We start from the raw sequence: 144,179 nt of genomic DNA on the forward strand, positions 1-144,179 counted from the left end.
AAAGACCATGGAGATTTACAAAAATAACAAGACAGGAATTAGAAAAATCTGTACTGTAACACGAAGGGGAGTGCCCTGCTATTAGAGGATCGAGCTGGTTGCCTAAGGTCAAAACATCCCGGAGCAAATATTTGCAACATGATCAGGCATATGTCTGCTGCAGCAAAAGTCTGGAGACAACTCGGCACATTCTAACGGAATGCAAAGGTACTCACCCAGTGAAACCCGTAGGTAATGTACACGATCCAGAAAAACTTGCATGTAAAGTGAATGGAAGCATCAACCAGTCAGGAGCAGAAATAAGCAAGAGACGGAGTATTGGTGGTAAAAGAGCAGCTATAGGGAAGAGATGGCATATCAAGGCGTTACAGGCATATGCAGCAACACAAGGTCGATATAGAAGTTTTGAGGAAGAGAAAAAAATATTAAGATGTATACAAGAGTGCTAGAATGAAAGCATGCATAGCATGCCTGATTAACTCAAGCAGGCTGGGTGACTATTTGTCACCACCCCTTCTCAAAGAGAGTGCCAATAAATCACCATAACGATGGCATCAAACACATTTCCACTGGCAATGACAGCATAGTAAACGTAGATCTACTGCACCTTGGTTATAACAGTGGCCTTGTGGTATGTTTGCGATTTCTTTACGGGCACACAAATGTATACCGGACAACAATGTAAATTTACAACAATGTCAATTCGAAGCATCCATGTGCTTGCTCGATGCCGCGACAGGATCTAGCTTCCACGTAGCTTTAACAGTGTGTGGACGTGGCTGATGTTTTGGCACGAACTGCCAAGTGATCGCTCTCAAAAGTGACCCCCATAGAGTTTCATATAGCTATAACTAGAGGGAAATCTGGCACTGCATCGCTCAACCATCATGGGAATGATGGGAAGTACAGGGTACGGATTGGTACTCTGTTGACTGGTGAACTAGTCTACAGGTCTTTTTTGGCAGTTTTGGTTTCGCTCCAAGCACAATTGCTGTAACCCACAGTGGGAAAGTGCGACACAAAGCTCTCTGCCTTTGTTCTGTAGCTCAAAGTGGCGATAGCGCACTGTGCCAGCGGCTGAGACGATGTTTGTGTCGCGGTGTAGTGTCGAAGCTCTGAAGAGAAAGCGACAGCATCTTTAACATTGAAAGAACTTGTTTTGACCTTTTTTTACCTTGGTTTGTTAAATGTGTTAGGTTGGCGCTGTAGCGTTATGTGCTTTATGAAACGTCAGAAGGGCAAGAAACTGATACATGACATACACAGTTGTACTTATAGTGGCTCGACAATCAAATTTCATCGAGGGCTTCATTGCACATTGCTCGCTTATGTGCTCATTGAAGTATGTGTTTCAGGACATTTGAGAACACAAACTTCGTGGTTGCTGCTTCCTGGCTGCAGTCTGCTGTCACAAAATGAGCAAGCGTAAAGCCACGGCATAACAGCTGCTCGCGCACGCTTCAGAAACGGTACGTCAATATAAAATATAATGAAGCATGCTTGCAGGAGGTCACAAGCGTCTTAGCTAGCATTGCAGCAAATGTGCTTAAATGTACTTGAAGACGGTCAGCAATCTTGACAGCCGACGCAAACTTTCAGAAGAGCGAGAGAGTTCGCAAGTGCCTGTCGCCTGCAAGAAAAGTCTCGCATTCGCAGCGAACAGGCGTCATAGCAGACGACACTGGTAGCATTCCTTTCAAAGGCACAACACTTTCTCCCATTACAAAAATTTTATTTCCACAAATAATTCCCGTGTATTTTTATATAAGTACATGCACAGTTGTTATTGCTGTAGTAAAAAATAATAAAGTATTCTTTGGTGCTAAATCGGGAACAGAATTGCCGAAGAATGCATACCCTGGTGTGCCCTGGTGGTAAACCGTGCTTCAATCTCAGTCATACAAAGTTTATGTAATCTGTTGTAGATTATATAACATGCTGAAGAAATAAAATTTGATTTTACACGATAATCTCTGAATATAGCTTCATTTACTGCACCGCAAGCAAACACCACTAGACTAAAGATTGAAGTCAATCCGAAGCCTGTACTTCCCATCATTGCCATGTAGGTTGAGGCAACGCTCAGGAGAACCCCCATAGACACTAGCGACACATTTCCCTCTAGGGTATTTATTTAGAAACTCTATGGTGACCACTCTCGATCGGATCGACAAACGAACTGCCGAGCTATGCCACTCTGAATGCCGTGGGAGAGGCTAAATTTAGCTCCGATCTGCACACTCAACCCATGCATGACATATACCCTATTTCATAAGTAACTAGCAGCCACATTATAGGAATATTATGAGGTGTGCAAACGGCGGCACCTCACCGTGCTGAGGGCACGTCGACAACTTGCGCGTGTTTAGTAAGTAAGTTTCTTCCTAGTCCCTTTTAATAAAGGGCAGGCGTTTTAAGCACCACAGGAAAAATAGTCTTTTGCCGTCTCTCACAGTTCAATCTGGCTTTTTTTGCTCGTGCACTGTAGAGTTTCACCACAATTTCGCAGAACTATCCATGAGCACTCCCCCCTTTCATTCACCAGTTTTGCAGACAGCGCCGCACCAAGACGAGCCAAGCAAAGTTTGGTGTCGCCAACTGAGTGGCATGGCGGCGTGTGTGTGGCGTCTCGTAGCCTGCAACCAACGCTTTGGCTACCGTCGCGTTGGTGGATCTGGCTGGGCTCCACTCTGCACTCTTCGCAGCCGTCGTCTGTGCATCGGTGTCCAAGAAGTGGCATGCCTGTGCACGCTGTTGCCAAAGGGGGTGTGTTGGGCGTTAATCCAGCCGGTCTGCTTTTGGTTTGTCTACAGAGACATTCCCACCGCAGCAATAGGCTCTTCGTTGACTGGATCCGATCGATTTGTGCCTCAACTATTTGAGCGGATAGGCCCAATAGTTCAGTCAAACTTGGCAGTGTTCGGGGTTTATCATGCAGGCACGGGCAGACCTGCAACACATGGGCAACTGTTTCTTCGGGGGCACCGCACAAACGGCACGAAGGGTCCGAGTCGAACAGTTCATGTCGTCATCGTTGAGTGGCCAAAGATCCTGTGCGAGCTTGGAAGAATAGTGCGCTCGGTCTGTCCCCCCTGTAGTATGGTTTACTGCCAGGTTCCAGTTTATGTTTCGCATAGCTAGATAGACTGTTTTTCTTTGTGGTCGCTGTGCACCAGATGTCTGTGCTTGTCTTGTCTTGTCTGTTATCAATTCGTTCACTTTACTCCATTCACTTTCACTTTTGGTTTCCTAGAGCTTTGGCTTTAGGCTGAATTTTGTTTTGGTAGAGAAGAGTCGTTGCATCCAGAGGGTCTTTATGCCCTTATACTGCATGTGTAAGTATATTGAGCGGCTGTAATTGGCTGCAGGCATAAATTTCAACCTACCCATGTATTGTAATGTTGACCTTGCTTCTCGAATTTCAAAAGGTGACCAGCCCGTTTCACCTGTTACTGCAGCATTGGCTGTGAAGATGTTCCCTCCAGCAGCCATCGTCCAAGTTCGTCCTCGTGCCGGTTTAGGCATTTTATTGTCTGTGTCGAGTATGTTAGTGCGTCAGTTGCGTATGTTGTCGCGGGGACTGCGAGTGTTTTCCACAGTGTGCCGCCAATTGAATAAGGGTTGTACGAGTGTCGGAATAGATGCCATAGTCGACCTTTTAGACGGTTCGGTTTTTTTATTATCGAATCAACTTGTTTTCCGAGGTTCCAAGATACTTATAAGTTGCTGTCTTTCTTATAGAATTTCCTTCTTGAGTGTCAATCCTTCAGATGTTGTGTTTCGGCTCATCCATTGCGATTTTTCTGCGTTGAACTTGAGGCAGTCCTCAGCCGCAACTCGGGAGAAGATATCTAGGAGGTCCTGCAGGTCTGCTGCCGACTCAGCCAGAAGCACAATATCGTCAGTGAATGCCAAGCATGAGATTTTTGTGCACACCTCTTGGTGATGCTGTTATTGTGGAAAGCCTCACTCCAGATCCCTCATCATTTAGTGCTTTCAGGAGGTTGTTTATATCAGCCATCCTAAAAGGAGCGGCGCAATATGTTCAGTGCCACCAGCTCCTTCTAAAGTGTGAAGCCACATTGACATCACACCATCGTTCGTGTTTGTCACACACAGTTGCGAGTACTTCTGTACTTTGTGCTGTTACACATGTTGCTTTTGCACAGTTTCTTGTGGTATGAATCGTTTTGTGAACCTGTTCACTTGTTCCTTTCTCACCTCGACAATCGAAACAAGCGTGAACGAGACCAAATGAAACAAGCGCGAGCGAGAGCTGACGTGAACAGACGACAGTATGAAACGAGCAGTTGGGCAGGCACGCATGACACCAGTTTCCCGCTTGCGTCACTGAAGGGGCCACACTCGTTGGTCTCTACCATTCGGGGCTCGCGTCTTCCATCTCCCGCTCCGCATTCACTCTTTCATCTTACACTATACTCATTCGCCAATGGCCCCTAAAGAGCCTACATACGGGCGGGCCATGTATGTAGGCTCCCTAATGGATGGATGCTATGAGAGCCCTCTTTGGAACAGCATGGTAAGTTGCGCCACCAAGCTCTTATATTACCTAATGTCCTACCTATGTTAAAGAAACGAAAAAAAAGAAAAAAGAAACACTATGAATTCTCATAACCAAACTTTTTGAAGCCCTATTGTGAACTTTGTTTTTGTACCCCTATTGTTTATCGTTTCACCAACTTTCACCAATATTCCAATGGCCTCTTACTAATCTCTACTGCGGACATGTTTACTTCCCCATGCTCTCGCTGAACCCGAGGGCTTCAAGGAGGCCAGAAGGGTCTAAATTGACCACTGGGTAAATATGAAGCAGTAAAACGATGGACACCAACCAAAAGAAGTACTAAAAAGGATTAAATCTAAAAGACATTTCGGCGTCCCTACAGAAGCCTTGTTCTCAATGGGCCATTGTGAACAAGGCTTCCATAGGGAAGCCGAAACGTCCTTTAGATTTAATCCTTTTTAGTACTTCGTTTAGTTGGTGTCCATCGTTTTACTGCTTCATGCTTCATCCCGACCAGATGGGCTTCCGTCGAACCCTCGATTTCACTGGGTAGATATATTCACATTATAATAAATCATGCTCCATCATTTCCCTAGCTTAGCCGCAGCAAACACATGCTTCATTTTCCTTGTATCTCGCTTTATAAGTGCGTGTTCTAAGGCATGCTGACCTCGCTTCAAAAAGTAAAGAGCTTCCCTTTGAGTTATCATAAATTGTTTCTTTCCTGATTTCTGGATGGATTAATAGATGGATGCTATGAGAGCCTTGTTTGGAACGGGATGGTGGGTTGTGCCACCAAGCTCTTATTATATTGCCTAATGTCCTACCTATGTTAAAAAAGAAAAGGAAAAAATCCACTATGAATTCCCGTAACCAAACTTTCTGAACCCCTCTTGTGAACTTTGTTTTTGTACTCCTCCATTTATCGTTTCACCAACTTCCACCAATATTCCAATCGTTGCTTACTAATCTCTACTGCGAAATTGTTTACTTTCTCCCTGCTCTCGCTCAACCCAAGGGCTTCAAGGAAGCCAGAGATGCCTAAATTGAGCTCTGGGCAGATATCTTATCTGATACCTGCCCCAACACGGGTGCGCCATCTTACGGAAACTGTTTGAAGCGCACGCAAAAGTAGTATTGGGGGCAAGCTCCATCACTGGAAAAGCTGGCACCACCGTCGGCGTGACGTGGCATGAGGGATCACGTGGACACAGCGGCTGTGTCGGCTGCTCCGGAAGCGCCGAAGCGAGCTGAAAACGAAAGTTTAAAGTCCCAGCTGCACTGCGATTCTGATTAAGTGGCGAGGCTTTACTACCTTGGGTGTCTGCTTGACAACATTTGAAAGTACTATATTATGTAGTGGCTGCCTTTGGAGGCGTGCAGCATGGTGCCGCAGTGCCGCATGGTGCCGCAGTGCCGGATGTACGCAAGGAGCCCGGTGTGAGCCTTATTCACACGTAGCCGCAGGACAAGGAGCTGCGTGAAGCTTGGCTGGCAAAACTTAGAACCATCAGACAGCCATCGGCTGCAACTCGGGTATGCAGCAAGCATAGATGTGAGGGAGATTTCTGCTACGGCACCAGGACTGCGATGCTCGGTGAGTAGCAGAAAACGCGCAGAGACGTTCACCCGCGCCCGCTGCCCAGCTAATGTCATGACTGGTCTATGAACTTGTTGATGCTAGATACTGGCAAGTTTACTGGAACGGAACGGGAGTGGTAAGACGCACATGAAAAAAAGGCACGTCATGTTTGTGTTATGAATTAATGCACTGGATTACAAAAAAGAAGCAGAAGGAAATCGCACACTGAGAACACCAGTAAACATACAGTGTGACACAATTTGAGAAATAATATTGAAATGTTTAAGAATTTAGAAGACAATAAAGATTGAATCGGCGCGACGGCACATTACAGTTGCCATAGCTAGGCATCGAAGTCTCTATAAAGAAATTATTTTTGAACAGTTCTGATAGCGTCCCCGCAACAATGGTTGCTTGTGTACTGACAAATGCTCATATGCTGCGGCCTAATTAAAGCTCATGACACGGTGCAAAAACGTGCTCACAGCGAAAACAAAACATTGTGCGCGGACATGCATGCAGACGCACAGTCGGTCGCTGTGAACCCTTGCGATCGCTGCATTCAAGCTTCATTCTGTTATGCTCCATTTGGTTATACAGACAACCCACTATGAGAACATATTTCACATATGATCTTGGACTGTAGCGTAAAGTGACACAGACACAGAGTAGAAGCAGACAGGATAAGTCCGGAGTCTGTCACTTCGTGCTACAGTCCAAGATCATGTTACCGTACCAACTCGCCCAACTTTCTATCCTTTTCCATTATATTTCACATAGTTTACTTTCAGCATTTGCCTACCTTTCACGCAAGAAGCCGGTTCGGGAGACTCCATCGCGGCGATCGCGCGCCGTGGCGTTCACTGTACGTATTCGTATAGAGATGGCGTCTGTAAACGATTCTGTGCTTTCAGTTTGCCCAAGATTATTAAATCGACAATCAAAAACTACCCTCGTTTTGAGAGTACCTACATAAATGTTCAGGAGGGCTGCCGCGTGGTGTTTCCATTGAGCGCCGTAAGCGAAACCTATGAGGAGCGCGCCGCGTGATCTCTCATACTACGCAAGGGAGGCGCTTCCGACAGATGGCGACTCCGTAACTCCTCGCCCCCAATGCTGGGACGGGCGCCGTTGACGCACCTCTCATAATCTACACCGTGCTAGCAGCACAACGTACGGAGGTGTACACAGGCAATATCCTTACGCAGTGGAATATAGTTCCGGGCGTAACTGTCTTGATTAGGTGACGTTAGTTTCATTTTTGCTTGGTGCATGATACTGTGTTGGCAGTAAAAAAGGATTGGTATTCCTAAACTCGCAGGTCCAGTTTGTTTTCTGCAGCTCTTCATTAAACTGAATTTGCTTCTTACCTTCCGCTTGAGCAAGTTCTCCAAAGGGAAATCTCCCCACTGAACGTCCTCATCAAGAAAAGCGTCGCCGTCGAGTGGGCAGGAGTGTTCGTCGCCGACCACGCACTGCTCGTAGCAGGTACTGCACAGTACATGACGACACGGCAGAAAAGCGGTCAGTCTGGGCAGCAAACCACATCCGTCGCATATCCTGTGCGCCGGAATGGGCTCGGCAAAGAACAAAGGTCTCCAGTCCAGTTCTTGTGAAAACCCGAAAACAGCTAACCGCTGGGTTTGAACAGCCATGAGGCACGGCGCATCCGTCGACGTCGTTCCAATTGTTTTGCGGAAACTTCAAACTTCAAATAGCGGGCAGTGATGATCAACCACCTGTAGACGCATAAACCTTGCGCAATTCGTTTCTTTTCTCCCTGATAAGTACAGACGCATCCCGCGTTGCTGTGGCTAATGCTGATGATGATAATGTTTATTGTCGTTCCCACGGTCGTTCCATTAGAAGCAGACCAGAGACGAATAGTAATATGGCCTGCTTGTCCTAATAAAGTATTATATACATATGTTGCACTCTATCACTCTGCCTATCTATTTGTAATCTTTTGTTCCTTCACCCGCCAGGTCCAGCAAGCAAATACGTGGCCTCTGAGATTTAAGTTTGTCATCCACAAGCATTTGGAGCATCGTGATGTAAATTGAGATTTTGCAGCGATGCTTTTTCCGATACTATAGTGCCTTTCGGAGCTTTTCGCGTTCGTGAGCGGTCCCAGGTGGAGCGTTGAATAGCAGTTCGAAACCAAGGCACACGAACCCCGCGGGCGAGGTTGTTACTCCGCCAGCCAATCACAGAAGTGAAGCTGTCGTCATGGGAACTTTTCAAAATGGCTTCATATTTGATACCTCCTGAGCGTCTGCTGTCTTGGCTTCTAGCGCGAAGTGAACACGGACACAGAAAGGAGCAGACAGGACGAGCGCTAACTCTCAACTAGATTTTTATTAAAACGACGGACATAAATATAGGCGATTGCACAAACCGTAGCATAAGAACATGACAAGGTAAAAAAATCAGTTAAACATATCAGGGGGTATGGAAGTCAAAGAACAAAAAATGATTACTTCAGATATTAATACACGTATTGCGAAGGTACTGAAATTCGCAATCTAACAGAGACAACGAAGCATGGCTGACGCAAGTGTCTCCTAATATTTTTATGTGGAATGCCTCGATAATTTCCCGCGTGGTTTGGCATCTGTGTCTGGAAAGAATTTTTGTGTCTTCAAAGAAAGGTTTGCAACCACAATCGAAACAATGTGCCGCTAAATGTGATGCATTAGGGTTGTTTAGTGAATGTGTGTGTTCTTTTAGTCTAATGTTAATGCACCTGCCGCTCTGTCCAATGTAAGCTTTCCCGCACTCGAGTGGAATCTGATAATTAAATTAAACTATACCCGTGTTGCAAGGAACTAAAGGGGACACATGTTTAACTCCGCAATTATCTTTTCTTTTTGCCTTCCTGTTCAAGTCTCCTATTTATCATAGAGCACATGTTAGACAACTTGCGTGGGGCCGAGAAAACGGTACTGACGTCATACCTATTGGCCACATTCCTTAAACCATGGGATAATCTATGTATGTAGGGTACTACAGCAAACTTTGTTTCTTTTTTCTGTTTTTCTTGTTTCTTACCGGGGCTTTTTACCCATTTTAAAAGTTTTTCGCAGGTTAGTGATAATAAATGCACGGGATAGCTAGCCTTTCCAAGCCTTTCTATCTGTTGTGAAAAACTTTCTTGCATATTGTGCGGACATGACTTAGTAATGGCAGACCTAAGAGTTGAATAAGCTATACCCTGTTTAACAAGTTTAGAATGGCAAGAAGAAAATTCTAGCAGCGGCTTCTTGGCCCTAGGCGAATAATGCCAACAGACATGCTCATCCTGGAACGTTAAGCACAGATCTAAAAACTGTAATTTGTTGGCCTGGATAAGCTCTAGCGTGAAACCTAGGCCCCCACCACATTCCCTCAAAACTTTTAAAATATCCGTAGCTTTCTTGGTGTAGTTATCGCGAGAACAAAACAACAGGTGGTCGTCTACGTATCTAAACGCATGCACCGCCAATTTCTTAAGATTGTTTTGTAGTTTTCTATTGACACGACTTAGACAAATATCACTCAAAACTGGCGCAACTTTTGAACCAATACAAACTCCCGATTTTTGTACATACATAGAATTACCCCATTTTACAACCGTATTCCCTATGTAAAACAACAAAAGTTCTAAAAAAGATTCCACGGGCATCCCACAGTCCTGAGTAAACCGGAACTCATCATTGTTGAGCGTCACTGCTTCTTTAACACTACACAGTAGTTCCGATTACTGTGGATTTCCATCTCATGGTCAGGGTTCCCTGTAATTAGTTGACATAGGTAAACGTATTCCTTCACAGACTCTAGAGGCTGACTGGCGATCCTGAATTCTTGTTCCCTTGCTCGGTTATTCATAATTATCTTTGCCTTCTGCATATTAATCTTCAGCCCCACTATTACACTCTCTCTGTTAAGGTCCTCAATCATTTATTATAACTCATTTGCAGTGTTGCTGAATAGAACAATGTCATCGGCAAACCGATGGTTGCTGACGTATTCGCCGTCGATCCTTACTCCCAAACCTTCCCAGTTTAAGCGCTTGAATATTTCTTCCAAGCAGGCAGAAATAAAGATGTTTAAAAAATAATAGAAAGCAACAAAATTCCAATAAAGAAGGGCATCAGGCAGGGAGATACGATCTCAACATTGCTATTCACAGCATGTTTACTGGAGGCTTTCAGAGACCTGGATTGGGAGGAATTGGGGATAAGAGTTAATGGAGAATACCTTAGTAACTTGCGACTCGCTGATGATATTGCCTTGCTTAGTAACTCAGGGGATCAATTGCAATGCATGCTCACTGACCTGGAGAGGCAAAACAGAAGGGTGGGTCTAAAAATTAATCTGCAGAAAACTAAAGTAATGTTTAACAGTCCCGGAAGAGAACAGCAGTTTACGATAGGTAGCGAGGCACCGGAAGTGGTAAGGGAATACATCTACTTAGGGCAGATAGTGACCGCGGATCCGGATCATGAGACTGAAATGATCACAGGAATAAGAATGGGCTGGGGTGCGTTTGGCAGGCATTCTCACATCATGAACAGCAAGTTGCCATTATCTATAAAGAGAAAAGTGTATAACAGCTGTGTCTTACCAGTACGCACCTACGGGGCAGAAACCTGGAGGCTGGCAGGAACCTGGACGCCGGAAGAAGTAAAGAAAGCCTTGGGAGCTATGCAAAGGGGGAAGGCAGCTGGGGAGGATCAGGTAACAACAGATTTGTTGAAGGATGGTGGGCAGATTGTTCGAGAAAAACTGGCCACCCTGTATACGATATGCCTCATGACCACGAGCGAACCGGAATCTTGGAAGAACGCTAATATAATCGTAATCGATAAGAAAGGGGACGCCGAAGACTTGAAAAATTATAGACCGATCAGCTTACTGTCGGTTTACTACAAAGTATTTACTAAAGTAATCGCAAATAGAATCCGGAACACCTTAGACTTCTGTCAACCAAAGGACCAGACAGGATTCCGTAAAGGCTATATACTCAACAATAGGCCACATTCACACTATGAATGAGGTAGTAGAAAAATTTGCGGAATAATACCAAACCTTACATATAGCGTTCATTGATTACGAGAAAGTGTTTGATTCAGTCGAAACCTCGGCAGTCATGACGGTACTACGGAATCAGGCTGCAGACGAGCCGCATGTAAATATACTGAAAGATATCTATAGCGGCTCCACAGCCACCGTAGTCCTCCATAAAAAAAGCAACAAAATCCATATAAAGAGAGGCGTCAGGCAGGGAGATATGATCTCTCCAATGATATTCACAGCGAGTTTACAGGAGGTATTCAGAAGCCTGTATCGGAAAGAACTGGGGATAACAATTAATGGAGAATACCTTAGTAATTTGCGATTCGCTGATGACGTTACCTTGCTTAGTAACTCAGGAGACTAATCGCAACGCATGCTCACTGACCAGGAGAGATAAAGCGGAAGGGTGGGTCTAAAACTTATTCTGCAGAAAACTACAGTAATGCTTAACAGTCTCGGAAGAGAACAGCAGTTGACGATAGGTAGCGAGGCACCTGAAGTGGTAAGGGAATACATCTACTTAGGGCAGGTAGTGACCGCGAATCCAGATCATGAGGCTCAATCAACCAGAAGAATAAGAATGGGCTGGGGGTGCGTTTGGCAGGCATTCTCAACTCATTAACAGCAGGTTGCCATTATCCCTCAAGATAAAACTGTATAACAGCTGTGTCTTACCACTACTCCCGTACGGGACAGAAACCTGGAGGCTTACGAAAAGGGTTCTGCTTAAATTGAGGACGACGCAACGAGCTATGGAAAGAACAATGATGTGACGTGTAACGTTAAGGGATAAGAAGAGAGCAGATTCGGTGAGGGAACAAACGCGAGTAAATGACATCTTAGTTGAAATCAAGAAAAACAAACGGACATGGGCAGGGCATATAATGAGGAGGGAAGATAACCGATGGTCATATTTAGGGACTGGATTCCAAGAGTAGGGAAGCGTAGCAGGGCCCGTGGCAGAAAGTTAGGAGGCGGGCGGATGAGATTAAGAAGTTTGCAGGGACAACATAGCCACAATTAGCACATGACCGGGGTAGTTGGAGAAGTATGGCAGACAGAATGGCAGAGGCCTTTGCCCTGTAGTGGGCGTAGCCAGGCTGATGATGATCATGATGATGCAAGAACCTCGCACTACAGCAGTAGCGGTTTTGAACGAGTGTGAAGTTATTTTGCAGTTTTACACTGTGAACTAGCGAGTACCCGAGTTGGCTACTAGCTAGCGTGATACAACTTGAGCAGGCTAGACGCAGCTAGAACTTTGTCAAGCTATAGTTCAGGCATGTTCAAAATGGTTAGCACGTGACGTGATAGCCATCTTGAAGATCTTGAAAGACATGCGCTTCTACCAATCGTGAAGACATTTACTTAGAAAAAGTGTCGAAATTTCAAGGTATGTCCAAGGAGAGGAGGATCTAGGGAAGCCTCAACAAATTGGAGAAGGGGGGGAGGGACGTGTTTGCCATTATAGTGAACGAGAGGTGGGGTGGTACACGGTCAATTTTGTAAGCGCGGAAGTTGCCGGCGTGCTTCGGAAATTAAAGGTGAGGGGACAGTTGCGTTGACAAGGAATACTTGTGCTGATTGGGCATATGAAGCCTCTGTAATCAGCACCACAAACGGAGCGTATACAGAAACTGATTTTTCGTAGGTTTCCTACGCGCACACGTGCCGGTTCAAATCTGGCACCACATTGATAGCAATCTGTTGCCACTTGCGGCCCGCAAAGGAGGCGCGCAGTTTACAAGGAACATAAGAGCGAGTAAAAACAACAACAACATATAATGCATTCTGTTCAAAAAACATAGCTGTGCATTGAAGTTGTTTTAAATGGAAAATATGTAAGCATGAGAAAAGAATAGATATCTTTATTCAATAGCAGCGCTGGTAGCAAAGGTGGCGCCACATGCAACAGTGCTGCTTCGCGCTTTTTAGCCGACTTTCGGCTAAAAACTTTCGGCAGCGGCGGCGGCGGTTTGTTCACGCGGTTCGCTTGCTTAAAGTGGTACGAGTTTTCGAGTGAAGAACTTCGGAGCGTGTTTGCAAGAACGGCAGCAACACCGCCTTATTCAGTTTGGTAAGTGATTTTACTGTACGAGTGAAGGGTTCCTACTTTGCTGGAAATCATGTTGCACGATTTGAACGGCAAGAAGGTCAGTTAACGCTCCAGATTGTCGGATTGTCGCGTTCATGCAGTTATTTACAGAGGCTGCTTCAGGTTGCAAGTATTTTGTAGGTTTGTTAGCATTTTTTGTTTCTTCTGCCTCTTTGCAACTTGAATATATTGCACTGGCTTTGGTGCTACTACAGCAGCTGTGTTACCGACTCCATATGCGGTTGCGTTACTATATTCATCAGTATATGCATGCGCTGTATTAATACATGATCGCGTAAGTAACACCCGCAGACTGCGACTACAGAAAAATTAAGCGAAACCACAAAAAATATCGCATGAAAATCGCCTCAGCACCGTTTGTTGACCTCCCAAATTGGGGAAAGAAACTGCTAATGACCCCACATTTAGCTCATGGAAGTGTGTCCACTCCAACTATTAGGAATGAGGGCAAGGCAGAAAATTGGGGGACGCTTAAGCTTCGCCTTCAAGAGTGGAACGCGATAGCGTTATCGCACCCCGTTCGCACCACCCACTCATTCGCTCGGCATGCTCTTGAATCATACAAAGACATAGTTTTCATATACAACACTTCTAAGTCCACAGCACAACCTTTCTCTAATTATTTGTTCCAGGAGCACCACGCAGACACATGACTCCTCGCCAGCAGCACGGCACACATCGCAGGGGACGCTTTCCCAGCAGACGCGCTACGGCGCAGCGATCACGTCAGAGGCGTCCCGCTACGGGCGCTGCACCTAGGAATCGCGCTGTGAGCGGAAAGAGGAGTCGCGTCGCCTAAACACGAGGGTTCGAGTGACGCACGGTGGAAGTGGAGAGAGCGAGAAAACTTATTAAACGCAAGGGTATTGGGGCAGCCTCGCACCGGTTCCCGCACGGCCCCAATGCGCTCAAACGAGACGAAGGGGAGAAGCGGGCGAGTGGCGCGCCACCTGTCGGGGCAGCACCATACATTGCGAGGAGGGGGTCTTCCGTGTTTGCCGCAAGATGGCTCTGCGTGTGCGCCCAAGCGCAGAAGGAATGTAGTGGAAACGTACTTCACTACTCGTTTAACTGCGACTTCTGTTATTTACATGCTCATAATTACCGATATACACCGCAGTATAACTTTCTACGGCACGTTTCTAAGGCAACACCGCATTCACTAGAGGCACTTTTGTCACGCTTTGAACGTTCGAACTCATGGCTGAGTAGTAGCGTCTGTGTCTCACACTCCGGAGACCCTGGTTGATTCCCACCCAGCCCATCTTGCAAGTTGTTTTTATTTATAAATTGCCTTCCGGGATCTTTCGCTCACGGCCAACACCGCCGACAACACCGGCTTTTCTGCAACACGAGCTCCTTAACGCTGTCGTGTTAATAATACCAACGGCAGGCAGCAAGCAAGTGCAGTCGCCGAAGGTAAGGGCCATCTGCAGCTTAGGCCTTTTTTGTAAAATGATGGCACTAAAGAGCCGAAGTTTATTATGCTGTTTTAAGGAAGCTACAACGGAGTAAAACAAAATCAACAGCTTATAAGCATGTACATATGCAACATTTCATGAAAATTCAACTCTTAAAGTGGTTCATAAATTTGATGGGCACTGCATGCTATTTCGAGGGCAAAAAAAGAAAACAAACTTTACACATTAGTTAAATCAAACACGCACTTTCAAGGTTAAGAAATTTAGTACTGTGCGACTCGCTTCAATGTGTAAAATGTAAAAAGCCCACCCGCAAATCATGGTGAACATTAAATTACTTTTGTGTGTATTGTTTTCGTTGGATGCGTATAATTTATTCTAAAAAAAGTTTGTTTAGGATACCTTAACTGTCAGTTGGTATCCTTTGTTGTGGTTGGTATCTTTTATGCTGTTTTTACTGAATGGTTTCTGCGCTGCACTATAACATGTGACTGTCAAGACAGTGTCACTCGCAGTGTAGTTACAGAGTATGTGTAGTCAATATAGTCGGCATCGATCTTGTTCCGAGCATGTGAATCTTTTTTTTGTCTTTTCGAGGCACCAGTTTTCATTTTGAGGTAGCCTTCGAAATTCTGTGTAGAGAGAGAGAGAGAAATTTATTTACAGAAAGGCAGAGAGGTCGGCCCAAGCTATCACTGTTCATATGAAATTCTACCTTCCTCACTGCAAGAGGAACACCTCGGATGAAGCGATTCATAGTTGTCATGGAATGTGATCTTGAAGAAATGTAGGGTTAATTTGGCTGCAGAAAGAAAGCAATGACAATAAATTTGAGACAAGAAACAAGGCTAAAAGAAGAACCTTTTATAACCTTAATTACATAGAATTGTTATTGTATTTCCTGGCATATATGATAGTGAGCTATGCTTGCATTTATTGGTGGGGAACCTCTAGCCTTTTAATTTAGTTATATACATCTGAATTCTAGATTGCCAAATTGCTATGTTCCTGTCAGCTTCAGGAAAGGGAGTTTTATGTTGTGCTATTTGTCAGTAAGGAAATTGGGCTTTCCCTTAAGAAATTTACAATATCCAATGTGAATTTGACATGAAAATAATGATAAGGCTTTTTGTCGACGTTTGTGCTGACAAGGGAGTACTTAGTTCTTTTAGGAGTATACCACAAAATTTTTGTCTGGTTTTTATTCCAAGAATGGGTAGCATGTCAACTCAGTAATTATGCTATGTAGCCTCAGTTGTTTAATAATACGGAAATATAATTAATACATTGCCTTTTAGTGTGAAAGCTCAAAACATGCACGAAGTGTAGTGCAGCCGTGGAAGTGAAACGAAGTCTTCATGTCACCAATACTCGATGTGGCAGTCTCACAGTACCAGACACAACTGACACGCACACACACACCTACTATGACCAAGCTGCAAAAGCAGGGATCATTCAACACTCCACAGGATAACAGGGGAGAGGGTCCTCCCGCACTTCAAAAAGAAGTGTGCGATTAATCAGAAGGGTTAATTTCACGGATTTTTGTGATAAGGTCATTATATCACCGTCAACTACTGCATTGAGTCAACTCTCTCGTACTTGAGTTGTTTCTGACACCACATGAATTTCAACTATGGTTTTGGTGATGTGATTAGTCTCCTGCTCCACATACAAAATAGCGCTGCATTTGGACTACATCTTAAGAGCTGCATAAAATGTGGTGTAAGGATTATTCATGCTGCTCAAGGAATTGAGGCTCTGTCATAATTGTGGGGCCGGCAACTACCTAAAAAGCACAAAAGTGGGGCACAAAATTTCCGTGTCAGTACTCCCTTAATGAATTTCGCCTAAGTACATTAATTGATTCAACAAGAGAGTAATAATTTTGATGCACAAGTTGTTTTACGCTGTTGATGTCTTGTTTTGACACATGCAGAATACTAAAAAACCACTGAACCCCCCCCCAACCCCTGAGTAATCGGCTGCATTTTTCCGTGAGGTGGCACGAAGAAGAAAGTTCTGTAGCTGTGATTGCGTCAACCAACTCTCTGCATGGGAGTCCCAGTTGTCCTTAGAATATTTCAACAGATTGTTCCAGGGTGAAAACCATGCCTTTCCGGTTAGCAGAAATTGTGGGCCTTGACGAAACCTGGCTCCAGGACCCACAACGAGCTCTTTGTGGTAGGCCAGCCACAGTTCAGTTGCAATTTCGATTGGCAACTTTTGAAAGCACCACAAATCAGTTTTGTGTGCGTGTGTCCATATGTATGCGTGATGACAATGGTATAGAATTTGCAGCCATGATTAAGTCAAACTAAGTCTTTTAGAGCATTGATTACTGGAAAGATACATTCAAGAGAGCACTGTGAATGGCCTAGCCTGTTCTTTCTCTGCATTTTTTGCTTTATACTTGAAAATATGAAAGTATACTACCATTTAGTGATGCTCTAAAAAAAAAAGAATTGTTCCCTGTTCCCATTTTTAAACATTTGAATTGTCATTTCAACTCATGCTACTTTATTTTTTTGTTGCATTTATAATTAAGATTTCTAAGTTCTCTGTAAAGAAGTTGCATTTACTAAGGAACCACTGTATTAGTCACGTGCATAGCAACCACACTGAATCACATTTGTATTTATAAAATAAAGTGAATTTTTTTACTGCTCCCTTAAGCATCTATGAGCCATTATGCGAGGTTGTCTGTGTAGAGACAGCAGGCAGCCTTTCTGCATGCTTCTTTATGCACTCTCCACACACTTGCACTCAGTTTCGCTGCCATTAGTACTGCATGCAACTGTTTAGGGTGCAGTTTAACGGAGGTGATAGTGGTATTTATTGTCTGCATTCGGTCATGGTAATCGTATATGTGGCTTTTGCATATGGACCATGCATTTTCACACGAGCACAAGTCTATACTGGCGCATAAAGTACACGTGCTGTGGAACCTACTCATTGCCTGTGTAACAAGAGAGATAGAATCGTACATATTTTTCAGACAGACATGCTTATTAAGTGCGCTGCTATAGCCGGCATGCGTCATATGGTGTGCTAATATTCATTCACATCATCATAAAACAACAATCCTTCCAGACTCTGAAAATGTAGAACTGTTCACAGACATGGTGCTCGAACGACAGGAATGGCTGAACAAAATGAGTGGACTGCAATGCATTATGTGCACTCAGCGAGTGCTTAGGCTGAACTGCTACACTTGTTTAAGCTCTATTTTAAATTCTCAAAAATGAAGGGGCATAATGAAAAGTCGCTTTTTCTGCTGCGCATGTGTTGCGGCAGATGTCATACTTTGTGTGAAAACCTCCAATACTTCATTACCAAACCTTGGTTCACTATAAAGTTGGTTAGTGCTGACGCCATTTCATCACTGGAAATGCTTATATTTGCACGAGCTCAGGCAAAAGCTGTTGTCTTGCAGTTTAAAAAGGAAGGTGCAGGAAAAGAAATATATAGACCACAAATACATTTCTTTGTGAACGTTGGGATAACTATTTCTGTTCTGATGCTATGTATTGACAAAAAGTATTTTGTTGCTCTGTATTTATTACTTCTTTAAATGGTTGTTAATTTGGTATTTGTGCAATATTACTGTGGCGTGAAATCAAGGGCTTCACAACTGCTCATCTGGTTGGGAATTGGCACAAGACACTGACCACGGTCAAAGCGAAAATTTTACCCCATGTGATTGTTGCATTTCTTGTGCTCTTGCAGTGACATGCAAGATCAACCTTCCGGTATTGTAAAAATGGTAAGTAGAGGTAACTATAGCATCTGCAAAGCTGAAACAAGCCTGGACATTGGATGTCTGCACCGAAGCAACAGTGCTTCCCAAGGTGGCTACTGGCCATAGGTGGGGGGAGCATTAGCTGAACTACCAGCTGGCTTGTAGAGGTATAGGTCTAGAGTACAGCTTACAAAAGACGGCTACTAGCTGTGGCCATTGCTAGGTCAAGCTGGAAGGTAGAAGACTACTAGCTGGCTGCGCACTTCCTGGGTAGTTCTTTCGTAGATTTGGTGCAGCCAAGTATCGTTTGAATCAAATAAATCGTAAGGTTCAACGTGCGGAAGCACACAGGCTAGCTATAGAAGATGTCACAGTGGGGCATTCCGGAATACTTTTTGCACCACACGAGAGTCGTTATCATGGACCTAAAGCAATGTACACGAGCGTTTTGTATTCCAGCCCAATCAGAATGCGGTTGCTATGGCGGATAAACGAACCCATGACCTCATCGTCAGCAACACGATAACCACCGAGCCATCACGGCTGGTTTGGAGCAAGGATGTTACACTTGGTGCTGAATTCACAGCTCCAGTGTAGAGTCTTGTTGTTGTTCGTCTTTCCTAGAGCTTAGCAATACATCCTTACAACCGTTTACTCTGTTGCTGGCAACATTTCGTATAATTCAGGAACAAGAGAACTTACCTTTCCTGCAGAGTTATGGGGTGCAGCCATCAGTGCCTTGCACAGAAATTCAGACACACTTCCAATCGAACTTTATTGAGCATGATGTTAAAAACTAATTTCGCTCAGAGAAAATGGGGTGGCCGTGGAACCTTCCACTTCCCGATCCAGTGATCGAGCATGATGCAACACGTATGTAATGGCAAGCTCCACAAGCGCCGGCACAGAAATCTTGACCTTGTAATTTGTGCAGGGTTCATTCACAGCTCATAGCTCTGATCTCCCTGAGGGTTGACGGTCATAATCATGTTGTGTGATCACAGTCTCAAATAATGTTCGCTCTATTTTCTTGGGCATTACATTATAGAGATTAGAGGAAGCACCATACTATTACGGCAGCTTTGGAAAACTTTGCTGACAACATGGGCGAAATTGCGCTTCAGGAACTGTTCCTAAAAGCGTCCTTCGCTGCACAAGTGGTGTCTGCTGCAGGTCTTGTCACCACTGAGGACAGTGTGTATTAGGGAACCATGATTTATAGTTCAGAGCGAAGAAATAAGTGTGATTGTTGACCTCCTCTGGAGCAGAAATACTGCCACTATTTGGTGTGGACCGCTTATCTGTCAGTGGAGATGAGATTCCGCTAACCATGCCACTCACCTTTTCATTGTAGAAGTGTCAACGTATTTTAGCTATTTGCAAACGCGCAATAACAGAGACCTATGTCTCCTCATAGCACAAACTGATGGCTACAGATGAGTTTTTCACTCTGCTTGCTTTATTTGTTGCGTGCCGTCTGCCACAAGTACCAGATGACATGCACCACTGAGAACCATTGTACAGAGCGCAGCGCCACCTTTGTGTCATGATGTGGAGAAGCGGCGAGCTACACTCTAGACGGGTTGGTCGGCACACTTAGTTCTCTAGCCACAACAACCATGATTTCAACACTACATATTGCACATTTAAATTATGGGGTTTTACGCGCCAAAACCACTTTCTGATTATGAGGCACGCCGTAGTGGAGGACTCCGGAAATTTCGACCACCTGGGGTTCTTTAACGTGCACCTAAATCTAAGTACACGGGTGTTTTCGCTTTTGTGTACGTGTAGAACATTTGTTGATAATTGACTACAAACCTTGTTACTGTTCTTGGTTGTATGTGCATGTGTGGCGGAGATTTGTAGAATGTTTTCACAATAAACTTCAGTTGTAAGTCCAGCATTGTCCTGTCTGTTTCTACTTCTTGTGCTTGCGTCCGTACTTGCTGGAAACCATTATACGTTCACCATGCACCAACTGGCCCAGCAAACTACTCTACTAGACTTGGTCAAGTGAGTTCAAGAGTGGCAGACTATATGCGACAAATCTCCGATAGAGTGCTGAGACAGAGGCTGAAAAGGTGGGTCTCCATGAAGAAGCAACAGCTTCACATAAAATGCATAGATGAAGCACATGCCGAAATTCACTCCGAAGGGACAAGCTCCATCAATGGGGAACCGTATAGCAGTGCAGCGACGGTCACAAAGCTCTCAAAGATAGTCTCAAAACTTGTAACGGCACAGTCACAGACAAATATATTGCAGAAATGGTTTGTTCATGCAGCAAAAATCCCTTTAGCTCCACATATGAGCACAAGACAAGCACAGACAGGCCCATGAAAGTCTCCGAGATACAATGTACAAGTTCTATATGAGGAAGCGAGAGTTAATCCTGTAAGAATCGGGTGCCTCAGCGAATCGCGGCTAACACGTTCGAGGATGTTCACCATTGTTGGGCAAAAAATGAGCCACCATGTTTGGTGTCCACAAAGAATAGTATTAAGACGCGTCTGCTCAGTTGCTTGAAGCTGACAGAAACAAATGTTCGTAACGTTATTGATATTTGTGAGAGCTCGCACCTCATTCAAGTTCCCTCCTAGCACTCCTCGTCTTGTTCACCTGTCATGTATGGGCTGCCTTTTAAGAGAAATTCTACATTACTGATGACACGGTTCCGAGTAATAGAACACATGTAATGGACACATTGCAAATAAGTGAGTGCCTTCTGCTGTAGGCCTGAGGAAGCGTTAGAGGCACTGGGTGTGAGAGTATTTGTGTGGAAAACATTCCCCGTCATCGCCTTGTTGCTACCCGTGCCATTGAGTTTCATGGCGTGAAATTCAGCTTGCATTGTTTGTTTAGTCTCCTTATGTTGTGTCAAAATGATGGAGGAAGACTGCATTTCGTTTTCTTTTTTGGACACGGGATGGACTCGCGACTTTTCGTGATGCTTGATCGCCAGCGACCAAGTGTGGAGCTCCCTGCACTAAACAACTGTGACTGTGTGTCAGGCCCATCATGGTTGGGCATTTAAAAAAGAGGGTTACATGAGGAACGTTATGCTCAATCTGGGCATCAGCGACCCACAAGTGCTTCTTGTTCAGGCAGCTTACGCACCTATCCCATTGGATTTGACCACTGTAGATTCACTCTTGGTTTTCTCTTCCTGTAGTGTTGTAGAGGCTGAACTATACGCGTTACAATGCAAACTTAGTGCTGTGCAAGCCGTTACACATATTTATTAAAACAAAGCTAAAATGAAAATCGGGGATGGACTGGATCGAGTGGCTTGGGTAGACGCTAACACATAGAACCTGTCGCATCGTGAGCTGTCGAAGCTGGCTGCATTCCGTCGGCCAGCCTTTGCTTCATATCGCTCACTTACCTCGCACTTCGGTTGGCTGCATAGAATGATTGCGGACATTGCACCCTATTTTCCAACAGACTGCATTTATGTCATAACTTGTCGCATCAAGTAGCCAATCTATGTGCTAACGAATGTGTAGCGACGTGCGAGACGGTATGACATGATTTTCAAGATAACCGTTAGCAAAGATGGCCCTTGATTTTCATTTCCTCTCGCAATGAAAACGCCTGCATGAGCTGGCGTGTGCACACGCGCACGGTTTAAGCCGGCCATATGCTACCTACTCATGCTGCCAAAACCCTACATTGCTGTGATGAACATGCTCTTACATGCCTCTTTATGCAACGACCGTGCCTCTGCGCTGCAGCCTGGTCGCAAGTTCAGGTGTATGTGAAAATAGTTGGCACGTAGTCAGATTGGCTACAGAAGTTTGAAGCTGGCGTAAAATTGAAGAAGGGCAGATATTAATACAAAGGACTCATTACAGACCAAAGTTCATGATGCATAGCTGTTAAAAATGCTCGCTGTGAATCCAAATTCCCGGGATACCAAACTGAGCCGTCCGCAGTCAACCGCCTTACGGCGTTCACCCACGACACTCTTTTTAGGGAGTACCGCTACTTGGACGGAAACAACTAAATAACAGTAATGATGTTATTCTTGCCGTTATAATTCGTACATCCATACGCACAGCAGTGCGGTGGCATGGCCTTCAGAAATGTGGACACAGGAGCTTGCCTGAGCGTGCCAGAATGCCCAGCCAGGCAAGGAGTCGTCTGCTAGCTTTCCAACCACATAGGAGGTGCTCGCAAGCAGCGCGCTCACGCGTGCACAGCAGCTTGTCCATTAGCTAAGTGTCCATTACATGTTTTGTGCCATCCAGATTCACGATTTCACTTGATTTGGAAATGCCTGGATCAAGAATACCTTCAACAACAATGGAGTTCAGCTTTTATGTAAAATACAGTCAACAACCGATTTTCCAGAGGCCCGGTTTTTTGGGCATGCCCGTTAAGATGTCGCAGCACCGCCATGTACCCTGTGTAGTCAATCTATAAGAACATCTGTAATTTCGGACGCAAAAAGATTATCCGGACTTTTTGCCATGAACGCTGGTCCAAAACAGCGTTAATCGAAGCCACCACCACCGCCATTTTGATTATCTCGCCACCACGAACCCGTGCTCTCGCACGCAAATCCGGTGGCAGCCGCAGCCACAACCGCGGCAACGCTAGGCCTACCTGCTTCGACGTTCACTAACAAGCTTCCTGCTGTTCGGTGCAGTGTTTTTCATTATTGCGATTCGCCGCTGTTAGCAACGGTGCCGATTCCGCCTTTGTAATCCTCGCCAGTGGCTGAAGCTCGGAAAGCACGACGCGTTGCATAATGCCGGTTTCTGAAGGTCAGCTTCGCCTCAATACAGCAGTCTACGCGGCGAAGCATCCGCGAAGTATAGAGGTGAAGCATACCAAGAGTGGGAAGGGGCAACTGCCACGGGCTAGCCTCTACTCCTTAATTATACACGCATGCACCCGCCGTCTTCTGTCACAGCACGAGCACCGATACGCCTAATAAGTGTACCGGCAGGCCTTCAGGGCTATTGCGGACATTTACGTGACGATTTGAGCCCTTTGGGGCAATAAAAGGCACGCATTCATTTTTTTCGGACTCAGCGATTTTTAGGACGTTTCATGGCCCCTGGGAGTCCGAGAAATCAGACTTTGACTGAACTATAGAGGCATGACTTCCTCGAACAATGTGACCGCAGCTTTACCAGTGTCCTCTAATTGATAAAGATATCTGGTTCTGTTGACGCTGGAATAGCTCACTTTATGAAGTTATTGCTTGACAGGTGGGATATTTTGACCTTTGGGGTATTTTTCCTTGAACATGATGACAAGGAGACTTGTACATTTAGAGTCTTGCATTGCGCATATGGTGATCAAGTGCTTCCCGTGCATAGCAGTATTTTTTTTTGTTATCATGGGCTTTTGTGATATGTGAAGTACACAAGTGTTGCAAGTGGAGTGTGTCAGTCACAGGAAGACAATGATGAGACAAAGTGTGCTTCACATAAAAATATCTCTAACTATGTAAAATATCGTTAGCCTCTCTGGGTCCTTGGCTTTTCAGACACATGGCATAAGGGAATAAAACTAGGGGTGTGCCAATTTTTGAGAATGAATTGAATATCAAATCGTGCCAGAAGCGAATTGAATTACTTTTAAAGTGCAGCCATTTTTACAATTGATGTGAAATTAGGTTCACATCTAAGTAGCTGTAATGTTAGCAAATTTCTATCAGTATGTTGCACGTTATAAAGCGTTTCAAAATATCACAAATTGAGCATTAGGAACAGCTAAGCAGGTTGTTCGAATAAGCAGCACTCTTCAGAAAGTGCGAACAATTGCTGTAAAGTTGGCCGTCTGGCTCCCTGGGCGATGTAGCCTGCTCCAATATGCAATTTCTCAAGTTTTATGCCTATATTATGCCTGCAGAGATGAAAATTATTGCACTTTTGCTCCAGTTTATGCTTCATTGCATGCACACAGTTGATGTTTTAAAATATTTGAAAACAATTAAGAAAGATGTTTATATTTACGAATAGTGACTTATTCATTTCGATACCGGATCAAATAGGACACTGCTCACTTTGTCATTCAAAAGTTCCGAAATGTCGCAGTTTTGCCCGAAAGGTCAGAAGCATTGATGGTGATAGGAAATTAGTAGACAGCTATATGAAGTTTTATCAGCCTGATAAACATTTTAAACATTCGCCTACTAACTAAATAAACAAGCATGGCGTCACGCGCACACAGGCAAAGATGAACACATCTCACTCTATGACCACCCAGATTCGCTGTCAAAATTACAAAGTGAGAAAGCATGGCAGCTAGTGAATTTATCAACCTTCAGGCTGCTCGCTTCAATGCGAAGTAAGCAGCAAGAACACAGCGCACATGAACTCTCGGCGCATTCTGTTCCTATCGCAGAGCGGTTTCAAGACAGAGCCCGCGCGGCCGTGCCATACGCAGTCGTGCGGGAGTGTAACGTCCCTCCCCCAGTACAATGTGTGTGATGGAAGATGGCGCACTTCCTCCCCGCTTTCCTCCTTTGCACATGCAAGATTGAGTCACTATTGTCAGTTCAACCTTGCACGCTTTCACTCACACATACAGTATATGGCACACGGTGATGATGTTATTGCCCTTGGACTTTATACGGAACATCACGGCAATGACAACAATGGTAGAAATGCGCCTGGAGTACCCATATAATTACGATCACAATAATATTTGCACACCCCTAAACAAAACAATGCCCCAGTTACCCAAAAGGCCTGCCATAAATATGCAGATAGGATGAAATAGCAAGAAATTGCAAATGGTATCACATTTATTGCCGCCCAAGGGTACAGAACATCGATAAGCAGCTACTGCTTAAAAATGAGCCCAATAACAGATCTCAAACTGTTCTTTTACCAATTTCTTTACCAACTCAAGCTGTTCTTTTGCCAAAAATGAGATATTCTTTTACATTAAGAAAAGGACATGTCTCAGTTTTGATCAACCCAGCACAATGAGCAGTCAACAAATACATTACTAGGCAAAAGGTGTGGTGGTAGTTGGGGGGGGGAGGGGCTACCAACAACCAGGGCAACAACATAGTAAATATCTTTTTATTTTAAAACTCATACATACAATTTTATGTGAATAAGCACTTTGTACACTCTTTCCATTTCCCAGGTAAGTGCAAGAAGCAGTTTTAAAGCTCACAGGTTCCTAACAAAGGACACAAAATTCTGAGGCAATAAACTAACAAAAATAAATAAGAAATGCCTACAAGAGTATGAACAGACCGACATCACAAACACATAAGCCTTCGGTGACAAAGGCCAATTCACCTATATATAATATAAAAAATATGAAGTAAATATCACATCAAGTTATATAAACAAGTAAAAAGGCATGACTAGATATTATGATGCAAGATTTACATTATAGTGCAATATTTTCTTTTTCTATATGAACACTGAACTTAGAGATCATAATGACAGCCCCTAGAAGTCCTTGATCATTTAGCTTTGCACTTTGTGGTCTCCTTTCATGATAGATGACCAGTGGAATCAGTGGTGACATGCTGAAATTTGCACACTCGTTACAATGTGACTCTGTGATGAGACACGTATCTATAGACCTGTGAATTGCGATGGTGTAGCCACAACAGCGTGCAATGCACACTCCACTACACAACACTGCAGCCTTCGAACAACAATATACCACTTACAGTAATTACCAATTATAACTGGTATTCAGTAGCATAGGCAGACATTTTTTCGGGAGGAGGCACCCACTTGAGCAGGGTCGGTGAGGGGTAAAAAGAGGGGAGAGGGGTTAGGAAGGTCACATACTAACACAGATAGGTTGGGGGCAGGACCACATGCCCGGCGTGTGACCCCATAGAGTGCGACGCCGGTATTGCCTGGGGCGTCGCGCAGTTGAGATGCATAAAATCAGCTCAGACATAGCAACGATAGACAATAATTAAACCGAAAAATTATTTTTCTAAACGTTCCTTACTGTTATAAATGACCTGCTCAAAAGTACCTTCACAAAGTGCACTAATGGACTTTAAGAGATCTGTCCTGTCTTACGAAATGCTGAAGTTTTTGGTAAAACACAGCAGTGCAATGAATTAACGTAGGTCTAAACTAAGACCCTCAAAATGTTCAGCTAACCAAAGAAGTTGTCCTAAAAGAGGCAGTCTTGAAGGCGATCTACAAATTGACTGATTCATGGTGTCCCAGAGCAACATAGCAGCTATGAGACATGCTGTGGTGGATGGCTACGGACTAGTTTTGATCTGCTGGGGTTCTTTAGGGTGCACCTACATCTAAGTAAATGAGCATTTTGCATAACAACCTCGGGGAAATGAGGCCGCCGAAGTCTGGAATCGAACCCGCAACCTCACACTCGGCAGCAGAACGACGTCACCGCTGAGCTACCGGAGCAACTGAAGGCAATCTAGTGCAACTCCATAAATGGCATGAAAAGCCCCCATGCGGACAATTTTGAGTTTCCTAGAACTTTTACTGCATTATACATATCTTTTTTTTTCGCTGACTGGACCTTTTAAACTTGGCTCATTATTTGCAAAATACACATAAGATATGCGAATTAATGAGGCCATTGAAGAACACTGCTTTTCAAGGCATCCTGTCACAAATCTGTATTGCCGTGACAGGAGAGAGCACAAGTGACACGCGCACACAATCTACAGTTAGCAACACCATTACTCTGAAAAGTTTTGTAATGCAAATTTTGATATTGCTCCATTACATCATGTGCCTTTCCCATTCAATGGCTAAGTGCATCTGCTTGTGAAGGAAGGCTGTGTAGGGTCGCCAATGGGGTGACTGGCAAGCATAACGTTTTCTGCTGGAATTACTAGAGGGAACTCTGGCGCTGCAAATATTCAGCTAAACTGGCAATAATAGTTAGCACTACATTGATTTGTCTAACCTTGATGCTTGTGGCTTCAGGAATTATGTCTTTATTGTCCTTTGCTGGCAGCAATTGCTAAGAAGGCGTCTGTCCCTCTTTGTTGTGCAGTTCTTTGTGCTGCTTTCTACTCTAAATTAAGATTTACCAACTAGCCCAACAGCAAACCCTCTTTGATATCCAAGTGCTCCCATTTTCATAGACTCAGAAGGCTATAAGGCTCTGCACGCATGCCTAGTCATTGCAAATTGTACCTATAATACATCGTCTTGTCAATCGTTATCAGTTTTCAGTGTCACAAAGTTGTTTGAGGTCAGAAGGTCAGAGATGACTCCCATTAATTCGACCCTTACGGGACTGAAAGATTTGGCTGAATTATCCGAAAGCGCAAGCCAGCAAACAGCAACCCAAATTCAACAGCGAATTCAGACCTTTTACTGAATGTAGTCTGTTACGTCTTGTTGCATCTTGTTTTTCAAGTGTCTCAACTAGTACACCACGAACAGCACCAACATATTTAAATGTTGCCTTGGCGTCAGAGTGTTACGCTGATGACAATGTCATCTCCTGGTCAGTGGCTCACAAACTTCAAAATGTTGCTCAGAACTGACAAACTCCTCAAAAGGCACAAAAGCAGTTGCACCGTCTCCCGAATTTCTTGCGGCTTTGTTCTCTTTAGTAACCGCTGCACGCGCCTGAGGGGGTGCCGATGAGGGTTGAATTAATCAAAACGACACGCCTTCATGTTGGGACTAAACGGGTTTTCCTTCAATAGCCAATGTACGGTTTCTCACCAGGACTTCCCAGTACATTTGAATTACGCGAAAAGTCCAATTAATCAAAGTCAAATTATTGAGTGTAAACTGTAGTACCATCACTCCCACGTTGGCTGAATCACCATTCTTACAGCTCTCGTAAATATTAGTGCCATGCTTATTTCTTGTAATTTTTGTATGTAGGAAAGTGTGTTGGAAAGGACATCATGACTCCAAGTTTTTCAGGGCTTACCTATAAATTTATGCCACATCTCAGAGTAATAGAGGCACTTAGTTGCACTCTGTATGCACGCTTGCTGTATTTAGCTGTGTTGTCATGTAGTATCACTTGCTATCAGTCTTGTTTAAAAAAAGAAGACCTGCAAATTTGCGACGGCAACTCACTGTTCCATGGCTGAGACAAAACAGGCGTAAACAAAAGGGCAAATGATGCAAGCTTTCCTTTTTATAGCATTATTTGCCAAAATAAGCCATGCTTGTAATCAATTGTATTCTCGTGGGAAACAGCTGATTGCAAGACAGTTGGGAGTGTCGGTTCAAAATGCACCATGTCTGCAAGAGTATTAAAACCACTCTATCCAGAATTGAATCTAAGAAGTTCAAATTTTTGTTTTCATTTGTACAGCTTACGAAATGCCTTAGTTCTGGCTTTTCTATGTGGCTATCTCTGCAACACTGATAATATTGCATGTTCATTCATGCTGTGTTTTGTCCGCGCTCTTAAACAATCTGTCATAACAGCGCATGTTGATGGGCTAGTAGGTTCGACATGTAGATTCAGCAACGTGTGAAAGACAATGGACACAAGAACGTAAAATTGACATTGCGAGCGTAGATTTAGTACCATGTATTACAAGAAAGCAAAAAGCAGTGAAGCTTAAATTATGAAAAAAAAAAAAAGAAAATGTCACTTACTCTGTACACTTATTCTATCCCACCTCTGGCTACAACCCTCAAACTACCTGGCTGAATAGGACATTTTAAAGGTCAGGCCATCTTGAGCTGACAAGGGCAGTGCATACAATGACCGCTAACAATTGTGTCAGCTAGATATTACAACCCTACGCGCCACGGAAAGAGCTGGAATTTCAAACCAAACACCGTTTGTTCTTTTCCTTGTGGGTTCTGCACTCCCAGCCGGAGAGTCGACGTCAATCGCGCAAGTTCGGCTACGTACCATATGGTAGTGCTGTGATGTCAGTCATAGTGACATGTGACTTCGAGAATTACTCAAGGCAACATCAGTTATTCGTTCAATCTGTTGCTTCAGTAGAAAAATTAATGTTTAGAGAAATAATAAAACATACAAAGCAAACGTCTGTGTGTTCTTGTTTTACTTCACACTGCAGCTTGAGAGATGTACTTCGATTTCGTCTGCTTGTTCCCACGTCGTGCAATCGCGCAAGCAGACACCGAAACTATGTTGTTTTCTACTGTGTTCCAGCGCTGCGACCATGCTCTTTCATCCTCTTACATCTGCCTCAGTGCTCGTGACTGCGGCACTGACTCATACCGTTAATCAGGTGTTCTCGTGCACAGCGCGAAAAATCGTCCGTTGTGCAAAACGAGATAAACACAACCATTCACACATCAAACTGTCGCCGGAAGTGCGCCACTCAAAACACGAAAGAGATAAAATAGAAAGAAAACGAAGGCGGCGCCCGTGACCTATTCGTCACGCGAACCTCCGGCTCTGGCATGGGAGAATGCAGGGAGTGAATTTCGCTTGCAGAGGCTATGCGGGGCAAGTGGAGAGAGGGTCTATGATGACATTGACGCTTGCCTCCTTAAATCATGGGTTTGCTGCACTTCACATATTTCTATCTGTGCTATTAATAAACTAATTTGATATATTCTTGAGGCAGAAGACTCCCAGGGGGGCGGGGGGGGGGGGGGGGGCAAGTACGAACTTCCAGCATATAACCAAAATTTGCTATGTGGCCTGGTGAGGGGTCCTTTACGAAATGCCTGATTCAGAAGTACTCAGATGTGTACCTATTGCACCATAATTTATTTCTGTCATAAAGGAGGCCTGAAAAATAAGAAAATTTCTGCAGAACTGCGTGAGTGCACATTCGTGCAATGTATGAACTATCAGTGCTTTCAAGCAAGCGCACTACCACAGAGAAAGTGATGGGGCTGTGACAATTTCAGGTTCTTCATTTTGCTTTCACCGTCGTAAACATCCATGTTTGTTGCTTTTGGCCATGCAATTGGCACCACTGGTGGTGTGAATTTCAACACCAACACCTGCCTTACTGCGCTGTGACTCTCTTCGGTGGCACAGTTGTGTGTTGACGTGTGGCACGTTTGTTCATGTATGACATGCTTGAGAGCAATACAACTTCATGCAAACGCGGTATTTTCATATTTTGCGGGTTTTCCCTATGACGTGTAAAACATAATTGCATAATAGGCATGAATAGAAATAATACCGAATCGGACGTTGTCCAAGAATGCTCGCCATTTTTCGCACCGGAACTTTGTCTCTAAACGTATAAGACTTGCGAAATTGATTAATTAATCTAGCAACGTCCTCTCCTATAGCACACCACAATATTTTATATCTTTGGCTAGGGCATGCCCAGACATCCTGTACGCCCGAGTTCCTGAGGAATAAAGCTTGTCCGGTTTAAGCATTTGCACTATCCACATTCTTGTGTCTCTTTCTTTGAGATACTGCTGCTTCAACATGAATCAGTCAGAAGTTACCAACAAGTTTTTGATTGAGCACAAAAAAAAAAAAAGAAAAGAAAAGGACTCGTTTTGCATCCTGCCTCCACACTCTAAGCAAAGCTTACACCCTCCGGGGCCTATCCTGTCCCCAAACGATAAATGTCATCTGTGCAGTTAGCATTTCCCTGAAAACTCCACACTCACTACTCTCCCCTCAAGAATGCTGTCACACTGATAACGCGCATGCTGTTAGTGACGCAGAAGTGCTGCGTACGCAGCCTTATTAATGTAAGAAAAGGCATGCAAGATAGATGCCGATTATTGTTTGCGGACAAGATAAGTCCCAATGGGTACAAACTATCTTTTTTTAGAATGAAGAACTTTCCTTTCTCTTGGAGCGTGCACCAGTATAAGCATTGGAGCGACATTATTGGCCAATCACTTTCGGGGATGCCATCACTTTCATGTAGCTCGAGCAGCAAGCATCGGCGCCTCTGAGCAACGGAATTTCTGGCACCAAGACAGCGTGTCTGGCACTATGCGAGGTACACTGTTCCTCATAGATGCAAACGAATCCGGTGCTGTGTCGCACAAAAGTGGATGGCATCTCGGAAAATGATCGACTGAGAAGGCTGCTCCTGGAAAGTGCAGTGGTCGCTTGGTGAAAGGGAACATTGAACACACAGGGCTTCACTTGGTGGCCACCATGGTGGTGACGGCTAACAGCGTCTGAAGCGCCTGCAGCACCACCTGCCCTGCCGCCAGAACCCAGTCCAGCCGCAGCACGTACGTCTGCCACAGCAGGAAGTAGAGTGCCCCGAGTACCGCCGGCACCGTCAGCACCACCGAGAGGGCCAGGCATGGGCTGCGTTCCGTCAGGTTTCCCCGCTTGCCTACGAGATGGAGCACCTTCTGTTGTACCCGTAAGAGATGTTGAGCAAGAGGAGTCTGAGGGACTCAACTCGTCAATGTGACTGGCATTCTCGGGATACCTCACGAACGTTGCAACGTCCATCTATGTTCTGATCTGCCCATTCTCTTTTCATGCTAACTTGCAAAACATAGTCACAAGTCAGACATCCATCATAACATAGACTGTTAACCGCAGTGGCGTCACCAATTGTGTCCAAAGGATGGACGGGTCACCAATTTTTGTTGGTAGCAACGAAATGATAAAATAGAAGTTCAATTGGCAGTAAAGACAACTCGCCACTGTTGAAAGCCCAACCCACACCTTTTGTATGATACATGCAATGCTCTGAAGTTCAAGTTTGCACGCTTTGGAGCTTACCTCATCCCCAAAGAATAGTTGTTGTTTACATTGCATGCCTTTCCTTTCTTTAAGGGAAATGAAATGGTTTCGGTAGTACCCAAGTTTACTGACCAGACATAGAAGGTGTCTCAAACAATGATTTCTCACAAAAATTTTGCGTGAGCGTGCCAAAATGGAACAGGTACAAGTGGTTAAACACCACTCTACAGCATTTCCCCTTAAACATTTTCACCGTGCGGCCATCCTTATGTCCCACCTCCTTGGCCATAACGTCATTTGTTCGACTGGTTCATTTGAACCCTGTGTGTTCCCGCATCTCTTTCCTACAGTTTTTTTTTCATTAAGCCTGGGCTACTGGAATGAACTTCAACGCCAAACTTTGTGCAGTGGATGCAGATGTGGCGGTACTATGGACAGTGTTCCCTGACTTGCGCTACACGAAGCGAAAAAGAGGCAGCCGCACACTGTTGCTGCGAGTGTGTGCAACGTACAAACTACAAGATAGCCATTTGCGGTATTATTTTGGTTTGAAAATAGCTTCGCAACATGCATACATCTTACGAGGGTTTACTATTGTCTCTATGTTAGGCTCGTACAATTTTTTTTGCAGCCATCAGCGAAAATAGCAGACGCTGCTACAGCCAGTCTAGAGCTGCCGCTAACTCGTGAATGCAGTCAAATGGGCTAATTTATTTAAGATAGCTTGTTCTCGGGCTAGTTTGTTGACACTCGGCAAAGCCAATGCAGCACAAATAAGAGAAGGCAGAAGAAACAGACTACTGGACTCATTTCCAAAGGAGACACAGAAGTATTGCGGATACAATCCATGCCTCTGGATACGGAAGACTTCGAAAAGTTCTGTTTTCTTTCTTTTCTTTTTTGCCGTGACGAACCTGTCCACATGCAACTGTGCAGAATACACTACAAAGTTCTATGATCTCACCTTATTCATTTGTGAGTGAAATGGTAAGCGTATTTGCTTCATGAAATGTGCGCCAATCATATTACTCGGAATAACTGAGTTAGCATGTTCAACAAATAAGTGCAGCAAATGTTACACTTTAACACTGCAGAATGCTGCAAGGTAGGCAGTTCTGACGTCACTGCGATTCCCTGTGTGCTTTGATTCTATTCCTGTTTCTTTGGTTGAAGTAACTTTTTTCGTCCCAATTTTTTAGTCATTTTAGTGAGTTGTTAAGTGATGATTTCTGCTGGCTAGTCGAAAACCAAAACCACGTCTTGAGATATATCTGTGCACTTTGTTCTTAAAAAACTACTCAGTTTTCTTGAATTGACTTGTCGGTAGTATTTCACATGTTGGAAGGACAATAAGTCATTAGAGAGCTTCATAAAAACAAATGTAGAACAAATTATTTTCATGTAATAACCGAGCAAAACCAATATTTGCATGAATGACCCCTTGTAGTTGCTGGGTCCCCCATTCTCTTAGATATCCTACAGATAAGCTGTCTGAATTATTGTAAAGTATAAAATGATACATTTTTGCTGATCTTTCTTCAATGTACATTGGCTAAGTTAATGACAGAGAGGCGAGGATTGGGGCATGAATCAATAAAATTAGTTACTCCTAAGCTACTCATTAAACAAATGTGATTAACCTAATCAATGCAGGAACACACAACATCAATAAAGAGAACAAAACCAGCATCTTGAAGAGTTGACCAGCTGTGTTCACCGCTGCCGCTGAAGACACTGCTCCACTTTGGTAGCAGTTCTGTCACACAGCTTGCAATTTGTCAAGTGTGTTTAAAAACAAGCGCCCGTAATTCAGCCATTTCACCAATGGTGCCCACGGTAGTTTCCATTTATTGCCTCTGCTTTCCTTCATGTGAGAGGTGAAATTCATTACACTGAAATGGTGGATAAATACCCTTCCTTATATTGAGGTGAAAAATACAAGGTGTTCTATGGATACGAAGTTAAAAAAGTGGTTAAATACATTGTCACACTGAGGATTTTGTTATATTGAAGTTCCTAAAGTTGAGGCTTAACTGTGCATGTAAAGCTTTCTGGCAGTTAAACAGTCGTAAGCGGCCCCTGTGTTCCTCTTTCATGTCTGTGTGTCTGTTCCTTTTGTCTTTGTTGTGCCAATACCCCTCAGCACCTGTAGAAGTCGGGCCACTGCAACAGCCGAGATTTTTTTCGCAGGAGCACCGCGCACTAACCTAGGCTGATGCGGACGCTCTCGATGACCGTCAGGAAGGCCAGCAGGCACACCTCGGAGGCCATGTTGCCGCTTGGGTAAGGAAAGCTCAGCCCTGCATGAAGAGATACATTTTACCCATTTACACTGTTATGGCATCTTCAGCAGGTCGTTTGAGACGTTTGAGGTCGTTTGCTCTGACGAAGCTACGAAAGTCATACAATGCTGCAGCTAGACCGTGTTGCAAATCATCGAGCCTTCAATAGCGGCTGTAAAACTGAAATATTTCTGCTAGAGCCCCATTGTCTGTGAAATACAGTTTGAACGATGCCTTTAACCTGGGAGCACTTTTGAACAATCGGCAGAGACTTGTTGCAGACGTAATGCCTCGCGTTACAACGTTGAGCGAACAATTTAACCTGCCAGGTCAAAATGTTAAAGAAACAGCCAAACTTTCGTTCTTACTTAGTCAAGGCTAAGGCGATTCACAACTGAGGACCCAATCAGTAACGTTAATGTGTTTTAATGCAAGTTCACGATGATGGTGATTGCAGTGAGCATTGGAAGATGCATCTTATTCATCTGAACAATCTTCAACACCAAGGGAAAATATGTAGAGTCATACGACCTCCGTAAGTTCAACACAGAGCAACCGGCAGGCATCAGTGCTTTGAAAGGAACTCTCAGATCTATTCCTCATACCAATGGTATAAACAGCAGCGCTTAATTTCTGCCACACTCACAGGTGAGCACTCAAGTTTTCACGGGCAGCAAGCCAATTAGCAGGAAGATGAAGATCCATCTGCAGGCTAACTAACATCAGTAGAGCGTGGTGGATGTTGCAAACAAGACAAACACAAGCATGCACACACCTGGATAAGGCATGACACTGATGACCAGTCTCAGTAGAACAAGCAAACCTGGAACATGTTACATGGGTACGCCTGGCTCTTGGCGATATTTGCCACAAAGTATAATTGAAGATCTCCCTATGGAGCAACAACTCTCTTCCCTCTGTGAGTGGATTCACCCCACAGGATGGATGCTGGAGCAGAGGAAAACACTGGACAGCGTCTTGGGCTTCATTCAGAAAGTGCAACTTGATTTCACTTAGCTCTGACAGTATACCCAAAGGGCTGCTGATGAGGACCGGGATGAATAGTAGCTCAGTTGGCTCAATAAAATAATTTACAATCAATTGCTTAAAGAAACTGACAACCGATTCTTTAAGGACGCAGTTTTTTACGAGGCTACGAAAGGCTCATCCTCAGAAATGTTTATAGCTGCAGCAGATACTTCCAGAAGCACATGATAACTTTGTAGGCGAAACTTTTTTATCAGAGCAATATCTAAAATAATGGAGTCCCAGCACCAGCAACCCTGAAAAGTGAAAGCGATGCCAATAGCCCACCTCGCAAATTGGAAGGCAGAACGGGGGGCTACTTTCACAGGAGCAAGTGCAGCTTTCATTAACCATCCGCATTTTCACCTTTTAAATGCCGCTTCTGAAAATAAACAAAATTCACCTGCATTCCACCCAGTGAAAGCGGATGTAGAGCAAAGCTGGTGCGGATGTTAGGCAAGTACCACCACCCCAACTGACATTAGACGACGTTACACAAGCACCACCACCCCAGGCGTCATACTTCGCATGTGCGCGCGTGTGCGGAAGTGCCGCATACATCCTCATTATTCTAGGCCATCTGCCAAACAAAAGTGCCTTATGGAAGGAAATTAGTGTTTAAAAGTACATTGCATCAGAAAGTGTGTGAAGTACGCCTTACACACAAGCTGCAGGCATGACAGCCTGCGACTGTTATTCGAATATACGAGAAAACGTAATTCTGTTAGGCGGCGACTGGAAGACAAAGCCCCTTTTCCGGCTGCCATGTTTTGGGTGAGCACGCCACAAAATATCCCGACCAACTGTAGGCTAACAGCTTTGTTGTAAAAGCTGCTGCAATAAACTGCTCACACCCCCATGTCCTCACAGTGTCACTACGGCTGCTGAGATCGGGTTACAGCACGCACCACCCTATCACAGAGGCCGTGGCACCACTTTTCTACTTGTATAACAATTGAACATTTAGCTGTGCATTGTAAGCTAGAGAAAAACTTGCAATATGATGTAGTGCAATGTAGTGCACTATAAAAAAGGCCCAGGAGCCGCATACACTAATAAAAGGTAACGTGACAGGTAATTTTATCTGTTGTTGTGCTTTTGCTGCATGAGGAGTGCCAAAATAATTTTTTGCAACTTGCTCTAAAGGATTAAATATATAAATCCTCATTTAATGAGGAAAACAGTGCCCTCTTCAGTCAATACGAGACACAATCTTTCCATCATCAGGGCTATCTCGATTCACGCTCTGAACGGTAGTCTGTCCCATTAACTATAGCTTTTTTACACTTGATGGGAGCGGAGCTAATCATATCCCCAACCCAATAATTTTTCTTAGAAGCTGTGTTTTTCATAAATTGTTTTCACCTTAATTTACTATCAACCCAGTAGTCAGTGGCAACCTCAGAATAAAAGGTTATATATGCGCTGTCCAACCCAAGCAGGACTTTCATAGATGTGCCAGCCAATCAAATTTGCTTATTTACTTGACGTGAAGCGGTATTGCATGTATAAAACAGTGGTTTTCTTTATACAGATCTATCTTTGTGCGAGGTTTTATATCCGTCCTTGTGCGACTGGTTTTAGGGCGAAACCTGAACACCTTGGTAAATTTTATGGGTGATCCTAATATCAGTGTTCAGCCAAAGGTAATAGTGTAGTTTGAAACGAGCTTTTATTTTCCAAATAGCCTAGCATTTACATTAGCAGAGTAGCCATTAAGCTGTGAGCAAACTCCAGATAGCTCCGCTCTCTTTCAGAAGTAAACGGCAGGTGCATTGCATTTATGAGGGTGGAGCTTGTAATACTGGAATCTTAAGATTATCACTTCCTACAGTTAAATTTTATTTAATTTCATCAATTTCATTATATATACTTGGTCAATCTCTCTCTCAACTTTCAGCAAGACTTTGTAATCGCTGCTTTCAGTTCGCATTGATATTTTTTATGCCTACCGTAATATCCCAAGAGATAGCCCACCTAAAATCTAGAGCAAATCGGTTGAAAAGAAGGAGTGGGATAACTTTAATGTACAATCAAGATAAGCTGAAAAAAAAAAAAAGAAATGCCATACACATCATAGCTAAAGGTTTGTGAAGGTTTGTTTATATGCCCTTGTTCACACTTCTTCAAAACCTTCAAAAGAACAGTCATTAATACTGTCCAACAAAATGTCGATGACTTCATTGCGCACATAGTTAAGTTATGTTATAAGCGTTACAAGTGTGTTGTTCACAGAATTTCTGCTCGGCATTCATTCCTAATTATCATTAAGGAAACTTACTGTGTATACCTTTAGCACTTATACCTTCGTGACGACTGTCACTGCATTGTATTCCTGTTTTGCTGTGTGGTGCTGATGTATTATTATGCCTGCAGGTACAATCTGTACACCCACCTGCTATGGTCTCGCAAAGAGACTGGCAGTACTGAAAATAAATAAATAGTCAGATGTGGTTGGCAGGTAACCGGAAAGGGGAGCCATCGATGCTGGTCACCCATGGAGCTCGCAGTCTTTGGACCCACCAGGGGCGGCTGTATTCCACAGCGCTTGAACGATTGGGACACAATGTCCTCGGACACGGACACCCAATCCACAGTCGCGAAGCTCCCGTCGTCTTGAGGCGAGGGTTTCTCGAGATTACCCTTGGGCGTTACTGCCCCAATGCAGATGAAGCTAGCCCATGTCTCCCGGAGGCTGTCTTAGAGCGGTTTTATGCAACTCGTGTCCACAGGTTGGAGGGTTGGCGTGCAGCATGTGCGACACCTGTGTCTGGGATTACGAGAAGTGGGCTATCTTTCGGTGTTTTGGAAAACATGGCAAATCATGCCCAAAGAGGGTGTGGGTTTTTCTTTGGGAGTGAGGCATCTCTCAGGATGTTACGGTAAATGAGCATCTTTTGGTAGAACTGCATTTCTTTAACCCTTCTTATTAATTTTTGTTTCTCAACTGTCCAAAGCCTATCCCTACACCTCTTCTTCCAGATGCATAAAAAAACTTTCGAATCAATGTTCAACCACAGCTTCTATAGAACAGTAGAATCATGTTTTTCAATGGTGAATTTTCTTGAAACTGTGCTGAGGTTACAGAAGTGTGGTGGCAAGCGGGACTGCACTCTGGTGGCTGATCTTGGAGGCCTCAGCAGAATGCATTGCTGACATCGCTGGCACCAATGCTGCACGTACCTCTAGAGGTTGCTATTATCATTGAAGCAAGGGGCAAGTAGTTCCCTCCGTATTGCGTACGTGTGTTTTGTTGGAGAGTATGTAAAGAGAGTTAATTCCCGGCAGTCACTATGGTCGCACCCGAGTCTTCGAGTGGCCTCAGTATGCTCGAGCACGCCAGACCTGTTTCGCCACTGAACCCCACAGTAGCAGCTAGGCCAGCTCATCTGCTTGTGCTGCTTCATACAGTCAGGCTGCACTCCTCAAGATTCTCTTGGCAGAGCAAGATCGAGAACATGGCCCCCAGTCGCTTGCACAGATTCATCGTTTGCAAACTTGTTGCATGTAACACGGCACGGAGCAATACACCTGCTTACCTTTGAAAAGCAGCAGGAACAGCTCCACGGCTGCAAACAGGACATAGAACCAACCGCCAAACACCAACAGCACTTGGTATGGCAACGATGAGAGCTGACGGGTGACCGTCAAGGAAACCAACACAATGGTGACGGGGCGGAGAGAAGTGATGCAGAACACAGTCAAACGACGATGCTATAATGAACACGTGGTGGTTTCAGTACCCATAAGGTGGATGCCACGACACATTGGCTCATTCTGTTCTTGTGATTGCTGCAGGTGCAAGACGCAAATTCTGCAAGACGAAGTGTACGCTGCGCCTTTCTTTTTTTCGTGAGCCCTATAAGCATATCTGGTCTTATTGCTGCAAAATGTCATGAAATATTGCTCTGTGCTATGATGTGACAATCATGCAGGGTATAACATTGTGAGACTAATTTTACAGCATGAAATCAAAATACCAGAGAATCATTTCCCAGCTTCTGTACTTCGAAGTGCCACCCTTTTATGTGCGAGAAGCATGTGGTAGGGTTCCTAGAAATTCAAAAATTATGTTTCGGTACTCAGTTAAATTTCAACCTCACTTACATTTCACTCTGGCTAAAGTGGCTATAAATGAGCGCTTGTAAATGAGTGGTTACATGTTGTTAAAGCAATTTTGGCAATTCTGCATGGCTGGTAACTATCTAATTTTCTTACTAACAGTTATTAAACAGCAGCGAAGCAGACAAGGCATTCACCTGGTGGTTAGCGGATATGCAAATCCCAGCACATTGGCTCAGAGATTTTCAGAGCACCACAAGTGGCGCCTACTAATCTCGGAGGTCGTGCAAAGGAATGCTGCTGGTTATCAACGTTGCAGGCTGTGCATAATTTCCGCGGAGTGGTAATAGGGGGCATTTTTGAAAGCTTTGGCATCGAAAACGTACATTTCTGCTAGCTTCCTCCGACAACGCTACCACTTGTGCTCAAAACCTAAAATTTTCTACGGAGGCTGTTCTATATTGAAAGTATACTTGAAACTAGGCATTCTACGTGGCATAATATTTGTGTTGCAGTTGACTTGTTTTTTAAAAAATCCTCAATATTACAGCCTGTATCGTAACATAAAAGGGAAGTGTTGATATATTTGCGTACCCCACGCCTGTTCCTAGCATGCAATAATCCTCAAGTCTCTGGCTGACAGCAATGACAATGCAACATCGGGAGTGGAAACAGAGAGGGTCCAGATTTTCACATCCATCAGTTAAGGGAAACTATCTGCTCCACAAATCTGAACCGTAGAAGGCCTTTTTCTTTTTTTTTTTTTTAGTTTCAGCTCATCTAGCCCTTCCAAAAGATGTCCCCAATAATGTGGCCTTCTTTCAAAGCAGCTGACAGCTGAACTGCTACGTAAACGATGTGCCCGAAATTTAGCATTTTCCCAAGTAGGACGCTTTAAGCATCCCTGCTTGTACGTGTTATGCTCCGTGAGCAGTGAATCGCTGCCAACAACTTGCACAAAGTGGCTCATTTTCTATAAATGTGAACCAGAGGTAAGAACAGGTATTTTTTTCGCTGAAATTGTGCAGCACGGATACGAACAGATGGCAAGTACAGAAAGTTATCATCCACATCTCTGCTTGGTATAGCCCCATGAGCAATACACCAAGGAACACCAAAATCGCCTCCAAAAGGCCATAGCGGCTACACACACAGGTTTCCCACACAAAAGTGTTCAATGACACTTTTGACAATGACAATCTTCAATGGGAATGGCACTTGTTGCAGACGAAAATGTCATTAGGACAATTCACTCACCACGTAGCTTCGCGTAGGAAACTAACACAGTGAGCCAGACCTTGCCAAGAACTCCCTTTCTTTTACCCATTTCTTGATGTAAAATTGGCTGCACGATCACCAAGACCAAATTTCCGCCTCAGTGAAACACGATTTATTATAGACCTCCACACTTGCCCTCTCATTTCATTAGTTTTCCTCAATGTGTTGTCCCGTACTGCCCAGGACCTCTTTCAATCAATGAGTGTTGACGTACGCGGCATCCTCGGGCATTTTGAGAAAAACTAATTTTCTGAGACATACACTGGTGAACCGCCTGAAATACAAGAAATAGTCTATGAGAATATGCCTATGGTCACTGTCACATATAACGGTGTTCTGAAACTTATTTCCAATCTGAACAACAAATCAGCTGGCGGTCCCGATGGTATTCCGTCGCAGGTATTGAAATCCTGCTCTCAAGAAATTGCGCATTTTTTAGTCGCTCTGTTTAATAAATCATTAAATACCATTTCATTACCTGCAGAGTGGAAGGTAGCCCACGTCGTTCCCATACATAAGAACGGTCCCAAAAATGTACTAGAAAACTACAGGCCTATTTCTCTAACATGTGTATGTTGCAAAACAATAGAACACATCATATACAGTGCTGTGATCAAACACCTTCAAAGCAATAAATTTTTTTCGGATTTTCAACATGGATTTAGGCCCGGCTTGTCATGTACGACTCAACTGGTAGAGTTCGCTCACGATCTCTTTTACTCTTTTGACCTTGGACTTCAGGTAGACTGTATATTTTTAGATTTCCGGAAAGCTTTCGACACCGTTTCTCATGCATTGCTTTTACATAAATTATCTTGTCTCGGTATACACCCTGCAATAGTACATTGGATTGGAAATTACCTGTCTGGACGAACACAGCATGTTTTAATAAACGGCACTAAATCAACACCTGTCACCGTAACCTCTGGCGTGCCCCAAGGGTCTGTTTTGGGGCCTTTGTTATTTTTAGTCTTTATAAATGACATTGTGCACAATCCAGAATGCAAAGTGAGGTTATATGCTGATGATTGTGCCATATACAAGAATGTAGAAAATGATTGTGATGTTAGTAGTTTGCAGAATGATCTAAACAAAATTCATGCTTGGTGCATTAAGTGGGGCATGTCTTTGAACAATGCTAAATGCCAACTTGTGTCATTCACCCGTAAACGCTTTCCTGTGAGATCAGTGTATAAATTGGACGGACTACTTCTTGAAAAGGTCGAACACTACAAATACCTCGGGGTCTATTTTTCAGAAAATTTAACATGGAACAGACATATTGAATACTTAACCTTAAAATCATCTCGTATACTAAACCTTGTTAGACGTAATTTTTATAACGCCCCCCAGAAAGTAAAAGAACAGCCTCACATAACAAATGTTCGTCCGGTACTCGAATACGCTTGCCAGGTATGGGACCCTCAAAGCTCTAAACTTATAGAAAAGCTCGAACGTGTCTAAAACCGCGCTGCAAGATTTGTTTCTGGTAATTATAATTTCCGTAGCAGTATTACATAGCTTAAAGAGGACCTTGGTTGGAAAACACTAGCACACCGCCGATTAACTGCAAAATTAGAACTTTTTTTCCGAATCTACTTTGATCTCACAGGAATAAACAAGAACTTGTACATTTTCCCTCCCCACTTCATCTCTAAACGATGTGATCACGAGCTGAAAGTCCTTGAAATGCGCTGTCGTACTGATGTCTACCGTAATTCATTTTTCTCGCATGTTTCCGCACACTGGAATAGGCTTCCCAGGAGCATTGGTGAATGTAAAACGTGTTCAGAGTTTCTGTCTTTATTGTCACGCAGTCTGTTGTAGTATATTATCCCGTTTTCTTTATATCATTTGGCTGGCATTGCACTTCATGCGATAGTGTACCCTTTCCATTTCTGTCTTGCGAATTTGCACCGCATTTCACAAGACCGTTTTGCCGTCGAGATGACTCATCTATGTTAGGTATTTTGTTACTTTTACCACCTGTGCTCTGCTGTATCAAGTTTTTGTCACATGTTCACTTTTCTTCAATTTGTCCCCCCCTGCAATAATGCCCTTGTGGCGCTGCAGGTACTTGTATAAATAAACAAATAAATAAATAACATAATTGAAATGACTCGGTGATGGCTGCAATCCCATGACAGAAACGTTCTGAAGTTTGTACTTGCTGATTGGTTCGCAGGTCAGCCCAATGCAATGGTTGCAAGGCATCATCACCTCACCGAAAGCGAAATGTATCACGCATTTTGAGGAGATAAAGAAGGGGTGCTCCACATTTCAAAAGAAGGGACAATGGGGATTTGCATTTATCCCATGTTAAATACGCAGAAGCGTAGAAAGAAAAGAAAGGAAGAAAATAATAACGGCTCTCCCGTAATCGAGAGTAGATGTAAGCATGGAATGGCTACTGGCAAAGCAGATTGCTTGGAGATGATACTGGCCATAATATTAAAATGCTTATATGCATGTTCGCAATGGCACACCACACCGCAGCACACGAACCTGTTTTGTACTGAATCTCATTGTAAGTGCCGTCTCGGCCAAACAGCCATCCGCAGCACGCCGGACACTGCCAGTTTGGTCACACAGCGCGGCGTCATCTCTCGAGCTGTGGAACTCGCGGACCGCTGGCGTTGAACAGGCAACCTTGTCTCAACGCCAAAAGGTGACAAGTGTATGGTGCCCTGTATCTGCCTACTGAACGCCGCTAGTGGAAATGACAAATAAAACTTCAGCGTACTGCAAGTTACAGCTTGAGTGATATTGTGAACAAACATTAGGAAGAAATCGGAAGCAATATTTTTGTAACTTGTTTTGGCAGTAAATAGCATGTGTAATGCAGTCCTGTACGAAGGGTTGTGGGCCGGAGGCCAGATTTTAAAAAGTTTTGACTGACTGCTTGGTTGATCTCATTTTGTTCTCGCAACTTGCGGGGATGTTCTCATTTTGAGTATTTTAAGTGCCCGGGAGTTATCGTTTGAGTGCCCAGATAACAGCTCTGGTTTTTGGCTCAAGGTCACTTGAAGGTCACCGACAACGGGAGTTAAAAGCATTTCATGCTTAAAAAGAATGTTTGACATTGCTGGATTCACAGGACAGGCTGCTTTGCAATTTGAGCTTCAGGATAGCGCATCACAGGATCGTATGTCACCTGTTCCCATGTTGCTTGCTTCGACACATCCAAATCACCATTGGGATTTTCAGTGAGAAAAACCAATACCGTACTGCCATTGAAATACTAGTCTAGCAGCATTCTAGCAGGTCTAGCAGCAACCATACTTCAAGCCAATTCAAGTTGCTCATCGAATTGAAATGTGTGCCCCAGAAAGGTATGGCTGAAGCTGATAGCTGGATGGCCACAATTAAAGGATTGCAGCATTTTCACTGCCACCCACGCTTTGTTGGAAATGTTATTAGTGTGAGAACAGGGTTAGTGTGGGTCTGCATTGTCTGCTTTTCACCTGTGTTGTGTGAATGCTAGCTGTGAAGTGATCCGATGTTAGCTTTATGTCATCTGGCTGGTTTGTTTGCGAGCACTGTGTGAATTCGGAAAGGGTGAAGTTAGTTATTCTAAGGACGCTAAGCAGACCGCAGTGTTTGCCACCATGTGGCAGGAGCCAGGAAGGCAACACAGCTTACGTTGCAGCTTTAGAAGTAGGCATTAGCTTCAACGTTCACCCCCGTGGCGAAGCTCTAAACGCTCCATCGACAGCAGTGCCTAATCTTGCCCAACGTGTAGTGTAAGGCAGTACCACTGGATGGCAGCACAGCATCCACGACTGCATAAGGGCGGAATAAACCCTGTTGGGCACTTGGCCGCCCGGAGAGTCGGCTGCTGCGTCATTCGCCCGCTCGACACGACGTGCAACACATCTTCTCCAGATCTTCGTGAAATGTTCTGGTGCTTTTTCACATTTCTAGCCATACGGACCAAAGGTGACATCCTTGACACTGTCAAATGCCACCTTGTTTGTGTTTGAGCTGTGCTACGAGCCAATATGAGGAGACGAGATGGTGAACTTCACAATACGATTGAATTTGACAGAATGTCTAGAATAGCACGCGCGTTTAGCGTAACTAGAAGTGGAAGGTGTGGACTTACATCATGTTTGTATTTCAGTCGCCGTGGGAGCAAATCAGAGCTGACAATAGAGAGTTTTAGTTTAGGGGATGCAAGCGGCTTGCGTACGCAAGAACTAGGGGCGACGGTACTGCGCATGCGCAGACCGCTACGTCTACTTGCGTCCTTGGGGCGGCCGAAAACATCGCTGCCCCTAAGCGGTCACGTTACCTGCGTGACTCTCGAGGTGTACGAGAACTTACGAGTAGCTAGCGGGTAGATAACCGATATATCTTTCGCCAAGTGTCGACAGACGTCGTTTTTATATATATTAGAGGTTAAGCGTGTCTGGTATTTGGGTAAACGCAGGCGGACAGGGTGTCGGGGCGGGGGAGTAAGTGGGAGCGATCTACATGGTGCATCCACCTGGTGGCGTAAAGCTCAAACGGACAAAAATAGCTAATATTGCTGTAACGAAGTCTATTCTACCTCGCTGCTGGTGTAAATTTTCGGCAATGGCGTAATCGTGTTGCTGCCAAAAGTTTACATCCGCAGCAAAGTAAAATACACTTGGTTACTGCAATATTAGCTGTTTTTGTCTGAGCTTTGCGCCACCAGGTGGCTGCACCATGCAGGCCGCTCCCGTTTACGGCTTTGCCCCACATAGTCAGTATAGTAACTCTATGCTCCGGCCCAACGCCCCAACCTGCTCCGCCTGCGTTTACCCGAATACCGGACACGCTAAACCTCTCTATTAACTGTTTTTAATAAGAATAGCTTGATGTGCTTAACTTCATATGCTTGATTTCATGTTTTAAAATATGATAACGCAGCAAAGATCAAACGTTGATGGCGCTGCAAGCGCATGCGACCTCACTGCGGCTTGCGTTTGGGGCCGCTAACCTATAGCGTGTTTCTGCTTGCGTACGCAAATGCACCCAAGCGCTAGGGGCCCCCAACGCCTTGCGTCCCCTAAACTAAAGCTCTCTAATACAGCAAAACTTGACAATGTCGCATGCCCAGTACAGTGGTGATAAATTTCATGACACACAAACTAACATTGCCTCCCATTATTCTGTGCAACTATCTCTGTTGGTTTAAGGCGTAATTAGTTGGTTAATGTTCAGAATCAAGCTTGCTTCCGTCACTGTTGAGCACAATCTTTTCCAAGAGTGCAACTACTTTGTTTCAACAATACTTTTTCTGCAGGTTGTAATCGTTGGTCTACTTAGGCTGGCTCTACCACATCGCACCAGCGCACTGCGAGAAGCCTTTTCAATTGTGTGGGACGTAAATCTTGTTGATCAACTTAGTACGACGACGTTAGCAGCAAACACTTGTCCTTTGTTTTCCTTTACCTCGTGGTGCTTGACACACAACAGATCCCCTGACAACACTGTGAGGGGCAGAAAGCAGTATCTGGCACACAGTGCAGGAAAAAGAATACAGGTATGGGAATGATGATTACTACAAAGCGCATTAACAAAATTTTTTTTTGCTGCACAGATAGGGCTGCTTTGCACAAAGCTGCTCTCCTCAAACACCCACAATTTCTGCATACATATTTACTGTATTTGAAGTTGTATTTGCTGCGAAAAACTGATCTCGAGTTCTGCCGTGCGCCTCTCTGAACTAATTTCTTATCGCTTTAGTCACTGCTTATCACACCTGCGATGACATTACTGAAAAATTGTTATTTCGCTGCAACGTAATGGCGGCGCAATCTGTCACCGGCAAGATGCACTGCATCACAGCAGTGACAGATGGTGGCACTGTACTGTCGAAAAAAAATTTGTTTTATTGCGAGGAGTTGTCGCAGACGATTTGCGCTTCGGCTTTATTGTAAACAGGCACGTAATGCAAGTAAACATTGCATTAAACTTAATCCACTGGAAAATTCTGCCTCTGTGCAAAATCTTAATGGTAATTGGACAGCAGTTTACTTGGGGGGCTCGTGCATACCTGGCGCTCATATTTATGCAACAATCAGTATTAAAGGCACGATCTCGTAATGGTTTGGAAAGCGAACCATTGTTTGACCATTTTGCCCTTGCATGATTGGTCAGAATTGGGCTTTTGTCAGCGAAAGCACAATCATGACCAACCGAGCAAGGTGAAACGAACTGTTTGCCTTACAAACCGCTACAAGATCGTGCCTCTGGTGCCAACCTGGTTAACAGCCGATATGCTTTCAACATCCAGGTATGATGCATTTGTCCATGTCACGTCCTAACCTCTAAAGGACATCCTACTGAAATGTATTTTGCAAATATCAAGTAGCCGATGTCTTCTTGACGTTCATTCTACTTTAGAATTACTCTTTATGGGCTATAGTGGCATCGTAGAGATGTACGGGCTATGTCATATTTCTTGGCTACATATTAAGTTTTCTTGAAGGTTTATTTCAGATGCTGTACCATTTGAGGGGTGTAATTAAAGTTTTGCAGTTCAATTCATGCAACTAGATCTTTTAAAATACTAATTTCCCTAAGCTTTATTATGCATGAAATGTCATTCACATTAAATATGGTGCTTAAATTTTGCAGAAAAGTGGAAATGTAGACTCAAGTTAGACAGTAAAGACCCGGCGAAAATTTCCATAACGTGGTAGCCCACGACTATGCCATTGCTGATCACATGACCTGTTGTAATAAAATGACAAAACGCCTTTCTTTGGACCAAGGAGCTCACTAGCGAGAACTGCAAAATATCCACTAGATGTTCTGCAGACCTCTGCATGCCTAAAGTAAACATCTATTTGAGGTCGCATATGTCCAGCTACAATATCCTTGCAACGTCACAGCGACGTGACCTGGATGGCACTTAGATTATCCATGGTATGTATTCGTAATGTTTGGACAAATTTAGATATCTAACGGATGTGTGCAACATTTAAAACGTGTTCCATGGTCACCCATGGTACATGAATGGTTATTCAGGAACAGGTTGCAAGCTACGTGCCAGTTTGTTGACTTTTAAGAATTCTGCCCAAATCGCTGTTTTCTTGAAAGATACGGACCAGTACACACTTAACTGCTCAGAGAAAACATAAAACTGCAAGTGAACTAGCATTGCATGACTGATGTTGTGCAGGACAAATCGCAGAGAGAGGGAAAAAAAAAAAGAGTACTGCTATATTGTCTGAAGAGTTCAATGTGCCTAGTGTAGTAGAATATCCTAGTACAATAAACCAATGTGTCTTTCCGTTGCCGCGAAAATAGGCAATCTAACTTCCACTTCCCGACCCATGCATGCTTGAGTGATACTGGCGCGCCGAAATTTAAACGGCTTGTGTATGGCATTTCGCAGCGTCGTGACGACAGCCGAGGGCGGCGCGCTTGTCGCATGCATGGGAATCGCCTTGATCACGCGAGAGTAAAAATAAGTACTACGCGTACGAATACACAGAGCACGATCGAGCATTGTACTACGCTCGAACAACCGGCTGACGGAAAGCGCTCCCAGCCGTCAGCGCCACCGCGCGTAGTGGGGATATTTTCGGTTTCAGTGCTGCTGCGCTCGCACAGCAATACCGGTACGGTCGCACAGGCACGACCCAGTATGCCACGGCGGCCACGGCTACGAGTAGAACGGGTGGTAGGCTTCCTCACGGCGATAGACGGAGTTCATAGCATTCTCAGCCTAGGCACTCGACCTACATCACGTGACGTATCGTTTCCTAAGGTCCACCTATCATCGACCAGATGAAAAGGATACGATTTCATCGCCGTCCGGAGCTGAAACGAAACGAGCGTTTGAGGATGAAACAGCGTAACCATGACAATCACTGTTAGAGGCTATTTCAGTGCTTTAATTGTGAGTAAGAGCAAAGAAAAGCAACTACGAAGCAATGCACCCAATGTTACGTACCGCTCGCCATGCGTGCCACGATGTGCGAGGCACGATGCGAGGCTGCTGTAAACAAAATGAGCATACTAATTCAGCATACTCGCGTGACGTCATCAGTTTAGTACTCAAGATTTTGCAGGCAATAATATATGCATAATTCAAACTTTTTTCTTTTTGATAAAAACAATAAATGTTTTCAAAAAAAGACAAAAAGTGCCTTTACTTAGAAATCAAATGCTTATGCATAGAATTATTGGGTGCGAAGCAGCGTCCTGCGCTTATCCGTCGGGTCCTTTTCCCTCCGGACCGGCCACATCAGCTGAAGCGGCCTGAGTCGTGTACCCGTGTTGGACCCTGTATTTCGGAGTTTGAGCCCTTGCTCAGGTGCGCAAGTGTACGCGTCCGTGCGGCCCCTACGTTGCGGATCCTCCCTCATCCCGGCCAGCCCTACCCAGGACCCGGTGACCGACGGAACCAGGTTCCATTTCGCTTGCCATCAGCAGCAGCATTTAGCACGTGTGGACGTCAGCCTCGTCTCTGCATGTCCCTGCCTTGAGCCAGCCTCTCGCCGTCATGTCCGCTCCGCAGCCGCCTCAACAGCAACAGCCGCAGCCGCTCAACCGCTGCATCGTCAAGCAGGTAGGCCTTGGTGAGCGCTAGCGCGCGCCCTCGGAGCTTGGCTGCGAGGAGCGATGAACCGGCGGCGACGACAAGCCGCAGTGGCGTGCCTGGCCATATGGAGGCGTGGGTTTGGAGCCGCCGCGATAACGCTTTCGGCCGCCGATCGGTCGGTTCCGCGACTTCGGGCGCACGACGCCGGTTGCGATTAGCGAAGCCGGGTTGCGCTTCGCGAGATCGGGACGCAGCAGCGCCGGTTCGCTTCAGTCCCCGCGGTCTCAACCCCGAGCATCGGCGGGCCTCTACCGTTTCCACACCTGCGGCCTTGCGTATGTTTTCTCGGCCGACCGCGTCGATTCTTTGGTGTTTTTCGCCGCCGTTTGCGGTGGTCGAGCGGAAGTCGTGACCTCGGTGTTTTCCGCATTTGTTCGTTTTTTTTATTTTATGTCGCCCTTTGTTGATCGGGTGCCCGTAGCGCCTGCGCGCCTTCCTACTACACCACTCTAGCGGCGTTACTTCACGTTTTCTGCGCGGGGCGACCGGAGTCTGTTGCTCCCCCATCCCTCCCCACACCTTTCGACTCCCTGTTCCCCTTGTGACGCGAACGAAGATAGCACGACGTCCGCTCTCGAAGGCCCTCGCCGGTGTGGCTTTTGGGTAACGTTCCCGTTCTTGCGATCGCAGTTGAACTGCCGCGGCGACGGCGTGGTTTCGGTCAAGCGAGAGAAAGAAGGGAGGGGGGTGTTGCTTCGGGGTGACCACGTCTTCCGTGTAGCGTCGTCGTGGCGTAGTGGTGACCCGGTTTCCTTCTTTTTCTTTCGTGGCGGCCGCCTTCAACTTGTTTCGCCTTCCCTCTGTGTCAGCGCATTTGAAGCTGCCCTCCGCACCGAGTTCGCCGCCTTGACGATACCACGACTCTGAAGGCGGTTACCTTGCTTCACGTTTACCTTCGGTTATTTATTTACTTATTTATTTATTTATTTTTGCCTGAAATTAGGGGGCAACGCTGGGCTTAGCCGCGAAGTAGCCGCACCCTTATTCGTCCTTTCTGTGGCTGTGCCCAGGTGCGTCACTCGCGACATGGTTGGGTGCTGCGATCGAGTGTTTTGTACAAACGTACCGCGAAGGAAATCTAGCGCTAACGTCTACGGGCGCCGCAAGCATGATGGGGTAGTATGTGGGTTTCCCTAAATACATTGACCTTCTGGCTTCAAACTACTTCGCGATTTCGCAGATTGCTCATATTCAGCAAAATGTTGCATTAAAATAATGCCACAACTTGCGATGACTGTGCGTGTGTGCAGAGTCCTGTTGCTTTTGTGTGTATAGAAAAATCATTGCTTGTAAATTTAGCCCACTATAAGGAAGATAAAGTGTGATAAATGGAGCCTCAAGAAGCTTGAAGCTAAGAGCACAATGACTTAGACAAATCCACAGACCCCATCATTCCCATGATGGTGAATGATCACAGTGCCAGAGTTTCTTCTAGTAGTGTCATTTATTGATTTAATACACACTGGACTCAAGGTTCAAGCAAGGTGGGCAAATTTAAAATAAATTGTGGGGTTTTATGTGCCAAAACCATTTTCTGATTATGAGGCACGCCGTAGTGGAGGACTCCAGAAAATTGGACCACCTGGGGTTCTTTAACGTGCACCTAAATCTAAGTACATGGGTGTTTTCGCATTTCGCCCCCATCAAAATGCGGCTGCCGTGGCCGGTATTCGATCCCGAGATCTCGTGCTCAGCAGCCCAACACCATAGCCACTGAGCAACCACGGCGGGTTAGCAAGGTGGGCATCATAACGGAACAAATACAGTGTAAGCGAATAAATAAAAACAGTAATTTTCTCAAAATGTTTCGTGTAAGGGATTCCAGTTATATGTTGTATGTGGAAGGCAAGAACAATTTTCTTCACATAGGTCTGAATCCAAGTTGGTTGGCAAGGCAATGTAACTTTGAACGTAACTATATAAAAATAATTTGGAGCTTGGCCCTCTGTGTTTGTTTGCTACTCGCTGTGTCTCGTCTGTACGATGTTTCGTTCAAAGAAAAATGTCTTCGTTCGTGCAAAGTAATGGCAGTGCGTTGTCAACGTGTTGTCAGGTATGTGTAGCCATTAAAGCGGTGCTGATGCAAAAATTATAACTCTAAATAACTGGTAGATTACAGTGCTGCGAGCTCACAGATGTCATCTATAAGGTATCAATAGCAAATGCAGCTTAGAACGCACTTTAATTTTGAAGTTCGTGCAAGTGACAAATTGGAAAGTGCAGCAACTGTCGATGTAGTTATTAGCCTAGGTCCTATTTTTAAACAGTGTTACGTCCTGAGTTTTGGCAATTGATTTCGGTGATGTGCGATGTCATTTACTTGTCTCGCCGTTTGGAAGATGTCTCAGCGCTGCTTGCATTGGGTGCCTTGCATTGACCGTACATGAAGAGTATGCAGTATGGCAGAAACGTAATGAGACTGGCAATCTGGCAGGGATGCAGGTGCTCCCTTCACATGGTTTGTGCATCAGCCACTCCCAGATGCTCACTGAAAATGCGGTAAACATGTGACCCTAGATAGTGTGATAAGTGAAGTTATCTTTTGTACTGCGCTATGAAAATGGAACAGCAAAATTTGGAGCAACTGTGTGCCACCAAATTTTGGGTCGAACTTGGTCAATGCGTGAGTTTGACCTACTAAATGTTAAGCAGATCCCACGGACTGGGGGAATCGATGTAAGCGAAGCTTCCCGTGCTGGATGCTTTGATTGACGATAATTAGCGGTGGTGTTGAGGGCTGAACGTTAATTTCTTCAACGTTGAGGCTAACACGAGAGTGGTGAGTTGATGTTAAACGTTATCTTGTGCGCACCACTGCTGTTTGTCAGCATAGTGCACAGAACAGACAGGGAGAGGTGTTTGCTTGAAGCGTTGTTGTGCACCATATTATATAACCTCTGGGAGGGTCGAGCATTGTCATCGCTTCACATGGTACATCGCATTGTGGCAGAAGTATTACACTTGAATTAGATTGTGGGGCTGGACGTGCCAAAACTACCCTCGGATTATGAGGCTCGCTGCAGTGGTGGACTCCAGATTAATTTTGACAGCGCGATGTTCTTTAATGGGTTCCAAATCTAAGCGAACATGCGTTTTATATTTTGCCCCTGTCGAAATGTGGCTGCCTTGGTTGGGATCAAATCCACGACCTCTAGAAATGCCATAGCCGCAAAGCTAATACGGCAGGCACAGAAGTGTTGATTTGACGGTCGATTGCTTCTGTAGTGTCTCCTGAACCCTGCGGTGCGCTTTAATTAATACAGCTCTGCTTTTGCACGCCCTGTGTTAATTGCCCGCTTGACATACTTGCACGGCGTTTATTTTTCAGAAATAGCAGCAACGTACTGTACCGTACCTTGAACTTAAGCTAATCCTGCTTCCCCGCAACCGCTGTCGTAAAGTAGTGGGGTTTCCTTGCCTTTCTCATACGTGCATACGTATACTCATACGTATACCTTTCTCATACGTACATGCACTTATATGAAAAGTGCCTCTTCTCCTCCCTCTCCTTCTTCTCTTCTTCTCCTCTCTACAGTTCTATCTGCATCCCCTCTGGCCTTGCATGTTAGTAGAAAGGGAAGTGGGGCAGTTTCTGCAATGCTTCTGATGGAAGTCACGGATAATTACAGCTGCCATGTGGCTAATGTGGTGACGGCCAGAGCTCTCCGAGGGCATTGTGTGCATTCGACGCAGTGGGATGAAAATGAGTTTCTCCTGTCATCTTTCCTCACTGACTCCCGCCTGCCATCTATATACATGTTCTGAGCCACCCACAGCAGCAGCAGCAGTCGGAAAGTCCAAGGAAGAGGCAAAGAAAGCTTCGCTTTAAAAGCTGCGGTGAGCCTTTGGGGAACATTCCCTATCAAGAGCAAAACAGTGGAAGATGAACCTCGCTCAGGGAGGCCTTCAGCATAGAAAACTGAGGAAGAGGTGGAAAGACTGAGGGCTCCTGAAAGGTCAGACTGTCGATTAACATTGAGACTGATTAGTAGTTGTGTTAAATCTGAATTGCCTTACCCTTCATCAAATTTTGACTAAAAATTTGGGCATGCGAAAGGTGTGTGCCAAGTTGGTGCCAAAAGAAACCTCTCCATTGAACAGAAAGACAATCGGAAGAATGAGTGCCTTGACCTTATCGACAGGATAGAAAATTACCCAGGCTTCTTCAGTCGTGTGATCACTGGTGATGAATCGTGGATTTTCGAGTAGGATCCACAAATAAAACGTCAAAGTCAAGAGTGGCACACTGATGCTTCTTGGCTAAAGAAAGCTCGAATGAGCAAGAGCAAACCAAAAATCAACTCGATGCTGGTTTGTGTTTTCTGACAGTAGGGGGATCGTTTGCACAGAATTTGTGCACGGAGGACGAACTGTCAAGCAAGTTTTTTTATAAAGAAGTCCTTGAAAGGCCCAGAAAGAGGGTGCTTCGTGTCAGACAAGACATTTCGGCCACTTGGATGCTCCACCATGACAACACTTCCTGTCACACGGCCGTCTCCCTCAAACAGTCTTTGATGAAAAAAAGAATTCCAGTGGTTCTTCAGCCCCCCCCCCCCCCCATTTGCCTGGTCTAGTCCACGTGACTTTTTTTTTTCTTTTTTTTTGTTCCCCAGGATCAGAACCCACTTGAAGGGGCACCATTTTGGTAGCGTCGAAAACATCCAAGGGAGTGTATTCCAGTTGAAGCGAATAACATCATTGTGTAAAAATAAAAACAATTTTGTTTAGAAAAAAGTCAGTCTCATTACATTTCTGCCATACCTCATACGTGCATGCACTTATATGAAGGATATATGCAAACTTCTTACTGTTCACGGATTACCAGGTTACCAGCAGAGCAAAGCTGGTGGCAATACCTTGTGATTTGTCGGACTACAGTGCACTTAAATCTTTCTTTTGTTTGTCTCATCTGTGTTTTTGTAGAAGGAAATTATAAATTTGCAGTTCAATAAAGATTATTTTTCTTTTAATGCTTTACGCCAGTAGTTGGGCAGAGTATGCAAGTTGCAGTATCAGTTTTGCGTGTCCTCTGGTTATAAACCGTTACCAGATGTCGCTACCAGCATTGTTCATGCTGGGTGCTAAGCTAGCCGAATATTTCTCACTGCCCCATTTCAAAGGGAATGCCAATAAATCGTCATCTGTAGTACACCTCTTCAGTTACTCAATGAACTGCAAACGGTAGGAAGCTTGCAGACATGCTGAAAGCTGCCTAACTTTCTAATGCCAGGATCTCGTTGCATAGTGAACTTCTGTACAATTAAGCATTACAATGGGGCTGCAAGGCACGTGCTTCCCACCAAGCTAGCAGACAGAATAGGAGCACAGATTGCATAATAGAAGCGGTGCGCTAGCGTTTGTCACTGGACTGCACGGTCGCATGGGCATTGCTGCTTACAAGCATGCCTCTTGTGTCGCAGACGTGAAGTGCGCTTTGAAATCGAAACTGCGATTGTTTGTGAGATACCAGGGTATAACTAAACAGTTGTCGTGCACTGGACCAAAGGAGTTCTGTGTGGTTACTGGGTCAATAGGCATTGATGAAGTGTGAAAAAACAGAGCCGAAAGAATTTTATATCGGTACTCCTTTAAGAGGGACAGGAACGGTGAGAGTTCGTTTGCTAGTTCTTTATTAATAAGCATGCGAAGGAACCATAATCTCATTTTTCTGTGTACTTTGAGTAGTTGTATTTCATTGTGCTGCTTAGTTCACTGGGGAACTCGGAAACGGAAAATTTGTTTAGTATTTGTTGTGAAAATGTACTTTTAATCTACATGAGGAACTACTTGGAGTTGGGTGGTAGTTGGGACGCTCTAGCTTCCTTTTATTTAATTATCATCTAAGCTTGTATTTAGCTCTAGATAAACATGGGTCCCTTGTGGGGAAGCTGACTAACTGGAACACAGCTTCCTGAAAATTTTGTGTATGATCAGTTTTAGCCTGCATGCTATTTCCTGTGTATGATAAAGTTTAGTGTGGACAGGATGGCAAATGAAAGAGACATGATAAAGCAACATTGTCGATTGTCTTTTGTGTTATACTCTTGTTACACGGGCAAGCTAATCGTGGGTATGCCACGTCTGAGTTGCCATCTACTGCAGTTGAAGAATACTAGGCTTACAAACCTAACCCTTTAATCAGGTTGACTACTCCTATGAATAAGGGCAAATTTTGCTTCTAATCAAGCATAACTGCGACAGGTAGTAATTGAAGATCGTTGTAGTTAGTGCACTCGTTTTACTAGGGTATAACATGCAGTTATAAAGCAACCATGTGCAGTAAGCTTGTGCAAAGCAAATCACCATGGCACTCAAACGATTCATAGAGAACATCAGTGAAATTAATCCTGGAAGTGAGATTTACTACAATATGACATGGTAGATTCAGCACTGGCACATTAGGAGCTGTGTCTTCTGATAATCGTCTCGGAAGGGATCCGACAGAGTATCTTTTATTTTGAGTGTTGTGCTTCATGGCATAACCAGCCGCATGCTCCTACTGAATACTGTAGGGTTTGGGGATCGTGGCCTTGTAGTCTGGCGTCAACTGAGAGGCACTCTAGCCTATGCTACCGGGACATCACACAGAGTCTAAGCGGGCCCACGCTGTTGTCTGGGCCTGCTTGGCGAGGGTTGCTTCCTTAGTGATTAGTATGAGGTCAAGAGGTTGGAGAAACGAAGCAGGGGGTTTACTTATACGGGGGGGGGGGGGGAAACTTATCTACAACACAAGGGATACTCGTACAGGCCGGAACACCGAGCGCAGTACATCATTCTCATAGCATGAGCTACATGTCAGAGCAGACTGCCATCTTTTCTCAGAGAGCGCGTCAGGGCATACAACGGGACACCAGAGCACACCTGAGGAGCTGGAGAAGTCCGCTTAAATACCCTCTGTCCGCCCTAGATCCCTAAGCCAGTAAAATTCGCGGTCACACCATCCTCCACTCGGAGCATTCGGGGTCACCTAAAGCTCTGCTTTGAGGCGAGGTTGGGCACAATCACTCCAGCACCTTTGTTCACGAAACACAATTGGAGAAAAATCCCCGGGTGCACCCAGTTCACTGCCGCAGAGAAAGGAGGAGGTGCTCGTAGACAGGGGTGTCACACTTTGCTCAATAGGCATGTCTTGGCTCCTGGGATGGCCGAGCAGTTAGCTGGCTTGCCTGTCGATTGGCAGGCGGAAGCAACCATAACAAAGTGGTGCAAAGCCCACTTTCACTGGAGTCTCTCAGTCCCAGCGTTGAGGTCGGCGACCAAGCGGCATCCATCATTCCCGGACCGGTCAAACGTGTCTCGCCTTGGTTATGGCAACTAGAAGGGGAGGTGGGAGCTTTGCGGCCAGCAGGGCGCGCGGTGCAGGCAGCAGTAGTTCATCACAGCACCAGGTGGCGTGCAAGTTCTCAGTCGGATGCATGTGCTCCTGCGGCGTGGGTACCGAAGGCCGGCGTAGGTGTGTAGTTGGTCGGTGAAATCTGTCGTTTTGCTGCTTCCCACCTCGTTCGGCGGCCTTCAAAGTGTGTTTTGTTTCATCCGCCCGTCTTGGTAACCCGCCGTGTGCTGTGATGACTTGACTGCAGACGTCTGCAAATATGAAGCGCCAGACTCGTTGCTTTGCCCCCAGGTGCGCGATGGGATTTCCCACTGCCACAAACAAAGCTATTTGAAGCCAGAAGAGCGTTGTTCAGGCAAATCTATGTACTAGCCATTACTCCCATGCTAACTGAATCGCCATGCTTGTAGCTGCACTGGACGCTTGCGCTACATTTTGCTACTGTAGTTTGGTACAAAACTCTATGCTCTAAAGAAAATTACGATTGCATGTTATTCCGGGTGTACCAAGATATTTGTGCTAGTCTGAGTAGTACAAGTAGCTGATTATGCTTTCTGTGACTAATTTGCACTTGCCCTGTAAACAGTGGGCGTCGCAGTGCAAGTTTACGAGGACAACTAAATTTTTCAAGGTGTAGACAAAACGCGAATAAAAAAAGGGACAGATGGTGCAAGCGTTATTTTTGGACAGCATTTATAGCAGAAATAAGCCACGCTTGTACAGCAACTCGACAGTCCTCATGAGAAACAGCTGATTACATTGTCCTCTTCGGACGCTGTCCTCTTGTCTCGTTGGTTAAGTGCTGCGAGTATAAAGTGTTTCTGGCCTGTCTATAGCACTGGTGGTACAGGCGGCAGTAGCCCAAAAAAATAATGGTGAATGTAGGAGTGGCTTAAATAGTTCCCTGCAGTACATTTTACTGGGACCCAGTTTTGGTTTTAGTACCCACGTGGGGAAGCGTCAACGCATGCACTGGCTCGCCTTGTTTCTATCATTGCTGAAGTTGCCATGCCCGCACGCAGCCAGAAGAAATGCACAGAGCATTTTTGTAAAAACATTTTATGAGTGACGTTGTACCTAGCTTCTTTGTGACATGATGTTGGCAAATTAGCTCTGTGTCACGACATCACAATGATGTTGTTGATGCCACGAGGACGCTTTAGCTCGGCGGCTCCTACCTAAATACCTGGGAATGCAAAAATAATTTTCCTCAGCAACCACTGCGCCAAACTTGAGATTTATTGCTTTGAAAGAATAAATTAATCTAGAGATTGTTGGATGGCACTTCTTCATTTAGCCTGTCAACTTAAAAAGATGTTGAAACACATAATCGAAAAAAAATCATCTACGAAGTTTACAACTCTGTAACTCGGCAATAAATACTGTGAAAATTGTGTAAAATGCACATAATAAGCACGGGAGGGTGTGGGTTCGGCTTCCATCAGCGGCAAGTTGTTTTCATCGTTTACAATCATTTCCCTTTGCCTTATCAGTTCTACATTCCAAGTTAAAGAGCAAATAATTTTCCCTATGCTTTCCTTGGCTTCGTTATCTGCTGGCTTCATAAAGTTGTGGCTAAAAAATATTGGGCCCCCCAGTTCTGCTCCTTCTGGTTTAACTCGGCATCGGAAGGTGGCGCCACCAGTGTTATGCTGCATCTATATTCTGTTTACTCCGGTCCCGGGACGAATTTTTCTTCAACTATGAGGCTTTTCTTTTAAGGAACCCGTACGGGTTTCCTTTGTAGCAATTGCTACGAACGGGTGGATGTCTGATTTTTCCCTTTATTCATTACTTCTCTCCACCTTACGGGTTTCCGCAGAACTACTATGTCAAACTCTTGCCTTTGCTTCGTGTTGTCGACAAATTCGACTTCGCCCTGCCATCTGCTAGCCGCCTGGTTAGCTCAGATGGTAGAGCGGCTGCCCCGGAAAGGCGGTGGTCCTGGGTTCGAGTCCCAGACCAGGACGAATTTTTCTTCAACTATGAGGCTTTTCTTTCGAGGAAACCGTACGGGTTTCCTTTGTAGCAATTGCTACGAACGGGTGGATGTCTGATTTTCCCTTTATTGATATAATACTTCCAGCCCTTGTCAGGCCCGGGCAGGAGCTGCTATACACAATGAAAGAAATTAAGAAATATATTTCGTGCACCAAAATAACACAAAAATTGCAACCCCAAGTTACCATAGGTCTATCAGAAAGAGAGGGGGAGGGGCGCAACATACGATGAAATAAATTGAGACAAAATATGTAGTACATAAAGATAACGACAGCAAGTTATTACAGTGTCTATCGAAATGGAAAGGGAGGGTGTAGTACAATACAATGAAATAAACCCCCAAAAATATTTAGTACACAAAAATAACAATAGCATGACGGCAAATTGTCAAATCTCTTGGTATTGTTTAGTAAGTATGGTGGAAGCTGGTTCCAGGTAGTTAATATTGCGGGAAAGAGAGAGTGCTTAAAAATGTTTATTCTAGAGCAGGATGGGGTTAATGAATGTGCTTGACGACGCCTATAAGTGTTAGTCACATTGTTAGGGGCTTAAGATATGGATAGGTACTCACTTTTTCCGTAAATGGTGTTGCGTATATATGGACAAGCTGTAACTCCATCGTGATTTGTTCTTCCCACACTGTTTTTCTTGTGCTGTCATTTGCCACAAAAGTGTTCCATGTTTTATTGAGAAGTGCTGCAAAGCGCAGCTATGACGGTATAAATAAGGCAAATTTGTTTCACGTTCTTTAGGTACACTGCCTGGGGAATCACTGATTACGTATCCATGTGTGGAGTCCTCATCTTTTGGTGCTGCAAAATTAGCTGAAGAATTCAAATACTTAATCTGTTCTGCTTCTATACGCTTTTAGTGGTGATGCAAGAAATATGTGAATAATTTTAGCACACACGTAATTGGCACCTGAAATGGATATGAGAATTGGGCACCCGTAATGCGAGAGTGGGTGAATACGCAAAGGTGGTGTGTGCTACTCCCTTTGAGGTGTGTTAGCCGCTGCATGTTATTGCAGTAGCACTTACATGGATGCTTCAGGTGTTGGGCTGCTGAGCATGAGGTCGCGAGATCGAATCCCGGCCGCGGCGGCCGCATTTCAATGGGGGCGAAATGCGAAAACCCCCGTGTACTTGGATTTAGGTGCACGTTAAAGAACCCCAGGTGGTCGAAATTTCCGGAGTCCTCCAGTACGGCGTGCCTCATAATCAGAAAGTGGTTTTGGCACGTTAAACCCCATAATTATTTTTTTTTGATGCTTCAGCTCTTGCGGCACGGGCAGCACTTCATGAGGTACTGGCCACAGCACGTGTTATGGTATGATCATAGGTACTGGGAAAATGAACATATCGGCCTGTTTCTCATACTGTTCCAAGGCGTGGCTAAAGACCACCTATCACATGCATTCAGACATGTAAATATGATACGTCACAGGCACCACATGCATCATAATAGAGCTAGTAGAACAGGTGCAGCTGGGTTTGCAAGCTGGTGTGGTGTGTGATGAATGTCCCAGCAGCATATCTAAGTCGATCCACCAGGAAGCTATATCACTTGCCATTAAGAATAATCCTCCTACCATTTCTTCTGAGTTTTCTTTTAGTTATCAGTCACTTTAAGGCCCTCTTCCTTTTCTTTTTCAGTGTTTGTGTGTGGGCTTTTTTCGGTTGATCTGTGGTTTATTGATGCCTGGCTCTGGGTTGAGTCATTGTTGTGGACATGTGGCCAAATGTCCTTCTGTCTGTGTTTGCAGGTGCTCTCGGGTGACACCGTAGTGATCCGTGGGCAGCCTCGCGGAGGTCCTCCCCCCGAGAAGACGATCTACATCTCCAACATCACTGCGCCTAAGCTTGCCAAGCGTCCCACTGAGACGGTTGCTGAGACACGAGATGAGGTGTGTGTGACATGTCAAAAAAAGGCCGCACTAGAGGGCCGGTTGGTGTAGGTTAGTGTCTCGAAAAATAAGCGTGGAGGATGTGGAAATAGAAAAAACATTATAAAGAAACCCCAACAAGTTACACAGTGGGTTACACAGTGGCACTGCTTCATGTACAGCCTTTTTCAAACGTGTACAGGCTACTGTGTGCCTTCGCCATATGTGTCTTGACTGTTTGGTGTGGTTCCCATGGCACATGACAGTAATTCCCTTAAACAGCATAACATCAGATTAAGAGCTCTTTCTTGACTCAGTGGATGATGGTGCATGGCCGCTTTTAGTTGTTGTTGTGATTTGTCTGGTTAATTCCGATAACGAACGAGACTCGAGCCTATTAGGTAGGTGCTGGGTTCCCAGCACTCTACAACCTTCTTAAGGCTCAACCAGACGTATGCGTTCCAATGCGCCCGCACGCGCCGCACCACGCCTGGGCGCGTACGGCGTCAGGCGCGGAGGTTGTTTCGCGTGTTGGCACGCGGCGGCGTGGAGACCTACAACCGCTAGGATTTCTGCACCCGCGCCGGAAGCTGCCGCTCGCGTCAGTAGCATGACGCACCTCACATGACCACGGCGAGCCAACGTCACTTCCGGAACGACTCTTCGCGCGACGTTCAGGCAAGCCCGGGCAAGCTGCTTCAGCACCTTGTTGGCTGTGCGCGTTGAGATCGACGTTCTTCATGGCAGGTGCGGAAATCTTCAGCCATGACGGCTGCATTAACAATGAAACTTTGATCGCCGAAGTGCAACGTCGCCAACCATTGGTACTGCTGGTACCGACGTCGCCTTCTCTTCAGCATTAGCAGCAACGTCGTCATTTTCATGACGAGCAACACTTTCTTTTTTCTGGACAACGGTCTCATGATTCAACAGTTAGCACAAAGGTCGAAAGCTTGCAGCGCAGTTCGAGGTCTGACACACCGTACAACACGCGAGGCGCGTAGCACACAAGTGATGCTATGCCGATGCTGCTGCAGGTTTCGCCGGGCTCACAATACTCATATTAGGTCGCAGTTGAGCTGAATGACCCACAAGGAGTCGTAAAATATGTTTCTGAAATATAAAAACAAGTTTTAAGCTAAAATTATTGTGTTTTCTTGCAATATGTAACACATTGCTTAACGTGGCCGTTAAGCGAAGGCTAGACTGCCTTGAACATGGCAAGCTAGCAACACTGCGCCACCGCGACGAGACGCGCGGCAACTCGTACATCGTTTGGGTGCGCGCCCTCTTCCTCCGTCGGGTGCGGTGCGACGTCGAGTCAGCGCGGCGTGTGCGGACGCATTGGAACGCGTACATCTGGTTGAGCCTTTAGAGTGACAAGTGGCTCCTAGCCACACGAAACAGAGCAATAACAGGTCTGTGAAGCCCCTAGACGTCCGTGGCCGCACGCATGCTACACTGAAGGAAGCAGCATGTCTTTATCCCAGTCCGAAAAGACTGGGTAACCTGTGGAACTTCTGTCAAGATTGGGATAGGGGCTTGCAATTGTTCCCATTGAATAAGGAATTCCCAGTAAGCGCAAGTCATAAGCTTACGTTGATAGGCATCCCTGCCCTTTGCACATGCCGCCCGTTGCTACTACCGACGGAATAAGTAAGTGAGGTCTTCGGACTGATGTCCAGCACAGCCTTTCGATTGCGCCAGCCTGTTGGAAAGATGGCCAAACTTCATCATTCAAAAGGGAGTAAAAGTTGACGAGAAAGGAGTCTGGCAGTCTGATGCCGCCAACTTTCCAATAGGTGGGTGCCCTTTCAAGCATGTGGAACTCCCGTAGGGGCCGAGCACCTTGTCGGGAGTGTGCCATTACCTATTTTACTCGTATGTATCTGGCAGCAGCTCTCGTCTGCCTCCCATAGCAGCGGCAGATGCTCGACTGTTTCACCAACGCTGTGGTGGGGATTCGGAGCCCCCAGACGCCCTCGCAAGTCTCTCTAGGGCCCCGTTTCAAGATGAGAGCCCACACTATAAACAACCAAGTGCCAGGTCCTGGTACATCTCTACCCATTAAATAAAAAAAAAAGACATGGTGGGTTTCCGGCGACACCAGGATTCGAGCCTAGTACGTTCCGTATACGAGCCAGACGCTCTTACCATTTCACCACTGCTGCCGTTTCTCCCATAACTTCCATGATGTAGCCCACGTAATTTTGACGAACAGTGTGCAGCAAAGGTTAAGCTGTAACTAGCACTGTCTCTTCTTACCCGACCTGCATACTGTCTTTGCACTGGGCTGTAGATAATGACATGTTGCGCATTTGCCGACGTTCTGCAGGTATGGCTCTCGGGAGCTGTGGCTCTCAAGCTACCTTGTTTACTCAATTCTAACCGGCCCTCGATAGACCCCTTTCAATAACTGTAAGGCTAGCTTTCCTGGGAGACAATTCACCCAAATAATGGCTGTGTGGTCATTTTTGCAAACAGTGCATGGAAGCGCAGTATCCTTGTGTACTACAACGGGGAAAATGTAGATGTGGCTCTCGCGATGAAACCATGCACGAAAGAAAGGTCCCAAATGTGCAGCTAGCAACTTTGTATTTGTTTGAATGATGAGCGGCACCGCCATTAGCTGTGCAAACGTGAAGTCCAAGGAAGTGCACTTGCGAATCGCAAAAAGGGTCTGTTGTATCGCACACCAGATTCTCGGAGCCTGAAATGAAAAATGCAATGCACTCGATTGTGATGTCCACCCTGGTTTTCGTATTTCAAGACAGTCGGTAAGTGCAATCCCCGTGTCTGTCTACCCGGCAGTTTTTCCTATCAAGAGACAAGAATGGAAATCTGCTGCCACTTGGACAAAGATAATATTTCGCATCCAAGCTTATTCTTGACTTGGTGTTAAATACTCATAGTCAATGTTGAAGGCCCCCTGATTATTGTTCACAGACCAGAAAACCTAATTTTCAGCGCCATCTATGGCAGTTAGGGTACAACACGTCTTTCATGCTTTGGAGACTGTAGCAGCCCAGCAAATTTATAAAGCTGGGACAAAGCTGCAACCGCTGCAGCGACGTGTGGATTGGATTGGATTACAGAAACTTTCAGTGGCAATGATGATAGCTTGCCACTATTGTGCTTTTGGTTTTGCATTCTAATGTGCATGTAATTTTTTTAGTACATTTCGGGGGAAATAAAATGCAAATTATAATACAGTAAATACAGTTCTCGGTCTAAGTAAATGGACTTCACTGCTTGGGGAGGCTGACTGACAATCTTAAACTCTTACTTCTTTGCTTAATTGTAGAACATTGCTTTAGTGTCCTTTGTAGGCATTAATATTTAACTCTACATTTACGCCTTGCCAGTTCAGGTCGTCATTTATTTGTTACGAGTCACGTCGCACATTGCTCTGTAGCGCAGTCATATTCAAAAAAGTATATTTTAATTTGGGAAAGTGGTGGCACGTTCAAGGTAAAATAGCGCAAGTGAACAAATACTGCGTGGTGATCAACAACGGTATGCCAACACAGCAGCAGTATCTGCTGAATCATGCTACTTTGTGTGGATGTCATGTGTTCAACTAGTTTAGGATAATACATTGAGATGCGAACGGGTTGCATATTTGTATTCGTCGTCTGTTTGTGCAGCCCTTTGCGTGGGAGGCCCGTGAATTCTTGAGGAAGAAACTGGTCGGCCAGGAGGTGGTCTTTTCTATCGAGTACAGCGTCAACGACAGGGATTACGTCACACTCTACCTGGGCAAAGGTATGTGGCTCGAGCCGTGTTGGGCTTTCCATTGGGAAATAAGGTTCCCGTGAGGGGCTCTGGCTAAACTTTCCCAGGGGCAGATTGTGTACACAAAGACAGGTACCGAAGAAAGCATACGGGAAGACGGCCATTGCCATAGCTCGATTGAAAGAGCATTGCAAGCATAATGCGGACGGGTTCCAACTCCCACCAGTGGGAAGTTGTTTTTTTCGTCCACTTTCAGTTCCCTTTATCGGATAAATTTTTGAAATTTCAGTTAAAACTGCAGCTCATTTTCCTTCTGCTTTCCTTTGCTTCATGTGGCTGTGTGTAACAAAGATTTAAGCGTTTCAGTTCCCCTTCTCATTTAGAGAGAACTCAGGGGCTACTAATAAGCTAATTCAGCTAATTTTGGATTGGTGGCTAGTACTGTATTTGTTTGATTATATGGCGAGGGTGTAGTTTGGTGACCCGAGAAAAAGAGCTTGATTATGCACATAAGACTATATGGACTAGCTGACAGGCTATTCAGACCCGGTGGGGATTGCCCGAAATGCTGAATAATCGGCACCTCCCGCGATAATCAGAATTATCGGTGCACACTGACGTGAAGCCACACCTGCACCCCATCTTGACTTTAAAATTTTTTGAATTCTCTGTGTCAGTTATATGCGCAAAAATACAGTACAGCTTCACCTGCTAAGGTTTATTGGTTGCTACAATTCGCACTGCCATCTTAAATCTAGGTCGCTGCAAATATGGCGCTGTGGCCACCATATTGAAACAGTAACTGAATCCATTATCCTCGCATATAAGGCAGCGGGTGACATTGAGGCTAAGGATTTTGGGAAAAGGAAACCTCGCCTTATGTTCAAATAAATACAGTATATGAATTTATCTTGTCTTTGTGGTTGTGGTTTTCAGATGTTGTTGCGACCTTATTTACCATGCTTGATTTTTCTAAATTTCTCAGCACTTGGTTTTCTAAACGAAGCAAGGGGATTGGCCTCTGTGCACATTAGCAGTCATCGCAAATTTTTGTATGTATATTGCAACACATTTTGGTTAAAGAGGAGCCATTTGCTAAGTCACAAAGCCATTTGAAGCCGGAAAGAGGAAGTTCAGGCAAACGGCCGTACTGCTTATCATTCTCATTGGGGCTGAACACCCATACTTGCGGCTGTCAGTACCAGGAGCCGCCAGTCTGTACGTGCGACAGTGTTGCATAAATTTTTCTTGTTCTACCATGTCGCGGTTTCAGCAAGGAAAGTGCAGTATATGCCTGACTCACACAGCTACCACTAGAGATGGGGCTTCTGCGAACAGTTAGTACCTTCAACATATCTACAACCATAACAGAAACGAAACCACCGTTGTTTGACAAAGCAACAGAAGTCAAAAGAAAAGAATGTGCAACAGAGCTGTCAAGCATTATGGAAAGTAAGTGTGGTTTATTAGTTGTTATTCAGTAGAAAAGAAAGCAAAAGGCAAGGCAATTTACCTTCTCGACTTGGTCTTAGTTGGGAGTCGGGACTTTTACCCACAAGTCGGGATTGTCCTGCTAAGTTTGGGGTGGTTGGCAACCCTAAGTGGACATTGACTTCACGTGATGGTACCACCAGTGCTGCATACGAGTACTGGTGTTTCCTGTATTCTGTGAGTCCATACTGCCTTGGCAGACATGGTAAAGCTTTCTAATATATATTAAACTGGTACCGCACCTGTTGAAAGAGCTTGGGTCAGTAGCCTTCTGCATGCACATCGTACTTGCTAACAGGCAATGCCAATTTTCTGTGCAGATGCGAGTGGCGAGAATATGGCCGAGTCCCTGGTGCGTGCAGGCCTTGTCGACGTGCGTACTGGCGGCAAGGGAGAGTGAGTGCTCGCTTCTTGTTGGTTCACCCTGTGCAGGCTGTTCAGGATGACACGTCTGCACGTGGCCAGCCTGTTGTGAAGCATCTCTCCGTCACAGGGCTTTAGTTTGTCCATTAACTTGTTACCGTTTGCGGATTACCGGAGAGCAAAGTTGGTAGCTACATCTTGTGGCGTTTTGTCCAACTACAATGTCCGAAAAAAAAAATTGTGATGTCAGTGTTCTCATCAGAGTGAAGTCATAGAAGTGCTATAAGTTAGCGGTTACCTTATTGAAGGGCGGCACACACCTGCTCGCACATACCCATTGACCCAAGTTGGCATCGAAGAGATTGGAGACCAACGCAGACATTGGAGACCAACACAGACTGAGTGGTCCATACCCAGTACTTTTAGTCAGCATTGAAGAGTTTATTCGAACAGGGACCCCCTACGCAGTCCCGCATCTACAGTGACCCATGTCGGGGTGAAAAAGGTTCGTTGAATAGTGGCATGTATGCACACATTGCCACATACTCAGTGACCCAGGTTGGTCTGATCGTTGGTTTTGAACCCTGTCCCCTCGGCACAGCAGCACCATGCAGCCGCCGTGCTTGCTTAGTGGCTATGGCGTTGGGCTGCCAAGCACGAGGTCGTGGGATCGAATCACTGCTGCGGCGGCCGCGTTTCGATGAGGAACAAAATATGAAAACACCCGTGTACTTAGATTTAGGTGCAGGTGAAAGAACCCCAGGTGGTCAAAATTTCTGCAGTCTGCCGCTACGGCGTGCCTCATAATCAGATCGTAGTTTTGGCATGTAAAACCCCATAATTTAATGGGTTTTTAGCAGCGCGACGTGCTGCACATTTGGCCACGGTCTACATTATGACCTAAGCAGGCAGGAAGACGCTTAGGTACAAACACGAATACAAGCATAGCCCCTGGAAAGTGCTTGAAGTACCCAAAGAATGCTAAAGCATGAAAAACTATTGTGTGTTTCTCTCCTGGCTTTTCCTGTGCCTTTCGGCGCATGGTGATGTCAACAGTGTGTTTCAACTGGCATCACCAGAGATAAATTTGTCCATTGGTCGATCTGCGAGGGACAGCAGCGTCAGCATGACAAGAGCTGACTGTGGGTTTTGAGAACAGAAAGGGACTTGTCTGTTGTGCGGCACTGAGCCTTTTATAAAGCTTCCGTTCAGTCAGCTTCACGCGGAGAGCGATTTGGGGCAGACAATAGAGGAGTGCTTCTTCTGATGTGTTTACACAACCCGTAGCTTTCGCTGCATTTCGTAGTCAGTGAGTGGCGTCTTGAGTTTACATGGAGAGTTCAAGAAGGGGCGAGGAGGCTACGTTGTCACGCGACTGCCACAGTGGCGTGCCGCCATTGGTGCGGTCGCCCTGCCGTAGCTGTCTTATTCCACTAGTGTGTATGCCCCTTTATATGGAGTAGGGTGAAGCCCACTTGTAGCTTTCAGCCTGAGGTTCCCCCTTACTGCTTGAAAAGTTCCTGCAAAATGTCTTTTTTTTTCGTTGATTATGCTTATTCTCTATCTGTTTTGTATGTTTATATAGAAAGTAAACATTAATTTTGGATATTTCAATGTGCTGTCATTAAAGGGTAAACATGTTTGGTTAAGTGTCATTTGTCTCGGTGCGTACACGTCTCACCAAATGTTATTCTTTGGCAAGCATCGTGGTCTTTCTCTCCTCATTGTGCATGCAGCTAACAGCTGCGGGTTATAAAGATAGAGGTCTTCTTTACAATCCAGGGTGCACGAGAGTCAGGTAAATACGATACATAACATTATTTTCATGGAATGTTGACAAGGGTCATGACCTTAGAGTGTCTCTCTCTATTTTTCTTTTTTTTTTTGTCCCGGACACCACGTTTGAGTGGTTGCAAGTAAACTGCGCAGTGTTCCTTTTTTTCGGTCCGCAACGTCAGCTGTCGGGTTCAATGTTGTTATGCAGGGCTCAGCAACGCCTGCGGGACCTGCAGGAGGAGGCGCAGGCGGCAGGCCGAGGGAAGCACGGCCCAGACGCAGCGTCACACGTGCGCGACGTCAAGTGGACGCTGCGCGACGGCGAGGACCCGCGCACCTTTGCTGACCGGATGGGCAAGAACCCCGTGCCCGCGGTTGTCGAACATGTGCGGGACGGCTCCACCGTGCGGGTGCTGCTGCTGCCAGACTTCCACTACATCACGCTCATGCTGTCGGGCATCAGGGTGAGTGGGCTGTCTCTCCGGGCCGCGGGGACCATTTCAGCTGGTTGAACCGACTGCAGTCAAATCTCGTTAATACGTAGTTGGCCGGGAACAACGTTTAGGTGCACACTAAACTATGCACGAATTAACCGCCAATGCCAGTTCAGATGCTACTTACCGGCCGGAAAGGAACTGTGCCAGGATGCTCTCAAACGCACACACTCAGACAGGCTTTACTTGTGGGTAGGCAGCAAAAAAATCGGCAACCTTCACCTGCTGCCATGGTGGCCTCGCCGCGGCATCTTCGAACTCGGTAAGGCCGCAAGCGAGTTTGTCCTCGAAGCCCCACTTTTCTGCGAAAGCTCGCATGACGCTGAAAGCTCACGCCGCATCAGATTATGAAGGGCCGTCATCATTAGCACCTTATCCATCCGCGTTGAACCATTATGAACCAAGCTCAAACATACATCGGCAGGGCCCGCACATATGGCACGGCCACGTGGACCATATCTTGAAAACGATCTGCGATGCGGAAAGAAAGTGCCGACTGCTAATAGCTCCGCGCGATGCATTTCCGCCACTGCGCGCTGAAGAGATGCGCGAGCCCACATTTTGAAAGCTATCTACAAAAGGGGCAGGGTGCGGCTTGAGCCGAGAGCTTCGCGAGCGCTGTGTTCTCGCCGCCTCGTTCACGTTGATAAGACAGGCAGCGTGAAGGTACAGGTCGCCCGCTACTGCGGGCTTATCCCGCATATCCATGTAATTACTCATTGCTTCCATGCTGGCCGGACTGTGCTTGCAGCTCCCATGGAAACTAGCGCCAGGGTTCCCCCTAGTGACTGTCGTAGGAAGCTCTGTGGCTGAACTTCTACGGTGTTGTGTGCAGTGTCCGTCTTCACGTCCTGGGGAGCCAGAGTCCCAGTACGCGGAGGAGGCCAAGTACTTCACCGAGTCGAGACTACTGCAGCGGGATGTCGAGGTAGTCCTAGAGGGCGCCACCAACCAGAATTTCTTTGGCACCGTGCTGCATCCCAACGGCAACATTGCCGAGCACCTGCTGAGGGTGGGATTTGCCCGCTGCGTCGACTGGAGCCTCGCCTCGGTCACTGGCGGAGCGGATCGCCTGCGAGCTGCCGAGAAGTGAGTTGGCACGAGGAAAATGCTTAGCATGATGGGTGATGCCTTCTTTTTTTCTGTCTAGCTCCCCAGCAACATATGTAGCGCACTCCATTGTATGTACTTGCGCTTTATGTTTACTGTGGCCACCAACACGAAATTTATTGCCCTTTTGCTCCAGGTCTATGTTTCATTGCACACACAAGAGGATCTAAACCACAGTGAAATCGCTGTGCATGTAACGAAGTTGGAAATTCGGCCATTCGTTATATATATTGAAATTCGACCTTCCATGCGAATGAGGACAGTCGCCGATGAATTTTTTCTGACACGGAAGGGGCAGCAAAATTTACCGAATTATCAGGCAATCGAAAAAAGCAAATTTGAATGAGGAAAATGCAGCAGATATATATAGTACAGCTGTGTGAGAGCGCTTAGTCCAAACACAAGTGCATGCATGCATGCGCATATATACACACACAAGCGCGGTCGTGCTCAAATTATACCGAACCTTTTGTCAAGTGTAATTGCTGACTGCTAGTGAGTACAACGGATGCCTTGAACACATCAAGGTTTCAAATCCGAGGCAGCACGCACTTACGTATGTAGCGCAATTTGCATTCATTCTATCCTCAAGAAACCTTTACTTCCTCCGCTTCATTATCGTGCGCATATAGATGCACGAAGGTGAGGTTTCGGGTACTTTCTTTTTCTTTCTCCCGCACGGTCGGTGCCGCCAGTGCCACGGATGTGTGGATGCGAGCGCCATCTGGTGCTAGTGCAAGGAACCCAGCGACGCGCATACTCAGCTGGGATTGGTTGGCTTATTTGGCAGGAGAACAGCCAGGCCGCAGCTCCCACGGGCACGAATCCCAGCGAGGTTCGCAAGGCTTCGCTATTAACAAATTCGTTTGATTGAATTTGAGAGTTGGCGATGTCTTCATACTGGTGGTACGAAGTGAAGCCAGCCTCATTTTCTCATCCACTCCACCCCCGCGGCTGGTAGTGCCACCCGCAGTGGGACGGCGCCCCAATGAAAAGTGCCAGCAGCGGGAGGCGAATGCTTCACCTGCCTCTCACTTCAATGCGCCTTCAAAAGTTGCGATTACGCAACTTCTAATAGTAAGAGCGTGCAAAGATGGTGCACATGATTCCACGCCATCTCGGCACGCCCGCTTTTTGCACATATGGCAGATTACCTGTGAAACAAAATGTACGGAGTGCATATGTGTTCAGCCGTGCTGACAACCACGAACGGCCAGGGCTGCACTAGAAAGTTTTTTAGGCTTCGCACGCTCCTACTTGTTTGTTGTTTTGGTAACGCACAAGGGTTGAGTGCTGAACTGCTGCAATGGTGCCTGTCGCAGGGAGGCCAAGGAGAAGCGGTTGCGGCTCTGGAAGGACTACAAGCCCACAGGCATCCCCATTGACGCCAAGGAGCAGCGGTTTGAAGGAAAGGTGCGTCTTCAAATGGGGGCTTCCCTGGTTTTGTGAGGGCGCTAGGACGGAAATGTCGAGATAGCTCTACAATTGTAGAGCGGCACATTTGTTCCACAGCATGCAGCAAAATTCTGGAAAAGATTTTTTTCGCAGTGCAGGAGTCGTAAAAAGCTGTTTATTGTCCGCGCACGAGTTGAAGAGCCAAACTGTGACAGTGGGCACGCGGCCGGCTGCCATTGCCTTGGCAGCCTAAAAGCAACCCACGTGCTTCTGCTGAGAGCATGCATGCAATGCGGTGTTGCCTGTGCCGCTGCAGCTTTTTGCTTTCTTTGTTCGTTCGCTAGGACATCCGCGTCTCCTCCTCCTCATTTCCCCCAGATGTAGCACCCCTTCGAGAAAGGCGCTCGATGAGTCAGGAATTTTCCAGCAGCTGCATTATAACTGGTATTTCATCTTGCGCGGTGCACTCTAAGCAGTATGTGTATACAGTTGAACCCACTTGTAACAATGGTCAAGTACCAAGAAAATTCCATTGTTATAACCGATGATTGTTGTAACCAGGTTGCATGAAAAAAAATCTAAATGGGGGATGGCAGAGCTGATAAAACTATAATGGCAGGGAATCCAGTGCCTCTCCCCACCACCTTCCTCCATCTGGCTGCTGATTGTGTTCACTCGTTTAACTGCTTCCTGGGCACTCCGATCGCATGTAACAAGCTCTGGCTGTTGGTGTTAAATAATTGTACTGCTACAACAACTGCAAAGAGGGGTCACGGGTGGCAAGCACTATGCAAGCACCACCGAGGCATCGCTTTGGTGGCCCCTAAAGGGGACTTCAAAAAATATTGTGAGAGGTCTGCCGCGGCAGCCTGTCAGCTTGAGAAATCCAGAAGAAACGCTGAGGAGAGATCACCACAAGCACCTCGCCACGTACTTCTCACTGGCTTGCACAAGGAAAGCTTATGTCTGTCAGCCTTGCATGCTTTACGCAAAGCTTGCCGGCATCCTTCTCCAAGGCATCCAGGTGTTCCAAGTAGTGCAGCGGAAGATTCCTTGTAAAAACGAAGCCCTGGAGGAGATAATCATCTGCCGGGCCTCCTGTGAGGACAGCGTTGAGGCAGCCTTCTCTACTGCGTCATTGCTGCTGTCGTTGCCATTGCTATCTAATGCAAGCATGTTCGCGACGATTGTCTAATTGGTTAGAAGCACTTAGTTTCCAAATCTATAGCAGTGCGCTTTCTTTTCATTGGCAACTTCATGCATTGCCGATGATCAGCGGGTGCATCAGCCATCTTCCATTTCGGCGGGGAGTCAAACCAGCTGTTAGTCAAACGAGGTTGAGAAACCGCGTGGCTAGGAACGATTTTGATGCAAACAACAAAGATGAATGCGAGCGATTAAGCTGTTTGCAACTGCACTGAATGAGGAGCCAGCGAGCAATCTGCGAGCAGCGCAGTTGGCGTGGTGCATTCGTGTTTCGGAGGGTGGCGCGATGCAGAGCTATGGGCCCAGCCCATTCGTGTTCAGAGGGGTGGAAGGGCGATGGGCGAGAGGCGCGTGAAGATGTCTGGAAAATGAGCGCGCGGCGGTTGTTGGGGCAGCAGGCCATTGTTCAGCGGTTCGAGTTTCTCGTTTTCTTTTTTCTCTTCGAGGATTTTGCATTTCACTACCTTTTGGCTCGGCCGCCCAACAGCCGGACTTCATCATTGTAACTGATAATGTGGCATCTGAGTATTGTAGTAAGTGGGTTATTTCACCATGGGAAATGTACAGAATTTGACGGTGCAACAGCTTCTCATTGTTATAACCGATATACAGTCAACGACCGATTTTTCGGACCCTCTAGGGAACGTAAAAACGTCCAAAAATTCAGGCAGTCCGAAAAAATGAATGCATGAAAAAGAACGCACCTTTTTTTCTTTTTTTTCTCAGATCTAGAGGTAAAGGGCGAAGTACCAGGCTTCTGAAACCCTGCCAAAGCATCAGTGAAGTGGCTATAAAAAGAGGCGTTCAAAAACTCTGTATGCAGCCGACTGCCGGTTTATTATGTACATGTGCATCGTCGGGCAGCCGGTGTTGTTGCTGCAGTGGCTTGAGGAACTTGTTGAAGAAATGCCGAACTCCTTGCTCACGTCAGCCTGCGATCGGCCGCTCACGGCTTGCTTAATAATGACGGCTTTCTTCTCCATCGTTAACCGACGGTACTGCTTTCCACGCTTCCATGCCATCCGCGAGGACGACGAAGACAGAGTGGGGGCCATTGAAGGCAAGTGAAATCCTCAAGTTGCGAACAGTGGAGTTCGCTGACGAGCGTCGAAGCACCTAGGCCTAGTGTCGCAGAGCACACTGACACAACAGCACAACCACACACCATGCTAGCCAAAACGTGGCCTGCGCAAACAAACGAAATGGCGCCGAAGTGCGGCAATGAACATAGCTACCGTGGCCAGACCAAATCGGTATGTGACAGCTAGATTCGGCTAGTTGTGGTTCAAAGCGGTGATATGCTTCGGCTGCAAGTCGATTTCCTTCGCAAGGGCGCTGCGCGAGGAGCGAAAGGACCTTCCGTCGCGTCAAAAAGTCCGGAGGATTGGATGGCGGGGGGTTCGAGCGTCCGAAACTTCAGATGTCATTATACATTGATTCTATGGGTGCTCGTGGCGGTTCCACAGAGACGTCCGAAATATCAGGCATGCCCGAAAATTTGGCCGTCTGAAAATTCAGTCGTTGACTGTATGCTAAAACTGGTATCGTTATAATTGGGTTCGACTGTAGATGGAATTTTGTGGAAGGGTAAACTGAGGTATAGCCGGTTCAGCATTATAAGCGGTTACGTTATAAAGTGTCTAAACTGTATTGAGGTTTGACAGTACAGTAAAACCTTGTTAAGGGGGGACACGGCTCATTGCGGCGAAAAAATCGATTTTTTGAAAACGAAATTTTCGATATCTACAGCTAATATTCCTTTAATTCACCAAGTTTCGAATCTCGGGGAAGAGTATTTCGTCCGCAATATCAATTTGTAACATCACTGTGAGCTGAATTCCGCGCAAAAACAGCCCTTTTTATCGCGGCGCGTAGCTCTTTTTCTACGTGCGCGATCGCAGCCATCTTGGTCTCGGTGGAAAGAGGAGCCTTCCTTCTTTAATTTCCCGCCAAAAGTGACTCCGTCGGTACGCCAGTGACGTTGAAATCCGGGGAGAAAAAAAAGCCCGAACGCGTGATCCGATTCGTTGACTAGCGCACGTGACCAAAAACGCGTGCTGTGGTTGGCTGCGCGAGGTTCCCATCGTCTGCTCCACTGCGCAGGCGACGCAACTGCGCGTCTCGTAGGTTTGTTGGCACATGCCCAAGGATGTCCGATCCACCGGGAAAGTTCGCCACGAGGCACAAGTTCGGCAGAAAGAAGAAGCGATCAGCTTATAACTTTCAAAAGCGCTCCATTCCTTCTAAAAGCATCGAGAGTAGCTCGCCGCCAACCGCAAATGATGCCGAAATAGGCCTAGCCAGCTCACAATTGAGTGAAATCGTTACAGACAGCGGCTGCGTTCGGCGTGACACTGCAATGTTGCAACGTGCGGATTTGTTGCAGAGGGAGATGAATGCTCAAAAAAACTTCGAGTTCTTGCGTCAACGCCAGCAACAACGCGGGTGTTGGATTTGCTCACTCGCGCCGACGGCGTTGCAGCCGCGCCAGTCGACGCCGAGGCAGGCTTCGCTTTCCTCAGTAGGACTCCGTGAACGGACTGATGTCGTCAAGTGCAAGGTGTGCGGCGGCAGCGTCGCAGTAGGCAAAAGCGAACGGTAATCTGGCCTCGCCATAAAGATCGTTATCACGTGCGCGTGTTGCGGCGATATCGCGTCGGCATGGAGCTCGACCCGCGTGAACAACCTTGCCGCGCCCGCGATGCAAGCCACCGGGAATCGGCGAACGGCGCTAAACGATGTTTTTGCCGCATTTGGGTGGCCGTGGTCAGAGCGACTACATTCCTGGTGCCTTTTAGCCACTTTCACTGCAATATAATGCAAAATTATTTCTGTACTTTCGATTAAAAGTGAATGTATTCCTTTTTTCTCGTTTTCTCAAAACACCGACTTTTCACTTGTACACGATGTAGGGTCAGATTTTGGAATTTCTGCTTTAAAAATTTTCAATTCTGCTTTAGATCAGACAGTAGGGTAGCCACAATTCGAACAGTAAAGATTGAATTGCTATAAAATTACTAATATTTGATATATCAAAATAGTATTCCTACCATTATGTTCCTTATGTTTTCTAGTACCCAGGCATGTGCCAATACGAATTTCGTAGCGCATTTTTTCCCCTATTTCTGCAAATTATGAACAATGAATTTTATTTATCTTCAGAACTAAATGGCCTATTGGAAAACTAATTACATATTTGAAATCAGCACAAAGGTCTTAACAAGAATGGAAAGTTTCATGAATATTGATGGAAAACATCATGAACATTACTTGAATTACAGTGTCCCCCCTTAAAGAAGCGAAAGTTTCATTCTTGCCTGGTTGGACCCCTGTATCATCCTTGATCAATTTAGTATTCAAGCATTTGCCGTAATCACCATGGACATGTCCTGAAATGTTTTTTCTCGTTTTCTCAAAACGACATTTTTGATGGTAGTGTAGTTTTGGAGTGACGATATCTCTGGTTCTACTCATCTTATTGCAATAATTCTTTTTTCGTCAGAAAGGTGGACAAAATGGGAGTGCAGTAGGCCTAAAATGTGAACAAATATCATTACAGAAATTTTGAAAAAGTAATAATTTCTTCAGGGTTACACTAATGCCTTCTGCTTACAAAAGTTTGACATGCTGCAACTTCGGCATAAATCAGTTTAGAACATTCATTCTTGTAGCACTGCAACCTCTGATCATTCAACATCATTTTGATGTGCCAGTCTCCTTCATTAACAGCCAGCATTGTAGAGAGAACTTGCCTCCAAATTATTCCATACAAAAAAGCATGAATTGCTTATATTTTGAAAAGTACTTGTTGCATGGGAAAACCAACTGAATATTTGAAATCAGCATGTCAAAATACATAAGTGATGGAAGTTTTATCAAATTGTGGCCACAAATAAAAAATGAAAATTTAAGTGGGGTGTCCCCCCTTATACCGTACCCGCTTAAACAGTAGTTTCGTTTTAAATGTAGTAAAGTCAAATCCCCGACTCAGTGGCCATTGAACATAATGTGTTTCGTATCCGCATAAACCTTACCAGCTTATTGCGTGCGCATCGGTTAAAACGTAGCATTTCAACTTTTCGTCGCGCAAACACGGCGCTGCGCCGTCTCCATCGGGCGGCCCGGCAGAACACGTTTCAGAGATCGGAACAACAGCCTCCAAGCGCCCTGTGTGTTTGCGCGTGAAGCCACATCAACATCATTACGACGCGGTGCCAGAGAGTGTTATGGCGTGCAAGCGAGGACTCGCGTCGTTCCGAAGCTCGGATAAAAAAGACGCCGGGTGCTGTCAGCATAGAAGAAAAATTAGACATCGTCCGTGCTATCGAACGTGACACGAAGAAGTCGGCGCTGGCACGTGATAGGGATCTGCTGTTGACTACGGTGTGTGGCATTTGGAATGCGAAGGAGTTGCTCGGCAGCGCTGCTGCGACCGCGAAGAGGTGTCGGCTACGAGGTTCGACTTTTCACCATCGTTGCCTCTGTTGTTGCCGAAGTGTGGACTAGCGACAGTGATGAGGACGACACGGAATGCGACAGCACGGGCGATTCAGGCCTGACAGTGGCATAAGCTGCGTGTTACGTCAGCCTCATGAATGCAATCGTCGCGACAATAGGGGTGCGATAACGTAACTCTATTCCAAATGAAAATTATTCCAAACTCCGGCACCCGGCAATGAAAAAGGCGCCCCCGCGACTTCTGCAGCACTACTGCGCACGTGCACGGAGAATACGTAACGCCAACGAGGAATCTGCTATGCGAGTGTTTGCCGAGAAGATGGGGCTGGCTGAAAAGCTGGCACGCAGCTTCAGTAAGTTTGAGGCCGCTGTCGTCGTCGTGCTAGGCCGCTGCGGCATCAAACGAAAATAATGCTTTTGTTGCGCGAAGTGAATAAATACTGCATGTTTTTTTCCCCTTTCATCGCACTCTCTCTGAGTTCCGTTTTCGACAGGTAAGTGGGCGATCCCATGCTATTCGGTTAAACAGTACTACCGTTTAGTACGTACCTTTCCCGAGCTCCAGCCAACTACGGTTTAACGAGGTTTTCACTGTATTAGTAAATTAATCGGCTAACATACCAAGACAGCTCTTCACTCTGACCGTAAGAGAAGGCTTGGTGAGCCCGAAAAGAAGTGAAAGCAAAAGACAATTGGCAATGCCATTTTGCTGCTCCGGCCCCAGCCCGCCTCGACATGAGGAATTTTTTGACAGCATCTGCTTGGGCCTAGTTAATTTATCTGTAGGTAAAGACGACTGCAGTTGAACCCACTTATAATAATACCAGTTTTAACAATATATCCGTTATAACAATGAGAAGCTGCTGCACCGTCAACTTCTGTATGGTGAAATAACCTACCTGCTTACTACAATGCCTCGATGCCGCATTATCGGTTATAACGATGAAGTCTGGCTGCTGGGTGTCTGTGCCAAAAGGTAGTGAAATGCGAAATCCTTGAAAAGAAAAAAAAAAGAAAACCAGAAATTTTAGCCACTGAGCGATGGCCCTGACAGCTGCCATGCGCTCATTTTTCAGCCTTCTCTGCGCGCCTTTCTCCCGTCGCCCTTCCACCTCTTCGAACACGAATGGGCTGTGCCCATAGCTTTACCCGTGCCACCCTCTGAAACACGAATGGACCGCGCCAACTGCGCTGCTCCCAGATTGCTTGCTGGCTCCTCAGTTTGCGCAGTTCTGCAAACAGCTTAATCATTTGTATTCGTCCTTGTTGGTGGCGTCGAAATCGTTCCTGGCCATGGGGTTTTCCAGTCTTTTTGACTCGCCACCGAAATGGAAGATGGCTGATCAGCTCGGTGATCATCGGCAATGCACGACGTTGCTGATAAAAAGAAAGTGCACGACTATAGATTTCGAAACTAAGTGCTTCTAGCCAACGAGGCGTTCGTCACGAACGTGCTTGCATCTTTTATAGCGTGGCGAGGACGGCAGCGATGAAGCAGTAGGGCAGGCTGCCGCAATGTTGTCCTCGCATGAGGCCCGGCAGATGATTCAGTCCCTCCGGTGTTTCGTTTTCACGAGGAAGCTTCCGCTGCACTAAATGGAGCACCTGAGCCTTGGAGAAGGATGGCGGCAAGCTTCGCGTAAAACATGCAGGGCTGATGGACACAACGTTTTCTCATGCAAGCCAGTGAGAAGTACGTGGCGAGATGCCTGTGGTGATCTTGCCTCAGCGTTTCTTCTGGATTTCTCAAGCTGACAGGCTGCCTCGGCAACCTTCTCGCATTATTTAAAAGGCCTCTTTTGGGGCCACCAATGCGATGCCTCGGAGGAGCTTGTGTCACTTGCTGCCCGTGACCCCTCTTAGCCGCTGTTACACGAGTGCCATTCTTTAATGCCGACAGCCGCAGCTTGTTACACGCAATCAGAGCACCCAGGAAGCAGTTAATTAAACGAGTGAATACCACCAGCAGGCGGGGAGGGGTGCTGGCCTCCTCACCATTATAGTTTTCTTAGAACAGCTCCGCCATCCCTCTATTGATTTTTTCATGCAACCCGGTTATAACAATTATTTTTTATAACAATGGAATTTTCATGGCACTTGGAATATTGTTATAAGTGGGTTTGACTTCACTTCATCATCATCATCCTATTTTATGTCCACTGTAGGATGAAGGCCTCTCCCTGTGATCTCCAATTACCGCAGTCCTGCGCCAACAGATTCTATCTAGCACCCGTAAATTTCCCAATTTCGTCGCACCGCCTAGTCTTCTGCCGTCCTCTACTGCTCTTCTATTCTCTTGGTACCCATTCTGTCACCCTAATGGTCCACCGGTTATCTAATCTGCGCATTACATGACCTGCCCAGCGCCATTTTTTTTCTCTTACTGTCAATTAGAATATCGTCTACACCCATTTGCTCTCTGATCCAAACCGCTCCCTTTCCGTCTCTTAAAGTTATGCCTAGCATTCTTCGTTCCATCGCTCTTTGCGCAGTCCTTAACTTGTTCTCAAGCTTCTTTGTCAGTCTCCAAGTCTCCGCCCCATATGTCAGAACCGGTACAATACACTGATTGTATACCTTCCTTTTCAGTGATAATGGTAAGCTTCCAGTCAGGAGCTCACGATGTCTGCCGTGTACGATCCGACCCATTTTTATTCTTCTGTGAATTTCCTTCTCATGATCAGGGTTCCCTGTGATTAGTCGACCTAGATAAACGTACCTTATACACTCGTGTGAGGTCCGCACTTTCTTTCCGCGATTTTGATGAGGTGCGGCCCTTCCACGGAAGTGCGAAATTTTTGTTCAATTTTCTACCCACGTATGGAAAAACCTGTTTAATCGTGCCATATACCGTATTTACTCGCATAATGATCGCACCTTTTTGTCAGAGAAACGTGATGCAAATTCAGGGGTGCGATCATTACGCGGGTTAAATTTCCTGCGAAAAAATAAAAAATAAAAATTCGGCCCGTGTTTGCTGCGGGATGCGGGACACCAAAACAAAAATGGCAGCCGGCGGAGCGCGCCGAACGCAGTTTTTTTCTTCTCGTGAGTACATTACGTGCATTGAAACAGTTTCTTCCGCATCAGTAATGAATAATATCGGCAAGTTTGCGGCAATAATGTAGCCATGTCCACTTTGGGGGTGCAGAAACAGATGGGCGCGCTTAGCTGCCAGTGACATAGAAACACATGGCGGGCATGCTGCGGAAACTGCGTCATCTGTCTTCACTACTATCCTAATAGTTCCGCACGTCTGCGCTAAGGGTGGGTGAATATCATAGCTGTGTTACAAGCATTGGCATATGAATGAGGTACACTTTTAACGTATCAGTGTAAACGTGGCTACTGTCATTGCCGCTTGCAATTTGTTGCGTGCCCACGGGTGCAGATGAGAATAATCGAAAGGCGCCTTTTTTTTGTTTTGTTGACCCCAACCATTATAAAGCCTACACATAATAAAGGCAAGTTTGGTTGTACCTCTTTTTGTCATGGAAGTGCGGAAAGTGATGAAAGTAATGAAATGAGGCATCTACTTAAGAATGTTTGGTGCGTGCAGACCGCTTGGTTTGTCTTGAAGAGTCGTTCGCATAGCATTCGACAGATGGTAAGCGCGATCATTATTAGCTAGACTCGGCACATGACATATCGCTGCGGCAAGTTCGGGGTGCGATCATTACACAGGAAATATAAAAAATCGAATTTTGACGACAAAACTCAGGGGTGCGATCATTACGCGAGTGCGATCATTATGCGAGTAAATACGGTATACCTTACGGTGGGATGTCTGGCGTCTAGCTGCGGATAGCCTCGCTAGATGTCTTCATCGGTATCGCTGCTCGGACTCGGCTCGCTGCTGCTGCTCGGGTCATCTGCACGTTCATGTATCCAGTCGTCCTCGGTGCCGTCCATGGCATTTGAAATCCCGGTTACCTTAAAACTCCTTACAATAATGTCCGTGGACACCGCACGCCCCGCGCTTAAAATCCAAGAGCAGACCAGCTGAAGTGACGCTCTCCTTAGTCGTCCGGTCAGCGTTTTCTCGTGGTGGCCCGCTGCCGTCCATTCAGAGTACTGGCATTTATGCATTCAGAGTACTGGCATTTAGAGTACAGTCGTAATCTCCACTCGTGCCATCACTCTCAATAGAACCTAGCATTGCGCACGGTGCAACGCGGAGAAAACAATATGGCGCGCAACCGGCGATTTTGCCCCGTCGCTGCTGAAGGGAGTAGTGACGTCAGGTCTGCCGGCTTGCTGACGGGAGTTTGTTGCTGGTGACCCGGTGGCCGCTCACAGAGCGTCAAAAATAACGCCACCTGCTCAAAAGTAGCCTGAATAATGACTATATACAAGAGCAATCGTGTCTTAGGAATGCAGTTGTGGTGCTTTCGCAATATTCTCGGATCTTTATTCTGTATCCCTTAAAAAAACATTCTGAACCTTTGTTAGTTTTCCGGAAAAAATGTTTTAACATTGAAAGGGTTAATGTTCCTCCTTAATGACTCCTGAGTGTTGTGCTCTGATTATGTACTCGAGTATTTTGTTGCCTGTTGCCTTCTGTGTGTGCCTGACTGCTGACTGTGGCCACTGCCTTCCTTGCACGGTGCCTCAAGGTCATGGAGGTCATCAATGCCGACGCACTCGTGGTGAAGGTTGGCGACGAGCTGCGCAAGATCTTTCTCTCCAGCATCCGGCCGCCAAAGTGAGCGAGCATCCCTCCAACTTGGCTGCACCTTTTGGTGTGCTCTTGTGTCATTTCTCATTTATCCATTGTCAGTACCTAAAAAAAATATATTTTTAATTATCAGGTTTTACTTGACAAAACCGCGATACGATTGTGTGTGAGGGGGGGCTCTGATGATGGGGTCTCTGGATTAATTCTGACCACCTGGGATTCTTCAACATGCAATCAATGCGCAGTTCAGAGGTGTTACTGCGTTGCGTCCTCATTGGAATGCTGCTGCTGTGGAGGCGGCAGGAATTGAAACCGTGACCATATTGTTGATACCTCAAGGAGGACTCCATAGTCTAGAGCTTATGCGTGACTGGCAGGGGTTATCAGTTCAATGCAGTAATGACTCATTTGAGCTGAAACTTGTAGAATACCAAAGAAGGTTGAGGAAAGGTGCTAAGAACTGCCTTGTACCTGCTACAGTGGTTTTAGTGGCTCAGCACGAGGTCCTGGGTTCAATTCCCGGTCACAGTGACTGTATTCTAGTGCGAGCAGAATGCAGAGGCACTCATGGGCTTTGCTTTAAGGTGCACATTGAAGAACTCCAGGTGGGATCAAAGTAATGTGGAGCCCCCCCCCCCCCCCCCCCCCCCCTTTCTGTCCCGCCCACACACATGCAAAAAAATGCAGGCCGTGCAGCAAGAGACTGTGCTGTGGTTAGCCAACAGAGGCTGTGCCGTATGACATGCTTAGTATGCAACATCTCATTTTTAATTTCATGCTGCATCAAAGTTGTGTTCCGAACATCGCAAAAGTGTCACAGTCAGATGGCTACTTCGAATTTGTCAGCGCACGAGAAACTTCAGGCTGGAGCTGACGTATTGACGAGGGGACTTCTCCTAGCCAGTGCGACTGCTCTCCTTGGCAGCAGTTGTGCATACCTAGCCTCCTGTAATTTTTTTTCAATGCTTGTGCCTAGGGAAGCCAAACCAAGGGTCACTTGGTGCCACTTTTTCAGTACAGTAGAATCCCGTTAATACGTTTTAAAAGGGACCATTGAAAAAAAAAAAAAAAAAAACTTGCCAGTCGGGAAAACGTAACCGTGAGGAAGGGCACGAATTGCCGCAGCACAACCTGAGAAACAGTCGGAGTGGCTGCCAGGGCAGTTATTAAATGTCTCAGGGCAAATACTGCGACCAGGAACGGCAGATGCACGCGTGTACAATTAAAGGACACGTATGGTGTTCCGTGACAGTGGCCCCTACCGCAATAATGTGTGTACGCTTCACTGCATAACGCTGTGAAGCTGACTAAGGAGAATCGGCAATTGTAAGATGCTAATAAGACAGATGCAAAGTAAATGTAACCCTGTAGTACTTGGCAGAATTGGCACTAGTGCACGTGGTTCCTGGTAGATTTTAATCGGTGTGCTTTGCCAACTGTGCATGCTTTCTGCCAATGTTTGCTCCACGCCTGGCTTGTGCAACTTTGTTAATTTATTGCAGAGTTCAGTCGCTTGTTGCAACGGATTGGCCACCTGTTGCAATGTGCAAGAGTCAATTTCTCCCTGCACCATTGTGTTTACGTGGCGGCCACTTTCAAATGCAATGTAAGATGCGCGAGCATAGTACATCGGAGCCAATGGTATTTAGAGGTCGAGACCACGAAAACACAATGTAGCAGCCGGGAAAACAGAACAGCGAGGAATGTATCAATGGGTTCTACTGTAGTAGGGTGCAGTTTTTTGGGCACGATAAAGTCTTAATCAGACAAACGTAGGAATGCGTTGGCTTGCACCTTGTCGCATCTGGGTGCATTTTGTATCGGGCGCGATGCTGTCGTTGCGGCGTGTTGCGTGACAGCGCCAAGACCTAGCAGTGCCAGATTTTGACGCGCATGCTGGGAGTGGTCTGCCAGTGTGATGCGAGCTCAAGCGAGTGATGTGACCTAGGTCAAATCACCGGACTCGTATTTTAAGATGACCTACCACTGTCCCCCATGATCCACGAATTGTCAGTCAATCTTGCGGGAATCTACCCTTTCTGTTATGACGTCATACCCCTTTTCTTTTTCTTCTTGGCCACAGACGTCCAGAGGAGCCCAAGGAACCGGCGTCGGGCGGTGGCGGAGGCGGCAAGGAGCGCAACTTCCGGCCCCTCTACGACATCCCGTTCATGTACGAGGCGCGGGAGTTCCTCCGCAAGAAACTCATTGGCAAGCAGGTGCAGGTCTGCATTGACTACAAGCAGCCAGCGTCCAATTCCTTCCCCGAGAAGACCTGCTGCACGGTCACAATTGGCGGGATGTGAGTGCACTTTCATCCGCTGCACGATTCCTGCAGTTTCTAAAAGGTTGTTCCACATTCGCCACCTCTTGGCTGTGGACAGCGCTGGCTCACACTCCCCAGAGCCAATCTTGTAAAGAAACACTCAAGAAAGTGACAGAGGCAAATGGAACCAGTGTAGCTGAATCGGTGGAGCACCACGTGCGTAATGCAGAGGGTTGTTTGGTCCCCTCCTGCAGCAAGTCTCTTCGTCCACTTTCATATCTCTTTACCTTATTATTTCTATATATTTCGATTAATCACGATGGTTAACTTCTCCTATGCTTTCTCTGGCTTCATTATCTGTCATTTTGTGTAATTGTGGCCAACATACCGTAAAAACCGGACTATAGGTCGGACCGGAATATAGGTCGATCCCCCAACTAACAAATTCTCAAAATGAAAAAAAAAATCTTTTTCAGTGGCAAAAGTACCGAAAGACATGACACCCTTACCTTGAAACAAATGCGACTCAGCGGGTTGCACAATGGTGACAGTATTTATTTAAATGCTGCTCGCATGTGCACCCGGCCAAGTTTTTAGCGGTATGGCGCGACCAACGACACGCGTGCGTGTCAACACCTTATTAACGGCGCTGAGCAGCGAAACAAACGAGATACGCGCATGTGTACACATGCCCTTACTTTCGCTATTTCGCCGCTCCATGCCGTGATGATAAGGTGCTGACAAACACGCGGGTCAATGGTCGCGCGATACTGTTAAAAATTCGTCGGGTGTACAGTACACAGAAGGGCACGAAGTGCGCAAGTGCTACTCCGAATCAGAGCAACGCCTTTGATCAGAGTCGGATGACGAGTGCTTCTCGCTGCCCAGTCCATAGGCGCGTGCGATCTCTACCGCTTTCAAACGGCTGCATTCGGCAGTCACAGGCAGCAATCTTACAAGCGGCTCGCGGACGGACTCCGCAACCTTGCCTTCCAGTTCTGCAGTCCGCTGCGATCCGGCACGAAATGACGTTTTCTTTTGGTTGATGCAAGTTGTAATACGTTGCTTTTGCCTCCGCCACTACCGAATGCTCTTTTCGGATACTCCAAGTTCGTGCTGTGCCGCCAGGTTGCCGTGGGCTTCCGCGTAATCAATCGCCTTTTTCTTGAAGGCTCACCGTCGCCTGACATCGGCTTCCGCTCCCGCTCATTTTGAAACAAAATGAAAGTGCAGCCTTTAATTAATATAACTTTGCGACAATGGAAACGCAAAATGCCTGTGCCACAGCGTCACCACGCCGCCATAGACGCCGCGCTGCTGCTGATGGCGATGGCGAAGGCGGCTGTTTACTTCATCCGCCCATTGTTGCAAGACTTTCGTAGTTTTTCCGCCAATGTCCGGTATATAAGTCGAGGGTCGACTTTTCGCGATGATTTTTTGAAAAAAAGTTCGACCTATATTCCGGTTTTTACGGTATGTCTAGCACCTCGGTTCTGCCCATTTCTTCTCGCTCTTTGCAAACTGACGGGCCTTGAATTTGGCGGCCTTGATGCCTTAGGGTAGTGTACGAGGGTTTGTTGGCCAGTGCCTGCTCTTAAGTTCACGTAACGCACGACACCTGTGGTTGAAAGGGCGTTCCGTGTCTGCCGCAATGGCCGTGGGCAGTGTTGGCTGGCACTCCCAGGGTTAGACGAGTACACATTACATGGACACTAAAAAAAGTGGATGGAAGAATAGCCGCGGAACTAACTGAAGACAGGGCGCAGTTAGAGCCAAATAACTCGCGGAACAAACTAAACTCGTTCCAGCATTCACAGGTGAGAGCCACATTTGCGTAAGGATTAGACACCTGAGTTTGAACTCGAAGGCGATCGTGAAATAGTTCGACACAGTCAACTTTCGTTAATTCGGCTCTGACGGGACCAGCGAAATTGATGGAATTATCCTGCGGGTTGAAGTGAACAAGATGCAGAACGAACACCAAACATACCGCAGATTCATCTGGCAGTAGTTCCCCGATTCTAACCACTCCTCAATCAAATGCGCGTCCATATTCTGTGTGTCTAAAGTAAAGAAACTAACATAGAAATGACAGCAGTCGAATCTCAATAATTCGAACTTGAAGGAGCCCGAAAATTTGTTTGAACTAAAAGAAGTTCGAATTAAAAGGAGCACTTGTTCCTGAAGTATTCATGCACTGTAGCACAATGCACGAATGGTGCGAGTCGTGAAATATAGCATTGTGCAAGCACACAGCGAGGACCTTGGAACTGTCCACGCCGGCCAACGCTCGCTTCCCGATAATGGCAGAAAATGAAACTTCAAGGTAAATTTTAGCATTGAAATGACGAAAGTTAGGCCCCAAAGAAATGCGTGGGCACTGGCCGGGACTTCTGGCTGGGATCAAATTAACTGAAAAACTGAACTAACGAAAGCCTACTACTGCATGTCAATAATTCGAAATATAAGATATGCCTATCTCAAGCTCATCTGAAGTCTCCACATGTCTCGGTCGATTACCTAGATGCCAGAAATTTTGGCGCCCCTGCATATAGTAGTGGGAATGCCATCCGACTAGTTCAAAGGCAACGCTAAACCTTGCGGTCGCTGTCGGTGCTTCGTTCGCCCTTCACGTGAACCCACCAATGTTTAACACTTCTAAACTGATTTAGTGTTGTTCTTTTTCGGTCCCCATTTAATGTGCGGCTCTCTTCCACACAGCAATGTTGCGGAAGCACTAGTAGGCAAGGGGCTGGCCACCGTGGTCCGGTACCGGCAGGATGACGACCAACGCTCAGCACACTACAACGACCTGCTGGCTGCTGAGATGAAGGCGCAGAAGTCGGCACGAGGACTGCACTCCAAGAAGGACGCCTCTGTCCACAGGGTCGTTGACCTGGCTGGGGTACGTTCTCCCCCCTATCGCTGCTCGTTTTTTGCTGGGGAAGGGGGTGTGGGGGGGAGTGTGTACGAACCTTAAATGTGTTCTCATGTGCACCAATTCAAATGGTTGAAGGGGAAAAACAGACAAACGGTGCCAGAGAAGTTTCAGAATGGGGTGGTGTATTACACTGCCGATTGCCCCCCTGCCGTGGCAAAACATGCATCGCTCAACCAGCTCCAGGCCATCCATGCATCTCTGTTAAACCTTCTATTTCACCCGAAGTCTAGTCTTCAATGCCAACAATTGATAGCTAGTCTCCGTTCCAGCAGTTATTCTTTTTTTTTTCTCTAGATCTGGGGTGTGTGTTAGGAACTAGTAAGTAAGCCTGTTTGAAAGGTCCACTGTCCATACAAGGAGCTGCATACTGTGAAACTGCATAAGGCAAATGCATGTGATACGTATATGGGACCCTAATCATATACAGTCGCCGACCGTTTATTCGGACCTCACGGGGACCGCGGAAATGTCCGAATAAACAGGTGTCCGAAAAAACAGATTCAGAAAAAAAATCCTTTATTTCCACGCCCTTATTTGGGCACGGCAGCAGGCGCGAAGAAATCGTGAATGCGCCGTTGCACGCTGTTGCGTTTGCGCGCAATCAGATCAGCCTCAATCTCGGAGAGGGTCGTGCGGTCACTGTAGGCGGCTGCAAGCACAGTCACTGCTTGTACAAGCTCCGCGTGCGACGGTAGCGGCGCACATGGTGCGTCATCCTCGGACTCAGAGTCATCATCCGGCGGGGCAGCACAAACCTGACGAATGATTTCGTCGTCGTCAAGTTCAGCGCACGTCAGTACAGCACTGTCAGCATCTGTAAAACTATCAAATGAGACAGTGTCCGGAATTGCAATGCCACCACTGCGCAAGTCTTGAAGAACATTTTCGGCTTCAGTAGGGAGCACATCTGATGGCGACAGATCTGGGGCCTCCATGGCACTCACTTCATCGGTTATAAATCCAGCGTGCCGAAAGCAGTTATGTAGAGTGGCAGGGGCCACCGCCTTCCAGGCATCCGCAAGCATGTTTATAGCCGACAGAAGGCTAACAGCGTACTGCTTGCCGGCGTCGATGCAGACGACCATGCGGTTCAAGAGGCGTGCTCGGTATAGGACCTTCAAATTTTTTATAATGCCCTGGTCCATGGGCTGGAGGACACTCGTGGTGTTGGGCGGCAGGAATTCCAAGCGGATGCACTCGAGATCATGAATGTGACCGTGTGCACCGCAGTTATCCACAAAAAGCAATACCTTCCGGTTTTGCGACTTGAACTTCCTGTCAAGTTTGCGGACGTAGTCGCTGAACAGCTGCTGTGTGATCCATGCTTTTTTGTTGGCCTCATACCAGACGGGCAGCGACTTCGCTCCCTTGAAGCACCTCGGTGTTTTTGATTTGCCAGTTACAAGAAGCGGAAGCTTCTCTGTTCCCGACGTGTTGCTGCCTACCATGATCGTGACGCGCTCTTTACTGTGCTTCCCGCCGTGGCAGGGATCGCCAGACACAGAAAGGGTCTTATCAGGGAGCATCTTATAGAATAGGGCGGTTTCGTCACAGTTAAAAACGTCGTCTGGCGAAAACTGGGACAACAGCGACTCCAGAGTCTCCGAGCGATAATTCGCAACAAGGGTCCGGTCGACGGCACCACTCTCGCCGCACATCCTCTTGAAAGCGAGGTCGTACCTTTTTTTGAAGTTACGGAGCCATCCGTCACTGAACATAAAGCCCTCGATGTTCATCCGGAGAGCGAGCGTCTCTGCCTTCTGCTTCAGAAGGTCTCCAGACACAGGAATCCGCTTGGCAACTGTAGCACACAACCACATGTGGAGGGCTTCTTCGAGCTTCGGGTGGCTGCCGTCTCTAAAATTTTTCCTTTCTAAGCTGGAGGAAGACTTCGTTGCTTCGCCGAGAATCTTCGTCTGGTTTCTCATATAATCCGAGACCGTCTGCTTCGAGATGTTAAATTCTCGAGCAACTCCACTTTGAGACCGGCCGCTCAGGACTTGCTGCACAATGGCGATCTTTTTCGCCATTGACATTGGGGTATATTTGGTACCACGCTTGGCAGCATTTCCCAGCGCAGTCTGCGCGGGCACTATCGGCGCCATTGGACACTTGACGCGATGTTTCCGTATACTAAAGCGTTCGATCACCGCGACCTCGACACAGCACACAAACACCACTACGCTGTCACGCCGGCACCATTCGCACAAACTAAAAACGTGGCCTACTCGCAGCGTCGCGCACGAAGAAAGAAACAAATCAGCAGCTGGATTGCCTTGACATGGCTATGGTGACATGGCTTACTAAGCTGAGACCGGAACTCCTGTAGTCACTCATAGCCACTCTACTGAACCAGGCAGAAACGATGATGATGGGTGGGGATTTTCAGTAGCGCCACCTCGTGGGGCAGCAAGGAGGCTCAGTTCAAAACAAAAATGGCGTTCAGCAAGTCGAGCCTTGCACCGGACAGAGTCGGCGGGGGCGAGTGCCATCGATCGAGTTGGCTCAAGGAGTGTCCGAAAAATCGGACGAGAGGTTGAAAGGTGTCCGAACTTTCGGCAGTTGTTATACATTGTGGTCTATGGGGAGAATGGCGGTGCCGCGAAGCTGACCGAATAATCGAGCATGTCCGAATTTTTGGAGTCCGGAAAATCGGTCGGCGACTGTAACACTATTTGCTGCTTTTGAATCCATCCAGAATTGCGCTGCTCATTTTATTTTATCAAATTACTGTTGTCATGCCAGTGTTTCAGCCACGAAGCCCACGCTTGCCTTACCTGACCTTTAATTAAGATGTGAATGCTCTTGCCTTTCTCTGTTCCACAAGATCTGCTATAATCAGTTCTAAATGTCTTTCTTTTTCCTCCCGTGCAATGTGCATTGTGACCGTAACTCTAAACCTTGTGGGCCATTTTGCTGAGTTGATGCGCGTAACAATTCTTGGATCCTGAAAACTAGGATTGTCTGGAAACCGCCTCCATCACCAACATCAAAGGCTTCAGGGCTGCCTCTCGGGACGTCTTTCGTTAGTTTTGGTAATTGTCGATGAAGCCGCTTTATTTTCTGCTGCACAGGTGCACGCAATTTCCCACTCCTTCCCGCAGTGCCCTCGGACAGTGGAAGTGAGTCAAATAACCAAACTCTCTCACCCGGGCCTGTGTTTCAGGACTTGGCCAAGTCCAAGCAGTTCCTGCCGTTCCTCCAGAGGGCGGGCAAGATGGAGGCAGTGGTGGAGTTTGTGGCCAGCGGGTCACGGCTCCGGCTCTACATTCCCCGAGAGAACTGCCTCGCCACCTTCCTGCTGGCCGGTCAGTGCCGCACCTTCGCAAGTTGCGCGCAGCTGCTCCGTCGAACAGCGCAGTGATTGTGAAATAGTTCAATATAGCCAGGATTTGATATATAAAATCACGTAAGAAACTCGTAAAGAACTCATACAAATCAATCAATAAACTGGTAAAGAACTCGTACAAATCAATCAATAAACTAATTGTGGTGCAGTAAATGCTAACTTGAAGCTTGGCACGAAGTATTTATTTAATTGGCTGAAAGTACTGCAGTGGTGTAGCCTGCTTCTTGTTGGCAGCCACGGGGTTAACCATGGCGTCCTCAACGTAGTCTAAACGATCCACAAGCAATAGGCCGGCGCCCTCTATTACGCCACAGTAGCAGCGTAGAAGGGCCAAACCAGCTACAGCCTCGGTTGAAGTTGGGAGCAGGGCAATATCGGTGCTTGCGGGATCAACCTGGCAGAGTCTTCGTTTGGCCGCTACTTCCCCTACGATCTCCACGCCTGTCAATCGAAGCATTTTGAAGCACTGTCTGTAACGAAGTATTACCGTATTTACTCGCATAATGATTGCGCTTTTTTGTCAAAAAATATTGATGCAAATTCAGGGGTGCGATCATTACACGAGTTAAATTTCCCGTGAAAAGAAACATTTTCTTTTTTCATCCCGCGTTTGCTGCTGGATGACAACGGGTCAGCACGCAGGCGGCTGCCGCTGTCGGTGCGGTACACCAAAACAAAAATGGCGACCGGTGGAGCAGCCAAATGTGCCGAACGTGATTATTTTTCTTCTCGTGAGTACATTACGCGCATTGAAACAGCTTCTTCTGTATCAGTAATGAATAACATTGTTGTTATCGGCAAGCTTGTGACAATAACGTAGCCATTTCCACTTTGAATGGACAGAAAGAGAGATAGGTGCGCGTAGCTGCCAGTGACATAGAAACACATGGCGAGCATGCTGTGGAAACTGCGGCATTTGTCTTCACTGCTATCCTGATACGGCACATTTCCGCTAAGGGTGGGCGGATATCTTAGCTGCGTTACAAGCGTCGGCGTATGAATAGGGTAACACTTCTAACATATCAGTGCAAACGTGGCCACATCATTGCCGCTCCTCGATTTGTTGCGTGCCCACGATAGCAGACTAGAAGAATCGAAAGGAGCCTTTTTCGTCATTGTTGTTGGCCAAAACCATTATGAAGCCTACAAGTAATAAAGCCAAGGCAAGTTTGGTTGTAGCTTTTCTTTCTTCATGGAAGTGATGAAAGTAATGAAATGAGGCATCTGCTTAATTAAGAATGTTTGGTGCGTACAGACCGCTTGGTTTGTCTTGAAGAGTCGTTCGCGTAGCATTCGACAGATGGTAAGCGCGATCAATATTAGCTAGACTTGGCACACGACATATCGCTGCGGCAAGTTCAGGGTGCGATCATTACACGGGAAAGAAAAAAATTGAATTTTGACGACAAAATTCAGGGGTGCGATCATTACGCGAGTAAAGAAGTACTTGACTCTATTCTAGCCTCTTGGTGTGGGTCTAGACAGAGTTTGTGTATCTTTCTATGATGTAAAAAAAAAAAAGAATAAATTGAATTGAACATCGTACTGATGCACCAAGGGGGGGGGGAGGGGTTCTGGTGCGCAACTCAGATAAAAGAAGTTTGAGCTACCTAGCAATCAACTTTTAATTGTAAAATAACGAGAACTGAGTATTGGTCTACATTGGTTTAGCGTTTCTCTTTAGTGCCTTGTCGAATGATGTTTATCATTGGACACAGAAGGCAACATATTGCTCTATTGTAACACATTCTTTTTTTCCTGAGAATGTGACGTGCATTAGAACTGAGCATGAAACCAAGATAGCAATAGGTTGTGTTAAAATCTAACTCAGCCCCCCCCCCATCTCAGTTGCCCTCTTTTAGTCCGAACGGCCAAGCTTTGCTATGTTACTGGTCCCGTATGCTCCTGCGAGCGTCCCAAGTTTGTCATCACTGGGCTGCAGAATTCTAAATTGCATTTTTCCAAAGGAAGATGAAGTCTTTATCTTTCTTGTCTTCAAAAATCCGGTCAGGAACGGTCAAGGGTCTTGCGTTTTTCTTTTTCATTATTTTTTTCTCAGTAGGAAAGTCTGGGTGCATGTTTCAGCCGACGGCACATCAGAGTAAACACGGTAAATAAAGAGACTGCAGTACTGCGGGATGCCTCCCAGCTAAAGTCTCGCGGCAAAGATAGCGTGGCCTCCTCCTCGCAGGCATCTCCTGCCCCCGGGCGGGCCGCCAACAGGCTGGCCAGACCATTCCCGGCGAGAAGTTTGGCGAGGAGGCGCTGCAGTTCACCAAGTCGCTGTGCCTGCAGCGCGAGGTCGAGGTCGTGGCCGACGGCATCGACAAGGCGGGCAACTTCATCGGCTGGCTCACCGTCGAGGGCGTCAACCTGTCGGTGGCGCTGGTCAAGGAAGGGCTCGCCACGGTCCACTTCACGGCCGAGCGGTCGGTCCACTACCGTGCCCTCCAGCTGGCGGAAGAGCAGGCCAAGCAGCAGCGGCTCAAGGCTAGTGTCTCGATGCCCGCTCCTCTCAATGTGACGCCGTCGTCCGAAACGTCTAGGGGCACTGCCTTATGGTACCTGTAGACATTATTTCACTTCGGTAACAGAAGCGATAACAGCAGAAATTTTTACTAAGCATGGCTTTCTACAAATTTACTTGAAGCTCTAAATGCTGCAATTGTTCAGCTAGCATGGAAATTATAGTTTACTGGGAATGGTTGCATCCACAGTGCAATATTTTGTTGAAGGTGATCAAGGTAAAAGCTCACAAAGCCGTTTTATGCCAGAAGTACAAAGATTAGTCAAATCTGTGTACCAACCCTCGTTTGCCATGCTTGGAGCTGCCGCAGACACTGGGGCCGGAGTTTCCTTAAGTAACTTTAGTAGGAAACTCTACCATACCACGGAAAGCTTTACCGTACCAAGAATTTTATGAATCTGTACTCAGTCAGGCCCGAGGTAAACAAAGATGTACAGAACTTTGTTGTGCGCAGCGTGGAGGTAGTCAGAGTGCTTGAAGCTGCGACATCTCTCCGGTTCTTTCTGCAGAAACCAGTTATGCTGACGAGCGATGGAATCTGGACACGGTAAAAGTTTTCGCAGTGGTGATACGTTTGCCCAACAGCAGCATTGCAGTGTTTTGTGACGTGCGTGTTCACGTGCGCATTGACTCGCTTCGCTGCTAGGAGGGGCGTTCGCTGCGTTAGCAGACACTTGAAGTTGGAACATGTGTGAAACATAAACTGTTTGCGGTAGCAGTGCGACACCTTGATCCGAATGTTTCATGTCGCGGAATCACAGCTGGTGAAACAGGCTTTTTTAAAAGGTAAGGTTGAGTCTTAGAGAAAAAAAAATCCTTAGAAATCAGTATTTGGATGGCGCTCAAAAGCCTTAGGTAGATGGAATTTTACATGCTTATTCCGGATAGAGGCACCTTTCTGTGTGTTTAGTTTGGTTCGAGCTTTATGCAAGCTTGCAAAAAACTTGTTTATCAGGTTTCACTAATAAGGTATTAATGGCTTCTGCAATAGCTTTGGGGCTTTAAAGCAGAATTCCGTAAGAACATTGTTCTGAGTGTCAACTTAGCTTCAATATCTCGCAGCTTTTGTTGTAGGGTAGACAGAGGAAAAACTTGGTCTTATTGGATTCCTCAAATCATGCAGAAGCTATTTATTTTCTTTGACTAGCAAAATCTGCTAAATGAATGTTTTGCAAAATGTTTTGCAATGAATGTTTTCAGCATGTAACTCAAAGAATAAAGATTCTTAAAAAAAATTGTCTTGACCTATTACGGTGTGCAGATCTGGGAGGACTATGAAGAGACTGAAGACACCAAGCCTCAGGAGGTGATCACCGACCGCAAGGGCAACTACCGCAATGTGCTGGTCACAGAAGTGAAGCCGGACCTCTCCTTTTACGTCCAATTCTTCGATGACGGTGAGCACTCTTGTCGATTCACACCGTGGTGTCTGGCTTTTGCTGCTTTGATGTGTATACAGTCTCCAACCGATAATTCGGGCTCGATGGGCACCACCAGAACGTCCAAATAATTGAGAGTTCGAAGTATCGCATTAGCCAGAAAATGTGTACCTTTATTCCAGAAGTGGCCAAGAAAAGAATTTGCTGTATTCTCAGATGGTCACTTTTGGGGATGCCTTCAATTTCACTTACTGGTGCAATGCATCGTCGAGTACGAGCGACAACTGTCAGGCATGGTGCGAAGCATGCCATCTCTCATATGATTAGCGCAAAGCGCATCGGTGCCAATGAGCAACGGTGTTCTTGGCACAGGGCAAAGCACCATATTTTACCGAAGGGTGGAAACACTGCTGCCGGTCAGCATGTCTGCTGCTATGGTCGCACGAAAAATTGTGAAGGTGAAAGTATCTCCTAAAGTGATCTTCCGATGGCCCAAGTTCATCAATGCACGGCTGTGTGCAGATACGCTTGCTTTAGGCCTAGGCAGCCTGTGGCCAAGGTTTTCTAGCGCGCCTTTTGACGCTTTTCGCGCTTCGTCAGGGTTCAGAGCGACACTACACCCGCGTTATCGGCAGGATCCAGCCGGCCATGAATGGGAATAACAGGAGCAGAACGAAACTCGCACGAGTAATGGCGCAGGTCACAAATACAGCCTTTACGACTGAGTGACTTGGCTGGTCCAGCAAATTGGGCACGATCGGCGATTACTAGATTGACTAGGCTTCACTAGTTTTGGCTTCGAGGCAAAGCTGGCCCTTTTTGGCCATCAAACCCCACACACCATCAGGAAAGTAAACCCAATTGACTGACCTTCCCCTTTCAGGCCCGAAGCTGGAGGAGATGACCAAGCTGTTGCGTCAGGAGTTGGCTGAGCATCCACCTGTGTCGGGCGCCTACACGCCCAAGAAGGGTGAGGTGTGTGCCGCCAGGTTCTCGGAGGACCAGCAGTGGTACAGGGCACGCGTCGAGAAAGTCCAGCCCAGTGGTTCGGTGGAGATTTTCTTCATCGACTACGGGAACGTGAGTTGTCTTTCTCCTTCCTCTCATCCATTTGTTTCTGATATTGCAGGAGTACCGTACTTTCTCGATTCTAAGCACCCCCTTTTTTTCGTGATCGCGATGCCCAAAGTGAAGGGGGGTGCTTAGATTCGAAAAATCTAAAAATGACTCCCTCTGCCTTTTTTTTCTGCAGCAATATCTCGACGAGACGGGCGCGAGAAATAACATTTTATTTGGCAAACATTCAAAAGAAAGATACTCAGGTGCAGACACTGACCCACCACTTGTGTCAGTTTGCAAAGCAATGCGCACCCGTGATGGCCGTGAAACTGCGCTGCCGATCGGAGTTGCTTTTGGACAGTTTTAGAGAGGGGCATAGTTTTTGGCGTTCTCTGCTGCCATCTGTCATGTAGTGTCGGAACGCAACAATGCAAGACGCGGCCGCCTGGATCGGTGCGCGCCAATCCAGGCGGCCGTGTGTAAGAAGCCAGAGTTCACGCCGCCGCCGCCGTGCCACATTGGGACTCCGACGGTTCCGGCTCGACGACAAAGTGAGCGAGTGCGCTTGGCAGCCTTGGCTACGCACTCTTGAAAAAAAAAGGGGGGGGGGATGCTTAGATTCGCATGCAAACCTTTTTCCACATTCTTTTTTACAAAAATAGGGGGCTGTTTAGAATTGGGGGGGTGCCTAGAATCAGGAAAATGCGGTACATCTCTGCATAATGACGCCTGTGAGTCTCGCAAACTTTCTGCTCATGGAAACTATAGTACAGCTCATCAAGTGACAAGAATAGAAAATCATATCTATGTAAACGGTGTACAGATGAACCGTTGCTGAAATGCAAGTAGGAAGAATAAAGGTAGTTTGCATTTAGCCTCATTCTTCTTCTCGAGTCGCACGAGCTCACAGTATGGACTGCTGGTCGGCCCCTCATAGGCACAGCATCATCAATGAAGCTCTCAATGCCATACTGTAAACACATTTCGACCACAAGGGCAGTTTTCCATGACACAGGGATCACCATAGCAGAAAGTGTACACTACAAAGCATTTTTTACACGACTCAAAACGATTTCACCCAATCACTTTGCCTTGACTCACCTGATGGGCCTCATCTTCGAAACAGCGAGTGTAATGCCACAGTTGTGGCAAGACAGATAGGAAGGAGACATTGGATATTTTAATGTAATGCCCTGGTTACGTTGAGACCAACCAGCACAGTGAAACCTTGTTAAACCGTAGTTGGCTGAAGCTTGGAAAAAGTATGTACAGTCGAACCTCAATATATTGAACAGCGTGGTGATAGCGAAAAAGTTCGTATAGCCAGAATTCGATATAGAAAATCACGTTGTAGTGCGGGACGCGAGCGCAGCTGGAAATCAGCAGAAAGAAGCGAGTGATGCGTCCCTGAAGAACAAGCAATAACTCACTTTATTTTTGTGTTCGTTCAGCCTCTACGGCTCGGTTGCACACCCTCGCACCACTTCGCTTTCCCACACACCTCGCGATAATATTTTATCGAGTCAAAAGGGGAAAGGGTGTCTGGCTGCTGCTGTGCGACCGTGAGACCACCACAACCTAAAAAATGCATAAAAAACTTATGCAAATCAATGAATAAACCAAGGGCGCAATTGGGGATCGTTGTTCAGAGCGTGTATTCGGTTGCATAGGCCGCGCCAACTTCGTCAGCCGGGAGTGCGCGGTTGATTGCGCCACACACAATTAGCCTAGGCAACAGCTCTATAGTAGGCGTTGGCCTAGGCCTCGCCAACTTCGTCCGCTATGTGAAGTCGGCGCTGCCTAGGGCAATCGCACGCTGCTCAACCGAACGTGCACTCCGAACAATGATCCCCAATTGCACCCCAATTACGGCACACTAAATACTCACTTGAAGCTTCACGCAAAGTGTTTATTTATTTGGCTGAAAGTACTGCAGCAGTGTAGCCTGCTTCTTATTGGCAGCCGCATGCTTAAACATGGAGTTCTCAACTTAGTCTAAACAATCCACAAGCGATAGGCCGGTGCCTTCTATTGCGCTGCAGTAGCGGCGTAGAAGGGCCAAAGCAGCTACAGCCTCAGTTGAAGTCGGGAGCGGGGCAATATCAGCGCTTGCGGGATCAACCTCGGCAGTATCTTCATTTGGCTGCTACTTCTGCTACAATCTCCATGTCCGTGAATCGAAATATTTTGAAACACTGTCAATAACAAAGTATTAAGTGGCGTTTGCCAAGGCGTCTGTGAGTAAGCCCAGTGAGCACGCGCTGTTGTGCGGCATTGTGAACGCAAAGTGCCAGTCCTTGCGAGGTGCAGCAGGCACAGAACATGGCACTGAGGAGGATTCAGTGTGGTAAATGCAATGCATCATTTGACGTTGTCGAACTAGCCAAGCCGCCACGTGCGTAGGCTGCTACGTTCAAATGGCGCCCTTGGCGCAATCGATGTATGCAGCTTAGAGCACAGCAGTCGGGAACGCCCATTGCGCCACCGCTATCTTCGAGGGTGTTGTGGGATAGCTCACCGCCTCTCAATAGAGCACACCTAGTCTGGGGTGGTGGAGTTTGATATATCCATGTTACGTCCGACCCAGTTCGAAAAACAAAAAAAATTTTAAATGCGTGCGATTTTTCAGCTGATATAGAAATTGTTCGATATAGGCAATAATTCGATATATCGAGGTTTGACTGTACTAAACGTTAGTACTGGTGAACTGAAGTAGCGTGAGATTGCCCACTTACCTGTTAAAAGCGAAGCTCCGAGAGAGTGCGATGAAAGGGCAAGAAACATGCAGTATTTATTCACTTCATGTGACAAAAGTGTGTTGTTTTCGTTTGATGCTGCAATGGCCTAGCAGCAGCGACAGCAGCTTCAAACTCACTTACCGTATTTACTCGATTGTGATGTGCCTTCGATTATAACGCACACCCGTTTGCCATGACCTAAAAAAGGACAGTCCTTTACATTATCGCGCACCTCATTCTTTCATACAGAAATACACCTTTCTCTCATTTGGAAAAAGGAAGAGTTACTCCCAATGCACTAAAGTTGCAATGAATAAAAAAGGTCGCAGTTTCGCCCCAAAGCCGAAGCATCGATTGCGATAGCAAATTAGTATATAGCTATACGAAAAGTAAGGATAGCAGTTTTATCAGCCAAATAAAATTTTTAACTTTAGCTTAGTAACTAAATTGACGAGCATGGTGTGGGTCACGCGCGCACATGCAAACATGAACACTCATCACTCATTGACAGCGGAAACTCGCTTTCATAACACTGGAGTGAGGAAGTGCGGTAGCAGGAATGAGTGAAGTGATCTTTATGCAGCCTCTCGCTTCAATGCAGCCTAAAGAACAACACAGCGATGCACCTAGATGTGTAGACTGTCTCCATCTCAGATCACTTTCAAGATAAGAGTCTCGCCGTATGCAGCCGCCACCGCCAGAGTAGAACGGCTCTCTTGTTCGTGCCAGTCCCGCACACAAGTTTCGGGAACTCCAAGTGCCCGTGATGTGGCCCGATTTCTGTCTGTCTCCACACGCACGACCACTTTCCTTTTAATCGCGGCATCATGATGAGCTCGGCGTATCTTTGCAGTCGGCACTTCTATGCTGATAGAGCAAACGCAGAAAACGGGAAGTCGGATGGTCGACTAACCTAAGCACATGTACTACGGCACATGGAGGAAGCTACGGTAGCTAGGCTTGAGGCATACACGAGGCAGCCATTTTGAAATGCCGATGGCGATATGGTAACGCAGATTTAGGGTCGTTCTTGATTCTAACGTGCACACAATTTTCGGACCCGTTTTATCGGAAAAAAAAGTGCACGTTAGATTCAAGCCACCTGGTGGTACAGAGCTCAACCAAACACAGTAGCAGTATCGAAGTGTATTCTGCTTTGCTGCTGGTGTAAATTTTTCGCAGGAGCATAATCATGAACACATTGTTTTTGTAAATGTTCAAATTTTTTCCACTTGCTTAGAGCAATGTTAGCTCTTTGTTTGGCTAGTTAAGTTCTGCGCCACCAGATGGCTGGATCGTGCAGACCGATCAGGCCGCTCACACACGTCTACGCTAAAGCTTCTTTATCAGCTTGAGTTTAAGCCTTCACCCATAAGTCGAAATGTCCAGCTCACCTGTGGTTACCGGAATACTGGACACGTCACTTTGACGGAATGCTTGCAATGCACGCTGCTCTGATAGCTCTCGCTTTGGGTAGACTGCCAAGCGGCTGGCGGAGAGGTTGGAGAGGCCTCGCGCGCTCGCTCCTAGAGAACCGGAAGTAGGCGACACGACGTGCCATCATGGCGCATAGCTAGGGAAGGCAGAGCTTAGCCCCGATCACTCGGCAGTGAGGAGAAAATGCATGGCTATGGAGGAGGGTAATTTGTAATCGTTCATAGCTCTCTTAATAGGAGACTCTTCACATAAATTGGGGTGCGAATGATTAACTGCAGCTGTCCCCTACGCCTTTATAAAATTTGTCTGAACCATTTGATGCATTTGAAATTTCCCTTGATGTGCATTCACTCTTCCAAGCACCCTCTGTGTTTGCGCTTGAAGGCCATACTGATCTCTGAGACTCGTTGTGCCGGGCCAACCTCCCACCGTGATTGCACAACAAGAAGTGGAAACACTATGTGTTGACTGATACGTAAGCAATAAGCTGGTATGGTTTTATGTGGATATAGAATGCATTATGTTCAATGGCCGCTGCGTTGAGGATCTGACTTTACTACTTTTAAAATGAAACTGCTCTTTAAGCGGCTATGGTTTAATGAAGTTTTACTGTACAATTTATCAGATAGAGATATAAAATTATGCAATTAGTAGCATTAGATCATGTATAGTAGCTTGAACAGAACCCATGTAACAATATAATTATTACAAGATGTTGGCAGCAATCAGCAATTTAAAGAACAAACAATTTAGAAGTAAGAAAGCACTAGTTATTGTGTGAGCTAAAAGAGTGACTTAGAAACCACTAAAGGAAAGTACCGCCGAATATAAAATCGCTGATTGCCATATGAGACATGGAAACGTCGAAAATAAAAGTAAAACATAGCGTATAACAGTGTAAGTGTGACACGTAAAGAAATATTACAGAGAAGTGGTAAGTACTAGCAGTAAATAGCACGCACGGACACAAATGCATGTGTCGTGGCATAATGCCTAAGAAACTTCAAGATAAACCGCTATACATATATAAATTTATGTTATGGCAGAATATGTCATTCGGCGATGCTTGTCGGGTTCTTATGTGCAGAGAGACACGGTGGATCCCTCATCCCTGGCGTCCTTGCCTTCCCTCGGCATTCGAGACGTCCCGCCAGCTGCAAGGGAATACACCCTGGCTCTGGTGGCCCTGCCAAAAGACGTGAGTGGTCTGCCCATTGTTCCAGACGCACAAGGTGTAGGTGCAGACGACACAGCTACTCATTGATAAAGCCACGTTATGCTATGGCTCTTAGGTGTAGCACACCCAATGCAGAACATGAGACCAACAAACATGCATGCATGCAATGTGTTATGGGAAAGAGCTGTCCTGTGAATGGTGGTAATGCAGTCGCCGACGGATTTTTCGGTCTCCAAAAATTCGCACTTGATGGATATTCCAGACTTAAAAGTGCACTGTCAAGGTACCCATAGAGCTAATGCATTCTCACAACCGATTTTTCGAATGAATTTAGGCCCCAATGTTCAATTTTCCAGACTAAATCACTCGTTCCGAGCCAGGCTACCGGATACAGTAGAACCCCGCTGTTACGTTCCTCACTGCTGCGTTTTCCCGGCTGCTACGTCGTTTTCATCCGGTCCCGGCATAGCTCCCATAGGATCCAATGTATAAGGAACCCCGCTGTTACGTTGTAGCTGTGAAAACGTTCCCGCATGATACGTCGCAACTTAGCACCCCAAACCCGCCTGGGCTAAAGTAGACAACGCGCTCCAACCGCCATTTTGGCTTTTGACGAGTTTTGGCTGGGCTTGGCCGCGCTTGGCTATGGAACTGGCTGCAAGAAGCCGCACGCCAGTTCGAGAGGCCGCATGAGGCCGCCACTAAGTGGCCATTCGTGAAAAATGATCTTACTATCATCACTGTGATTACGGTCACCGCTTGGTTGTTGGACGGGTCGACTCACGGAGAAAGGAAACTCGGGAGAGGCCCTGACGTCACTCTTTGTGAAGCTAAAGTGAAACCGGAAGTTGGCATTGCTCGTGGCGTTGCTCCGCCTATCGGGCCTGTTCTCCTCTCGTGTTTACGTTTCTCCCACGCCGCGCTGCGCGCAACCGGGCTGCTCGGACGCGCGCGCTCCGCATCAATACTAAACAATCGTTAGCACGTTAGCATGATTACGCCAAAGAGGGCAAAATTTCCCGCGTATATTCGTTCGTCCGTTGCCATTGCCGTGGCGCGGTGACGACAAGGAGCACGAGCCGCATGATGCCGGGGAGTTGCCAAATCTTAGCTTTGGAGAAGCCGTCGCGGCTCTGTTCGACCTCCTCCGCAGGTACGTCGCACCTCACAGCGACGCTGACAGCAATGCGGCCTTCCAGGGTATTGAGAAACGTGTGGCGATTTATAGCGAGCGAAAGAAACGGCAAGCCACCATTCTGGACTTTTTTAAGTCCTAAGCGCACTCTGTGGAAATAAGTTGTCTATAGTTGAAGCTGCACTTTTTTCATTCATTTTCGGAGCTTTCCTCACTGTTGCGTTTTCCCGGCTGTTACGTTTTTTTCGCCCGGTCCGGTGAAAAACGTATGAACGGGGTTCCACTGTATTGATGGCCGCCATGTTGGATTTTCTGCTGGCTTGGCTTCCAGTGGCTCACTCTATAGCCTCCAAGATAGGGAGGCGCACGCTTGCAATAGAAAGAGCAAGAAATCCTCCAGTTTCGGAGGCTATGCTCGTTCTTCCTTGGCTGACAAAACGCTCGAAGGGACAGTACTTTTTCTTGTTTCCTGCTTTATTTTGGTCAGCACTATCATCATAATCGCTTAATATAGGACACATTATTTTTTTAAAGTTTCAGTTGCTTTGTGTACATTGTGTGTGTATCGAGTGTCCCTCGGCGACGTCGTATAATCTGATACAAGAGTGTTTTAGTTGAGCGTGTTTATGGCACGCTCTGCTCCGAGTTGCCCTGCTAAACCAAAGCGGAGCGGCAGGCGATTTTCACGTTTTAGTTATACGTTTAGCAGAGCGGAGCTGACCTCTTTCGTAGTTGCAGCGCGCTCTGGCCAAATTTAGGGTAATGAAGGAAAAACGCCATTGATCACTTTTATATAGTAAAACGTATATATATATATATATATATATTGTCACGTGGTGGTGACGTTGAAGAACACAGTAGCAAAGCAAATACTGTGACAGACAAAACTAACTTTTATTGGGCGAACCTGTGCCCACAAAACCAGGCTACACTTATAGCACAACGATAGCGGCGAACACGGTCGGCGATCGTCGAAAATCTGATCAGCGGGTCAAGTGCGTCGGCTTTTATACAGCAGTCATCGAATGTTCCAGACCATTCGTTGGGACCCGCATGCCTTCCACAAAGTTCTACAACATTCGAGTCACGCGATGAAATCAGATAACACAAGGTTTGGCGACAACAGACAGCGGATAGAAGCATCGATAACTTTCCAGAAACTTCGGATACATGCAGACGCGTCCCGCGCTGTGCGATAACATTTGTTAGGCGGCGAAACATGGTCGCCCGTTAAATATAAGTACACGTGTCAATACCCCCCTCTTAAAAAGCATCGACCCGATGCTGCAAACAAATGAAAGTAATAAAAGAAAAGCACTCCTAGCAAAGAAAACAACAAAATAAGGAAGTTCGTCAGCGTCCGTAAAAGGGTTCAAGACGCACCACGTGGACCACTTCAGATCTTGTGCGGTGGCGCTGTGAATGCGAAATGCCGTCTGGCACGACCTCATACTCCAGTGCGCCAATAATACGTCGGATGACCTTGTAGGGTCCGAAATATCGCCGCAGTAGTTTTTCACTGAGTCCTCGTCGGCGTATCGGGGTCCACACCCAAACACGGTCACCGGGCTGGTACTCGACGAAGCGTCGTCGGAGGTTGTGGTGTCGGCTGTCGGTCCTCTGCTGGTTCTTGATCCGCAGGCGGGCGAGCTGTCGGGCTTCTTCGGCGCGCTAAAGGTAGGTAGCGACGTCAAGGTTCTCCACTTCAGTGACGTGCGGCAGCATGGTGTCGAGCGTCGTCGTCGGGTTCCTGCCGTAGACCAGCTTGAATGGCGTGATGTGTGTTGTTTCTTGCACCGCCGTGTTGTAAGCGAATGTTACGTACGGCAGGACGGCATCCCAGGTCTTGTGTTCGACGTCGACGTACATCGCTAGCATGTCGGCGAGGGTCGTATTCAGCCGCTCCGTAAGACCATTCTTCTGCGGGTGGTAGGCCGTTGTCCTCCTGTGCCTTGTCTGACTGTATTTCAGAATGGCTTGGGTGAGCCCCGCTGTAAAGGCCGTTCCGCTGTCGGTGATGAGGACTTCTGGGGCTCCATGTCGCAGCAGGATGTTTTCGACAAAGAATTTCGCCACTTCGGCTGCGCTACCTTTCGGCAATGCTTTTGTTTCAGCAAAACGGGTGAGGTAGTCCGTCGCCACGACGATCCACTTATTTCCGGTTATTGACGTCGGAAAGGGTCCCAGCAAGTCCATCCCGATCTGCTGGAATGGTCGGCAAGGAGGCTCGATTGGCTGTAGTAATCCGGCTGGCCTTGTCGGCGGTGTCTTGCGTCGCTGACAGTCTCGGCATGTTCTGACATAACGGGCGACGTCGGCGGTCAGGCGCGGCCAATAATACTTTTCTTGTATCCTCGATAGTGTCCGGGAAAATCCGAGGTGTCCAGCGGTCGGATCGTCATGTAGGGCATGCAATACTTCTGTACGAAGTCCTGACGGGACAACAAGAAGGTAATTGGCGTGGACTGGTGAGAAGTTCTTCTTCACGAGTAGATTGTTTTCAAGCGTGAAGGAAGGTAATCCGCGCTTAAATGCCCTGGGGGCAACGTTGGTGTGCCCTTCTAAATACTCGATGAGGCCTTTTAGCTGCGGGTCTGCCCGTTGCTGTTCAGCGAAGTCTTCCACGCTTATAATTCCAAGGAAGGCGTCGTCATTCTCGTCATCTTTCGGCGGCGGGTCAATGGGTGCGCGTGATAGGCAATCGGCATCGGAGTGTTTTCGTTCGGACTTGTAGGTTACAGTGATGTCGTATTCTTTTAGTCTGAGGCTCCACCGCGCCAGTCGTCCTGAAGGATCCTTTATATTCGCTAGCCAACACAACGCGTGATGGTCACTGACGACTTTGAATGGCCTGCCATAAAGATAAGGGCGAAATTTAGCTGTAGCTCAAACGATGGCGAGGCATTCCTTTTCGGTCGTAGAATAGTTGCCTTCCGCTTTTGACAGCGACCGGCTAGCGTAAGCTATCACCTGTTCGACTCCGTTTCTTCTCTTGACTAGAACGGCACCGAGGCCTAGGCTACTGCGTCAGTATGGATTTCTGTATCGGCGTACTCGTCGAAGTGCGCAAGTACCGGCGGCGACTGCATGCGTCGTTTGAGTTCTTCAAATGCGTCGGCCTGCGGCGTTTCCCACTAGAACTCAACATCACATTTAGTTAGACGTGTCAAAGGCTCGGCGATGCGTGAGAAGTTCTTGACAAAGCGCCTGTAGTAGGCACACATGCCAAGGAATCTACGCACTGCCTTCTTGTTGATGGGTTGTGGGAACTGTGCGATGGCAGCTGTCTTTTGCGGGTCTGGACGGACACCAGATTTGCTGATTACGTGGCCTAGGAACAGAAGCCCATCGTAAGCGAAGCAGCATTTCTCCGGCTTCAGAGTAAGCTCTGACGACTTGATGGCCTCTAGTACTGTCGCGAGCCGCCTGAGGTGATCGTCGAAATTTCCAGCGAAGACGACGACGTCATCCAAATAAACGAGACAGGTCTGCCACTTCAGCCCTGCTAACACCGTGTCCATGACGCGCTGGAACGTTGCAGGCGCCGAGCACAGTCCGAATGGCATAACCTTGAACTCGTAGAGGCCGTCTGGGGTGATGAAGGCCGTCTTTTCGCGATCTCTTTCATCGACTTCTATTTGCCAATAGCCAGACTTGAGGTCCATCGACGAGAAGTATTTAGCGTTGCAGAGCCGATCCAATGCGTCGTCTATTCGTGGGAGGGGGTATATGTCCTTCTTCGTGATCTTGTTCAGACGACGATAATCGACGCAGAAATGTAGGGTTCCGTCCTTTTTTTTTACCAGGACAACAGGGGATGCCCACGGGCTTTTCGACGGCTGGATGATGTCGTTGCGCAGCATTTCGTCGACTTGTTCTCTTATAGCTGCACGTTCTCGCGGCGAAACTCGGTAATGGCTCTGGCGTAGTGGTCGAGCGCACTCCTCGGTGATTATGCGATGCTTGGCGACTGGTGTTTGTCGAATCCTCGATGACGTCGAAAAGCAGCCTTTGTATCTTCGGAGCAGACTTCTGAGCTGCTGTTGCTTAAGGGGGGACGCGGGTCTTGAAACGGCAAAAAATCACAAAAAAGTCGATTTTCGGAAAAGTGCATTTTCGCTACGTTTATACATTCAAGAATCCCTCCGCGAAATCTAGAAGCTAAATTTAATCGGAAAATAATAAAAAATCGCGCATAAAAGGGCCAGGGTGAACGCGAAATCAGCAAAATCTGGTCAAAAATGTTCAAACTTCGCGTCGTCGCCATTTGCGAACGCGGTGGCCGATGGCCGCCATCTTGCGCTTGTTTTGAAGCTGTTTTCTTTGTGCGCATTTTGCGCCCGTTCAAAATGGCGTCGGTGAAGGGAAACCGACGCTATCGCGTCTTTTCTGAAGGATGCGTCCGTGCCGCCGATTGGCCAAAGCTCGCACACCCCCCGCGTGCCTCGCTCCTATTGGTCCGGCGCTCTTTGGCGCGCGCTCGACCGCTCTCGCGTTTCGCTACGTTTGTTTATCTCTGGTTTCATCGCGCCGCTGTCTACGTTTGTTCAGCCGCTTGCTTCGCGACGACGTTTGATAAGGTGCTCGGATGGCTGGAAAAGATCGTCGTCTCAAGGCTACTACGCGTCAAGCGGCTGTGGAATGCGCGACGGAAGGCGGCTAGGCCTGTCATACTCGCCGAGTTGCCGGTTGCTGGTCTGCCTGGATATTCTACCCGATCGAGTTCCGAGCTGCAAACCGGCACGTCTAGCGTCAACACTTCGTCCGCCCACGCCACGCGTGTTGGCACAGATCGTGCAGGCACCGTTTCCTTCACGACTGAAGAAAGTAGCGAGCCCGCAGCGAGCGCCGGAAAACGTGCCTGGCGTCGCAGTCAGCAATGGAACGAAAGTTCACGCTGCTGGGTGTCGACACGAGAGAGGACGTCAACGACAGCGGAACTGAATTTGCAATCGTGGATTTATCCGTTGTACAAGAGTTCCTTGCACTCGTGCTGTGTCCCTGGTGCGGCTAGATAGTGGTGATGCTTTCAAGGACCCCGCCAAGGAGTACGGGCACTCGGCAGTGTTCTGACAATGTTCTGTCGTCACAATGCTGCGAGAGCAAAGGGAGAGCCTGAACCTAGGCACCGCTACAACTTGCCAGAACATGTGGCAGAAGCAATGCTGCCTGTATATACGCGGCTATCTGAAAAATCCCTGCTCCAGAGATACCAGTGAGGCAAGACACAGAATTCGAATGAGAGCCTTCACTCAGTGATTTGGAGTGTCTCAGAGGTACAGCATGCATCTCTCTTTGCCGTGCAAGCTGCTGTTGGGGAAGCTGTCCTACGCTTCAACACTGGGAACCTGATTGCGTCCACTGCAATTCTACAGCAGCTACACTCAATGAATATTCCTGGCACTGCATCTCAGCGAGCAAAGGAGAAAGACTGCCATCGAAGTGCTAACTCCAGCAAGAAGCGAGAAGCCTCTTTGAGCGCAAGGAAGCTAGCCAAAAAGCGGCATAAAGATAGGATGCATCCAGATTATGCCCCTGGTGAATTTCCTTGAGATTTTATTTGCATGTTCTCAATAAAGATGTTGCAGAATGTTTTTCCTTGATTTCTCAAAACAACAATTCTGACAGACTTCCAATTTTGGAGGTAAAATAGCTTCTGTCCTATTTGAGCTATCAGCATAATTTTTTTTTTTGCCAGAAAGAGAAATGTATGCAGTAAGCAATATGCACCTTTTCAAAGCAGTACTCTTCTCAAAAAGTTTTTGAAATGGGTCACATGCTTGACATGTCAAGATGGCGTTTTTTTCTCACAACTTTGATGAGCTCTAACTCTTGCTCAGATTAGCCTAGAACATTAATACCTTATGGCACTCCCTGAACATTCTGATAGTCTTTATACTCAAATTACTGTGTTAGGGTTTTTTGTGTAGATGCTAATTTTCCTCCAAACAAAGGACCCAGCTTATACAATGCTTTTAGAGTATAACAGAAACTACTTATCCTATGGCGAAATTAATTATATTTTTAGAATCTGCATATTAAAATACACAAAGTGTGAAAATTTCGTTCAGATCTGTCCACAAATAAAAAAGTTGTATTTCAAGTGTAGCCTCCCCCCTTAAACACGGGGAGACTTGGATTAATGTTGTAGTCTGGTTCGGGAACCATCGTCGTCCAGGTAGATGTGGCGGAATCCGAGAGGACAAACGCATTACTGGTTTCCAGAATTTCCTTGACGTACGCAATCGTCGTGCCCTTGTTGATGTGCTTGAACTCTTGGCTGAAGTTTGTCAGCAACACTTCAGTTTTCCCTCCATGCAGTCGAGCGATCCCTCTTGCGACGCAAATTTCACGGTCTAGCAGTAGACGTTGGTCGCCTTTGATGACGCCTTCTAAGTCAGCGGGTGTTTCGGTGCCGACCGAAATGACAATGCTGCAGCGAGGCGGGATGCTGACTTGACTTGACTTTCGAGCACGCTTAAGGCATGGTGACTACGAGAGCTCTCCGGCGGTATCGCTTGATCTTCAGACAGAGTTATCGACTTCGACTTCAGGTCGATGACTGCGCCGTGTTGGTTTAGGAAGTCCATGCCGAGAATGACGTCGCGGGAACATTGTTGGAGGATAACGAAAGTGGCAGGGTAAGTCCGGTCATGAACAGTAATTCATGCCGTGCAGATTCCAGTCGGCGTAATCAGGTGTCCTCCAGCGGTCCGAATTTGGGGGCCCTCCCATGCAGTCTTAACCTTCTTCAACTGGGCGGCGATGTGTCCACTCATTACGGAGTAATCGGCCCCTGTGTCGACCAAGGCAGTGACTGCGTGGCCGTCGAGAAGTATAGTATTTACTCGCATAATGATCGCACTTTTTTGTCAGAAAAATTGACGCAAATTCAGGGGTGCGATCATTACGCGGGTTAAATTTCCCGCGAGAAAAAATTTTTTTTTTTTCGTCCTGCGTTTGCTGCGGGATGCGGGTGCGGGACACCAAAACGAAAATGGCGGCCGGCAAAGCAAGCCGAACGCGCCGAACGCGGTCTCTTTTTTTCTTCTCGTGAGTACATTGCGTGCATTGAAACAGTTTCTTCCGTATCAGTGATGAATAATATCGTTAATATCGGCAAGTTTGCGGCAATAACGTAGCCATGTCCACTTTGAGGGGACAGAAACAGAGATGGGCATGCTTAGCTGCCAGTGACATAGAAACACATGGCCGGCGTGCTGCGGAAACTGCTTCATCTGTCTTCACTACTATCCTAACACGGCACGTTTCCGCTAAGGGTAGGCGAATATCTTAGCTGTGTTAAAAGCGTCAGCGTATGAATAGGGTACACTTTTAACGTATCAGTGTAAACGTGGCTACTATGATTGCCACGCGTGATTTGTTGCGTGCTCACGAGTGCAGATGAAAAGAATCGAAAGGAGCCTTTTTTGTTTTTGTTAACCACAACCATTATAAAGCCTACCCATAATAAAGGCAAGTTTGGTTGTACGTCTTTTAGCCATGGAAGTGCGGAAAGTGATGAAAGTAATGAAATGAGGCATCTACTTAAGAATGTTTGGTGCGTGCAGACGAGTCCTTCGCGTAGCATTCGACAGATGGTAAGTGCGATCATTATTAGCTAAACTTGGCACACGACATATCGCTGCGGCAAGTTCAGGGTGCGATCATTACACGGGAAATAAAAAAAATCGAATTTTGACGACAAAATTCAGGGGTGCGATCATTACGCGAGTGCGATCATTATGCGAGTAAATACGGTACGTCGAGGTTGGTGGTTCTTTGTCGGGCCTGGCAGTTGGGTCTTGGCGTCGGATCACGGCTGCGTCGTGTTGAACTGACGCTGGAACGTCGCGTCGTCAAGCCGTCTTTCGTCGGTGTAGTCTTGGCTTCCTGATTTCGTCGGGATGGCAGCGTGTCGTCATTAGGTCGTCGAGATGGTTTCTTTGTCCTCTTCTTCGGCGGCGGAGGATCTTCGTCAGTTCGACGAACGGCAACCGTACCTCCATCGGTTGCTGCTTTTTGTTTTCCGGATATGGGCTCGCTTACCGGCCCCGGGCTGGGCCAGTGTATGGTCGGCGCTGCGGCGAGAGGTAGCGGCCTGGTGATGGTGAATGCGACGGTCGTCGAGAGCTCCACTGAGTAGCGGCGAGGTAGTCGGCGATATCGCGAGGGCGTTCACCTTGCTGCGGGCGCGGAGCGTTGACGGCGAAACCTCGCAGTCCCATCTCCCGGTATGGGCATCAGCGATACACATGGCCGGCTTCTCTGCAGTGATAGCAGAGCGGGCGGTGGTAGGGGGCTCGCCAAATGTCCGTCTTCCTTGCGTAGGTGCGCTGGGCGACGGGTGGGCGTGCTGGCGGCGGCGGACGACGGAATTGCGTCGTTGCAGGGCCCTGGCGTGGTCGCGGAGGGGGACCTTGACGGCGTGCGACGGCGACGTATGTCATCGCTTCTGGCTGGGGCTGCGGTAATTGTGGTTGCAGCTCGGGAACTCCAAGCGATCGGTGCACCTCTTCTTTCACGATGTCGGTGATCGAAGCCACTTGGGGCTGCGACGAAGGCAGGACCTTGCGCACAATGGCCCTGATGGTCTCCTGAAGGTCGCCGGAATCCAGTCCTTGGATGGCGTACTGTGGCGTGAGCCTCTGGCAGTTATATTGCCGGGTGCGCATCTCCGGAGTTTTCTAAATCGTCGATGCTTCTGCAGAAAACTCAGCTACGGTCTTCGGTGGGTTACGAATAAGTCCTGTGAAAAGTTCTTGCTTGACGCCCCGCATCAGGAAGCGGACTTTTTTCTCCTCTGACATTTCCGGGTCGGCGTGCCTGAAAAGGCGGGCCATCTCCTCCGTGAAGATCGCGATCATCTCGTTTGGCAGCTGCACTCTGGTTTCTAGTAGTGCTTGGGCTCGCTCTTTTCGCACGACGCTTGTAAACGTTTGCAAGAAGCCACTTCGGAACAGGTCCCACGTCGTTAAGGTGGCTTCTCGATTCTCGAACCAGGTCCTGGCGGCGTCTTGCAGTGCGAAATAGACATGCCGCAGCTTGTCGTCGCTGTCCCAACTGTTAAACGTAGCGACCCTCTCATACGTCTCGAGCCAGGTTTCCGGGTCCTCGAATGTTGATCCGCGGAACGGCGGAGGTTCCCTGGGCTGCTGCAGCACGATGGGGGACGCTGAAGCTGCCATTGGGGTTGCCTTGTCCACAATCTTCTTGGTCTTCTCAGGTAGAAGTCCGTGCTCCGGGGGCAGCTGTTGAAGACGGCGGCTTGCTCGATGCTCCGGGACTACGTTGGTGTTCTCTTTGCGGTCCGGGCTTGGATCACGGCTTGTCGGGGGCGTCCGGTACATTAACGAAAAGCACCTCCACCAGATGTCACATGGTGGTGACGTTGAAGAACACAGTAGCAAATACTGTGAAAGACAAAACTAACTTTTATTGGGCGAACCTGTGCCCACAAAAACAGGCTACACTTATAGCACAACGATAGCGGCGAACACGGTCGCCGATCGTCGGAAATCTGATCAGCGGGTCAAGTGCGTCGGCTTTTATACAGCAGTCATCGAATGTTCCAGACTAATCGTTGGGACCCGCATGCCTTCCACAAAGTTCTACAACATTCGAGTCGCGCGATGAAATCAGGTAACACAAGGTTCGGCGACAACAGACAGTGGATAGAAGCATCGATAACTTTCCAGAAACTTTGGATACATGCAGACGCGTCCCGCACTATTCGATAACATTTGTTAGGCGGCGAAACGTGGTCGCCAATTAAATATAAGTACACGTGTCAATATATATACAGTCGAACCCGACTATATCGAACCCGTTTACATCGAATTATTCTATATATCGAACAATTTCTGGTCACAGTATAGTTACAATGAGTATATATAGCAAGAATTACGCTTACATCGAACAAATATTGCAGTGACTCCCGATATATCGAACGTCAAGCGGCGGAAAAGTGCCCCCAGAAGTTGGCTTTCCCTCGCGGTAGCAGAGAAACCCGGCGGCGCAGCTCCATCCAACCGCTCTCCCTACCGTGACCGCGCTGCCTCGGGCTGTTCGGGCGAGCTGTCGACACTCCCCCTGTCGCGCATAGTGAAGTCTATTATCCTCCCTCTTTCTCTATCATCTTTCACTTCCCACTCCCTCTCCCCTGACAACGCTTCGCCATGCTCCCTCACGGGTTTCAGAATCAAGCGTCCTTCCTTTCTTTAGATCACTATCTATCGACACTCCCCAGCAAAAAATGATCCTGGCCCGCCTACAGCGCTTGCTCAGACAACCAATCAGAGACTCTTGTGCGCTCTTCGTGCAAGATGGCGAAAGTGCGAGTTGTCTGGCTGCTTCTCTGGTTTATCGTGTTTGCGCCTTGTGGGCCTTCTCCCGTAGTGTTGCCGTGATGAAGCGGCAGAATTCGCCTTTCGTCGTGAAGATCGAAATCATAAATCGCGTCGAACGCGATATCCCCGCAGCGTGCAAGATTCCGAGGAGCACTCTCAGCACGATTAGGGCTAAAGTGGCCAGACTCGCAACCCGGTGCCCATGGCGCCCGACGCGTACGCACGGCCGTGTACGAGGCGTTCTTCATACGTGCCGGTTGCCGCGTGCTCGGTGATGACTGTAAATTCTGATGAATGCGACGAAGCCGTTGCCGGTGTTGCCGAAGTTTGGGGCGAGCTGTCAAAATTTCCGGGACATTCGAATCAACGGTGGACGAGTTTGTGAGTACAGATGATGGTGTCGCGACGACGGTAGATACCGAAACGAAGACTACATCGCCGACATCGTACCGAGCACAAATGAAAGTAGGCACGTTGAGGAAAGCAACTACGGTCCTTTGCCCACATCCTCCGAAGTGATTGGTGCAGTCGCATTAGTCCGGTGCTTCTGCGCGAATGCGGAAGGTTGCGGCCTCAGCTGCTCGGACTCCTTAGACAACGTGGGGCAGTGCGTGCGTCGCAGGCAGCGAAATTGCCCAAGCAGAAGAAAATGCAGGACTAATTTATGCGAAACTAAGCTAGTTTCGTCAATAAAGTGATTTTATAAATGGGATGTGCTTTTATGACATCCAATTATTTAGCAGGCTTATATCGAATTATGCTCTATATCGAACTGATAGGCGTTTTTTTGCGAGTTCGATATAGCCGGGTTTGACTGTATAATTTGTCCATGACGTATCTAGACATGCGTTTGTAATGCGTTACCGGGGTCCATTTTATCCAGTGAAAAATAAAGCGCCGTCTTGGGGAACTACGTGATACGTAGTACGGCTACGGCTACGACTACGGCTACGTGATAGCCAGCGAGCTTGCTTTCTGCATCCAATCCAATCTTTTCAATCTTTTCAATCCAATCCAAGCTTCTAAGCGGACTGTGTTCCTCGCTCCGCTAGCCCGCTCACGGCTAATCGGACGGTGCATGTGCATTTGTGCTTCTGCTCCGCTCAGCATCTAAGCGGAGCGTAAACACGCTCAACTAAAACACTCTACAGGTGTCGCACGGCGCTCTTTTGATCGCGACTGACCCCGATCCAAATCGAACTTCTCGGTCGCGATTGGCTTCTTTGCTCAATCTGCAGAAGGGTACCAATCGCGGTTTAGAATTTCAATCCGGATCGGGGTCAGTCGGGATCGAAAGTGGCCGTGTGATGCAGGTATATGAAAGTTTTGGTTTCTATTTGCACGTGGTGTGTCCACAGAGCAGGTGTGTCTCGGAGATGATGTTGCATCTTTGTGTGTGCTTGTGCGGCTTCACATTTGTGTGCACCACCTTGTGTGCTATCGCGAGAGCCAAGTGGTACGAAGAAATAGAGCTCGTTTCTTTTATCCCCAATGCGGTGACATTCTTGTCAGACTGTATATGAAGACGGCGTCACTTTTGCACAGATCCAAGCAAATCAGATTGCCTCCAAGCGTAGTATCAGGCAGGGCATTAGATTTTTTAAGACCGTTCTAAGCCTAATAAATTTAATTTTGAGGGGTCAACGAGTTTTTCAGACTATTTGATTTTTCGAACTATCTTTTGGTCCGGATAATCGGTCGGCGACTGTAATGCGCTGTGCAAAAGACCAACAGACACGTGCATTAGATCTAATAAACTTAATGTGCACTTGTCACATTGAAATATACCTTCATTGAAACATAAACATCATTTCCATTGCATTTGCATCATAAATAGGAGTGTGCAAATATAGTCAAAACCCGCAATACAGCCGCCGGCTGATAAATCGGACACCGATAATCTGGATATGCTCAATAATCAGGACATGCTTGGTAATTCGTACATGCTTGGTACTAATTCGTACATGCTTCGTAATTTGGACAGCTTTGCGGCACCACCAATGGCCCCATAGACTTCATGTGTAAAGGCGACCGATATTTCGAACAGCTGCCAGCTCTACATTCGATTATTCTGACTCCGTCCGTGGCTGTAGCTAGCGTACGCCGGTTCCGCCTACACTATCTCTTCTGGCAACCACGACGAGACATTAAAGATGGCCTCAGAGATTACAGGCTATATGGCAATCTCTGAGGCCTTGCTTTGGTCGCAGCAGTGAACCTCAGATTTAACTGCAAATGCCAATCTTGGAGGCTTTGCCTGAATTGTGAGGTCGCATCAACATCGCAATATTCACATCCAATTTTGGCACCACCGCTCATGGCCTGCTCTTTGTTGAATTTGCCTTTCGAACAGTGTTTGTTTAGTATGCATTCCAGAGAGCCCTCTGCTGGCTCCAAGAAGTCTTTCTCGTGAAGTTATCGACACTTCGCATCAAATGGCACCAACGTTGCCCTCGCAGTTGGACTCCGAATGAGTCTTCAGTCGCAGTCCGAATTAGCCCGGCTCGGCAACTCAAGAGCCTGAACTGCCGCCTACCATAACAAGCTCAAATGCAGACATTATGAATGACCTGCTTGGCTATGGTGGGCCGATTCCTGCTCCCATTACATTTGAAGACTTTGCAGACGTCAACATCGCAGTGTTGTTGTGTGCCGAACTGAACGATGATGAAACAACTAGCAAGTTCTCCCACCGTCAAACTGCGACTCTAACTCGGATGATGAGGATGTGCCGTGTGTTGCGGAGCCTTCACATGCGCATCTGACTCGAGCCTTTGCAGTCCTTGCATCAGTGAACAGAGACAACACAAAACTGGCAGGAATACAGGTGGACTTGGTTGCACGTGAGCGGAAGGGCATGCAGCAATGAATCGACCACTTCTTCCTTGCACAGGGGCCTTAAAACGTAAATAAAATAATCTTTTTTGGATACGTTCGTTTTTTTCGGACATTCGATAGTTCAAACTTATTTATTCACGTTCCCCGTTAAGTCCGAATTGTCAGTCGTCGACCGTCACGAAATCGCCAAGGAAAGCAAAAAATTTCGCTTTTGCGAATTTCGTTAACATGAGAATGAGGCAAGAAAGGCAGGGAATCGGCTCGCAAAAAAAAAAAAAGAAAATTAATTGCCAAAAGTCTGTAAGCTTACCTTTCCTTGCCTTGCAGCAATTTGACAGCTCTGAATTCGCACTGCAAAAAGTGGTTCATCACCAAGTCGTTGTCGTGCTCACTGAAAAACGAATGTGTTGTGTCGAAGGCAGTCAACGCATCCTGCAGGTTTGTCATATTCCATTGATTTGGTTTTTGGTGGTCATTGGCGTTTTCCGCTTCTCACAAATGACTTAGATGGCCTCATCTGTCATCTCTTTGTGCAGAATAACGTGTTCATCTGCGTGAATGAATTCATCGACGCTGAGGCCATCTGGAACAAACTTCCAGGCCGTGGTACAGAGTTAACCTCATTCGTCGGTCAGCGATGGCGGCACTGTCATCGACTGCACCTTCGGGCAAATCTTCTTCCGGTGCCGCTGGATCAGCGAGTGATGGCTGCTAAATGGCAATGAAGCCAGCATGTTTAAAACAATTTGCTATCACGGCTGGACACGTCGCAACCCATGCGGCGGCCACCATCTCAAGCACCATGAACATGTCCACGTCGGTGGGAGTCTTGAGCTGGAGGTTGAGCAGCAGACACCGAATCAGCCTCTCTCTCTAGGCGCACTTGATACTACGAATGAAACCTTGATCGAGCGGCTGCAGCTTGGAAGTGCAGTTTGGTGGAAAAAAGAAAGCCAAGTGCACGTCTCTGAGCTCCACGTCATCAACATGATGGGCACTGCAGCTATTCGAAAAACGGGAGACCGAACTGCCTGCCTTCCGCATGTGCGCATCAAAGGCCTCGAGCCAGCCGCCAAATATGGCTAGGGTCATCTATGCCTTCAGGTTCGCGGTGTATTGTATGGGCATCCTTAGATTTCCCTTGAAGCAGTGGGGCTTCTTTCTTCTGCCAATTACAAGCAGTGGTCGTTGTCTGTGCCGTCCATGTTAGCACACAACAAAATTGTTACGTGCAGCTTGCTGTGTTTTCTGCCATGGCATTTCTGGCCCTTTAAGTTCATGGTCTTCGACAGAAGCATTTCGTAGAATAAGGCCGTCTCATCAATGTTGTAAATATCTGAGGGCTTGTACTGGGCCAGTACTTCTTTGTTGGTCAGCCACCACGACGACCTTGCCACAAGGTTGACGGCTGCTGCCTCCCCGGAAGTGACTTTGGCCACTATGTCGTGGCTGGCTTGTAAACGGCTCAACCAGCTAGGGCTTGCTTTAGGATTACCGTGCCCGAGCGTGCTTGTGAAGTACAGTGCCTTTTGCTGAAGCACTCTGCCAGACAGTGGCACTTTGTTCGCAAGCTTTTCACAATGCCACGCAAGCACCGCCTTGTCTGCGTCTGGAAATGCCGCAGCTGTCACTGTTTTGTTCTTTGCACTTGATCCATTTCCGACTGTGCCGAGAACAGAGTATGGAATGTGGCACGCCTTTTCTTGGCCACTTCTGAAGTAGTCACTTATTTTCTGGCGAATCCAGTGTTTCGGGCTCCCAATTATTTGGACATTCTGGTGCTCGCCGTTGAGTCCGAATTATTAGTCGGCGACCGTAGAATCTTGTCTTGGAATCAAGCAATTCATTACGACAAGCTTCTCACTCGCTTCACATTTCTGAAGGGTGCATACTGCCGAGTTTGCTTGTGGGCGCTCACATAGCATGCCTTGCTTTTGCAATTAACACGTATCCCTGGGGCCTTCTTCTTTGATGATCCACTTCCAGTTTGAATTCTGGCCTTTATTCATTGGTTTAAATGTCACCTGGAGACAGCTCCACTGGCACCTTTCCGAGGATCGCACCCTGAGGCCAGGCACCTGATAAAAGTGAAAAATTAAATGGAATGTTTCCGGAGACTGGCTTCAGATGTGTGAAACCTACATAAAACATAAAGATAATCTGGAAGTTTATTAAGTTTGTTTATGTGTGTGCTAGTTGATTCATCTGTTCTACAATAAACGATGATAATAACGTACACATTGAAAGAAGTTTTGTCATCCTATTGGCCCCTCAAAATTTTTTTCATTTTCTTGAAATAAATTGCTCTGGCAATAAATCTGCAACAAAAAAAATTTGATCTTGGGGACATGCATGTGACCACTCAAAGGGTTTTAAACTGTTGAAGAGGCAGCCGCCACGACTGACATGTGGACAACATTGGGGATGTCAGATGCGTAGGCCATGCCGGCGAGGGTTGGTTGTGTCCCACTTTTGTCAGCCAAGTGTAACGAGTTACGAGCTTGAGGGGTGTTCGTCAAATGACAGAATCCCTTTTGCAACGTCGCGACTGAACAGGAAACGTAGTCTTGGAGATGTGGGTACGAGGATGCTAACACAGGCCTTGCTAGAGGCAGGCAGCAGCGGAAGGAATCGCACAGCCCCTACTTTAGTGCTCAGCAAACTGTTCACTTCCTAGCTCTTCCGACAGCACACGGATCTCGCCAAATCCCGTCAGGGCTGCCGTCATTTGCTGTCATGTTTCGTAAAAACAACTCTTGCAATGACAGGCTCGTTGTGAACAAGTGATCTGTGCAGATCCTAAAACGCCAAGCTCTATGTGTGTTTGTGTGTTTTTTTTTACATTGTTCAGTGCACTGTTGTGCTAACGATGCCATTGGCCGAGTGGCCTAGGGGGCAGTTTGTGAACGGCAGCACCCGTTTGCCTTCTGCGCTGTTTGCAGCCCGAGCAGGCCCAGGAGGCAGTGCACGCGTTCCAGGAGGAAGTGTCGGGCGAGCCGCAGCTGCAGCTGAACGTGGAGTACCGTGTGGGCGGCCAGGAGTACGTCACGCTGCTCACCTCGTCGGGCAACGACGTCGGCAAGGCTCTGCTGCAGGAGGGCTGGGTCTTGCTGGAGGAGCGTCGCGACCGGCACCTCCAAGAGCTGCTCCAGGAGTACACGGCGGCCAGGGACTCGGCTAAGGCCAAGAGGGTTGGTCACCGTCCTCTCGTGTTACCATTTCCCGGGCAGAATTCGCAGTGTGTGCAGAGTTGTTGAAACCCCCCTGCCTTTTATATCAGTGCTTTTGTGTGAATGGACATCTTTCGTGCAGTCTATGTACTACTGCTAAGCATCAGTACAGTCGACTTCTGTTAATAGGACCCTTATGGGACCAATGAGATTGATCGAATTATCAAGTGGGTCAAATTAAATGGGACGCAGAAAGAACGCCGAAACACACCATCGATTTATTTGGCAGTACAGTCGACTTCCGTTGATTAAATCCTGACAGGATCAGTGAATGTGGTCTAATTGTCCTGCGGGTTGAACTGAACAAAAAGGAGAAAACTGCCAAAACATGCTGTTGACTTACATGGTTGTATTGCCTTTTAAAGTAAGCTTTGCTGCACTACAGCCATGTTACGCGGTCAAACATAACAAGCGGTGAAGGCGCCAATGCTGCGGGGGACATAACATGTGTTCCTTATTTAGAAGTGCACTTGTGCCGTGCCGTCTCTGGTCAAAGTACGAGCACCGGGACACCTAATACGTTTAACTTCCAGGCCTTCAGCATTTTAGATACACCCCTGCTCTGTTGTTGGCATTAACCTGTTGAGGGTCAACGCCGTAAATATGCAGCACCATGAACTCCCAAATGGTTGATGCCGTATATTTGTGGCGCCATCTGTATGCATGAAAAACGCATCAATTTTTCAACTATTTGTTGCCCATAATGTGCTGCCGCTCCATGTCGATAAAAGGAATTTCTTTTTCTTTTTTTTTCTTGCTTCTTTGGCTGTTGGCACGGCTTTTTTACGCTTGCAGTTACTGACCGCTCGCGCATCCGCTCGGGCGTGCGACGGTTTGTCTTGGCTTCGGCTCACAGACTAACACTCTCGTGTTAGCCTAAACATTGAAGAAATTAACCTTTAGCCGTCAGCACCATCAGCAATTATCGTCAATCAAAGCATCCAGCACGGGAAGCTTCGCTTACATCGATTCCCACAGTGCGTGGGATCTGCATAATTTTTTCAACCTTGGTATGTGCTTACTGCAATGCATGCATATGCTTCACCGTTTAACATAGCTGAGCTGCTGCAAAGCTGACTTCAGAATCTGCATTGTGCAATGCTTAATCCATGCTTTCCGTGCTTCAAAGCCATCAGTGAGGATGACAAACACAGAGTCGGTGCCGTTGCTGACAGAGACAAATTCTGTCAATGAAAAACACTGCAGCGAACAGCAGGAACTATGGTAGAAAACGTCGAAGCAGCTTCTCCTAGCATTGCTGTGGTGGCCATGGCTTCCTGCGGATCTGCGTGCGAGAGCGATGGTTAGGCTGCGACCCAATCAAAATGGCAGTAGTGGTGACTTCGATTAACGCCATTTTAGACCTGTGGTCATGGCAGGAAGTGCGGAAAATCGGATGGTGAGCGATTTTAGCATCCCAAATGTCAGACATTGTTATACATTGGCTATATGGGATACGTGGTGGTGCTGCGATGGAATCTGAAAAATCGGTCGTTGACCGTATAATTGGTTGCGCTACAAGTTCTCTGAGCTCTAGATCTGTCATGACGCGACTGCTGTTGTCTGCCCCCTTGTGTGTTCTGTTTGGTGTGCATGACATATGATGAACCTTTTGTGATGAACCGTTTTTTTGGTGATGGAACCTTTTGTGAGCATTTACTTTCAGAAAAATGGGACTAACAGTGCTGGCACGTGCAGTTGAAATTGTGTCCATAAGAAAGCTTCGACGCATACCGCGCCTACTGCTAGTTGCCACCATCTCCTGTATGCATGATTGAAATGGTTCACCAATGAATGCTAGGCTGCCTATTTGTTTGCTTATAGTAGTGCAATAATTTTTGAGGGCCAAGATGGCCGTAATATTGTTCTGAGTAATACAGTACCGCGTGTCAAGACTGGAGGGGGGTATTCAGACAAAGGAGAAATCTGTTCCGAGCTCTGCGTGACTTCGCGCAGTGTGGAAGTACATCCACTGCTGTTTTGTTTGGATGGGTGACGCGGAGGTTTGGGGGGGGGGGGGGGGGGTGATTCGTCGGTGTTAGCAAATGAATTCAGTTGGCACAGGCAAGAGAGTGCAAGCAAACCGCTGTGTTTTTCCGCTGTGTTGAATACCCCTCGAACAGCCTATGTTGGCTGCCAGAAAATGGCTGTTGGCAGTCCTGATGCAATTAAAAAAAATGTACCCGGGCATGCTTGTGCTCACCGTGTTCCTGTCATCTCCCCATGTGCAGCTGAACCTCTGGTGCTACGGCGACGTAACGGAGGACGACTCCAAGGAGTTTGGCTGGGGCCGCTGAGGAGGACCTGTCGCCGCAAAGTCAACTTCTGCCTCGCGCGCACACACCTCGGGCCCGTGGTGTGGGCGGGTTGGGGAGTGGGAGAGGGGGTTCGGTTGTTGTTGGTGATGGAGGAGTGAGGAGCAGCTCTCTGCCCGTTGTCAAGGAGGTCCGTCGCGGCGGAGGCGGGGCGCTCCGGCTGAAGCACGGGGGAGAGAGGGGTGCAGCCTCCTCGCCTCATTTTATCGTGAAGACTCTCGAGAACACTCGCCCGGGAGGGGAGGTGCACTGCTCGCCACGCTCGACATGTGTCTGTCTCGCTCTTCTTTGTTTTTTTCTCTCTTTTTTCCTTGCGTCACTCAATTGTCGGGCAGCGTGCCAGGTACCAGGTGTTATACCCCATTGTACAGAGAGCTTGGGAATGTTAATTAAGCACAGAACAGAACTCTCGCCACCCATAGTCTTGCTCTCACTACATCTCTTTACACTATGTGGAGCAAAAGGCTTCGAGATGATGTAATCAATACCACGTTCATGGCATCGTTGAGTGCGTGGTGGTCTCCCAATCATTGCGGATTTCATAAAACGGCCTGGACACAAAGCATACAACAGTGCCGGCTGGGTGTCCCGGCTGTACCAGACAGTGTCACTCAACAGAGTGCTGTTTTGGGTAATATATGCATGCAAGTGTGACATAAGTGGCAGTGACTTCTTAACTTTAACCTTGTCAACACTGGCTTTTGATTTGCCCGTGGGCTTCCTCCTCGAACCACCTACGAAGCACCAATATGCGAGCAAGCATTTTTTTTTCTACCAGTCTGGTAAAAACCATGGCTCCTCTTGCTCGGTTTTAGTATGCTTTGAAAAGAACCACCCTCGTATGGTGCATTCTCTGCAACGAAAAAGTGTCTTTTGACATTAAAGAAATGGCTGCCTTGTGGCAGTACAGATGGTTATATTGCGATATCTTGTCTCTTTGTTTTCGTGGTTTCTTCTTTTTTAAATGTAATGTTACTCTTGTTATCATTCTCTCATACGTTGGTTGAACTTATACCTGACAATGAAACATTGCCCCCTCTTTTCCTTTATTTTTTTTTTTAAATAAAGGAGTTGACTTTGATGCTGTAGTATTGGTATGTTCTTTTTCTTTCTCTTGTTACTCTGTGTCTTCTGCTAAAGCAGAAGTTTACAACCCGGAGCTGGTGTGATACAGTCGTGAGTGAAATAAGGTTTACAGAATTTACTTTTAAGGAAGGATTACTTGGGATGTGTGGCTTTGAATCTGACATGCTTATGTGCAACAGGTAGCTTTCTTATTTAACATTTAGCCTCATGCAGCACTTATAAGGGCACCTCACCAGGCTCCGCCAGAAATTTCGTTATACTTTAACCTCGATATAACGAAGCCGGTAGAATCTGCAATTTGCTTCGTTTTATTGAAATTTCGTTATATTGAAATTCTACCTTTTATGCGAATAAGTACAGTCGCCAATCGATTTTTCTTGCACGGAAGGCGCTGCACAATTTCCGAAATGTCGGGCAATCAAAAAACGTAAATTTGAATGCGAAAATTAATTTTGATAAATTTGGGAGTCGGCGACGAATGATACAGTTTCATGCCACGTCAATGATATCTTCACATAGTCTGTACGAATTAAGCGAACCCAGAACCCAGCCATGCGTTCACGTGCACTCCGCGCCCGCTGTTCATAGCGTTGCCCGCACGGCACAACGCTATCGGGAAAAGCGCTGGCAGCAGGGAGCGAATGCTTCTGCTTCTCGCTCTAACGGGTCACCGCAACTCGAGATTACGCAACCTCCAATACCAAACACCTGATAAGGCAGCTTGCATGGTGCCTAATAATTTACTTTGTATCTAAATGTTCAAAAGAGAGAAGCGTAATCAATGAAAAGAAAAAGAATGTCTTATGGGAACTTTTGAGCAATAACGAGAAACTCTGGCAGAAAACTGGAAGTGGGTTTCACCCCAATCCACCTATGGCTTATTTGTTCGGGATTTGTGCAGGCGGCTCTCGTCACATGCAAAACATGGGTGTACATTTAATTTTCTTTAAATCACGTGTGTCACACCACTGCAGCATCTTGCATCTGTCTTGTCTCCACTGGCCATGCTTTCTTGTTTTGACTGCTTCCTCATCCAGTGTTCCTGCCCTAAACCAACACGTGACATTTTCTGTCTGTTATTGAGTGTCGGCCAGAGACATTTAACCGGAAACTTCGTATACAATGCCAAATCCGGGAAGAAAATGCTTTTGTGGTACAATCGAACATCTATAATTCGAACTTGAAGGGGCCCGAAAATTTGATCGAATTGAAATAAGTTCAAATTAAAAGAAGGACTCGTTCTTCAAGTATTCGTGCACCATAGCACGATGCACCAATGGTGCTAGTCGTGAAATCGCGGCGCGCCAGCATGCAGCGGGCAAGGACCATGAAACTGCTCACGCCGGCCAACGCTCACTTCCCGATAACGCCAGAAAACGAAACTTCAGGGAGCGAGTTAAAGCAGGAGACGGTTCGATCTGACAGGGTGGCGATGGATGGTCCGGCATGTGGCATACGACGATTCGGGGCACGGTATATGCATCCGAATGAGCAAGCAGCACGTAAGCTCCGCCCTGATCCAGCACCCCAGCTTGTACGCTCAGAAAACCACATCCACATCGAGAAATGCAATATGAACAACTTTGCACAACACTGCTTCGCATTGCGCGAACACTGTCAATAAAATTTTGCCTCTGCGAGTGACGAAACACTTCACAATGGCTCGTTGTCCACTGACGAACGGCTCCGCTGACAGCCAGCGATAAGGCCGGTAGGCCTAGCTAGGCGGACGCTGCGTGCGACGGCGCCTGCGATCCAGCCCGAGCTCGTCGAAGAGTGCTTATTTTTGCCAAAACGATTAACACTGTACACTTAAGTCGCCCTTAATTCAATAGAATTGCTTACATACGAAATTTTGGCAAAATCGGAAATGTACTTCTAGAATACACAAGAACAATTGACACAATATTTAAGAAAGGCAGGAGTGACATCAGCTAGACGCCAGACCCGTTGCATACGTCAAGAAGATGGCACCGTGGAATTGTGCCTTGCGAGAAGTAAATTTGCAGTTGCGCTATGACCGACCAATCCCAGAGCGAGTGTATCTTGGCTTCGGTAGTCATCCAGTCGAGGAATATATGGGGCCAGCCAGACGCTGCTACAACTGACAGAGATTTGGTCACATAGCGAAATACCGCCTAGGAATAAGGCGCTGCAAAATGTGTGCAGAAGACCACCATCACAAAGGCTGCCAGTCCATAAGACAACTTAAGTGCGCGAATTCCAACGGGCCTCCCACTGCCCTGGATTTTCTGGATGCTCGCTGAACAAAGCAGCCTCTTTTCAATACCAACACGACATTAGCTATGGTCGCGCACTACAGCGTGGTGCACCAGAACTAAATATGAATACAATGAACCCAGCGCAACCGCCTCGGCCACAGACTCGTTTGCAACGGTCATTTCCACTACTTTCTGGACTAACGCTAGAGCTTTAGTCCAGACGATTCCGATTCCAAGCACTACACAATCTTTCTAAGTCTAGCACTGAAAAGGCCCTGCTTAAATTTATTTGATCCTGTAAAGCTATACCGGCCGGCGCCCGTGAATATCGGCCCTCCCGTTCTATCAACAAAAGAATTACCAGCTACTTGAGAAAATTGCTCAAGGACTTGCACAACGCTTCACGCATAAATTGCCAATAGGACTATCGAAACCTCCCTCGGGAGATGACTTTGTAGAAGTAACATCGACATAGCTTGCGGGCTTTATTAGATCATTACCTGTGTCAGCCCCAAGTCTAGATAACATTACAAACCGGAATGCTAAAATTTTTGTTTGATTATGCGCCTCAGGACCTACTAAATATAACGAATTCTTTTCTCAAAAATTCCTGGGTTCCAAAGAGTGGAGTAGCTAAACTTATTCCACTATTTAAGAAAAAAGCAGCTGGACTTGACCTAGACAACATAAAACCAATTTCTCTTACTTCCAATGGCTTCAAATTGATAGAAAAGGTTGTTCACGGCCGTTTAAAAAAAAATGTTATGCAGGGTAATACACTTCTCAGTCCTTGTCAGATTGGATTTCGCTGCGTGATGATTCTTTCCAAGGAATTAAGTAGGCCAAACGTAAGCGCTTTCGGCTATTCTACGGCCCACCGCCATCCTTCCTTGGACGTTCCCGCAAGCTATCCGCTTTCCGTTCAGGGGAACTTCACTCATCGCCGATTCATAGGTTCTCCCGCCGGCTGCAATAGACGCTAATTTCACTCACGCTAATTTCGAACGGCAATGCCACAACCACAACCTTCGCGATGCATTCGGCGACCACTGCAACCCTGATGCTATCGGCATTCGAGATTTGGCCGCAAGCATCAGCAGGCGAGTCATCTGGCTTCTTCAACTCGAGCATGTCTTTTACGTCTACATCGTGAGTGACCAACACGTGCGCCGATCTCCGCACGTGGGCTAGCTTCAAAACCGGCATCGCCGAAGTTTTCCGCCGCCCTGGCGTGCGCAAACTACGCGCTGAACAACGCCTACGAAGCCGATCCCAGCAAACTGGCGAAACGTTCACCAGCTACATCGAGGACGTCGTCGACCTCTGCCGGCGTGTCAACCCGACGATGGCGGAGGCGGAACAGGTACGTCACATGATGAAGGGCATTTCCGACAACGCCTTTCATATGCTCCTCTCCAAAAACCCAGGCACTGTCTCTCACGTCATTGAGCTTTGCCAGAGTTTCGACGAGCTCTGCAGACAGCGCCTTCTCACGCGGCGCCCCCCTGCGTCCGGCGAAACCCTCGCGAGCATGACCGCGGCTCCTGAGATGGACTCGCTGCTTGGCCAGATAAAATAGTTCGTCCGTGCTGAGGTCGCTCGTCAGCTTTCGCTGCAGTCCTCAGCCACGCCACCACCTTCGCTTTTGCAAGCCAACCTTCGCCAGGTCATCCAGGAGGAAATGTGCGCAGCTCTCCCTTCTGCCCGCGAGACTCCGCCTGTGCCGACTCCAGTCGCATCTTGCGAGGCGACTGCACCTCTCAGCTATGCCGAGGCTCTCGCGCGGCCACCACCTGCGACCTTTGCGCCATCCACATCGGTCGTGCCACTGCGTCCAGCTGTCCAGCGGCGGATAAGCTGTAGTTGAGCGGGAGCTTTAGGGGTTTCTCAGTTTACGGAATTAGTCCCATCAATCAGCTTATATTCCCCTAATTTTGTAGCGGCAATCTCGAGTTTGATTGTTATTATGTAATGGGCACTGCCCAAATCAATGTTGGTATTGTCCCAAATGGACTCTGTGATCACCCGGACAAAAGTTAAGTCGGGAGTAGAATCCCTGCACGAGTAGGTACCGCATCTAGTGTGATGTTCGGGGTCGGTAATAAAAGTTATTATACTAAGGTCCGAAGCGTGCGTCAACAGCCTTTCTTCCTTGCTCGTGGAGAAGAGGTATCCCCACGCTTGATGAGGTTCTCTGTTAGTAGCCAGTTTCCAGGTCTCCGGTATGCCACCGCATTCCCAAGCTTGGTTTGTGATAACCAAGAGCTGTTCCAATTGTGCGTCTGGCATATTGCGTAGTATCTTGTTTGTGGTGCTGTGCGGTCCAGGTGCCGTGTATTTTTTGCTTGCATTGATGGCTGCTTTAAGCTCGCTTATCGTAAATATTTGGTCTGCAGGTACCTCGCCGCAATCTTGTGTGGATGGTAGTCGTCGCTGATCTTTATGTAGTGTTGCCGAGGGGAAGAAATGGTTCGCTATCTGTTCTGCGAGATCATACGCTCATATTTCCTCCCTGAGTTGGATTGATTCCAGGTGGTTCTTCCTCCTGGGTTGCCCAAGAAGCATCCGAAAAAGCGACCAGGCGCGGCTTGTATGCACGTTGTTTCCGGCTTGCTCGCATATCTGCATCCAGTTGTCAGTTGCGAGTTTGTCGGCGTATTCTTCTGCTTCCTTGGTGATGGTATCTATACGGGCTTTTAGGCACCTTTTCAACTTGTTCTTTCGCCATTTTCTGAGTAGCTTGTGCCTGTTGCCCAATAGGTTAAGTAGGTGTTTGTCTATTTGCGGGTGGTCTTCAGTTCTTTGTACTGTCTTGGTTGTGCCTTGTGTACGGTGCGTAGTGTATTTGCCCATTCTTCTGGGTTATCAGTACGCTCTCCTTGGTGAAGACTCCCGAAAGCATCCTTGTCTGTGATATTTGTGGGTGTAGTGCGATTTATTTTAGTCGTGTATTGCTTCTGTGTTGTGAGAATGATTTTTTCTATGACGCTGTGATGACTACCCAACGTTTTCCCGGTGTTTTTCCAGTCCACTTCGTTAGCTGTCCGGCCCCAGGTCAGGTCTGCATTTGTGTCTCATTCCACTGAGTTTCCAATACTATTGAGAGTTTCTATGTCATTCAGAAGCGTTAGGTGGGCATCACTTGCGTTTTGTTGGGCCTGCCTTCCATTTGGTGTACTATGATTGTAGCCCAACGCCTCATAGTGGCTGTTAAAGTCGCCTACCCATAGCAAGTCCTTCTTGCCATGCTTTTTGAGCAAGCTCATCCATGCTTTGCGATAAGCCCCTCCTTTAGGAGTACGGTAGGTGTTAATAATGGTTACGTTGTAGCGTTTGAAGAAACGGCATTGAACCAATACACTTTCCTCTTCCCCGTTATTCGTATGACTGAGGTCCTCGTGTAAGGCCATGTGTTGGTTCGCTACCAGTGTCATCGTCATTGTAGGATAGCTAATCTAATCATCATCGGTTCGCCTTCGGGGCCGGTGTGTAATAATTGGATTGTTCTAGGCCGTGTAACCCGGTAGGGAGATCTGTGCATTGGTTTCCTGAAGAGTTATTACGTCCAGCTTATGCGCACTGTGTCGTAGGTAGTGTATTAAGAGTTCTTTTTACGGCATATTCCTCTACAATTCCATTGCCATATGGTAGCTGCCGTTTCGTGTCGCGAGTTACGTTTGTTGTCATTAATCTCCATAACTGTTTGAGTGGCCTTATTTATAGGGGTGCACTTCCTCCCTCGCGGGAAGTCGTTTTCTAAAGGTTGGTTGTAAAGGTTCCACGCTTTGCGTTAGAGCGGCAAGTTGTTGTGCAATAGCAGCGAGTTGTTTTTGAATTTCCGCTACTATGCTGTCGCGTTCTACATCTTCTTTCCTCAAATCTACTTGTTATTTTCGAATTTCTGCTATTTCTTTGAGAATGTAGGCAAGCGCGGTATCCTTGGTTGGTTCGTGGGTTGGGTTTTGCTGTGTTCCTGTATGCAGCTTTCCTGATCATGATTCTTGTCGTGCATGCGACTGAGTGGGGTTATGAGGAGGGTTAGTTTTGTTTTTGCCGTCAGTACGACCCCGAGGAGTGGGAGCTGGCGGACTTACCACTGCCCGTGGCCTCCATGATCCTTTGCCTTCTGCACCGCCTTGTTGAGGTTTCTTGTTTGCCTTGTTCTTGGCGTTGTTCGTTGGTGGTATAGTGCCCTTGTGTGGTTGTCACCTACTGAGGTCAGGTAGGCTTCCGTAGGTTTCGGAGCGCCTCAGCACGTTCTCAGGTGGTCGTTCTCTTAGGCAGTTGAAATGATTCTGTGTTTTCAGCGTTGGGCAGTTCGTGTCGTTTTTCGGTCGTGGCTTATTGCGGTGTGCTTTCGGGTGTCGACTGCTGGTGTTTTCTTTCCTAGACATGTGTTGCTGGCGTTTTTCGATCGTCAATCTGGCCATGCGGTCTGCTTGTCTTTTCTTTGGACAATCGGGATCTCTTGCCCCATGAGGCCCGCCGCAGTTCGGACACTTCATTTCGCACTCGTGCAGTGTTCTGTCCGGTCTTTGGTTCGGTGGGAATTGAAGCCCGCATTGTTCACACCGCACAACATTCCGCGCATTGCGGCAGACGTCGGCTCGATGCCCAGTGGTGAAGCGTGTTGTACACTGGATCGCCTTGGGACGGAATGGCTGTATTTTGGTGACTTATCTCCGAAGTAAGGCTCTTTTGGGTAGCTCTGATCACTTGACAGCGATGAATATAGCTGTTGATCGGCCCAGTCTTCTCGCTGCTGGAAGTTCCCGATCTTCAAGCGCTATGACTGTTTTCAGTTCATCGTCCGGGACGTCAAGTGGGAGCCCTTTAACTACGCCCCTTGCGTTGTTCGGCTCATGCATCACGTATGCTGTTATTTCGTGTTGTTCCCCTCCGAACTGCAACGTCTTGGGTACGGCGAGCTTCTGCGTCGCAGATTCCTACCGGCTTTCCGCAATTACACGGTTCGGCAGCTGTTTAACTCGGGTAGTGACGTCCCGAGATTCCGCTGTACTAAGTCCTGCTGCTGCCGTGATGTCAGCGCTCACATTGTAGTGCACGGCTTCTGTTAAACTGATTATAGTCCCCAGCCGCACAATGACGGTCTTGGGCTTGGCGTGGCGTATCACGGTTGGAATAGTAAGGAATTATTTCTCGCCGTTTTGATCGTGTGGTTCCATGGTTGCCTCTTCGTCGATGACGCTTCAGGCGTCGACCTGCCCAGCCGCCGGTGATGCTCCGGCGGTTAGCGTTAGCGACTCCTTTCACACGTAGTCTTCGGAGGAGCAGCCGTAGAGCTTCGAAATACCATTCAACTCACCCCGAATTGCTTCCTGAGGTGGCACTCGACTTCGCTTTGCTTTGTGCCGAAAGTGGCACCAATGCTGTTGATATTTCTCGTGTTACAGGTGATTTCAACGAAGCCGTTCCGTCGCGCGTCTCGTCGCCTCGAGCCGGCATGCGAACCTCTCTGCGCTAGCGAGAGGGCTCCCTGAATGTACGGCGACCACTCGCCACCTGCGGCTCCTTTTCAGCCATCTGTGCTTTCATGCGCTCGTCTCTCGTGCACGTCTCGCACGGGCCCGTCTCACACTTACCACGTATGGAATTAAGTATCGCCTTTTGCACACGTTCTCAGCCGTTTATGCAAGCCACCGCACAACTTGTATTTCGGCTCACACACATGCGATGCACTTGGGGTATGCAAAGTGCAGCCCCTACATTCCGTAGTTCCAGGCGCCAGGAAAACGTCCGTTGGATGACCAGTCCTACCACTGGTGTAGCATACGTTAACTTGTTTGCCGTATAGAAAACAGCGCACCAAGGTAGGTCCGTATCTCACAAGTATTGGCGCGCGAAGCCCGTCGAACACGATCATAACTGATCCAGAATCCTTGATTCTCTTGACGCAGGGCGCAAGCGTTCAAAATGTTTCTCTCAAGAGCTGCCGGCCCATCGGCAATGTCCACAATGTCCGCAGCAATTCCACTATCACTGATTATTGGCGAGCATCGCCACTGCGCGCAGTGTTCTATGGCATGAGAAAACGCATTGTCATATAAAGAAGGCTGGCATTTTATGAAAGCGATATTTATGCAGCTTCCAGGCAGCCCTATGAAGTATGAATACTCAAGCCAGTGTAGGAGGATGCCACGGTGGCCCATGAGCCATGCCGTCGTGCCTACAGTTATTTAGCAGAAAATCGAAGGCGGCGAGTGTAGCGGCGGCTGCGGCGACCACCGTGACAGGCTTCCAGAACGACAGTGCGCGTACCAAACTTGCGCCTCGATTACGCGATACGCACCTATATTTTCCCCTGCTCTTAAAGCCGGCACCGAGGCGCCGGCTGTGAGCGTCGCCGCCTTTCGAAATGTCGAGCACTGGCTGCAAAACCGCGTTTCGAAAGTGTCCGTGGTCAGCCCAAGTTGTCAGCGTGAACGGCATCGAGTCACTGCTGTTGACAGTGATCTAAAGAAAGGAAAGACGCTTGATTAAGTAGCTGCAGAGCTCAGGAGGGTGGCACTGGGTGTTACGTAACGGGTGAGGGACGCGATGAACGGACGCTGGAGGGACGAACGCACCAACATGACGCGATGGCAGCCGGCTCACTAGTCCCCAGGACGGAGAAACGGCGAAGCCTGCGAGGCGAATGGTGCGTCGACGGTGCCCGCACGAGCGTTGTGGCGGCGTATCACGGACAGCACCATTGCATGAAGGGTAGGGTGCGCATATGACCAATTGAGTTTAAACGCTGGACGGACAACGACTCGTGCTGCAGGTGGCTGCGGCGCACCCCGTCGTAAGGCGAACACGTTCCTGCGCAACTGGCGTCGGGTTGCATCGCGAGTGAGCCATGTGCTGGCAGGGCAAGGTGGGGTCAAAGACCCCAAGGGTGTCTGATGTTTTGATGAGGATGCCTGCCGCCGGATACAGCGCAGCTGGTACTGCGACATCGCAAAAGCCTGGAGCGTCGCAGTGCACGTGAGGATCCAGACGAGCTGGGTAGGTGGAGTGACCGGCGTCAACAGCACCGTGGACTGTACTGAACACTGGAGGTATGGCTCATTCGATCTCGACGGTCGCAGGAGGTCGTAGCCAATGCCCACGGTGGCGACAGCCGACAAGGTTGGAGGCAGCGGAGTCAGCAAGGTGCAGAGGTTGCGCGTTGGCTTGGAGGCTGGCTCAGTGGCCGGCGTGTACGGTTCGCGTGGAGGGTTCGTTGGGGACTGAGTGTCAGGAGCGATGTCGTGCGGCAAGGGAGCCAGCGTTGGGTCGGCAATGTCTCCCCTGCCACGTGTCGTCGTTGATAGTGATAAAGGCGGTGAGACCGGGAACTGCGTGTTAGCGCATCTGTTCGGCCGACAAGATGTAGATTACGACGTGGCACGTAGATTAAGTTATTCGGCACTGGGATAAAATTCAATTAGCGTGCTTTGTCTACTTGAAACTCTTTGCATCTATCTATCTATCTATCTATCTATCTATCTATCTATCTATCTATCTATCTATCTATCTATCTATCTATCTATCTATCTATCTATCTATCTATCTATCTATCTATCTATCTATCTATCTATCTATCTATCTATCTATCTATCTATCTATCTATCTATCTATCTATCTATCTATCTATCTATCTATCTATCTATCTATCTATCTTACGGTGACCAAATGAGCTAAGTTGTGTACTAACTTGGACCACTAGATATGTTCCCGTCGTCATGATGCAATCGTGGTCCTTCCCTCGTCGCCATTCTAGCTTTGTCATTCGACTCTCGTCAAGCTGTCGTCATTCTGTTATCGTCATGGCGCTCTCGTTGCACTGTCGTACTATTGTTATCATTTCAGAAACGTCGTCGGAATGTCGTCATGTGGTGGTGGTGGTGGAGAAACATATATTCAGACAAGTACAGAAAGTTGAATTACAGGAGCACTTGGGTGGTCTTCTTATTCCGGAAGTACAATGAAGATAATCGCCGCTCAGGCGCGGGCAACCAAGCAGCGCTGAGCTTCCAGGGTAGAACAGCCAAGCAGGAACTCCTCTCAAGCCTCTCTTGTGGGTAGGGGGAAGGGGGAGGAAAAAGGGAAAGGTATGGGGTGGCATACTGAAATCGTGGTATAGGTTTTGGCCAGGACCCCACGATGCGCACAGCAGCCGTGTATACCCGGCATGAAGGGCGTAACTCGTCACCAAAGTTGTGCACTCCCAAGTCTGCAAATCGGTGGTTGGAGGTAGAAATGGGAAGGTGTTGGTATTGTGTTGATGAAATGTAAGAGCGAGAAGTATGCTGAGTCAGGCAGGTTGGCCAGGAGGGTGACTGTAATGCCATCACGGCCTGGGGCAGTACCTTGCTTCATTTTTTCCAGTGCCGCCTGAAGCTCGCGAAGCGTGAAGGGGGTGTCGAATTTCGGGTAGGGGAGCCCGGAGTAGACGTACATCGGGCCCTTGGGGTCGACAGTACGGCATAGATAACGGTCGCAGATGTAGTTCGCCACTTGGGTGTCGAGCCCTGGTAGGCATAGTAAGCGTGACGAAGTTGGCGTTGGGTTTCCCCACGGGTTGTGGAGGGATCCAGAAGACTCCGAAAGAGTCACCACGTACTCATGGAGCTCATGTGACCTGCGCCCTTCATGCAGGTATCGACTCAGTCAGGAAACGCCGAAGCAGGAAATGACCACTATCGAGAGCGTCTTCGAGGTTCTCCCATGTAGCATGTCTAATGGTACGTGTGAACGAGAGGTCGGGGACGTATCATGTGGAGGCTGAGTAGCAGCAATCCCTGCCCAGCTACTCACTTGAGGTGGTGCCACGACAAACGGCGGGTAGTGCACTGAGGTGGTCGGCGGTGGGGGGCGCCGGAGTCTGGAGACGTGATCAATGCTTCGTTTGGGAAGTCACCTGTGAGTTAGGTGACGGGGGTGCAGGTGGCTTCGGGTTCGATGGTGGTGTAGGTTTCCGACATATCGCTCGGCATCTCCCAGCCACGGTTTCATGCGGGCCGGCGCAGAGGAGGCATTTCAGGTTACATTCGTGTTGAGCTAGGCCTTCCGGAGTCACTTGGACTTGAGTGCCACAGCTGCTACAGCGACCGGGAATGGGTCATTGGCAGGCCGAGGGCCGATGCCCAATAGTTCAGCAGAAGGAAACGGCCGGGATTGTCTTCTGGTGCGGGCGCACGTAGGCCACGACACTGTGGTAGAAGATGAAGCAGGGACGCATCACCTTCGCCTTTCCAACGACGTCATTCCTTAGTTTTCATTTGATCGTAAAGACAATGTGGTCCTTCAATTGTGATTATGCCACCGTTGTGACACCATCTCACCATTGCATCACTGCCATACAGTCGTCACCATGCGTTTGTTGGCATGCCGTTGTAGTCGTTCGATTATCGCCATTCAAGCTTCGTCATCTAATTTTCCTCGTACAGTCGTCTTCGTCATAGATTCGTTGTCATCCTACTGCCATCACACTGTAGTTATGAAGCTGTTGTACTACCGAGATAATTTAGAAGCGTCATTCGATTGTTCTCATGCCGCCTTTGTCATACCGCGTTTGGCTTTCCAATGACATTATTCGTTCTCCGTTATTCCGCTGTAACCACGGTGTCGTCTTTGAATACTGACTATGCTGCTGTTTTCATTCTATCGTTGTCACTGCGTCGTCGTCGTGCAATAAGTGGCATAATTTTTGTCTCACTCTTGCTACTGGGTGCCATCACCACTGTTGAAGATCCGCAAGCGCATAATTTTGGTCTCACTCTTGCTATTAGGTGCCATCACCACTGTTGAAGTTCCCCAAGCAGATCGTTTCCTTCATAGAGGCAATGCTAGAGAACACCATTTTTAATGCATACTACTTATTTTGCAATGTCAGTAAAGAAATAGCGCATCCTGTGAAAGACCCATTATGTGGATTTACTTTAGAAATCCTGTCGGCGCAACGAATCTCCACAATCATGGAAGCCGAAATGTCACTTATTATTTAGAGCGGGCCGCAATTCGTACTGCTCATTTATACGATCTTTCATCCACTCATGAAAAGGCTTTGGCGCTGCTGGAACTTCTCGGCAGATGCCGCCGATGCAAGCCTGTACGGAGGAAAGAAAGAAAATGAACTTTAGTTATTCTTATACAAGTGATTTTGTTTAATTAAATCATGACAGCAGAGGTAGCGCATATAGCTCTAATGCACACAGCTTTAGTAGTGCGGCTCGGGTTGTTAACTGCTAATATCACTAGAATACTGTTGCAACTGCGTTAACACTCGCTGTGTTCCGCATTTACCAACTATGAATCATGAAGCCAAATCAAGCGAAATCATGGGGTGTAGCGCTCTGAAGCAACACACGGCCTGCGATACCGGCAGCAGGGGGAGGGTGCGAAATAATTATGGTCTGGCTTAAAGCGCAGTAGAAAATTTTCATACCGATGCACGTATAATTCACAAGTACATAAGGCTGTTCCTGCAGCTCGGTTGGCAGGTGACAGTTCGGGATCTATGTGAAGAGCTCGACGACGAGGTTGCAAACGTCGGAAAGTAGAAATAATCGAACACCCTTCTGAAAGCTGGCGCTGAAGCCTCGTCTTCCGCTTCATTTTGCGATCGTGCTTCCCTCACAGGACAGTTCTTGTCCCGTAAATAGCCAGCCTGAGCGCGAAAAAAATATTCACGACTTCATTTGCAATAAAATGCAATGTGCCATTCATTAAAACAACCGTAAAAAAGACAATGATTCCCGTAGCTACTTTCTAAGTAAACAGAAATGTGTCGTCAATGTACTGACGATAATTAGCGAGAGTTTTAGAGCAGGTGGAAATCAAACAGCGACTCAGTTTTTCTGCAATCGTTGTTTCTCAATGACAAGATGCGCACTTTTTCTGAACTAGCAAAACTTGTGGTCACGCCGAGATTTCAAAGGGCTGCAATGAGTAAAGAGTATAAATGTCGGCTCTTGTAATCGGGCTGCAAAATCTCCACCTGAAATCAAGTGAATACAAAAAGGCTTTTGACAATGATATGCAAATTCTACCATTAGAAATTGCATCAGTGGGACCAATTCGAAGAACATGGGCACTGAGCAATTAGAGCAATCTTTAATCTTCCCTACACTTCGAGTACACGAGAATACTGGCGGCCACTGGGCCTTCTCAACATCTATAAGTTAATAACACCTCGACAGGCAATAGAGGCTGATTGCTTGATCCACAGCAAACCTAACCATAGCTTTTGTTCAGTTGCACGGCCTGATGCTGGTTATGGACTTCGATATGTCTCTCGCAAAACTCCTGAAGTTAGAACTAACTATGGGCTTCAGACTTTTGAACATACCATTATAACTTTCCTGAATTACAACAAGTATATCGAAAGGCTAATACACGAGTTCCCAAGTAAAATACTTTACAAAAAGAGAGTTATGGATCTATTACTTAGGTCATAACACACAACTTCGACCTACTGTAGTCTTAACGTGGCCGATTATTTACAACATTGCTAGATAACGTTGGTTTACTTATGTTTTGATTTTTGTGTGCTCTTTCTCTTGTGCCTTTTCACAGCTGTAATTTCAAAAATTCCTGTGTCGGAACATTTATATACTGTACAGAATTGTGGATGTTCCTTTTTGTGCAATTTTAATGTTACCTTACAAGAAAGCTTGTTGTCGTCTCAAATGTACTGTTTGTCCCCACCAGGAGGGTAGGCCTCGTCAGGCATACGCAGCCTTCAGCCTCCCTCCTGATGTGGTAATGTGTGTTTGGATGCTGTATATGAAATTGAAGAAGAGAGAATAAAAAAAAAGGACTACTTAAGCAAAGCCCACATACAGTGATATAAATGTGTGTAACACGCTAGTTTTATTACGAGAACAATTATACGGACACTCCAAGCACGTGCGCACCGCGGGCGCCGCCATGTTGTTGCGTAATCGATGGTGCAAGAGCGCCTCGCGCGTCGAGTGTTTGACCGTCTCCGGAAATGCGAGGGACGCGTAGCGCGTTTGCATGCGAAAACGAAAAGACCCAGTGCCCGCATCCTCAAGTTAAGCTGAACCGGTTCTGCTGTGGAGCCACAGGACAGCGTCCTGTTAAAGCGAAAGCTTTACTGGCCGCGAACTTGCGATGTCGCCGTGGTGGTGCTCCGAGGAGGCACATGACGTCACAACGCGCGCCTCGCCGCGGATATTCCTCTCTCTCTCGCTCCCTAGTCACTAATGCGCATGCGTTACTAGTAGCACCAAGCCATCGGTGTTTTCCACTGCGCAGCGCCGCGCCTTTCCGCCGCCGCCGTTTTTCTGTGACGTCACATCGCGTTCCTCGTCGTTGCGCTCGCCTCGGCTCGCTTTGCCAGCTGCGTCGTATGCCTGATAACATGTCGCAGGATTGAAAAGGAGAGCTCGCGTGCGCCGAAACCACAGTTGAAGCGGCAGTATGGACGGCGACAATTCTGATAAGCAGGAGGAGGCCTGGAATCGACATCGGAACGAGATGAAGAGGAAACGAATCGCCCAGGAAACAGGCGAAGAGCGCGCCGAACGACTGGCTAAACGCCGCAATATAGCTAGACAACCAGACTAACTTGGACTTGCAATCAAGATTAACCAAGGCTATAGCCATGCTCTGCCTTAGCCTTCGCTACGTATATCCTGGCATAGCCGAGCTAAGCCATGCCAATTTATTCCAACGGTGGTATGCATGTGCATTCTGCGCACAAACGCTATGCCGTTCCTGTGGTGCAGCTTTGTGGATACCACACCGGGGTGGTACACAGTGGCCTGAGCCGAACGGACAGCAGACTTGAAGCTGCGAACGTTGAAGGTTTTCCTTGTGCCTCATCTCGTACAGAGTGTAGGTGCGATGCCTGCATCGCCGTGCTGTGAGATGCCTAGTAGATTAAAGTGCGTTGTTTCTGCTGAGCAGCAGAGGTTGCCTCTCATACTGCGCCACACCAACATGCCATTGACGCCAAGTCTTCGACGTTGCCGGCATACGTGACTCTTGAGACTAACACGGCAAGAAGCCTCTACCTGGAATTGCAGCGCACTCCAATGGTAGCATTCTTATGTCACTGGCAATGCTATCTAGTGCATACATCTTCGGTCTTCACGACAACCCCGGAATAGGCAACAAGCTTGCGGATGCCAAAAGCATGGTGCGAATGCCGATCGAACATGGTCACCATTGAAGAAGAGGAGGCCGACATTTTACACTTGGCTGAAGCTTTCTTTTCGCTCACACAGTAAGATGTGTGAAAAAATAGACCTTACAACCGTATTTTATAAGAATATAACCGATCTATCAAAAGATATTTGCATGTTAAAGAAGGAAATCCGCCTTTTTAGTAGTAAGTGGTCCTTGAATGAAGATCTCCACATGGGCAAAATGCGGTGGACTGGTTTAGAGGCGCTCTGATCACGAGCCAAACATTTGATTAAGATACCTGACATATGATATGACAATATAATATGACAATAGATAATAACAGATAATATGACAGATACCTAATTATTAGCAGGAGAGAGCAGAAATTTAGGTGGGCGGATGAGATTAAGAAGTTTGCAGGGGCAGCATGGCCACAATTAGCATATGACCGGGGTAGTTGGAGAAGTATGGGAGAGGCCCTTGCCCTGCAGTGGGCGTAACTAGGCTGATGACGATGATGACAGATACATTGTGTTATTATATGTGCATTGCGAAATTGATATATGCAAGTCAACTTTTATATAAGAGGACAGATTTGTATATGAGCCTGGAACCATGAGAAAATAAACGATAACTGATGCTTGACGGCGTTATGTATTTCATTCATTAGGAAGAAGATCGGCAGTGTATGGATCCTTTGGAGATGATTGGTGACGTTTATTAGATTATCACTCTTGCTTACGATAGGTGTTAATTATTGATGATGCCTGATGATAACCCTTACGAAGGTGGACAGAGACAAAATTGTGCGCTATGTTCATGTGGAGAGCGTTAATTACGTACCGGAGTTGGGGGGGGGGGGGGGGGAGGGGAGGCATGCGCCACCTGGTTGCTACACAGAGTTTTCCATTTGCAATAATGTGCACAATATGCACGTCTTATGCATTTATGCAATTTCGGAAGGAACTCTCCAGCACTCGTAGACGGCACTGCATCGTCTTCTCTTCCAACGTAGGCAGTGGCGAGTAGAGGGTGACGAGAGAAAAAGACGATGCATGCGTGAGGCGCCTATATTGTCTGATTTCGCGGACAAAAATGTGATCGGGTACTCTGCCGTACTGTACGAAGGCACCATGTCCAGGGAGGCCAGCTTGACGCAAAATGCCTCTCTTATAGCATTTGTCGTCTTACATGTGTTAAGTTAAACACCTTTGCGGAACGTTACGGTGTGCGTCCTTTCAAATGTTTTAGTTTACCGTACGGGAACGCAAACGTAAGGAATGTGTTATAACACCGGGTGCCGTCTGGTGCCTTGTGCCAAATGTATGCAAGCCAAGACAATCCATTAGCAACCATCCTGTTGCTATGCGGACGTGCCTCGTTAGGTCTACGGGTGCCGGAATCACCAAATGATCTCACAAAATTAGACGGGCTGTGCACTCATGACTAGCGTTTCAGGTGAGTTTAGAGAAAGCGAAAGTTCATTTCAATAGTTACTGGCGATCAATGCGAGTGAGAGCGTAGCCATCACAAGAATTCACGCTGAAGCGGGGGTCATGGGTGCCGTCATGTTCGACAACGTTATTTCATAGTGTCCGTAAACATTATGAACGTTAAACTCGCCAAATAACGTACGTTATATAAATGCACGTCAACAATAGAAACCCAATAACGTTCAGACCATGCGCACTGATGAGGCCGCCATTTCTTTATTTACTCAATACATTTAAGTTTGGTTGCACACGCTATTCTAAAACTGTCTAATAACGCGTTTGGAAGTCCCCACTGAGCTCGATCGGCATGCCCCGCTCCCGAGAGTTGTAGTACTAACCAACTCTTCGTGTAATTTCTCAGTTATATGGACATGAATTGCTGCCCGATTTCCTTGGTGGTCACAACGTTGACGCAAATGGCGGCCAAGGCAACGGCTTGGCCTTTGCACGGTACTTGTTCCATGCATCCGGCTCCAACACTGTTGTGCATCAGCGTATCGTCGGCTTGAGCGTACCGGCATAGCGTGATACCTCCGATCGCGAAATGTCGCTTCGGAATGTCCTTGAACAGGGCAGCACCAGCGCACATTTACTTAAGCCTTTTGCACTATCCGATCGCACTAGCCAGCTGTGTCGGAAAAACAATGGAAAGAATGATTTTAACACGTCTGGAATGGTACTTAGAATACTATGAAATTTATCCAGATGCTATGGCTGGATTCAGACGAAGCCATTCGTCAACAGACAGTGTTGTTGACTTGATAACCTATGTGCAACACCAAAAGGCCTGTAAGCGAATATCTGCTGCTTTGTTTCTAGATGTTAAAGGAGCTTATGATAATGTCACCCATGAAGCCATCCTTAGCACGTTAGAAGCCGTCGGACTTGGTGGTAAGATGTACATCTGGGTGGGCAACTACTTACAGAGGAGACCATTCTACGTGCACACAGAAAATGGCCCGACATCCGAGCATTACGGTAGCCGAGGAGTCCCTCAAGGAGGAGTGCTTAGCCCGACTCTTTTCAATCTCACCCTCAGTGGATTAGTTTACAACCTGCCAAGCACGGTAGGACTTTCCATCTATGCGGACGACATCTGCATTTGGGCATCAGGTGTGACATGACTTCAGCTTCGCGCTCGGCTTCAGAAGGCAGCCACAATGACATCTTGCTACCTTCGTGAACAAGGAATTGAAATTTCGTGCGGAAAGTGCGCAATGGTGGCATTCACGAGGAAGCCAATGTCTGGTTACGGCGTATCTATTAACGGACAACTTATACCATACAGCAGAAGTCATCGATTCTTGGGAGTCATAATTGACAGAGACCTATCTTGGTCTCCGCACGTCAATTACGTGAAAAAGCGGCTGACTGCTATCTGTCACCTGTTCAGGTTCCTTGCAGGAAAAAGTTAGGGAGTATCTATACAGGCTATATTACATCTGTACATGGCGTTGTTCGTTGGATTCCTGCGATACAGCCTGCCTGCAATATCCAACACCTGCAAGACTAACCTGCGTACGATTCAGAGTATTCAAGCCCAAGCCCTTAAGATATGTCTTGGCTTACCACGCAGTGAATCAACGGCTGAAACCATTGCCCTTGCGCAGGATTACCCAATCACGACGCACATTACCGTTGAGACAATGCGTATGCATCTCAGGCAGTATGCTAGGACCCCTTCCCGCCACTTGGCGAGCCTCACTGCTGCAAGGCCCTGCTCGACATTTAGCAGTATTGTCAGTGCACATCGTGCGTTGTTTACTTCAGGGTACGCACCTGCGGCCAAGCCAGCGTTTCCTCCGTGGTGTTTGAGTCGTCCACAAGTACATCTAATGATTCCGGGACTACAGAAGAAGACAGATCTACCGGCCGCTGCTCTAAAACAGCTGAGCTTACTTCTTCTGCATGAAAAGTACAGCAACCACGTGCACATCTATACCGATGGATCGACTACGTCGTGCAGTTCTTCTGGTGCCGTGGTTATACCAACGCGAGGAATGACACTGCGGTTCAAGACATCGCATGTCACGACCTCAACGGCGGCAGAACTAACGGCCCTGCGTCGAGCACTGGAATTCATTGATTCTGAAAGACCTAGAAAATGGGCTGTGTTCTGCGATTCAAAACCAACACTACAGGGCACGCAGTCAGTTCTCCGACACGGATGTCATGACCAATTGACATACGAAGTTGTGAAACTTTACCATGATGTCCAACAAAAAGGTCACGAGGTCGTTTTTCAATGGATACCTGGTCACTGTGGAATCAGTGGCAATGATTCCGCCGATAACGCTGCTCGCACAGCACATCGAGGAGAGCACAGCGTTTCAATTCCGCTTTCGAGGACTGACGCTGCAAAGTAGCTTCGACACCTTGCACGCAGTCTCACACTGACCGAGTGGAACTCGCCAAACTTACGACTCACGCGACTGCATCGACTAAACCCCTCCCTGCAACTCCGACCTCCACTCGGACTTCCTCGACGTGAAGCTGCGCTTCTCTGCCGCCTTTGGTTAGGAGTGGCCTTCACAAAGGCATACTCTATATTAATTGGAATGACTGACAGTGCAGCTTGCGAGGTCTGTGGCACCGAAGAAAACATCGACTACCTGCTGTGCCACTGTCCAAGATATGCCTCAGAGAGACAAGAACTTGCCAAAGCTTTCCAAAAACTGGACAATCGGCCGCTTTCTGTGCAGGTGCTGCTAGAACAACGCCCCCATCGCCCGTCGGCTCTTAAAGCGGTGAAGGCGCTTTTGTGTTTCTTAAGGACGACGGGTTTGTGCGACTATCTGTGACTATTAACGCGATTTCTGTAAGACCACACGCGTCAACGAACTCGCCGCAATTTCCTTCTTTCCTTCCCTCCTCTCTCTCCCTGTGATCTTTGTTTTCCCCTTTCGCATTCCCCCGGTGTAGGGTAGCCAACCGGACGTTATTCTGGTTAACCTGCTTGCCTTCTACTTTACTCTTTCCCCCTCCTTCCTTTGCTACGCGCGACGAGTTCATACACAATGATGGACTCCGGTTGGTCACTCCACCTTTCTGAGAGCGGCAGCATGGCAGTCACCAAAACGAGCGAGCCTCCCCCGAAACTTCCGACGTTGGCATCGATGTACTGCACATTTATGGCGGCGAGAGGCACGTGCTTCGCAAAGTTGTGCTTGACCACGAACACCTGCGTCCACACCACGATCTTGTGGAGCCTGTGCTTCGACGGTCGATTGTTTTCGTCAACAATGTGGCAGTAGGCACACCCTTCCCATCTCGCCAATGTATACTTGGCACAGCTGAGCAGAATTTAGTAGAGTGCTTCTGTGGGACAAACGTGAAGCAGAGCATTCGTACAATCGTCAACGAACGCTTTAAAGTTGTTCACTTATTTAACTGCCTTTTGCACCATAGCGACCACGTGCCTACCTGGCAAGACGTGGCGACCCGAACCACACGACTCGTGTGACGGAGGCATCCACGGATTACACTAATATCAATAACGGGATCGACAAACGTTTGATTGAACAATTGCGAAATTGGCTTATTTCGTTGTTGTATGGCCTCCAGGGTTACAGTTTGTTGATTTGCATCTTGAAAACTTCATACTTTGCCCCTGCTGACCTGCCACGTATGCCCCCATGGGTAATGTCCAAAATACCTGGGTACGTCTATCTATTCTCGGAGTTTCTAAAAATCGCGAATACCTACCATCGGCCTCATGCATTTACCACTTGAATCTATGTCGAAAGAATATGACTCCTCCGTGAATGTGTATACAGACGGATCGGTCTCGTCGTATACGTCTGGGGCGGCTTTCGTCGTGCCTGCGCATCAGGTAATTCGACGGTTTCGTCTGTGTAACAAGACGACTACAACGTGTACGGAACTAGTGGCAATCACAGAGGCCGTTGAATATATTTCGCGACAGCCTCCTCAAGTATGGACAGTCTTCAGTGACGCAAAATCGGCTCTGCAACTACTTAGAGTGGTGTTGAAAGAAAGCGCTTACAAAGTGTTGGCTCTTCAAACGTCCGAACTCTACACTTTAGCGCAAGAAAACGGCCACCACATCAAATTTCTGTGGATTCCCAGTCACTGTGGTATACACGGCAACGAACTGGCCGATGCCGAAGCGAAGAAAGCACTCGAAGAACCAGAGTCACTGCTTGCAATTCCTTTTTCAAGAGGGGACGCCAACTGGCTGCTCTCCAGTGTCATCTGAAAATCGACAGCAAAGCACTGGGACCATCCGGATAATCGCCACAGACTACTCCAGAGATTGCACCCTACCACGAAATTTAGGCTACCACCGAAAATTCAACGCAGCTGTGCCAGTCTTCTGCACAGAGTAAGGCCGGGGGTACTGTGTACGCGCGGATACGTGCACCTCATGCGACGCACCGAGTCTCCAGACTGTGAGGTGTGCAATGTGACTGAGACTATAGGTAATGTGCTTTGTGACTGCCCTAAGTACGTGGAAGAGCGTCAAAAGTTGAACAAAAAAAGAAACGAAAACAGATGCCCGCAGGGCTTTATTCGCCGCTATTTCGAACTGCCGCTGCAAATTAAAGTGAAAGGGCGAGTGCTGTCGTAGTTATCCCTGTCAGCGAGAATGGCGTTGTCGTCCAGAATATCCATCAAGGTTACTGGAGAAACGTCATTTCAGAAATGCGCGCGATATATTTGAACACAGCAAAGCCTTACGTGGATTGCACGCTGATGCACGGCGTGACTTCGAAGACCGTTCACATGACGCGACGTGCAAAGGCGCCTACCGTACGTTTCACGTGAAGTAGTGGCTAAACAGCGATGTATGTTCATTACGCACTCACATCATACACGCTTAGTTTGTACGGAAAGACCGTTCATAATTTAACCAAGCGAGGAAGTGAGATGGGCGAAGCGTCGCGCCGATAGCTTTTCTCAGCGTCTGCGGCAATAAATCGACATAGGAGTATTTTTTCATCGACAACAGCTACACGCACATGTGGGCCGATACACTTTCTAAAGGGGTTTCCTTTTTTGTTTTTCATTGCGGAACCGTACAAACACGGGGAGCGACGTGCGTATACCGCGGCCGCGTATGCTGAAACCCTGCTCTTGTGCCTCTAGCAATATGGCCGCTGGTGGCGTCACTCGCTCCCGTAGGCGGCGGCTGGGACTGCCACTCCAGAAGTTTCAAACTTCTGGACTGCCAATCCAGAAATTTTGTAAGTACGGAACGCCGGCGGCTTTTTCCCCTTTATGACGATCATCAAGGCTGGGCTGCTTTCCCTCGACGGCTCTGATTTCATTTAATGTTTTAGCGCAAACAGATCTTATAACATTATCTGGATAGTCGGCTTGTTCCAGCTGATAGGTGGTGTTGTGGAAGCTTAAATAGAATAAGTACTCGCAGGATTTTCTCATTGTCGAACCGAAACTCATTTTGACAATTCCTCTTTTTACCACTTTCTAATGGCCCGACCTATAGTTGAGGATAGGCTTAACAAATCTGGGTCGGCAGTACCAACAAGCTTGAAATAGTTGAAAGATGAATTTTAGACCAATAAACTGCAACTGGCTGTCTTGGGGCAGTTCAAATGAAACGTTTAATTTTATGTTGTTTTTCTTGGAAAGTTATAAAATGTTTTATTTTATGATGCTTAGCTTAAAAAAATGCATTTCAATGCCATAATGGGCATTTGAAAATGCATATTTTTTGAAATGCTTTATTGTAAAATGCTTATTTGTTTTGTCGTTCAATAAAAAATGAAGCTGTAATCGTTTTGTCCTGTTGTTCCTTCGTGTACTGTCTATCGTTGCGCTTAAAACGTTTTAAAGACCTCTAGGACTTACGTGACCGTGGAGCAAACGGGCTTCAGAGTCGGAAATGTTTACTGTTGCACAATCTCAGGGATCGGCCCCTTCTACTGGTCGAAAAATTGACCGACAGATGCCCCCAAAACCAAACAGAGGACATCGAACCCTTGGCGCTATTAGATGATTTACGCTCTTGAAAGCATATATTTCTCACAGTTAGGGTACTTAAGTGAGACTTGGTGCTTCATTGCAAAATTTGCTCAATATTTGTAGTCCGTAAGGGCATTACGGAAGCCTATACATAAGCTGACTGGTTTCAGGAGGGGCTATCCGGCAAGCCAGTTGAACCAGCACCCAGCCGCACTCAGTAGCAGCAGCCGGGGCCAAAGTCCGACAGGATTCACAAAGAAAGGTCCACTTTAAACTGCGTCGTCCTTATGGTTGCATGGCGACGGCGTTCTGCTGCTGAGCAAAGCATTTTGAGTACAGTCACCGAGTGCGGCGACTGCATTCCAATGGC

The 144,179-nt window shown here is 47.1% G+C and overlaps 3 protein-coding genes and 2 long non-coding RNA genes across 5 annotated transcripts in view; 2 read left to right on the plus strand and 3 right to left on the minus strand.

The window, feature by feature from the left end:
• LOC126544083 (uncharacterized) overlaps window positions 1–7,948 on the minus strand; it is a 14,988-nt gene extending 7,040 nt beyond the window's left edge. Inside the window, exon 1 of the long non-coding RNA XR_011890570.1 lies at window positions 7,478–7,948. This is a non-coding gene — a long non-coding RNA (uncharacterized lncRNA). The remainder of the gene's footprint in view (window positions 1–7,477) is intronic.
• A 5,187-nt stretch (window positions 7,949–13,135) lies between these two features.
• Window positions 13,136–20,348, plus strand: LOC129380692 (uncharacterized). Its single transcript, XR_008608886.2, has 2 exons — window positions 13,136–13,242; window positions 13,914–20,348. It is a non-coding gene; the product is annotated as an uncharacterized lncRNA (long non-coding RNA).
• Window positions 20,349–25,479: 5,131 nt separating this feature from the next.
• Window positions 25,480–48,675, minus strand: LOC126544084 (transmembrane protein 80-like). Its single transcript, XM_050191287.3, has 5 exons — window positions 48,601–48,675; window positions 48,448–48,467; window positions 38,867–38,960; window positions 34,227–34,319; window positions 25,480–31,660 (listed from the first exon to the last, which is right to left on the minus strand). The coding sequence occupies exons 1-5, from the start codon at window positions 48,662–48,664 to the stop codon at window positions 31,458–31,460; spliced, it is 474 nt and encodes a 157-aa protein (XP_050047244.2). The 5' UTR covers window positions 48,665–48,675; the 3' UTR covers window positions 25,480–31,457.
• A 184-nt stretch (window positions 48,676–48,859) lies between these two features.
• On the plus strand, window positions 48,860–120,997 carry Tudor-SN (Staphylococcal nuclease domain-containing protein 1). Its single transcript, XM_050191288.3, has 17 exons — window positions 48,860–49,218; window positions 60,351–60,491; window positions 64,118–64,235; window positions 66,017–66,092; window positions 68,044–68,299; window positions 69,165–69,418; window positions 70,762–70,852; window positions 81,115–81,203; window positions 83,260–83,478; window positions 86,164–86,347; window positions 89,550–89,691; window positions 91,924–92,222; window positions 93,521–93,656; window positions 94,522–94,718; window positions 99,960–100,070; window positions 117,314–117,562; window positions 119,833–120,997. Exons 1-17 carry the CDS (start codon window positions 49,153–49,155, stop codon window positions 119,896–119,898), a joined length of 2,694 nt encoding a protein of 897 aa, XP_050047245.1. The 5' UTR covers window positions 48,860–49,152; the 3' UTR covers window positions 119,899–120,997.
• On the minus strand, window positions 86,914–88,605 carry LOC140213677 (tigger transposable element-derived protein 4-like). The gene has a single exon (XM_072284928.1). The coding sequence runs from the start codon at window positions 88,486–88,488 to the stop codon at window positions 86,914–86,916; it is 1,575 nt and encodes a 524-aa protein (XP_072141029.1). The 5' UTR covers window positions 88,489–88,605.
• Window positions 120,998–144,179: the final 23,182 nt, after the last annotated feature.

Source organism: Dermacentor andersoni, chromosome 10 (genome assembly GCF_023375885.2).
Source record: "Dermacentor andersoni chromosome 10, qqDerAnde1_hic_scaffold, whole genome shotgun sequence".
NCBI classification, from domain to species: domain Eukaryota; kingdom Metazoa; phylum Arthropoda; class Arachnida; order Ixodida; family Ixodidae; genus Dermacentor; species Dermacentor andersoni.

Bases quoted from the DNA above. Each gene is read 5' to 3' on its own strand.
- LOC126544084 (XM_050191287.3), bottom strand. From the start codon at position 48,664: ATGCTCATTTTGTTTACAGCAGCCTCGCATCGTGCCTCGCACATCGTG. The intron at 34,320-38,866 runs GTAAGCAGGTGT...CTCTTCATGCAG, and splicing joins GTTCCTGCTGCTTTTCAAAG to GGCTGAGCTTTCCTTACCCA. The intron at 31,661-34,226 runs GTTAGTGCGCGG...TCCATCTCGTAG, and splicing joins GAGCGTCCGCATCAGCCTAG to GCAAGCGGGGAAACCTGACG.
- Tudor-SN (XM_050191288.3), top strand. From the start codon at position 49,153: ATGTCCGCTCCGCAGCCGCCTCAACAGCAACAGCCGCAGCCGCTCAAC. The intron at 68,300-69,164 runs GTGAGTGGGCTG...TGTTGTGTGCAG, and splicing joins TCATGCTGTCGGGCATCAGG to TGTCCGTCTTCACGTCCTGG. The intron at 93,657-94,521 runs GTGAGCACTCTT...TTCCCCTTTCAG, and splicing joins CGTCCAATTCTTCGATGACG to GCCCGAAGCTGGAGGAGATG.
- LOC140213677 (XM_072284928.1), bottom strand. From the start codon at position 88,488: ATGGCGCCGATAGTGCCCGCGCAGACTGCGCTGGGAAATGCTGCCAAG.